The 142406-nt window shown below is 50.1% G+C and overlaps 3 protein-coding genes, 2 non-coding genes and 1 pseudogene across 9 annotated transcripts; 1 reads left to right on the top strand and 5 right to left on the bottom strand.

Moving 5' to 3' along the window:
- Window positions 1-32129: 32129 nt before the first annotated feature.
- On the bottom strand, window positions 32130-33097 carry LOC123367980 (annotated as a pseudogene).
- A 12236-nt stretch (window positions 33098-45333) lies between these two features.
- On the bottom strand, window positions 45334-46425 carry LOC123370500 (mas-related G-protein coupled receptor member H-like). The gene has a single exon (XM_045017121.1). The coding sequence runs from the start codon at window positions 46408-46410 to the stop codon at window positions 45445-45447; it is 966 nt and encodes a 321-aa protein (XP_044873056.1). The 5' UTR covers window positions 46411-46425; the 3' UTR covers window positions 45334-45444.
- A 17021-nt stretch (window positions 46426-63446) lies between these two features.
- TRNAL-UAA lies at window positions 63447-63529 on the top strand. Its single transcript has one exon. It is a non-coding gene; the product is annotated as a tRNA-Leu (tRNA).
- Window positions 63530-70901: 7372 nt separating this feature from the next.
- TRNAV-UAC lies at window positions 70902-70974 on the bottom strand. The gene has a single exon. It is a non-coding gene; the product is annotated as a tRNA-Val (tRNA).
- Window positions 70975-75093: 4119 nt separating this feature from the next.
- LOC123369306 (oxysterol binding protein) lies at window positions 75094-101207 on the bottom strand. Of its 2 annotated transcripts, none has more exons than XM_045014735.1 (14): window positions 100839-101207; window positions 88819-89027; window positions 85137-85387; window positions 84044-84242; window positions 83357-83459; window positions 82986-83040; window positions 82431-82562; window positions 81977-82222; window positions 81628-81748; window positions 79523-79623; window positions 79139-79234; window positions 77590-77762; window positions 77026-77246; window positions 75094-76925 (listed from the first exon to the last, which is right to left on the bottom strand). In XM_045014735.1, the coding sequence occupies exons 1-14, from the start codon at window positions 101156-101158 to the stop codon at window positions 76783-76785; spliced, it is 2370 nt and encodes a 789-aa protein (XP_044870670.1). In that variant the 5' UTR covers window positions 101159-101207; the 3' UTR covers window positions 75094-76782. The 2 variants fall into 2 exon arrangements, with proteins under 2 accessions (XP_044870670.1, XP_044870671.1); XM_045014736.1 differs by lacking the exon at window positions 100839-101207 and adding an exon at window positions 99545-99584.
- An 11781-nt stretch (window positions 101208-112988) lies between these two features.
- On the bottom strand, window positions 112989-135444 carry PATL1 (PAT1 homolog 1, processing body mRNA decay factor). 4 transcript variants are annotated; one of them, XM_045015265.1, is made up of 19 exons: window positions 135296-135444; window positions 132630-132741; window positions 132124-132338; window positions 131943-132020; window positions 130553-130747; window positions 129792-129893; window positions 129160-129249; window positions 128684-128901; window positions 128482-128571; window positions 128054-128237; window positions 127530-127653; window positions 127033-127130; window positions 126809-126868; window positions 126118-126266; window positions 124496-124655; window positions 119798-119953; window positions 118053-118144; window positions 114853-115002; window positions 112989-114341 (listed from the first exon to the last, which is right to left on the bottom strand). In XM_045015265.1, the coding sequence occupies exons 1-19, from the start codon at window positions 135419-135421 to the stop codon at window positions 114320-114322; spliced, it is 2421 nt and encodes an 806-aa protein (XP_044871200.1). In that variant the 5' UTR covers window positions 135422-135444; the 3' UTR covers window positions 112989-114319. The 4 variants fall into 4 exon arrangements, with proteins under 4 accessions (XP_044871200.1, XP_044871201.1, XP_044871202.1 ...); XM_045015266.1 differs by having other exon boundaries at window positions 131943-132017; XM_045015267.1 differs by lacking the exon at window positions 135296-135444 and adding an exon at window positions 134306-134629.
- Between the last annotated feature and the right edge of the window lie 6962 nt (window positions 135445-142406).

Below are 142406 nucleotides of genomic sequence, written 5' to 3'. Positions count from 1 at the left end.
ATGGAGGACGGAATAAGGCTGCCCTCCCCAGAAACCTTTTGCAAAGGCTTTGAGAGTACATCCAGGAGAGCATTATGGAGATGTCCCTGGAGGATTTCTGCTCCATCCCCAGACATGTTAACAGACTTTTCCAGTAGCTGTACTGGCCACGAATGCCAGGACAAATTAATCATTAAACACGCTTGCTTTTAAACCATGTCTAATATTTACAAAGGTACACTCACCTGGTGGGTCCGGGAGGCAGCCTTGGGTGAGTTTGGGGGGTACTGACTCCAGGTCCAGGGTGAGAAACAGTTCCTGGCTGTCAGGGAAAACAGTTTCTCTGCTTGTGTAACCCTTCTGCCCCTCTGAGTTGGCAGCAACAAGGGCCGGGTTCAGTATCCAGGGGTTCCGTTTCAATAACGCAATGCAAAACCCGCTCGAGCCCCCACCCAGTGACCTGGGACAATTACCTACCACCCCCCCGGGCGCCTCCAGGAGGCAATACTTCCCCACTCGCAAGCACGAAGTCTGAGTGTAGCAAAATCCTTTTAATAAAGGAGGAACAAACCAGAAGCAAAACCCCCCTCCAAGTACATTTGGCACTGTCCTTAGGGTCTTAAGTCCAATCACCCCAAAGTCCAACAACCCAAAAGTCTCAGTCTCTGGTCAGTGCCACCCCAGAGTTCAAAAGTTTATCTGCAGAGTTCCCCCCCCCCGGTGGAAATGGGGGGGGGTCGCACACACAGGGTGCTAAGGGACACCTTACGTGGGCCAGGGCCGACTGCCCCGCTTCTCCGTGGAGTTCTGCTGCAGCCTTCACCACGACTGACTCCACACCACCAGCTGTGCTGCTCCTCCAGCAGACCCGTGAACCACGTCAGCCGTCCCCCACAAACCGCTCCACACTGCTCACTGTTCCATGGGCTGCTCCAACGTGCTGCAGACTGCTCCACTCTGCCAGCTGCTTGGTGATAGATCTTCAGGCTCTCCCACTACTTAACACAGCACTCAGTGATTTCCGCTCAGTAAGCTTAGTTCTTTTAGTGACTTCAGCTCTTAGTGATTTCAACTTGTAGTAGGAGAGCCCCAGTGCCACATGGCCCAATGTGAATTCAGGTCAGCAACCTCTAGATAGACTCCTAAAGGATTCAAAATTAGCTCTGCTCTTTAACAGTGGAGAGAGGAGGAAGTGCAATTGGTGTTCCAGGCCCTCAAAAGGGGCCCATACCATCAGGTACACACACCAGTCCCCACCCTCTCTCCCTCTTCACTGGGTTTTGGAACCCATGTCCCTTGGCTAGCAAGTACTATTTAATGTAGGTTGAGTCATTTCTGTCATAAAGCAGTCTCATAGTTCCTCATTCACATAATTAAGGTAACAGCCCCTTTTTTTCCTTCCTGCCCCAATAACAAAGAAATTGGGGATTCCACAGTGTGAAAATAACCATCCCATGCTGCTGTGTGTTATGCTAAGTGGAGTGGGTTTTCCAATGCAAATGCACATTCCTAAAATTCCTTTGCCCACTCCTCATAATGTACCACCAGATGTCAGGGTAGATCTCATCCTGACTCTGCTTACATCCTCCCCCCAGCCGAGAATTTGTCGTCCCGACAAATCACATTCCCTACTATACCAACTTACTGGTCCCCTCCAAAGGGCCTCAGATAGCCCACTTTAGCTTTCACAAACCTGTGTGCTAAATGTATTGGCTCCTCACTAATCACCCCAGGTGCATCGTAAGTTAGCCGTTTCACTGGTCTTATTACTCTGTCTCGCCTATGGAGAGTCTCTGTTGCTGTGGTAGGGGGGACATCCTCTTGAGTGACGGATGGGGAGGTTTCCTGTGAGTTCCCCTCGGATACTGGCATAGGCCCCTGCATTTCTAGTTCTAACCGTGGAGGATCGAAGGTGCTTGGGACATCTTCCATCTGTATGTCGCCACTGTCCAATAATCTGTGTAAGTCATTAAACGGGGGTTCCACCAGTGACTCAGGAGTGTCAGGAATGGGCCTAAATACTTCTGCCATGGGGTTTAGGGCGGAAGAGGAGGTAGTCTCTTTTGATTCAGCTGATCGAGACTGCAATCTTGTCTTCATCCTAGGATACACCATGGTTGTGTCTTCCTCCTCAGACTCACTCTCAGATGTGCTGAGTAGGGGTAGGTTAGCTGCAGGAGGCCGGCTGTCCACGTTGGGAGGTGGCTTTGGTACAGCACCTTCGTTCTGCCCAATTGCCCTGTTGTGGTCCATCTCATAAGGGCTGCCTACCAATTCCCCCACCGGGAGCAAAAGGTTTCTATGCACGGTCTTTGTCTGCCCTGGACCCTCTTCAGGTTTGATCTTGTAGACCGGCAGGTCTCCTAGCTTTTCCATCACCAAGTAAGGTATTGCTTTCCATCTGTCAGCTATCTTGTGTTTGCCAGCAATACCCAAATTTCGCAGCAGGACTCTGTCCCCTGGCTGGAGCTCTTGCAGACGTACTCTAGAATCATATCGATGTTTGTTGCGGTCTGCATTCTTCCGAGCTGCAGATGTAGCTAAGTGGTAAGCATCCCGCAGCTTTTCTCGTAGTCGGGATACATATTGCTGATGGGTTTCATAGCTATCGCCATCCTCTGATACACCAAAGCACAGGTCTATGGGTAATCTTGGTTCTCGCCCAAACATCAAGAGATATGGGGTGACTCCCGTAGCATCGTTCTTGGTGGCGTTGTAGGCGTGCACCAGAAATGCAACATGTTGGCTCCAGGTTGCCTTCTGCTCTGGCCGCAAAGTCCCTAACATATCTAACAGGGTTCGGTTGAACCTCTCTGGCTGAGGGTCACCCTGCGGGTGATAAGGCGTTGTCCTCGACTTTTTAATTCCTGCTATCCTCAGCACCTCCTTCAGAAGGTGACTCTCAAAGTCTCGTCCCTGATCCGAGTGTATCCGGGCTGGGAATCCATAAACTGAGAAATATTTTTCCCATAGTACTCGAGCGACAGTGGTGGCCTTCTGATCACGTGTGGGATATGCCTGCGCATATCGCGTGTAATGGTCGGTCACTACTAGAATGTTCCCAATATTCCTCTTGTCCACTTCTAAAGACAAGAAATCAATGCATACCAGCTCCAGAGGTTTATTGCTGGTGATGTTCTTCAGATATGCAGCCCTCGTGGGCAGAGTTTTCCTTTGAACACATCGAGCGCAGGTCTCACATTTTCTGCGAACATCTTCAGCCATCCGGGGCCAATAGAACCTACTGCGGGTAAGTTCCAGGGTCCTCTCCATCCCTAAATGTCCAAAGTCATCATGCAGGGCCCTCATGGCCAGGCCTCTGTACTCTTTTGGCAGCACTAGTTGGTTCCGTTGCCTTTGTAGAGGATCTGTGATCACGCGGTGTAGCACTCCCTGAATCAGTTTTAGCTTGGTCCATTCTCTCAATAGTAGTTTGCCCTCTGGGGTAGGTGGGACAACCGCAGCTGGGCCTCGCCCCTCCCTTTTGGCAAGTAGTGTATCACGAATGTCAATATCTTGCAGCTGGGCTTCCTGCCAGTCAGCCGCATTGAGCACGGGCAAGGGAGATTGGTCCAAAGCAATATAGTTCACCGAAGCAGAAGGCACGCATTCAGGGGGCAGGCCCAGAGCTTCAGCAACGCATCCATGAAGGCTCTCATGGGCCTCCGGCTCTCTGCGACTCACGCTGCAAATAGCTCTCACTCCATCCGTGGGTATCACAGCAACTCCTGGTGCTTGTGGACGCCTGGACAATGCATCTGCATCTACATTGCTTCTCCCTGATCGGTATTGAATGCTGAAGTCATAGCTAGCCAAAGCGGCCACCCATCTTTGCCCTGTAGCATCCAGTTTAGCACTTGTTAATACATAAGTCAGTGGGTTGTTGTCTGTCCACACCTGGAACTGAGCACCATACAAGTAGTCTCGAAATTTCTCAGTGATGGCCCATTTCAAGGCCAAGAACTCCAGCTTGTGAGTGGGATAGCGTGTTTCACTATCAGACAGTCCTCGGCTGGCAAAGGCTACAGGTTTACGCGTGCCTTCCACCTCCTGGTACAGTACTGCTCCCAGACCCTCCAAACTGGCATCAGTATGCAGGATGAATGGCTTGCTTGGGTCAGCAAAGACTAGGACAGGGGCATGAGTTAGGCAAGTAATGATTTCTCGAAAAGCCCTTTCACATCTCTCATTCCACCGTGGCCCAAAGGGTTCGAAGGGGCCATAGCGTCTGTGCACAGAAGGCCCTTTATTCTTGGTCTTAGATTTGTTCTTGCTGGACTGATATCCCCTGGTAAGATCATTGAGGGGTTTTACAATTGTAGCATAGTTTTTCACAAATCTACGGTAGTAGCCACTAAACCCAAGGAAAGTCTTGAGTTCTCTGTAGTTGCTTGGACGTGGCCATGTAGTGAGTGCTTCTATTTTATCAGGATCAGTACTCACACCCTCTTGGGACACGATGTGGCCCACATACTTCACCGAGGTCCTGCAGAACTGGCATTTGTCAATTGAAAGCTTCAAACCATAATCCTCCAACCTATCAAGCACTTTAAGAAGTCTTTCTTCATGCTCTTCCAAAGTTCTTCCAAACACAATCAAGTCATCCAAATAAACTAACACTTGCAGTAAATTCATGTCTCCCACAACTTTCTCCATAAGACGCTGAAATGTGGCAGGTGCTCCAGAAATCCCCTGGGGCATGCGTTCGAACTGATAAAACCCTAATGGGCAGATGAAGGCTGTCTTTTCCTTATCTTCTTCACCCAGAGGGATCTGGTAGTATCCACTCCGAAGATCCAACACAGAGAACCACTGGCTTCCCAGCAAACAGTCTAAAGCATCTTGGACTCGAGGCATTGTATACTGGTCAACCACAGTACGGCGGTTTAGGGTGCGGTAGTCAATACACATCCGGATTTTCCCATTCTTTTTACGGACCACCACAATGGGTGAGGCGTATGAGCTGCGGGACTCTGTAATGATGCCATTTGCAGCCAGCTCTTGAAGATGTTGTCGCACATCTTCCATCTCGGAGAGAGCAAGCCTCCTAGATCTCTCTCTGAAAGGTCGGGAGTCATGTAGTCTGATGTTGTGCTCTACTCCTTTTGCACATCCCACATCCCACTCATGCAGTGAGAACACCTCGGGCCTTTCACAAAGTTTCCTCCTCAGGCGATCTTTCCACTCCTCCGACAATGGTGAATCTCCAAAGTCAAACTTTGCTGGGTCTATTGTTGGAACTTGAGTCTCGCACTGGGGTTTCACAATTGATTCAGGCTCGAAGAGGTCTGCTATCTTTTGTCCTTGCTTCACAACAACATCTCGACTTGTTTCATTAGCAATCAGTATAGTCACCTTTTCCTGGGCTTCAGCAGGTAGGGTTATGACTCCACTGGGGACCAGCACTCCTTCCGGGAGCTCTCCTTCAACTGGCTGCTCTATCATTGCTAATGCCCCTTTACTGCCTTTCAGCCTGGTACTCATGACAAGCACCTCTTGCTCTGTCCTTGCAGGTACTACTAAGGGGGTTGTGCCCATGTACTTCAGTGCCCCAATTGGTAGCTCAGATGTCTCCTTTTTAGCACTCTCAATCTTCCTATAGGCTTCAGCACAAAGCGTATGGATCATCAGGGTACTCAAGTACTGGTCCCCAGCCCGTCGTCTGCAGTAATCCGCAAGCACCTTGAAGAGACTGGAGTTGGTCCCTATCAGCACAGACACATCAGAGGTCCCTTTAGGGTCAGGGCATATTAAGGCAGCTGTGTCTACCTCTTCCCTTACCCCAGCAACCTCCTCTGGGAATTCAAGGTGCACTATGACATACCCTTGATAGGGGTATTCATCCATGCTGAGGCCACACAGACCAATGCCAGTCAGTGGCTGTATAGGCAGGTGCCTAAGCATCTGTTGGTAGAATGACTGAAATATAATAGTCACTTGAGATCCAGTGTCAAGCACGGCTTTACACTCCGCCCCTTCAATCCTCACCATGACCTCTGCTCGAGGCCCTATCAGTCCTGCAGGGATCCCAGCTGGACGGTCTCTTCTGGGGGAATCTTCAAATCCTGTAGGCCTAGGTGGTCTCCGTTCCCAGACCTTCTGACAGCTACTGGGTCTCTCCCAACTGATCCTCAGCTTTTCATATACTAAGGAGGGGTTCTCTTCCTTATGGCAGTTAGCAGCACTGTGCCCATCCTGACCACACCGGTAGCAAAAGAATTGTCCTTTCCCCCTTCGCCAGGGTGCGATAGTGGCTCTAGATATTGACTTCTCCATTGTCACAGTCTGAGGCTCCTTATTCCTGGAAATCTTAGCTCGGTCAATGGTGCTTTGCAGCTCAGCTATCCGTTCCGTCAGGACCTGCATTTGTTGGGCAAGTTCCTCTGTGGTGCTCACCATCAGTACACTGGCCATTTGCAGTGGCGTTGTGCTGGCTGGTTCCAATGTTTGGGCTTCCCAACACTCGCTAGCAGCCTGCCTTTCTTCCTCTTCCCTGACCTCCTTTATCAGCTGGGAGTAACTTGGGGGATGATCCTGCCGTTCTCTTAGTCGGAGATGAAGTAGAATCGGGTTCTGATACTGAGTCCCTCTTACAACTTGAGCCAGTCTGGTCTGATCCATCTGCTCAGCAGTCACTGCTCCCCTCATAACAGCTCTCTGAAGTAGTCTCTCCAGCCTCTGTATATAGGCTGAAATTTTCTCACCCCTTTCCTGTCGGGAATCAAGGAATTTACAGTAACTGTCTTCAGGGCTCTCTACGCTCCCAAAGGTATGATCAAGGGCCTCTAGGCAGTCCTTCACACTGACCTCAGGGTCAATGAGCTTCAGGGTACGAAGTACATCTAATGCTGGGCCACTAAGGCTCTCTATTAGACACCTTCGCTTTTCTACATCAGGTACGGCCCACTCCCGCAGCATTTCAGTGGTATGCTCCAACCAGGGTTCAAACTCCTCTTCCCCAGCAAATAACCTTAACTTACGACAAGAGTTTGACGCAGCATAGGCCAACACAATCTTTTCCAATATATGCCCCAGTGCTTGTGCCCAATCATTGGCTGAAGCTGCCGTCCCTGAGCTAGAAGCTGCAGGACTGGGGCCCAACAAACCCGACATATTAGCCATTATACAAACAGTAATTCCCTCAAAATATAAAGACAATTGTTTCCCAATACAGTGGAACACTCAACAGGTGCTTGCGAGGGGTACTGACCCAGGGATCCCGGACGAGCCCCCAAAAATGTAACCCTTCTGCCCCTCTGAGTTGGCAGCAACAAGGGCCGGGTTCAGTATCCAGGGGTTCCGTTTCAATAACGCAATGCAAAACCCGCTCGAGCCCCCACCCAGTGACCTGGGACAATTACCTACCACCCCCCCGGGCGCCTCCAGGAGGCAATACTTCCCCACTCGCAAGCACGAAGTCTGAGTGTAGCAAAATCCTTTTAATAAAGGAGGAACAAACCAGAAGCAAAACCCCCCTCCAAGTACATTTGGCACTGTCCTTAGGGTCTTAAGTCCAATCACCCCAAAGTCCAACAACCCAAAAGTCTCAGTCTCTGGTCAGTGCCACCCCAGAGTTCAAAAGTTTATCTGCAGAGTTCCCCCCCCCCGGTGGAAATGGGGGGAGGGGTCGCACACACAGGGTGCTAAGGGACACCTTACGTGGGCCAGGGCCGACTGCCCCGCTTCTCCGTGGAGTTCTGCTGCAGCCTTCACCACGACTGACTCCACACCACCAGCTGTGCTGCTCCTCCAGCAGACCCGTGAACCACGTCAGCCGTCCCCCACAAACCGCTCCACACTGCTCACTGTTCCATGGGCTGCTCCAACGTGCTGCAGACTGCTCCACTCTGCCAGCTGCTTGGTGATAGATCTTCAGGCTCTCCCACTACTTAACACAGCACTCAGTGATTTCCGCTCAGTAAGCTTAGTTCTTTTAGTGACTTCAGCTCTTAGTGATTTCAACTTGTAGTAGGAGAGCCCCAGTGCCACATGGCCCAATGTGAATTCAGGTCAGCAACCTCTAGATAGACTCCTAAAGGATTCAAAATTAGCTCTGCTCTTTAACAGTGGAGAGAGGAGGAAGTGCAATTGGTGTTCCAGGCCCTCAAAAGGGGCCCATACCATCAGGTACACACACCAGTCCCCACCCTCTCTCCCTCTTCACTGGGTTTTGGAACCCATGTCCCTTGGCTAGCAAGTACTATTTAATGTAGGTTGAGTCATTTCTGTCATAAAGCAGTCTCATAGTTCCTCATTCACATAATTAAGGTAACAGCCCCTTTTTTTCCTTCCTGCCCCAATAACAAAGAAATTGGGGATTCCACAGTGTGAAAATAACCATCCCATGCTGCTGTGTGTTATGCTAAGTGGAGTGGGTTTTCCAATGCAAATGCACATTCCTAAAATTCCTTTGCCCACTCCTCATAATGTACCACCAGATGTCAGGGTAGATCTCATCCTGACTCTGCTTACACTTGCTTGCTGTGAGCTATCTTCAACCTCCTCCTCCTCATCTTCCTTGTCCCCAAAACCCATTTCCCTGTTGCTTGCTACTCCATTGACAGAGTCAAAGCACAGAGTTGTGGTAGTGGTTGCTGTGCCTCCTACAATGGCATGCAGCTCATCATACAAGTGGCATGTCTGGGGCTCTGACCCGGAGCGGCCGTTTGCCTCTCTGGTTTTTTTGGTAGGCTTGCCTCGGCTCATTAAGTTTCACGCGGCAGGCACTGCTGTGGGTCCCTGTTATAGCCTCTGTCCTTCATGCCCTTGGAGATTTTTTCAAATGTTTGGGCATTTCGTCTTTTGGAACGGAGTTCTGATAGCACGGATTCATCTCCCCATACAGCGATCAGATCCCATACCTCCTGTTCGGTCCATACTGGAGCTCTTTTGCGATTCTGGGACTCCATTATGGTCACCTTTTCTGATGATATCTGCACTCACATGTAGATCGCCATGCTGGGCAAACAGGAAATGAGATTCAAAAGTTCGTGGGCCTTTTCCTGTCTACTTGGCCAGTGCATCTGAGTTGAGAGCGCTGTCCAGAGCGCTCACAATGGAACACTCTGGGATAGCACCCGGAGGCCAATGCCATCAAATTGCGACCACACTACCCCAAATTCGACCCGGCAAGGTCAATTTCAGCTCTAATCTGCTCGTTGGGGGAGGAGTACAGAAATCGATTTTAAGAGCCCTTTAAGTAAAAAAAACAGCTTCATCATGTGGATGGGTGCAGGGTTAAATCGATACAAAGCTTCTAAATTCGACCTAAACTCGTAGTGTAGACCAGGGCTAACTTACCTATTTCAATCAACTGAAAAAAAGCTTCAGAGGTACATCTGACTGCAACCTTTATATTTCTCCTTGATCACTGTCACACCATACTCATCAGCTGCAGATGCTGCCTCAGCAACCCAGCAAGACCAAGACCATAGCTACACAATGGGCGTTACAGCAGTAGCTCTGCCAATGTAGTATAGACACTTCCTACATCAACAGAAGGGACTTTTCCACTGATGTAGGTAACCCACCTCCCTGAGCAGTGGTAGCTAGGTTGCTGGAATAATTCTTCCATCAACGTGGCTGCATCTACACTAGGGGTTAGTTCGGCTTAACTGTGGCACACAGGAGTGTGAATTTTTCACACCTCTGAACAACATAGTTAGATTGATCTAAATTTTAAATGTAGACCAGGGCAAAGAAGAAATAAACAGCACAAAACAATCAGAGTGAGATCCATGATTTTTTCATTTATATCTCTTTGGAATTAAGAGAATTTCAGTCACTCATGTTCCAAGAACTGGGGAATAGGAAAATGGTTCCAATCAATCGTTCCAAAGATCTGCCCAGATGGTTATTAGGTAGAGAAAGTCCTGAGAAATGACCTGCCCTCTCTGAAACCTGCATCCTTGTTGTTAAATAGAGAAGACCCTGCTTTTGAGAGGGATAAAAGAACAGCTGTACTAACAGTGGGACTCAAACCCACATGGGGCACACATCCACAGGAGTTTAAGGCCCACACCTTAATGACTCAGCCATTCTAGGTGGTGCAGAAATGCTCCTTGCTAGTACACATACACCTAACAGAGGCTGACTCCACACCACCAGCATCCCCAGGAATTAACTGCATAATTACCGGGCTTTTGAAGTTTGAGGGACTCAAGCCCCAGCTTGTCTATCAACACAAACAAAGCATGGAAGGAGTGATGGGTTGCACATCACAGAGTGTGGAGGCAAAAAGAACATAAGAATGGCCAATCTGGGTCAGACCAATGGTCCAGTCAGCCCAGTAGCCTGTGTGCTGACAGTGGCCAATGCCAGGTGCTTCAGAGGGAATGAACAGAACAGGTAATCATCAAGTGATCCATCCCCTGTTGCCCTTTCCCAGCTTCCGGCAAACAGAGGATTAAGTTACACAGAACAAAGGCTACTTTACTCCAGAACATGCTATAACCTATGTGCACTGACATCATACCTTTAGTTGGCTCTCCTTAACTTCCCTACCTGTTCTGGCTAGACATGGCATCAGACAGAAGATTTGAAGATCCCTGAGTCATCATGACAAAACGGAGGGCGGAGAAAGCAGGGAAAATAATCAGAGAATGATCCAGGATTTTGAAATTAAGACTGGAGCTGGGTGGTTTTTTTCACAAAAAATTGGTTAAGAGTAAATTCACCAAAATACATTGTACGGGTCACTGAAACTACTTGTAAATTTGGGTTGAATTCAGTGAATAGTTTTGGCCAAAAACAAGGGGGGGGGATTTTTTAAAGTTAAATGGTTCATTTTGATCATCTCAAAATAAAACCTTACAACTTTTCATTTCAGAAGGGTAGTTTGTTTAGCAATTTAGCTAATTAAAATACCTCAAAAAGGCATGGAAAAACACCCCAAACCATCCAAAACGAGATGAAAAAAAATCAGTTTCAGTTCAAATCAAACCACATATTTGCTCTTGATTTTTTGGTTTGGGCCCTGAACCAAAACATCAATCATTTGCTTGGCTCTAATTAAGACCACTGATGAAATGAGGGATTATTGAGTGCCTCTAGCTCTAGTTACCTAGTTACCTCCCTGGGCTGCTGGGAAATGTTGGTCTTCCTAGAGGAAGGTTGGAGTCTGTAGACATGGCTCTGTCAATTTTAATGTGGAGGGTTTTTGCTAGATTTTTTGGGAGACCATTTCTCATGTGACACTTCTCCTAGTGACTATGGGGGGAGAGGAACTCCTCTCTTCTTTACCATCGAGCCAGATGCTCGGGGTCTTCTTGTGAGATGCCACAATGTAACGCAGGGGTCAGCAACCTTTCAGAAGTGGTGTGCCGAGTCTTCATTATTTACTCTAATTTAAGGTTTCGCATGCTAGTAATACATGTTAATGTTTCTAGAAGGTCTCTTTCTATAAGTCTATAATATATAACTAAACTATTGTTGTATGTAAAGTAAATAAGGTTTTAAAAATGTTTAAGAAGCTTCATTTAAAATTAAATTAAAATGCAGAGCCCCCTGGACCGTGTTGAGAATATTTTGCTAGCTTGGCAGTTGGTAGTGTGGGAAGCTAAGATGTTTAGGTTTTTAGGATGGGTTAATTAGGCTTTGAGCTTTGTTTTGAGAAGTTGGCCTTGGCTAGTTCTATGAAGTTACAGCTGCGGGTGTGTTAAATTTGTTAACCAATTAGCAACTGCTTGCTTGCCTGCTTTAAGAGTATAAAGAGCATGCTGGAAATGAATAAAGTACCCTCTGCTTATGATCACATGGGTTGTCAGACTCTGTCCCTGCTCCTCTGCGATGCAACAAATGGTGACCCCGACGTGATTGAATGAGGACAGTGTTGGTGGCCTGAACTGAAAGGAGGAAAAGGAGGCGCACCTGAGTCTCAGTGTCGAGCGGCTAGGAGCCGCAGGGCGTCCGAAAAGAGGGGCGCACCTGAGCTCAGTGTCGAGCGGCGGCCGCAGGGCGTCCGAAGAGAAGGGCGCACCTGAGTTCAGTGTCGAGCGGCTAGGAGCCGCAGGGCGTCCGAAAAGAGGGGCGCACCTGAGCTCAGTGTCGAGCGGCAAGCCGCAGGGCGTCTGAAAAGGGAGGCACACCCCAGCCCAGAGGTGAGCAGCTAACATGGGAACCGCTGCATCAGCGGAAGAAAGGACGGTGCATGAATATTTGATGCGCATCGCGGAGCGGCAGGGAGAGAAGCTCCCCTCTGATAAGTTATCCCGTCTGCTGCGGTGGGGACGGAGAAGGGGACTTTCTGTTCAACCAAGTACAATTTTTGATAAAACTGGGAGCGGCTAGGCTCCGAGCTTTGGAAGTCGGTGGCTCGGGGCGATAAGGAGGCCTTCTCCCTGAGTCCAGTATGGAATAAGGCGAAGGAGATAGTAGAAACTCTCGCGGCCGAGGCAGGAGTGCAGGCGGCCCTTTCTGAGCTTTGCCGCCCAACGCCCGGAATGCCTTCTGTGTTGCCGGTTGGAGCCAGAGAGTTTTTCGGTGGTGAGGACACGGTGATACCTTTGGCTTCCAACCCCTACCCTATGGATGATGTTGCCCCTGCTACGGCCCCACTACCCTCCAATGTGGCTATCGGCCCCGACATGATTGATCCTGCTACGGTCCCGTTACCCCCCGATACGCCCGAGCCTATGGAGACAGCCTTGCCGTATGCACCCCCTCCAAAGCCATGCCGTGTCCACGGGGCCTGGGGGTGCCACGATTGCGGGGGGACAGAAGAGGCTCGGGTGGAACATGTGCCATCGAACCCATATCCCGATTTGACTACGTTTCCTCAGTTTACTCAGTCTGATGCCTTCTATAAGGAGATGGAGCGCCAGGGTCGACAGCTGCAGCATATATGTGACAAGTTGGACCAATTGGAAGGTCTTCCACCTGGATCATCGCGATCGCATCTTCACAAGTGCTTTCATTCGACTCGCCCCCCCGCCCCGCCTGGCCCCGGGGACCCTCCAACTGGAGACCCTCCGGATCCGGTACAGCGCTGGCATGGGGTTTTAAGAGAAGCCATCCTTGAAGGTCTAACACCCGAGGCCTTTCCGGTGATTACGCCAGACCCTCAACACCCTAATCATAGACGGTGGGCCCCTTTGGACTGGAAGTTGATCCGTGAGGCACAGAAATCGATCATGGCTTATGGACTAGATAATCCGTATGTACAGTCTATCATTGAACAGGTATTTGCTGGCCAAGCAATGTGTCCGTACGATGCGATTAAGCTAGCTGACATGCTTCTTACACCTACACAGAAATTGTTGTGGAAAGATGATTGGGCTAAGAGAGTTGACTTGGCTCTTGTCCGCAATTTGGATTTACCGGATGATGATCCTCGGCGCCTGGCCACTGCTGATATGTTTTTGGGAGCCGGTCGCTTTGTTGACCCGCACTTGCAAGCTCGCCTTGAGCCCCGGATCCTGCAGCAATCACAGGAACTAGCTTTGGCTGCCTTTAAAGCGGTGCCCCAGATGGGAAAGCCGGTCCCTCCCTATGCTAAAATTACACAAGGGCCATCGGAACCGTATTCCACCTTTTTGGATCGCCTTCGAGAGGCTATTGATAGATCTCCCAATCTGACGCCAGAAGCCAGAACTGCAGTTGGACTTGATCTTGCCACCCAGAATGCAAATCCCACTTGCCGCCGTATATTAGCCACCTTGCCCAAGACTGCGACCCTGATGGAAATGATTGAGGCATGTGGTAGGGCCGCTATGCTTGAGGAGACGGATAAGGCGGCAATTCATGCTAAGGCACAGGCCTCTGCACTGGCCGTGGCGTTACAACCCCTGCTCGGGGGACAGCGGGGGGCTAGAAGACCGACCCGGCCAGCCGGCCCCTGTTTTGGTTGTGGAAAACCCGGGCATTTCCGGCGGGACTGCCCTATGCAAAATGGGCAGCAGGCCTCTGATGTGTCACCTGAAGCTGCAACTGGCGCTTGCACACGATGTGATAAGTTTGGACATCGCGCCGCCGACTGTTGGGCGCGTTACACGAAGGATGGAACACCGCTGCCGGGAAACGGATCACGGAGCGCCCCTTGGAGGAGCGCGACGACACAAGTGCCTCCACCCGCCAACCCGGCTGCCTGGAACACCTCACCGGAGCAACCCGTGGCAGTGCCGGAGTGGACTTGGCCACAGCGACAGATGTAGTTTTAGAGACTGACGAGGTTCAAGTTCTTCCTTCCAACACCGATGGTCCATTAGGATTTGGCCTGAGTGCCCTTTTGATTGGCCGTTCGTCAACATCGAAACAAGGTATTTTTGTTTTGCCTGGCCTTATTGATGCCGACCATACGGGGAATATTGGGATAATGGTACGCGCCCTTTGTCCCCCTGTGACTATAACTGCTGGTACACGTCTTGCTCAGTTAATACCTTTCAAGGGATGTGTGCCCCGACCGACCCCGATTGACCGCGGGTCTCGAGGGTTTGGATCCACTGGCCCTCCCCAAACTGCCTTTGCTATGGACATTACTTTGTGCAAGCCCAGCCGAACTGCTCGGCTTCAGGGATCCGATGGACGGCAGATCACTCAGGAAGCCTTTATTGGGGATGCAATGCAGAGTGGGGTAACTGAGGCACCTGGGACGACAGAGGTAGAAGATACTGTGTTTACCTTGGAATTAGAGCACACTGAAGCGGTTGCAGCTGAGGCCCCTATGCAGAATGATGTAGGAGATGCGCCATCTAACCTAGTATCAGAATGCCCAGGGGCAGTTGTAAATGGGGCCCCTCTACAGAGCGACATGTGTCCTCAAGAACTGCCTGTGTGTGGAAAGGGAGACGAAGAGGAGCAAGGGAATTTAGCTGTGCAGCTGGCAGATACTGGCTCACCCATTTTTAGTATTGGAAGCTCTGGGGCTCAAAAAACATTTGTGCCTGTTACAGCTGCAGCAATTGAAGAACAAATCATTGCAGAAACTGTAACATCTATGGAAACCTCAGCTGAAACTTTAAAGCCTTTAGAAGCAGTGCCTGGAAAACTATTTCCTGAACTAGTCCAAGATATTACCACTGCTCATTCGGGATTTGAGGCTGCAAACAGTAGGACTGAAGAAATTGCAACTGTGTTAGTATCAGAGATGTCTGCTGCAGTGGTGGATGGAATGTCTGAAAGAGCCACACGATGTACACAACCTGGGCCCCTGGAGGAAAGTTGCTTGTTTGCTATGCCAGGATTCTTTTTGTTTGATCCTCCCTGAATGATTTAATTGATTGAGATAATTTTTGCTTTGCCTGAATGTATAGGATGATGTCCTGATAATTTCCCCCGTAGAACTTGAACCACGATGGTGGTGGAACAGGAGAAAAAACACTTACATTATTGATATTGCCAATGTCTAGAAATTCCTGACTAAAAAGACATTGAGAACTGACCCTGGTAAAGAAGCAAAGAATTGCACACTGGCAGGAAAAAATTTGGGACTCCTGCTAAAAACTGTGGTATTGATTGGATTTTGGGGTTTATTTTGCAGGCTGCGCCCTGTGTTGTGGAATTTTTTTTTAGCATGTATTGCCCTCCCTAATTGGATTGTAAATGATATTACCCCTCCCCAAAACCCTGTTTTTTAGAGCCTATTTGTTTTTTGTTTTTGAAGTTTGAGAAAATTCGGCCTAAAGGTTTGTTGAGTATTCTTAAAGCGGGGAGTTGTAGGCATAAATCTAGGAAATTTGGGAGAATGGCTTTGAATTTATGTGACCCAAAATACCTTTATGTAAAGTGCTTTGGATCGGGCCCAGGCAGGCACGCAATAGATAGAGAACTTGAGGAGGAAAAAAGGATCGGGCCCAGGCGGCGGGCAACAGACAACAAGCTTGGAATACTGGTTGATAACCTTGAGGGTGTAGTTGATAGAAAAGGTAATTTATTACTAGCGAGTAATGTTAGGCAGAGTACAAAGTTAACTCTGTGGTTGCTGGAGGGAATAGCAGTTGAATTTAGAAGTAAGTTAGGATGCAATTGTATTACTGTAAATGATTTAATTGATGATGTAATTTTCCTTTTTTGCCTGATGGTACTAAGGGTATTTGTATATTGTATGTAATGATTGATTGCCCAGTAGGGGTAGTTTTGTTTTGTTTTTTAGATATTAAGAAAATTGGTGTTAGCTGCATAGCATTTTATGTACCATGCATTTATTTACAGAGTTAAATTTATGTTATGTGTTTTTTGTTTTGTTTTGTGGTGTTTGTTTGTTTGTTTTTTTCTGGCCAGGATTGTTTTTTGTGTTTTATGTGGTTTATGTTGTGTTTTTTCTAGGACCCCCCCTCCCTCAGTGTCAGTTTGATCGCCTGACATCTGAGGGATAATTTGGTAATAGAAGTTTGCCACAAGTTGGTGTGCTATTGAGTAGGGGGGAATCCTGTAGAATTTACACCATTTATTTGTTGTGCTTTGTTTTTGTTTGGTGTTGTTGGGGTTATGTTAAGAATTGCATGGTTATATAGGTTGGCTTTATAAAGTTTTAATTTTGGTTTGTGATAGATTGTGGTGTTATGTTGTTATAAGTTGGAAATGTTTTGCTAATGTTTTTATCCCTTTTTTTTTCCCCTCCTTTTTGATTTTGGGTGGAGGGGGGAGGTGTTGAGAATATTTTGCTAGCTTGGCAGTTGGTAGTGTGGGAAGCTAAGATGTTTAGGTTTTTAGGATGGGTTAATTAGGCTTTGAGCTTTGTTTTGAGAAGTTGGCCTTGGCTAGTTCTATGAAGTTACAGCTGCGGGTGTGTTAAATTTGTTAACCAATTAGCAACTGCTTGCTTGCCTGCTTTAAGAGTATAAAGAGCATGCTGGAAATGAATAAAGTACCCTCTGCTTATGATCACATGGGTTGTCAGACTCTGTCCCTGCTCCTCTGCGATGCAACAGGACCGGTGGCCAGGACCCAGGCAGTGTGAGTGCCACTGAAAATCAGCTAGCATGCCGCCTTCGGCACACATGCCATAGGTTTCCTGTCCCTGATGTAATGTTTATCACAGCTGCTTTACCTGCAGAAGGCCCCGGGTTTGTGCTCCAGTGGAACCACCAGACCTTTCTGGCTACATCAACTCTTAAACACTGCTGCGCTCCAATGCAGATGCTTACTATGGCCACAGGAGGGGTTCTCCTATCTCTGTAGTAAATCCACCTCTCTGAGAGGCAGTAGCCAGGTCAGGATCAGTCTTATGGCAAACAGTGCCCTGTGTGAACTTGTATTTTGGCATCCCTGGCTCCACTGCCTCCCTGGGCTCCTCACACACACCCTCATTGCCCCAGGCCCCCACTGCCTTCCCTGTTCCTCACTCATTCCTCTGACCCCTGCTGCTTCCCCATCCCCCTTGGCCCCCACTGCCTCTCCAGGCTTCTCCCCACCTCTTCATCACCGCTGGCCCTTGCTGCCTCCCCCAGCCCCCACACCCAGCCCCCCTGACTGCCGCTGCTTCTCCATCCATCCCCCCATGCCCCTTGGCCCCCATTGCCTCTCCAGGCTCCCCCCACCTCTGCATCATCTCTGGCCCCCTCTTCCTCCCAGGACCCCCCACCCATTTCCCATCACCCCTTGTCCCCTTTGACTCCCGTAGCCACAGACATATACAGATTAGATGATGGTGATGGAATTGCAAAGAGTTTAAACAAGAACAATGGATGTTGGCACAAGCCCTGCTACATCAAGTTTAACAGCACCACATATAAAAGGGCTGAGAAACAAACAAAATAACTGAGAAAGCTGTGGGTCACCCTGAAGAACTACAGAGAAAATACACTTGCTGTGGAGCAGCCCCTTTTCACTATTAACCAAACAGATACAGTGGTCCTGGCCTGCTGGGGATGGAGAGGACAAACTTGTCATTAAGCTGGAACTGGAAATGACAAGTCTAAAGCTCATTGGAGACTGGCAATTGGCTAGAAGATAGTTGAGAGATGGAAGCCAAAGTGGTCTCCCCAGGAATAGCTGACTTCTTGAAAGTATCTCATGTGACACATACTAGGCATGCCCTTGAAGCAACTGCCAGCGGCCTGTACATCTTGCTGAAGAATGCACACATGCAGTCTACCCAACGTCTCAAGGAAGATGAGGCCACCATGGGGTAGGATAAATGAAGCAAAAACTAGAAAACCCAACGTTCCACTTCTGGCATGCCAGACTTCATCGGGAGTGTCTTGTATTGACCTATGTGCTGTCAATCCACCAGGCAAACTTTGGGCCATACATTGAACATCTTGGAAAGCTACCACCCTGGTTCTTTGCACTAGATCACAGTAATTATACTCATTGGGTGCCTGTTCACCTCTGGGATATGGTTACCCTTCATACAGTGCACCCAGACACAGCTAGAGCATTCCTAAAGGTGATCTTCACAATTCGCAAGCCACAACATGTTTGCTCTGCAATAGCACTCGGCCAAGCTCATGAGCAAAATAATGCCATAATCAAAGGGGATGGTGGAGCTCTTGGTCAACACAAAGAGGCCCTTTTGCCTCAATGACAGTGGGCCAAGAGGTGGCCAGGCTGATAGGAGAATTTGAAGCCTCACTAGAGAGATGAACCAACCAAAAAGGGTCTAACACAAAGCATTGTGAGCAGGTGAAACGTGTTCAGGCTTCTTTGGCATGACATGTCAAAGCACTTGTTGACATCATAGAAGACAGGGTCATAACTAGAAATGGAAGGGTAACAATCCTCCTGTTTACAATACTATAAAATCCCTCCTGGCCAGAGGCACCAAAATCCTTTTACCTATAAAGGGTTAAGAAGCTCAGGTAACCTGGCTAACACCTGACCCAAAGGACCAATAAGGGGACAAGATACTTTCAAATCTTGGGCGGGGGGAAAAGCTTTTGTTTGTGTGATCTTTGTTTTGGGGGGTGTTCACTCTTAGGATTATGAGGGACCGGACATCAATCCATGTTCTCCAAATCTTTCTGCACAAGTCTGTCATATTTCAAACTTGTAAGTAACAGTCAGGAAAGGCATATTAGTTTTATCTTTGTTTTCTCAACTTGTAAATGTTCCTTTTGCTAGAGGGTTTACCTCTGTTTGCTGTAACTTTGAACCTAAGGCTAGAGGGGTTTCCTCTGGGCTCTTTGAATCTGATTACCCTCTAAAGTTATTTTCCATCCTGATTTTACAGAGATAATTTTTACCTTTTCTTTTAAGAACCTAATTGATTTTTCATTATTTTAAGATCCAAGGGTTTGGATCTGTGTTCACCAGGACTAATTGGTGAGGGGATATTCTCAAGCCTACCCAGGAAAAGGGGTATAGGGGCTTGGGGGAAATTATTCTCAAGCCTACCCAGGAAAGGGGGGTTAGGGACTTGGGAGATATTTGGGGAAAGGCAGAGTTCCAAGTGGTTCTCCATAAATATTTGGTTAAAATGCTTGGTAGTGGCAGCGTATTTTTAACCTAAGCTGCTAAAAATAAGCTTAGGGGGTCTTTCATGCAGGTCCCCACATCTGTACCCTAAAGTTCAGAGTGGGGAGGGAACCTTGACACAGGGGCAACCCCTTCTCAGGAGACAGGGGCGGCTCTATGTTTTTTGCCACCCCAAACATGGCAGGCAGGAGGCTTTCGGCGGTGTGCCTGCGGGAGGTCCACCAGTGCCATGCCATTTGACGTCTCCACCGCCAAATTGCCGCTGAAGCTGCAGGACCGGCGGACCTCCCACAGGCATGCCTCCGAAAGCTGCCTGCCTGCTGCCCTCGCAGCGACCAGCAGGCCGCCCCCCGCGGCTTGCTGCCCCTGTCAGAAGAGAGTGTAGACTTAGCTAAACTGGACACCAAAAACATTGCCAATCCTTGCCTGTCTCTGTTAGGGAAGCTGAGAAGATTGGGCAGCAGCAGCACACCACGTTTGTAACAGACAAACCAAGACAAAACCAAGCCATTAATGGAGCCCACCAAGCAAAACAACCTCCTTGTTCCACAGACCTCCAGCAAGGGAGATCTCCAAGACCCAGTTACAGCTCTCCTCCTGGAAAAATGGCAGGGAATGCGATGTTTCAATACACCGAGGCCTCTGAACAACTTTCTTGTTTTCTATTTCAATCTTTTTGACACTCAGCTACATCTTTTATGTCTAGATCAATCTGAAATATCATTCTTAGCAAAGAGAAATGTAACTTTCTGGTCATGAACATAAACTTTTCAACTGATTGTGTTATTTTTCTACAGCATTAACTTTTTAGTGAATACTCCCTAGTGGCATGCTACCGAGCATGTTAATTCTTAATATATTTGTATGATATCAAACCAGGGGTAGTCAATTACTTTTTGTCAAGGTCCAAATTTCTTGTTCGATGTATAGTCAAGGTCCAGACTCCAGACAAAATAATAACAATAATGATAATAATAATAATAATAATAATAATAATAATTAAATAAAAAGATTTGGGATCTGTTTAAAAGCATCTGGAGGTCTAGATTTGGCCTGTGGTCCGCTTATTGACTCCCCCATCTCAATCCATAATAACTCGTTGCTTTAGTTTTTAGGACACCTAAGACAATAGGAATATAAATGTACAAAAATGAAAACCCACTGGGTGGTTTAATACCATAAACAATCAGTATCAGAAAAAACATCAGTAGAAAAAATGCATCTTAGAATTTCATATGGCTGTCAGAGCCAACCTGGCATGAGCTGGTGATGCCCCCATATCTGAGAATCCTCATTAGGCCAAAGCCCCAAGACTCTGGCAAGTTTCATGCTTTTATCATAAAACCCAAAATTCTTTCACAAATCTCATCAGCTCCCAGTAGCACCACGGGAAACACTGACCTGCCAGAAATGTCGGATTCCTCCATCTCTGGACAACAAACTGCGACAGAGAGAGCTGGGGAGGGAAGCCACTGACATCTGCCAGAGGAGGACTGAGATGTGGACGAGTAAGACACCAAAGGGGTGGGGTGGAAGCCTTATCTAATAGGTTTTGGTAATTAATTGCTTTTTCCCAAGTTTATTCTAGTTTCTCTGCCTCTCCTCTGCCAACCCCCAATAAAGTTCTCTTTTAATCCCCTGGACTGAGTGCTTGTGAGCCGGGATCTGGGAGGGCTGCCCCTCTGAGGGTGTCTCTGCCTTCTCTCCCGCTCTGCCCCCCATGTGGAGCCAAGATCTTGGGGCACCTATTACTCCGAAGGGGTCTGAGCCCCTTCTCCCTAGCCCCCCATGCAAGCCCGCAGCTGAGGAAGCCCTCCCCTCTTGCGGGGAGAGCTGAGTACAGGCATGCTAGGAGCGTGCACCAAGTGCACAGTGCTGAGACTGGGGCGAGGAGCTGAGAATGGGCAGGCTTGGTGCCTAGCACAGGCTCCCAACCACTGACCGGGGGGAGCACGGGGGGGCTGAGAACACCCACTGAGATGACTGGAGCTATTGTCTCAGGGTGTATCATCTCCATAGGCTCTGTCCTTCACACTGAGATCAATGGGCTCCCTCACATCTTTTGGAGCTGTCTATACTGCAGATGGATGTGCAGGGACCCTTTCCTCTCTCCTTCCTAAAACTCTTCCTTTCAGCATTTCCCTCTGCTGCGGATTTGGGGACAGCAAAGCAACTGATGATGATTTATTTCATGCAATATTACAGTGGAGCGCCAGTCTGCTATGGTTAAGATTGGGAAGTTTTTCCTGTTTAACGGATGATTCTCCTAAGTGTTCGAAAATCCCCGTACTTACATGGGTTGTCTTGAAATTTGCTGTGCCTCATAGCGGTGTGGAGTAGTTTCAGTGATCCAAATTTGGGGTAATTTGAGTAAGGGGTTCCTGAAATACAACTCCCTACCCCCCCTGAAAAACATAAAAATAGCAATTCTTAAAGTTCACAGATTCTAGCAACTTTGGCATTTGAAACCCACCCAGGGCAGGAATCTGAGAATGGACTGTAAACATTTAGCTAAAATCTGTCTCTTTCAAGGTTTTTTTTTATTATTATTTTGGAGAAATGTAATCTGAGGAAAGGAAATGATTCAGAAGGCACTCAAGCGGTTTTTGAAAAGAAAATAAATTACACATGTGAATGCTTGCTGGGAAGGGAGGGGTGATTAGGAGTGGCAGAGGAGGCTGGAATAGGGGTGAGGGGTTTGGGTCTGGAGTGAGAGATGAGGGATTATGGGGAGATAAATGGGAATGGGTGGTAGGGGAGGGAAGAGGAGTTGGGGGGCTCAGGTACAGGGGAAAAGTGAGGACTGGGGGGAGTGAGTGAGTAGAAGACAGGAGTGGTTGGACAATATGAGGGATGACATGGGGTGGGGGTAGAGGAAGGGGGGGGCTATCAGCCCTGTATTTCTTCCCTCTATGTATGTGCTAGGTTCTGGGCAGCAGATTAAATTTATTACTTCTTGTTCTACCTTCAGTGAACATGGAGAACAATTGACACCATCCTCTTCAGAACAGCCCTCAATGTATTTGAAGATTTATCAGTATCCCCTTCAGTCTTCTTTTCTTATAACTAAACATGCCCATTTTTGTATCCTTTCCTCTAGGTCAGGTTTTCTACTCCTTTTATCATTTTTGTTGCTCTCCTCTGGGTTCTCTTCAATTTGTCCATATCCTTCCTAAAGTCTGGTCCCAAAACTGGACACAATACTCCAGCTGAGATCTCAACAGTACCAAGTGGGACAATTACCTCCCATTCCTTATGTACAACACTTCTGTTAATACACCCCAGAATATTAGCCCTTTTTGCAACTGCATCACATTGTTAGCTCACTTTCAATCCACTGTAACCCCCAGGTCCTTTTCAGCAGTCCTTTTCCTAGTCAGTTACTCCTCATTTTGTAGTAGTGCATTTGATTTTTCCTTCTAAGTGCAGTACTTTACACCTGGGCCAGATTAAGGCCGGGGCTTAGGAGACTGCAGCCTAGGTCCCCAGCTCAAGGGGGGCACCGCAAAAATAAATCACAGGCAGTGATCTCCAGTTCCAGGCTGCTCAGGCAGGCTCCCTTCATGCTGTGGCCCCACGCTGCTCCCCGAAGCGGCCGGCTGCTAGCACGTCTCTGCAGCTTCTGTCGGAGGTGGGGAGAGGCAGCTTCGTGCACTGCCTCCACCCCCAGCACTGTCCCTGCAGCTTCCATTTGCCAGGAACCAATGGGAGCCTTCTCCTGCATCAAACTCCCTCCCAGGAAAAAGGCTTGTATACAGGGGCCCCACAAAATCTAATGGTCTATGGCCCACAGGAGAGTTAACCCGGCCCTGCTTTACACTTGTCTTTACTGAATTTCATCTTGCTAATTTGAGACCAATTCTCCAATTTGTCAAGGTCATTTTGAATTCTAAACCTGTTCTCCAACGTGCTTCTAACCCTGCCCACCTTGGTATCCTTTGCAAATATTACAAGCATACCCTCCACTCAGTTACCCCAGTCATTAATGAAAATATTGAATAGTATTGGACCCAGGACACTAGATATGGGACCCCCACTATGTCTTCCCAATCTGACAGCGAACCATCGATAACTAGTCTTTGAGTATCATCTTTCAACCAGTTGTGCACCCACTTTTTAGCAATTTTGTCTAGACCACATTTCCCTAGTTTGCTTATGAGAATATTGTGCAGGACTGTTGAAAACCTTACTAAAAACAAGATCTATCACATCTATAGCTCACCCCTATCCACTAGGCCAGTAATCCCAACAAAGAAGGAAATTAGGTTGGTTTGGCATGATTTCTTCTTGACAAATCCATGCTGCCTATTCCTTATGACCCTACTGTCCTCCAAGTGCTGAAAATTGATTGTTCCAGTATCTTTCCAGGCATTGAAGTTAGGCTGACTGGTCTGTAATTCCCTGGGTCCTTTTTATCCCTTTTCTAAAAGATAGGTTCTGTGTTTGCCCTTTTCCAGCCCTCTGGGACCTCCCCCATGCTCCATGAGTTCTTGAAGATAATTGCTAGCAGTTGCTTCAGCTAGTTCCTTAAGTACCCTAGGATGAATTTAATTAGCTCCTTCTGTCTGAATAAATCTAACTAATCTAAATATCCTTTAACCTGTTCTTTCCCTATACTGGCTTGTGTTCCTTCTCCCTTGTCATTAATGTTAACTATGTTAAGTATCTGGTCACCATTAACCATTTTAGTGAAGACCAAAGCAAAATACCTCAGCCTTCCTGTGTTTTTAGCTCTCCTTTATCTTTCTCTTGCTCCTAATATATTTATAAAAACTCACCCTATTGTCTTTTATGTCCCTTGCTAGGGATAACTCATTTTGTGCTTTAACCTTTCTGATTTTGTCCCTAAGTGCTTGCGCTATTCTTTTGTACTCTGACCCCCTTCTTCTCCTGCCCCCCCCATGTAAGCCAGGATTGGAGGGGGCGGGATGAAGGTAATACACATTTAAACACCTGAAAACCAGGAAATGATTAGTTAAAGTGCCCCTCACCTCTCTGTGGGGATTGGCTGGTTTGAAGTGCGGGTAGACTGGGAAGGCCTGGAGCATGGCAAGAAAACCCCTGTGTCCCACAACCTACACAACTCAGCACTGAAGTGACACATGTTGGATCCCGAAAGGTGCCCATGCGTCTCTTAGCTTTGGTCACACACTTGGGGTAGGTGTGGCTCAGATACAGATAACTTCATACCACAATCATACCTCCGGGCCCTTTCTAATCAGCATGCAGTGCAGAGTCTGGGGCAGCTGTTGTTGTCTCTGAATCAGTCAATGAGTTCCTTTTAGGTGAGGGGCTTACTTGACGCCCGGTGAGTTAGCTGTGCCCTGACTTGACTGGAGCCCAGCTGGACTGACTATATGGGCAGGGGTGCTGTGCAGGTATTTGAAAATCCCAGCTGGTAACCAGAACCTTAGCCGCCATCCCTCACCCCCTGCCATTCTGCCCCTTTCTGTGGACACCCCCAGCACTCAGATTCCATTGGCCAGATGAGAAAAACCTTTCTGAAAATGTTGCAAGCCCTCAAAAGAATGACAAACCCATTTGGTCTGATCCTTCTGGAACTTGTGTGTGGCTCCCATTCGGGGCAAGAGACCAGGAGCAGCCACAGGTGTAGGAGAGGGACTGTGACATGGTGTTTATTCATGTTGTCCCACCCAGCCCTGGAAAAGCTCCCCCAGCTGAACACTCACCAGGCTGCTGGATTTGGGTCCCACCCCACTGGACTGTTGAAATCTCAAGTATCCCTTGGTCTGAATAGGCTGCAACACTTGTCCCGCCCCTTGGTCTTTCTGACACATTCCTGGGCCCAGCCTGTCTGTCTGTTACCCCTTCACAGAAATGAGACCCCACAGGACAGCTGCCCCAGGACCAGGATGACCCCCAGCCTGCCTAGTAGATTAGACAGTACAGTATATGGGTTTGTTTTGATTGATTGATCGATGAGACATCAACTAGGCAAGCTCAACTGGTTTACTCAAAGATTAGACATCTAGAAATAATCGGCACAAACAGAAAGGCAATCACTTACCAATCAGGCGCCCACCAGCTCACCCTGGCTTGAGTTGGTTTGCAATCTCTAGGTCTTTATAGACCCCTTGTTTAGCTCATTCAACACTTTGTGCTTAGCTGTATACCATCCAATCATTATCAAATATCGTGTTCCATCGGGCCTATACTTCCATCATAACAACTTTAACTTGCTTAACAATAAACAAATCTGTAACCCATCATTTCATTTTGTCCTTTGTGGTTTGGAACATTTAATACATTGTCCAATCTTATGTTAACATCATACTGCAGTCATGCACCTGCAAGGTGAATAGTGTTCCGCTTAACCATTTACATCCGATATGCCCTGGCTTGCGGTTTCGATTAGAACTTCATAACTTGTTATTCACATAACATAGCCAATCATAAAGCACAGAAACAACCTTAAGCAGCTGTAAATATAGGTTATGCATGCTTTTAAACATATTTCTACTCTACAAGAAGTTTAACTTCTGTCCACTAGTAAGTGTAAATTCTCTTTCATAGCATTACTTTTTGCAAAGCTTCATGGGACTCCAGCCAATATACTAACAGTCCCTTAGCATAACTGGGAAGAATGCTTAGAGCTTTTAGGCCTAGGTGCTAACATCATCCTTTCTCAGACCTCCAACCTTATGAGCACTCTGGAGTTACAGTTCACCTCTTCAGGGACAAGTGATAGTGGAAGAAGAAATCAGACACATGAGTTTTGCAAAGGATTCCCAAAACCAATCACTCCTTACTTTAACTAGCACAAGAAATATACAGATTTAGACAAAACAACAACACACTTATGCACATTTCCTTGTGTGACATTCCCCTTTGGTATTATCCAGACCGGTGATCTGCTAGGCATCTCCAATTCTTTGATTCTGGGAGCCAGCCTTACCCTGCTCTGCTGTGAGAACCCCCACTCCTGGGCTGTTCACACACAGCCTCCAGCATGTAAGCTGCTCCTTGGATTGTGCAAGCGAATGACACTAGCCAATATCTCCAGTCCCAGACACAACCCTAGGAACCTCCGACTTGCAGTATCCAATTATGCCCACCGGATGTTGCAAGCTTATATGAGTTTGTCAATTTAACAAAGAAATCTCTGTGTCCAAGGATTCTGTGTTTGAACGGACAATCATCAAAATTAAACAACCTTCCATTGGTAGCCCTGGGCCACCAGCCCTTGGAATTTTAGTCCAAGATGGAGAAGACAACAGGGAAGCAAAGACCAGCCTTACAGTCAAAATGGAGTTCATAGCTTGATAAACAGACGTACAGAAATTTCATCACCACACACAGAATTCATAAGCTGTAAACTGATCCCTAAATAGTCACACAGAGTAACAACAGCATGAACAGAGATGAAAAAGGATTAAAGACAGACTCACACCAGGCACTTACCACAGTGATTTGGGGACACAGGTGCCAGGCATTATTAGTAGATGAATTTTAACTTACTAATTACTTTCTAGCAATTTTGGATTGTTTCAATCAGCGTGCAGGTGAAAAGTTCAAATATCAGCTGGGATTAGTGAGCGTCCAGAGCTGCATGGAATGATCAACAGCATTCCATGGGAGTGTCTCTGCACAGGGGAGCTGACTGGGGAATGAGTTACAGAGGGATAGTCCTGTATCACTGTTGTTTTGTTATTTCCACCACCACCATTTCTCCTGACCAATGCATTTTACTCAGCATATTTAAAGGGGCTGCAACCCCTTTAAAGCTGCTAGGAGTCCCTGACAATAGTTCTTTGCAGAAGAGACAACATCCACCAGGTGACACCAGGAGAAACTTGCCATCAAAACTGAAATTGCTTGTCAGGGACATTTCTATGTAAGCAGAGTCAGAATGAGCTCTACCCTGACATCTGGTGGTGAGCTGTAGAAAAAGACTTCAGGGGCTGATCTTGTTTCATGGGCACACCCACCTTGCCTAGCATGATGGGACTGCTTGCCCAAATGGTCACTTTGGCTGCTGTGGGATCTCCAGTCTCTTTGTTATTGGGGCAGACGTAATGAAGTGTTGTTTTCCTGGTTATGTGAATCAAGGACAGTAGAACTGTACTTGGCATTTTATGACTGAGGGACTCGCCCTCAAGTAAGTAGCACTCACTAGGCAAGGGACATGGGTTCCAATGCCCAGTAAACTGACAGAGATGGAACTGACAAGTGTGAGTGCTGCCACTGGATAATGGAGCAAGTTTTGATTCTATTAGAAGTCTTGTTGTATAATACAGAGCTAAAATCACTAATATCTAGATCTAAGTGTTAGACCTACTTTGGACTAGTGGTTCTGAGTACATCTGCATTGAGGATCTCTTACTAAGAACTGAAATTGTGGCGAACAAGAGAGGGAGCAATCATGTCTGGTAAAGAGGGGCAAAGAGCATAGAATCTGTCCAGCAGTCCCTTACTGTCCTTCTTTGAACACCCTGGGGCCTTATCCAAGTGTTTATGGGAGCTGGACTGGAATGGATCTGCTTCAGAATCTCAGTGTTACACTGTCACTAACTGAGATTCTCCCCATACAATCACATGGGAAAGTTTTCCAAGTTATGATCTGTTATCCAGATGTGGAAAATTCCCCTGCCAGTCCCTGTGCAACGTATGACACCTAGTACCTGCCAGAGAAATGTCTTCCCCATGCTGGGCAAGGCAGGACAAAGCTATTGCAGTATCAGGAGGTCTCATGAGCACTGGACGGTTTGATAATATCAAGCTACAACAGGGCTCTGCTAAGTGCTTCTGATCTCCTAAACATAAAGGAGATGGCTTCCAGAGATTAAGTCTCATGGGACAGAAATGATAGAAAGCCACACTTGTTGTTTAAAGGGCCATGGACAGTGTACGTAGGCTGTAATCTGACTGTTAATTAGTATGGAACTAAGATCCTTCTTAATGTTTTAATTTTTCCAATTAACTCATTTCTGTGACAATTCCTTCATGTGGCACCATATTGATTTTCACATGGGTCATCAGCAGGGCTGGACCCTTTAGACCCACCATACCGTCCTCTGCCACTGCAGTTAATGGAGTAACTGCTAGCAGTAGTAGGCTATCATCGTCTCTGTGGCCCAGTGTGTTTCAGTGCTATTGGCCAGCAGAGAGGAATGGGGAGACTCAGGAATGGTGGAATTCCATTCCAGGCTCGGGAGGAAGTGTGCTCTAGTGGGCACAGACTCTACTGTCTCTGTCCTCTCTGCCTTGCTCATGTCCTAGTCTCCTCACCAGCTTCTCACTCTCCCAGGCTCTTTGTACCATTGTCCTTTTCCCACCAATCCCAGTCTCCCCCAACATGAGCGCCTCATCTAGTCTTATTCTTCTGCCCCATCTGCCTCCTAGTCCTTGTTATTTCCCCCCAGCATCCTGTCTTGTTCTCTTTGCCCACTCAGTCCCAGTCTCCCTGCCTCCAGGTTCTGAATGTACTCCTCTCCCCTACGTCACCTAGGTCTAGCTCCTGTTTCCCCAATGTTTGAGTTTGGCTCCTTCACCCTCCTCCATGCTGCCTACTGCTGGCGGGAGCACTGAGAATGCATGTGAGACAGTCTCCCTGCTCTCAGTTCTGGTGCCCAGCAATATAGCAGCTGGGAACAACTGCAGAGAAAGTCCTGCTTGGTTCCTGCCACTGCTGAATTGGAGCATGCTCAGTCACTTTGTAGGGTGAGTGCACGTGCTGTCTGGTCACATGTAGGTGCTGGGAGGTGATGGAGCATTTGCAAATTGAGATTTTTAAAATGTTCATAGCCTGGCTAAATGTGGGTGATGTTTCATGGAAACACTAAAAGGCACATCCCTGACACCAGCTCAATCCCTCTCCTATCCTCCAGCAAAATTTCAAGTCTCTGCTCCAAAGCATGAGGGCGCTAGAGGCTTGTGGCAAAATGGGGTTAGGAATCTTTTTAACATGAGCAAATGAGTGTATTTCCCCTGATCTCGTGCTCAGAAATGGCTAACCCATTTTTGCTGAAATGAATATGCAATGCAGTGGTTATCGCATCTGCTTTACAGAGGGACAGTCCTGGGTTTGAGCCCCATTAGCACCAGGAGCTCCTTGTGTGAGTAACAATGTTTATAAAATCCGGCAAACCTTGTACTGCAGTTTTCAGGGGCTGATTTTGTTTTGCAGCAGGAGACAGTATTAGTGTGAGGCCGTCACTCTCTGTGTCGAACTGGCTCCAGATGTGTCCCATAGCAGCTGAATGTCACCCAGTCCCCAGAGAGTTTGCATTATGACCCAGCCTGTAATAGCAGCAGTGCCTGCTGTTCCTCAGACAGTATGGTTGAACCTCATACAATTTCTCTACATTCTTAGGCCATGTCTAGAGTGGAGAGCTTACAGCGGCACAGCTGTGCCGATGCAGCTGCGCTGCTGTAAGAGCATCCATGCAGCCGCTCTATGTGGTCAAACCGAGAAATCAGGGAAAAGAAAATTGGTTTGTTTCTAACCAAAACAGAAGATTTTTTTGTATTTCTTGCTGAAACGATGCATCAAAAAGACAATTCAGTCAGATCAAAGGCAACTTTTCGCATGTCTTTTTGAAATGGCCTTTCGATTCCAGTCGATGTTTTGCTTAGGAAATGGTGCATCAAAATGAAATGTCAAAACTCTTTCATTGGAAAATATCCAAATGTTCTGACGTTGCTGAAATTTTGGTTTTCAGTTCTTTTGGGAAGAAGAGAAGAACCTTTCTGGAAATGCCATGAGCACCCCCAGGAATAAAAACCTGTTTGGTCTGGTCCTTCTGGACATTGGGGCGTTTGCAAAAGGCTCCCATTCAGGCAAGAGACAAGAAGCACGGTGTTTATTCATGTTGTCCCACCCAGCCCTGGCAAAGCTCCCCCAGCTGGACACTCACCAGGTGGCTGGGTTTGGGTCCCACCCCACTGGCCCCTTGTGCTCTCAAGCGTCCCTTAGTCTGAGTAGGCTGCAGCATTTTCCTCCCCTTGGCCTGTCTGGCACATTTCCTGGGCCCAGGCTATCTTTCTGTTAGCCCTTCACAGAAATGGGACCAGAGAGCCCAGCAGACCTCGCCCCCAGGAACAGTGCTGACCCCACAAGACTGCCAAATGTGTGAGCACTCTGGGTTTACAGTTCACCTCTTCAGGGGGGTCGTGATAGTGAAACAAACATATACACGGGCTTTGCAAAAGGGTTTCAAACCAATCACTCTTTACAGTAGCTATTGCAAGAAATATACATATCTAGACAAAGCAATAAGAAATCTGCCTCACTTTCCTCACCATACTGATGTATGCTTTGGGTGAAGGTCAGAGTCCCTCAGGGGTCCTAGGTTCCCAATCCTGCACATGGCTCCTCTTCTGAACCAGGCAATCTATCTCCCTTTCTCTCTTCTGCAGTCAGTGTCCTCGTCTCTCTGTCTCTAAAATGGCCACCGACAAACCCTCTCTTTTACAACCTCCCATCCCCTTTGCCAGGTGAAACCCTGGCAGCCTCATCAGATGCTCAGAGTCCCTCACCAGGTGATCTATTGCTTAGTGACGTCCCCACAGAAGTCACACTTGAAACATGGGTATGCCCTGGGCAGCAGGCATCTCCATGACCAGGGCAATTCCATTTGAATGGTATCAGAGGGATAGCCGTGTTAGTCTGGATCTGTAAAAGAAGCAAAGAGTCCTGTGACACCTTATAGACTAACAGACGTATTGGAGCATGAGCTTTCATGGGTGAATACCCACTTCGTCGGATACATCCGTATTCACCCACGAAAGCTCATGCTCCAATCCGTCTGTTAGTCTATAAGGTGCCACAGGACTCTTTACTGCTATTTGAATGGACGACCATCAAAGTTAGACAACCTCAGGTAGTATCCCTGGGCCACCAACCCTTGGACTTTAGTCCAAGTTGGAGGTACAGAGGCAGCAGGAAGGCAGTAAAGCAGCTGTAGAATCAAAATGATGTTTGCAGCCGGATACCGATACATGCAGAGAGTTCATCTCACAACAAATTCATAACCTGGAAATTGATTCCCCAGATTGTCACACATTCCCCAAATCGTCAAGGCCGGGGTGAATACCGAGGAAGAGGAGTTAGAGAGCAAAACCCGGCAGTTAGCCTGGTCATTTTGGAGCACAGGTGCCTGGCAATATTAATGGAGGAGTTTGAATTTGATTAATTGATAGTTAATTTGTCTTATTTCCATTTCCAGAGCTGCGTGGAACAATCCCCTGCCTTCCATGGGAGTGTCTCTGCACAGGGAACTGGCTGGGGAATGAGTTAGACAGGGATAGTCCTATATTCGTGCTACTATTATTTCTCCAGGCCATTGAATTTTTACTCAGCATATTTACAGGGAAAGTGGGGAGGCCACGAGGCATAACCAACACTAATTCTTTACAGAAGAGAAAATAACACTCACAGGTAACACTGCAGGAAACTTGCCACCAAAACTGAAATTACGTGTCAGAGGCAAATTTAGAACAAAGCAAATCAGACCATAATGGACCTGTCCCTGATCCCATTTAAGTAACCAGGACTTTCCAAAGTGATTCTACTGGGAGCAGGTTGGGCCCCATGCGACCCATTGTTGTTCTTTACAACTGCACATAACCCTGGGGATCCACTCTAGGGAAGGACTCTGCTCTGGGTGGGGGTGGGGAAGAATTAGCAAGTGACCTACCAGGTCCTTTCCCATTCTAAGTTCTTTGATTCTGGGATCTAGGTAAATCTCCATCCTAAGAACAGGGTCTCCCAGGCTGGATGCTGTAGGGATTTAAGTGACCATCTCCATTGGCTCTGCACTGGCGGTCTCTCCATCTTATCTGGAATCTGTCTTCTCTTCAAAAACCCTCTGGAGTGCGACCTTGATGGAGCCACGGAATTGCCACTTCCTATAGCCCCAACTAGAAAGTAAATAAATGGGTTGATGCCACTGCTTGCAGAGGCCAGCATGTGAAATATCTCACTGGAATCGAATATGTTATGATAAAGGAGGAAGATCTGGACACTATGAGGGACAGTGAAGAGGAGGAAGAAGAGGACAGTGAGCAGGATAACAGCATAGAGCTTTCCTGGCTGATGTTGCTGTGAGCTACATTGGACCTTGATGAACAGGGTCAGACTGGACAGAACCATGATGGGAGCGAATATCAGGACATTCAGAAAACAGGTGGGTAGGAAGGATATGATACAGTGTTCACCTGGAAGAACAAGACAAAAAACACCCACTGGACAGGAGAGTAGCATGGAGAGAGCCCAGAGCAGGGCACAGACAATGGCAGACAAGTGTTCTGGCCGGTGGCATTGGTACCAGAAGGGGTAGAGGACGGAGAGACACCTCTCAGTGCTGATGGCCGTCAGAAGGTACAGGCTGGTGCTGTACGTCAACAGACACAGCACGTTAAATACCAAGAATATGTAAATAAAAACATTATTCACACAAACTGCATTTTCCACCACACAAACTATGAGATAAGCAGTCGAGCAGAGGAGGAAGAAAGTGTCGGAGATGGCCAGATTGAGAATGTAGACAGGGAAGGGGTTCCTCTTAATGTGGAAGCTGAGGAACCAGAGCACGATCCCATTCCCCACCAGCCCGAACAGACAGATGAGCCAAGTGATGCCGTAGATGGTCCCTGGTGGTTCATCACACAGTACGCATTCAGTCATGTTTTCTGCTCCAAGATCTAGGCCAAATGATGCTGGGGGAAGAGACACTGTGCTCAGCTCGGCCATCATGAAACCTCTGCTGTAGGATGCCGGTCTCTCCCTCTCCCCCTCTCTCACACACACCTGTAAGCAGAGAGCAGATAGAGGGGAATCAGTGACTCGGACATCCCCAGCACACAAGTCAAAGGATGGATGCCTCTTGCCAATGGTAAACCAGCACACTCCCGGTTTACACTTTTTAAATAAAAATGATTAGGAGTTGGGAGAACATGATTTATGAGGAGAGGCTGAGGGAACTGGGATTGTTTAATCTGCAGAAGAAAAGAATGAGGGGGGGATTTCATAGCTGCTTTCAACTACCTGAAAGGGGGTTCCAAAGAGGATGGATCTAGACTGTTCTCAGTGATACCTAATGACAGAACAAGGAGTAATGGTCTCAGGTTGCAGTGGGGGAGGTTTAGGTTTGATATTAGGAAAACCTTTTTCACTAGGAGGGTGGTGAAGCACTGGAATGGGTTACCTAGGGAGGTGGTGGAATCTCCTTCTTTTGAGTTTTTTAAGGTCAGACTTGACAAAGCCCTGGCTGGGATGATTTAGTTGGGAATTTGTCCTGCTTTGAGCAGGGGGTTGGACTAGATGACCTCCTGAGGTCCCTTCCAATTCGGATATTCTATGATCTATGATTCTCAATACATTAGGAACCTTTAAATGATAAGTGTAGCTTTCTATGATATCTGTCCCAGGAGGCCTAATCTTGGGCAAGCCATTTCCTTTACATTTAGAATCTCAGAAGCCATGTGCAGAGCCCTGTTACTGCCTGATGTTATCAACCACCCAGTGATCACGAGACCTCCTAATACTGTGAACTGTGTGTCCCGCTCTCCCCAGCAGGGGGAAGACATTTCTCTGCAAGACCTGGCAGGGACTGAGTGTTGGTTGCTGCACAGGAACTGGCAGGGAAATGGTCAGAAAACTTTCCCAGAAAGATCCCACAGGAGTTAGTGATCAAGAGACACTAAAGATTCTAAAGAGGATCTAAAGATTCTAAAGACCACTTTCTGTCTACCAATATCTCCTAATCCCAAGGCCCTTGGACTTATCACACCTCTCATAGAAACACAGGGCTGGAAGAGACCTTGAGAAATCATCAAGTCCAGCCTCCTGTACTGAGGCAGGACCAAGTAAATCTAGACCGTCCCTGACAGATGTTTGCAGCCCATGAGAAAGGAGTGGCTGCACCACTGCCCTTAAGGGTACATTCCCCAGCAACCTTAATTCATGAGTCTACATAGAATTAGGCCTGGTCTACACTAGGACTTTAAATCAAATTTAGCAGCATTAATTCGAATTAACCGCTCAACCGTCCACACTAGGAAGCCGTTTAATTTGACCTAGAGGGCTCTTTAGTTCAAATTCAGTACTCCACCCCGACGAGGGGAGTAGCACTAAATTCGACATGGGTATCTCGAATTAGGCTAGGTGTGGATGCAAATCGAACTTACTAGCTCCGGGAGCTATCCCACACTGCACCACTCTGTTGACGCTCTGGACAGCAGTCCGAGCTTGGATGCTCTGACCAGCCACACAGGAAAAGTCCCGGGAAAATTTGAATTCCTTTTCCTGTCTGGACAGTTAGAATCTCATTTCGTGGCTGGACATCGGGGCGAGCTCAGCAGCATCGGCAGCGATGCAGAGCTCTCCAGCAGAGGAGTTCATGTAATCTCTGAATAGAAAGAGGGACCCAGCATAGACTGACCGGGAACTCTTGGATCTGATCGGTGTGTGGGGCGAGGAGTCTGTGCTTTCGGAGCTGCGCTCCAAAAAACGGAATGGAAAGACCTATGAGAAGGTCTCCAAAGCCATGAGAGACAGAGGATACAGCCGGGATGCCACGCAGCGCCGCGTGAAAATCAAGGACCCCAGACAAGGCTACCAAAAAATCAAAGCGGCAAACGGACGCTACGGAGCCTGCCACCACTGCCCCACCAGCGACCATGGACTCTGACGATGGGATAGTGTCAACGGCCAGTTCCTCGGCGATGTTTGCGGACGGGGAAGATGAGGAAGGGTTTGTGGAGGACGAGGCAGGCAACAGCGCTTACAACGCTGGTTTCCCCGACAGCCAGGATCTCTTCATCACCGTCACGGAGATCCCCTACCAACCCTCCCCGGCCATTAACCCGGATCCTGATTCAGGGGAAGGATCACTCAGTAAGTGCTTTAACCATGTAAACTTTTATTCTTAATATAACAGGAATCTGAAGTATGTGAAAAGGAGGTCTCTCTATATATGGGGATAGAACAGAAATCCTCCTGGGAGATCTCCACGAAGCTCTCCTGGAGGTAATCGAAAAGCCTCCGCAGGAGGTTCCTGGGGAGAGCTGCCTTATTGGGTGCTCCGTGGCAGCACACTTTTCCGCGCGAGGCTTTCATGAGGTACTCAGGGAGCATTGCCTCCCCGAGCACGGCTGCATAGGGCCCTGGTTTGTGCTGGCTTTCACGCAGCATGCGCTCTCTATCTCCTTCAGTGACCGTCCTCAGGGTGATCTCGCTCGGAGAGTCCTGCATCTAATTAGGGGAATTACTGTAATGTTACGCCTGGTCCAGAGTATTTTTCAAAAAACTCCGGACAGACGGCATAGCACAGACTCAGCACACTGCTGCGTGACGAGCGTAACGGAAAGCCAAAGAATCAAATGGACGCTCATGGAGGGAGGGGGGACTGAGGACGCAAGGTATCCCACAGTTCCTGCTGTCTCCGAAAAGCATTTGCATTCTTGGCTGAGCTCCAAATGCTTCTAGGGTCAAACACAGTGTCCGCGGTGGGTCAGGGCATAGCTCGGCAATTTACGCACCCCCCCACACCCCCAGAAGTGAAAGGGAAAACAATCCTCTGTTGACTCTTTTACATGTCACCGTATCTTTACTGAATGCTGAAGATAGATGTGATGGTGCAGCACTGAACACCGACATCCTCACTCCCCCCGTGCTATGGATGGCTGATGGTACAATAAGACTGATATCCATTGTCATCATCAGCCTATTGGCACATGGGGCAGTGCAAAAGGACTGGTAACCATGCGTACTAGCATCAGTGAGGTCGATCAAGGGCGCCTGGCCCTAATTTTTCCTGGTAGATGGTGCAGTATGGCTGGTAACCGTCCTCATCATAGCAACAGGGGGCTGAGCTTCATCAGCCCCCACCCTTCATGTGTAAAGAAAAGATTCAATTGCCCCTGGACTAGCAGCAGGATGCTGGGCTCCTCTCCTCCACACTCCTTAATGTCCTATCTGGACTATCATAGCAACTGGAGGCTGCCTTCCACTCATTTCTCACTAACAAGGCACTGTGTCTTATTCCTGCATTCTTTATTACTTCATCATACAAGTGGGGGGACAATGCTATGGTAGCCCAGGAAGGCTGGGGAAGAATGGAATGAACAGGTGGGGTTGTTGCAGGAGCACCCCCTGTGAATAGCATTCAGCTCATAATCTATGCAGGATCTGACACAGAGCAGCTGTGCTCTCTGGTTCTCTGATACAGTGGTTCTCTAGTACACTTGCCCATATTCTAGGCAGGACTGATTCTATTTTTACATACCAAAAAGGAGGAATTGACTCAGGGAGTCATTCCCAATTTTGGCTTTTGCGCCCCTGGCTAAGACCAGCCAGGGGCACTTATGACAGCAGCAAATGTTGCAGTGCAAAAGGACTGGTAACCATGCCCATCTTATTACCAATTTATGGTATGGTAGATGGTATAGTATGGCTGGTAACCATCTCTGCTATCATGCAAAAGCATGCTGCTGTGTAGCGCTGCTGGACCGCCTCTGTCAGCGGCATCTAGTACACATACGGTGACAGGCACAAAAGGCAAAATAGGCTCCATGGTTTCCACGCTGTGGCGTCTGCCAGGGCAATCCAGGGAAAACAGGCTTGAAATGATTGTCTGCTGTAGCTTTCCCAGAGGAAGGGATGACTGACGACATTTACCCAGAACCACCCGCGAAAATGGTGTTTGCCCCATCAGGCACTGGGATCTCAACCCAGAATTCACAGAGACAGACTACACTGTGTTCATTGTTCGCCAAAATTTATCTTTGCAAGGAATTCACTCCCTTTTTCCCATCACACAGCTTCGACTGTCTCCAGACCTGCCACAGCATCCCCCTCACAGAGGCTGGCAAAGATTAGGCGGCGAAAGAAAAAGACAGGGGACGAGATGTTCGCTGAAGTTATGGGGTGCTCCTGAGACGAGGCGGACCAGCAGAGCCAGTGGAGGGAGACCGTCTCTCTGTACCAGCGCTCACACAGCGAACGGGAGGAGAGGTGGCGTGAGGAAGACAAGCAGTCGACTCAAACGCTGCTTGGACTAATGAGGGAGCAAACGGACATGCTCCTGCGCCTTGTGCATGTTCTGCAGGACCTCAGGCAGGAGGACAGAGCCCCCCTGCAGTGTATCTGCAACCGCCCTCCCCCGCCACAAAGTCCCATACCCCCCTCACCCAAAATAACCAGAAGGAGAGGCGCCAGAGGCCGTGTAAACTGTCACTGCACCCCAGCAGAGTGCTCAAGTACCGAAAAGCTCTCATAGCCTAATTTTTGAGAAGTCCTTTCCTTCCCGCCTCACCCAAGCCCCCATCCCAGTTTCATCCCCTAACTGTCTAGTTGATAATAAAAAATACTTTTCTGTTAATTACTTTTTCTGTCATGTTCTTTTAGAGGAGACTGTGTTTGAAGGGGGGAAGGGGGTTGGTAATTTGACAGGACAATCACTTTTACCAGGGTACAGACATGGGGGCAGGATCAGCAGCAGGTCACACACACACTGCAGTCAGTACGCACCCTGGTCAGTATGGGAGGTGGTTTGCAGGTTCTGTGTGGGTGGGGGGGTACGTGACTTTGTAGCGGGGGAGGGGGGTTACAGATCTCATGCAACGGTCCCTGTCCTGGACCACAGAGCCACGCAGCAGAGGAATCTGTATCCGTCCTCCCCCGCCAAAAGGCCACATAGCCCACGCACACAGAGTCCCAAAAAGGAGGGATGGCAGGCTCCGTTGAAACATCCAGTCCGGCACTGCAGACCGCTCTGGGAGCAGGAGCCTGTCATTCCTCGAGTTTACAGGCGGTCTTTACATCACCGCACACCCTACCCAGCACAGTCCGTGTCCCAATTTCAACCCTGTAACGCAAAGTCATCAATAAAGAAACCTTTGTAAAGTTACAGTGGAACATGTATTTTATTTTTATACGTGTGTTGGAAGTTGGGGAAGCGGGGTGGGCGGGGTATGTAACTGCAGATGCTAGTCAACAGTAACTTGGTAAAGAAACAGGGGCAGGTTCAGCTTCTCTGTAAAGAAACTGAACAGTCACAGGTCACGCTGCTCACTGCTCGCTGGTACTTGAAGAGTTCCTTGTCGCTGTGCAAGGCGCCTGCACAGAGCTTCACGAGCCAGGGCATTAGCGGGTAGGCTGGGTCCCCGACGATCACTATAGGCATCTGCACATCCCCAAGACTTATTTTGTGGTCTGGGAAGAAACTACCTTCCTGCAGGCGTCTAAACAGACCAGAGTTCCTGAAAACAAGCACGTCATGAACTTTGCCTGGCCACCTGACGTTGATGTTGGTAAAACGTCCCCCATGGTCCACCAGTGCTCGCAGCACCATTGAAAAGTAGCTCTATTTCTCAGCAGCTGACTGTGGAAGAGGTGGACGATAAGGTGCGAGGAGTTGACAACGGCCATAACTGCAGCGGGATCCGTGCTCAAAGTGCTGTGGCGCCCGCGCTGTCACTGAGCAGAAAAGTGCACGAACAGATTGCCCGCAGGCGCTTTCAGGGAGGGAGGGAGGGAGGGCGTGATTGACGGTTCAATGATTACAGTTACCCAAAACCACCCTCGACACATTTTTTCCCCCAGCAGGCATTGGGGGCTCTACCCAGCATTCCACTGGGCAGCGGGGAGTGCGGGAACTGTGGGATAGCTTCCCACAGTGCACCGCTTCCAAAGTCGACGCTGGCCCCGTTACTGTGGACTCAGACAGTCGAATTAGTGTATTTAGTGTGGATACACAAATTTGACTTCATAAGGTCGATTCCACAAATTCGAATTAAGTAGATTTGAAATAGTCTTGTAGTGTAGACGTACCCTTAGATAGACAGGTGCTGATCCTTGTAAATTCCACTTCCAGTTCATTCTCTCCTTGTTTCTTGGTTGTACCAAGCAGCAGCCCAGAAAGCAGCTATTTTGGGTGTGGTCATGATCCAAATGGGAGCGCATGATCCAAATGATAAATGAGGCTGTTTGTCAAAAGCTTTTAAGGAATGTCCTTGTGTTTTATGCTGGCAGGCCCAGTGGTCTGAAGTCAACAAGCAGAAGGTGGTGACAGAGGAGCTGTTTGCTGGTCTCTGCTGACAGTGAAGGGAGCTGACTGAGTGATCCAGCACCTCATTTGCATGTCAGTTGTGGATAGTTTGGGGACATTGGGGTGTAATCTGGCTCTGTTTTGTATTGGGGGCCAATACTTTAGAGACTACCTTACCAGGAACCACCTAGGCATGACCTGAACAGTGACTAGGTTCAGGGTGACCCTAATGGAGACTCAAGTTTGTTGAGGTTGGGTAAGAGACCTAGGAAAAACACAAACCCAGTGATGAGAGCGATTGTGTGTGCTTGGTTAGCTGTTGTGAAAATCTGCCTGTGGAGTAGGGAGTGTGGTGGGTTCTTTAGGCCACTGATTCTCTTGTATCTAAAAGGGTAGCGGTGACAATAGGGGCCTTTGGTGGGCAGTGTGGGGGGGCAAGGGGCAGACAGAGTCCAGCAGCAGTTCTGGTTACCTGGTCAGCAGTGGCCAGAGAAAAGAAATAGTTGACCCTCGTGCAGGACAGCAGCAGACCAAGAGCAGTTGTATGGACTATGGTAGGGCAGAGGAGTTTATGGCAGCTGTCTGTGCCAGCCTGAAGACTCTAGCAAGGCCTTCCTGCCTAGTTGTTGCAATCATTATGGAAGGACAGGTGGGAGTGCCCTAGAGCTGCCTAAGGAATGGGAACTGTGATTTTTCCTGGCACTCCTGGAGCCGCAGACTGTAAGTGGGGAATTTGGGGACCCATGAACTGGAGTGGGGGCACGAAGCTGAAAAAACTGCATCAGCCATTCGGAGACTGTGATTCATGCTCCCCGAGGTAGCAGGTGGTAGAAAGTGTTAAATTGCAAAGTTTGTACAAATTCACCCTGTCCTGTCCTTTTCCTTCCTCCAGTAAAGTTCTTCTGTTTAAACCTCTGTTGTACGTGCTTGCAAGCGGGCACAGATTTGCCTATCAAAGGTGTCCAGAGTGGATCTGGGTTCCTAGATTACTGAGTGGAGGCTAGAACCAAAATTAAGCAAGTGGTAGAGAATCCCCTAGATAGAAGGACCCGGCCCCTATTGCCAATGCTGTTGGCTGCAGGTTACATGCTTATGTCACTGCAGCTGCTAATGAACCAATTTCTGCCCACATTGAGGCAATCACAATTCTGGGACACCTGTGAAAAATGATTCTTCTGTGACATCACCAGGCATTAACATGGCCACAAATAAACCCAGCAAATGAAGACCAGAACTTGAACCCCCGGTTGTGCAATGAGTCAGGATCAGAGCCCTGTGCATGGCATGAGGAGCTCCTGGGGGAATGTGAGGCTGTCACGGTGCACAGGCTCTACTCTGGAACGGCTCGGAAAGGAGTAGAGACAGGCCTCTCTTGTAGTGTGGCACCCCTGAGGGCACAGCTCTCACCAGGGCAAGTCTCCTCAGCTTCAGCACCTCCTGGGTCTGACCTTGGAGCATTCAGCTCCCCTGCTCCATGTCATAAGCTCCCTGCAGTGAGTCCACCTGGATGGGACACCTGGGGAAGCCTTACATGCCCGCAAAGGGACTGTGCACTCCGACTCCGCAGTCAGCAGTGACCCCCAGCCAGCGTGGAAAACAGAAGGTTTATTAGATCTCAGGAACACAGCGTAGAACAGGGCTTCTTAGCACAGAAGGGTAGAAAGATTCAGCCAAGTCCATCTTGGGGAGGCCCTGAGCCCTGGGCTGTCCCCGAGTCCCACACCAGGAGACTGACTTGCTTCCGGCGGCCGACCCTCAGTCATGCCCAGTTGCCCCTCCTCCATCCTTTGTCTCTTTCCAGGCAAACCGGTCACCTAGCTGCCACCCCTGGCTTTGTTCTCCAACTCCTCCGGCTAGCTCTTGCATACGATGGGCCCTAGTCATCAGTTGCCAGGATACAGAGTGTCTGGCTGTTGTCTGGGCCCAGCAGCTAGACTGAAGCCACACCTGCCCGCTAGGGGTCTCTGCAAAGATCACACACCCTTATCCCACCACCTAGATACTTGTTCAATACAAAGGGGAAACAGACACCCACAGTGTTCATACAAAACATTAAGAAAATTCCCACTTTGTCATGGAGGTCTATTGTGTTTTCTGTCTGAGGATTGATGCTGGGTCTGCCCCATCTACACTAGAAGCTAAACATTTCTGACCCCAGATGAGGGGAGACTGGCAACCGTTATGAGCAGTGAGTCATTTCCCTAACGTGCACAGGAGGCAGATAGGCACCTGCATCTTGAACCGTGCCCTTATAGCCCCTCAGGAGTCAGCGAGATGTTCTGGTTTGGCAGATGCCCCTTGTCCAGGAACTCCCAGATTGCAGAGCATCCCATATTCATTAACACACATCCCTCAGTGCCATGGGAATCTGCATGGTGGTGGGCAGAACCTCAGGGAATGCAAAGGTTAAAGCCGGACTCTCATCCTTAAGTCAGTGTCCGACTGCCCCCACCCACACTGGGTTATCTGCCATGCCGAAGGCTGCTCCAGAGGCAGTGCAGTGTAGGAGCTGACACCCCCCCCCGCCCCCGCCCCAGGATATGCTCCTCTAGTGCATCCCAAGGCATTTTCGGTGCCTACCATGATGAAGGCCTGGGGCCTTCTCCCATCTCTTCTGGCAGCTCATATATTTCCAGCACCCCGTTCAGAGGGAGCTGGGTCAGCAAAGGCACAGAGAGGGGCCCCCTTATTCTGTCCATCCTCCTCATCCTATAGCACAAGGGTTGGTGGACGTTTGCCCTCAGACTCCGCTCTGGCAGAGATCCTGTGTTCCGATTCGCCTCGTGGGCTGAACCTCTTCCATATGCCACAGAGTCCCACGTACAGGCAATGGGGCATCCGCAGAGGAGGCACCTGCACATCAGGGGATGCAGAAGTTGAGCTGAATGTTCAACCTCCCCTCAGCCCTGAGACAATCCTACGGGGGGAGGGGCCCTGTCCAACCATCCCGACGGCGTGGGCTGGCAGCCCAGGGTCACTCCTCAGGGGGATGGGTAAATGAAGGGTTCGTTAACTCTTCTCACTGTCTGCCCTGCCAAACAAATACCCCTAGCGGGCGTGGCGCTTCTCGGTGTGTAAAGAACTGGCTTGTCTGCTGATGCCCAACGAACAAAGCAGAGTCCCTGGCCACAGAACACTGATCCCAGCAGTGTTAACATCCTGGCATTCGATAAAGTAGCAGGTTAAACACTCCCATCCTACCCACCTGTGCAGTCCCCTCGGCACTTCCTCTCCCCTGTTGGCTACTGCAGAACAGGGTCCCATAGCTGGGGTGCTGCTGCTGCCAGACTCATCCTTGCCCCTTGTCTAAGGGCCTGATCCAAATCTAGTGATGCTCAGTGGAAAGGCTCTTATTGACTTAAATGGGCTTTGGATCAGGTCCTCAGTGAGCATGTCCGTCCCTTCATCACTCTCTCTCTCTGAGCCTGGGATGGATCCCCGTGTGAGCCTGGGGCCTTTCTAATCAGTGTGCGGAGCCACGCCTGGGGCAGCCGTTGCTGTGTTTGGATCAGCCAATGAGTTCCTGGTGGGCAAGGGACTTAGCTTGCACCTGCTGAGTTAGCTGCGCCTTGAACCTATAGAGAAGCAGAACCTGGCTGGACACCTGGGAGAGGGGCTGGACACCCAGCCTCTCAGCCATGCTCAGTCTATCCCTTTATCCTGTCCACCCCCCCAGCAATCAGGATCCATTGGCCCCACCAGAAGAACCTCTCTGGAAATGCCATGAGCGCCCAAAGGAATGAAACACCCTTTGGGCTGATCCTTCTGGAGCTCGGGACCTTCATGAGCAGCTCCCATTCAGGGCAAGAGACAAGGAGCAATCACAGGCAGAGCAAAGTGACCGTGACACGGTGTTTATTCATATTGTTCCACCCAGCCCTGGCAAAGCTCCCCCGGCTAGACACTCATCAGGCTGTTGGATTCGGTTCCCACCCCAATGGCCCCTTGTGCTCTCAAGCGTCCCTCGGTCTGAGTAGGCTGCAGCATTTCCGTCCCCTGGGCCCAGGCTCTTTTTCTGTTAGCCCTTCACAGAAATGGGACCAGACGGCCCAGCACCCCTCACCCCCAGGACCAGTGCTGACCCCCCTCCCTGACTCCTAAGTAGCTTAGACACACCCTTTCCCAGACTGCCAAACTTGTGAGCACTCTGGTTTACAGTTCACCTCTTCAGGGGGTCGTGATAGTGAAGCAAACAGACACACGGGCTTTTCAAAAGCGTTTAAAACCAATCAGTCTTTACTGTAGCTAGTGCAAGAAATACACATATCTAGACAAAGCAATAAGAAATCTAGGCACATTTCCCTCCCTCACTTTCCTCACCATACTGATGTATGCTTTGGGTGAAGGTCAGAGTCCCTCAGCGGGTCCCTCAGGGGGTCCCCAATCCCCAATCCTGCACATGGCTTCTCTTCTGAACCAGGCAATCTCTCTCTCTCTCTTCTGCAGTCAGTGTCCTCATCTCTCTATCTCTAAAATGGCCACTGACAAACCCTCCCTTTTTCAACCTCCCATCCCCTTTGCCAGGTGAAACCCTGGCAGCCTCATCAGGTGCTCAGAGTCCCTCACCAGGTGATCTATTGCTTAGTGACGTCCCCACAGAAGTCACACTTGAAACATGGGTGTGCCCTGGGCAGCAGCCATCTCCGTGTTCAGGGGGATTCCATTTGAATGGACGCCCATCAAAGTTAGACAACCTCAGGTAGTATCCCTGAGCCACCAACCCTTGGACTTTAGTCCAAGATGGTGGTACAGAGGCAGCAGGAAGGCAATAAAACAGCTGTAGAATCAAAATGATGTTTTCAGCCAGATACCGATACATGCAGAGAGTTCATCTCACAACAAATTCATAACCTGGAAATCGATTCCCCAGATTGTCACACATTCCCCAAATTGTCGAGGTCAGGGTGCATACCGAGGAAGAGGAGTTAGTGAGCAAAACCCGGCAGTTAGCCAGGTCATTTTGGAGCACAGGTGCCTGGCAATATTAATGGAGGAGTTTGAATTTGATTAATTGATAGTTAATTTGTCTTATTTCCATTGGAATAAAGGTGAACGATTCAAATATCAGCAGGGATCAGCGAGAGTCCAGAGCTGCATGGAACAATCCCCTGCCTTCCATGGGAGTATCTCTGCACAGGGAACTGGCTGGGGAATGAGTTAGACAGGGATAGTCCTACATTCGTGCTACTATTATTTCTCCAGGCCATTGAATTTTTACTCAGCATATTTACAGGGAAAGTGGGGAGGCCGAAAGGCATCCCCAACACTAATTCTTTACAGAAGAGAAAATAACACTCACAGGTAACACTGCAGGAAACTTGCCACCAAAACTGAAATTACATGTCAGAGGCAAATTTAGAACAAAGCAAATCAGATCATAATGAATCTGTTCCTGATCCCATTTAAGTCAACAAGATTTTCCAAGGCGATTCTACTGGGAGCAGGTTGGGCCCCATGTGACCAGGGGCGGCTCTACCTTTTTGGCCGCCCCAAGCAATCATGCGCGGGAGGCGCCCCGGAGCCGCGGGAGCAGCGGACCTCCCGCGGGCATGACTGCGGAGGGTCCGCTGGTCGCGCGGCTCGGCTGGACCTCCCGCAGCTGCGGACGGTTCCCAGGTCCGGCGGCTCTGCTTGAGCTGCCGCAGGCATGCCTGCGGGAGGTCCAGCCGAGCCGCGGGACCAGCGAACCGTCCGCAGCCATGCCTGCGGGAGGTCCACTGGAGCCGCGGGACGAGCGCCCCCTCCGCAGTCATGCCTGCGGCAGGTCCGGTCATCCCGGGGCTCCGGTGGACCTCCCGCAGGCATGACTGCGGCAGGTCCGCCGGCCCAGCCTGCCGCCCCCCCGGGAAAGGGCCGCCCCACGCGCGTGCTTGCCGCGCTGGGGTCTGAAGCCGGCCCTGCATGTGACTCATTGTTGCTCTTTACAACTGCACATAACCCTGGGGATCCACTCTAGGGAAGGACTCTGCTCTGGGTGGGGGTGGGGAAGAATTAGCAAGGGACCTACCAGGTCCTTTCCCATTCTAAGTTCTTTGATTCTGGGATCTAGGTAAATCTCCATCCTAAGAACAGGGTCTCCAGGACTGGGTGATGTAGGGAATTAAGTGACAGTGTTCATTGGCTCTGCACTGGTTGTCTCTCCATCTTCTCTGGAATCTGTCTTCTCTTCAAAAACCCTCTGGAGTGCGACCTTGATGGAGCCACGGAATTGCCGCTTCCCATAGCTCCCAACTAGAAAGTAAATAAATGGGTTGATGCCACTGCTTGCAGAGGCCAGCATGTGAAATATCTCACTGGAATCGAATATGTTATGATAAAGGAGGAAGATCTGGACACTATGAGGGACAGTGAAGAGGAGGAAGAAGAGGACAGTGAGCAGGATAACAGCATAGAGCTTTCCTGGCTGATGTTGCTGTGAGCTATGTCGGACCTTGATGAACAGGGTCAGACTGGACAGAGCCATGATGGGAGCGAATATCAGGACATTCAGAAAACAGGTGGGTAGCAAGGATATGATACAGTGTTCACCTGGAAGAACAAGACAAAAAACACCCACTGGACAGGAGAGTAGCATGGAGAGAGCCCAGAGCAGGGCACAGACAATGGCAGACATGTGTTCTGGCCGGTGGCATTGGTACCAGAAGGGATAGAGGACGGAGAGACACCTCTCAGTACTGATGGCCGTCAGGAGGTACAGGCTGGTGCTGTACGTCAACAGACACAGCAAGTTAAATAACAGGAATATGTAAATAAAAACATTATTCACACAAAATGGATATTCCATCACACAAGCTATGAGATAAGCAGTCGAGCAGAGGAGGAAGAAAGTGTCAGAGACGGCCAGGTTGAGAATGTAGACAGTGAAGGGGTTCCTCTTAATGTGGAAGCTGAGGAACCAGAGCACGATCCCGTTCCCCACCAGCCCGAACAGACAGATGAGCCAAGTGATGCCGTAGATGGTCCCTGGTGGTGCATCACACAGTACGCATTCAGTCATGTTTTCTGCTCCAGGATCTAGGCCAAATGATGCTGGGGGAAGAGACACTGTGCTCAGGTCAGCCATCATGAAACCTCTGCTGTAGGATGCCGGTCTCTCCCTCTCCCCCTCTCTCACACACACCTGTAAGCAGAGAGCAGATAGAGGGGAATCAGTGACTCGGACATCCCCAGCACTGGGTTTCACCGATTGTTCCAGTTCCTCCTCAGCCCCCTGGCCAGGTAGAGCCAGATCCCAATGAGTGGAAGTGAGAAATATCCAGAGAGATAATGGCCATGGGGGATGCTAGGGACAGGGAGAGACCTGGAAAGAGACTGATGAGTGGGGAGCATCCTGGTCTGACAGCAAGTGACAGGGACTGAATTAAACATAGGGGCTGAGCTGGGCAGACAGACAAGGACAGAGAAACAGAAATTGGACAGGATGTTGCCCATGTAGGGACAAGGAACAGCACTGGGGATGGGGTGGGGATGGGGGAAATGGATAGTGTGAGAGAGAGAGAACAACCATTTCTAATTAATGGTGGCAAAGAGCTTTGAATCCATCCAGCAGTTCCCTACCTTCTTTCCTCCCTGGGGCCTGAACCGACTATTTACAGGAGCCGGGCTGGGCTGAATCCACTTCAGAATCTCGGTTTCTCGCGGTCACTAACTGCAATTTCCCAGATTGGATCTCTTGGGAAACTTTTCCAAGTAATAATCTGTTATCGAGACATGGAGAATGTCCCTGCCAGTCCCTGTGGAGTATCTGACACCCAGCACCTCCCAAGTGTAGGCAGAGAAATATCTTGCCCACCCTGCATGGTGGGACACAGAGATCACAGCGTCTGGAGGTCTCGTGAGCACTGGGTGGTTTGATAACATCAGGTAGTGACAGGGCTCTGCACAGTGCTCCTGCTTTCCTAAATGTAAAGGAAATGACGTGCCTAAGATTAAATTGCATGAGTTAGATGTGGTAGAAAGATGCGTTTATGGTGAAGAGAAATATGGGATGGGGGGGAGGATCAAAAATTTCCAATCTATATTCTTTGTTCTTGAGAAATTAGGTTTTTGTATCAATCAATATTTTTGCAAAAAAATGTCCAATTTCCTTGCATTTTTTATTGTTTGTTAGATAACTAAACACCACAGATGGAAATATTTTAAACATAAACAACAATATTTTTATCCTCTGTGGTGCCTCATGGGAGTTATAGTTTGAGTTACCTCATGGTCCCATTCTCTATGGGCCAGGCTATCCTGCTGAACAAAATCTCCCACTATGCACTGCGTCCATGTGACTACCGTAATGAACTGCCTCCTCTCACCAAGAGGGAAGATTGTGGTGCATCATGGGAGATGTAGTCCAATCTGGGAGCCCAGTCTATAGAGGAAAATTGGAATTAGTTGCACTTGAACTATATCTCCCATGAGCAACAATGGTGACATTTCAGAATTGAAATATTTTGGTTTTTAATTTTTCACTCAAAACTTGAATCTTTCAATGGAAAAATGTATTCAGAAACAATTTTTTATTTGTCTAATCATCCAGGGAAAAAAATCTTTCTTCTTTAACAGCTCTACTGTGGGATTCTATTGTATCTCAAAATTGATTCCGATGAGAGACCCAGTAACAACAAATTACCTTTTCAGCAACTTGTTGGAAGTCTGAACAAACTGCATGAGGACTGGACAAGAGCTGTGAGTCCAGATACAGACAGAGCACCCTCAGTGGTGGACAGGAAAGCTGGAGTTGTGAGAAAATTGAAGGCTAAATTGCAAATCAACCATAACCAACAGTTTTTCACTGCATTTCACATCAAGAAGCTCTCTGTAGTAAAATGCTGAAATTGAATCATGTGATGGATGTGATTGTTAGAACTGAACATTTATTCGAGCTTCAGGTCTCAGCCACCAGCTTTTGGAAGAATGGGACATTCATCATGGACTCCTGTATCACACTGAAGTCATTGGCTAAGCCAGTACGCTGGGTTGAAGTAATTTTTTGAATTGCATGGTGAGATCCAATTTTTCATGGATCAGGAAGTGAAAGGTGTCACTAAATTAGAGGACAACAACAGCTTCAAGACATTGTTTTCATGTCAGATATTACACAGCACCTGAACTCACTCAACACAAAAATGCAGGGGCGCAACCAAGTAAGGACAGAATTCTACACTATCATTCACGCCTTTGAAATTAAGCTTCAGCAGCATAATGTGGAACATTTATTCCTGCCTTGAAATCGCTACTTGACACTGTTGGGACTCAATGTGGTGAGGCCAAAGAAAGGTACATGGGCAAAATTGCTGAATGATTCTCTGATTCAGGAACCATGACTTATTACATTTTTCCACCAGGGTTTGCTTCACAGAGTCTTTGAATGTGATATTCTTTTAGCACAGCTACATGTTGCTGACAAATCAAGCATGTGGGCTTTCACAGAATCAGGGTTGGAAGGGACCTCAGGAGGTCATCTAGTCCAACCCCCTGCTCAAAGCAGGACCAGTTCCCAACTAAATCATCCCAGCCAGAGCTTTGTCAAGCCTGACCTTAAAAACCTCTAAGAAAGGAGATTCCACCACCTCCCTAGGGAACCCATTCCAGTGCTTCACCACCCCATTTCCCTTAGCCCACATTTCCATTCATGTCCACAAAGAAATACAATTTCTCTTGAAATGCACAACACACTTGATCTACCTTTCTCTTTTTGGCTAAAATAAAGAAATAAGGACGGGTAAAGGTAGATCTTTTCTTTTTATTTAAAAAGTGTAAACCGGGAGTGTGCCAGTTTACCATCGGCAAGAGGCATCCACCCTTTGACTTGTCTGAAGCTTTTCTTTTCTTTGATTTGGCACTGGGGTATCTACTCTCCAGCCAGCAGGTAACACTTTTCAGTGCCATTTCTGGACATGTACTAGCTTCCACTAGACTTATGACTCTTCAACCTTCTATGAGGAGAGAACTGGCTCTGTGGATGAGGGGAAAGCAGTGGACGTGTTATTCCTTGATTTCAGCAAAGCTTTTGATACAGTCTCCCACAGTATTCTTGCCATCGAGTTAAATAAGTATGGGCTGGATGAGTGGACTCTACGGTGGATAGAAAGCTGCCTAGACAGTCGGGTTCAATGGGCAGTGATCAATACCTCCATATCTAGTTGGCAGCCGGTATCAAGCGAATTGCCCCAAGGGTCGGTCCTGGGGCTGGTTTTGTTCAATATTTTCATTAATGATCTGGAGGATGGCATGGACTGCACTCTCAGCAAGTTTGCAGATGACACTAAACTGGGAGGAGTGGTTGATACGCTGGAGGGTAGGGATAGGATACAGAGGGACCTAGACAAATTAGAGGATTGGGCCAAAAGAAATCTGATGAGATTCAACAAGGACAAGTGCAAAGTCTTGCACTTAGGATGGAAGAATCCCATGCACTGCTACAGACTAGGGACCGAATGGCTGGGCAGCAGTTCTGCAGAAAAGGACCTAGGGGTACAGTGGACGAGAAGCTAAATATGTGTCGACAGTGTGCCCTTGTTGCCAAGAAGGCTAACGGCATTTTGGGCTGTATAAGTAGGGGCATTGCCAGCAGATTGAGGGACGTAATCATTCCCCTCTATTCAACATTGGTGAGGCCTCATCTGGAGTACTGTGTCCAGTTTTGGGCCCCACACTACAAGAAGGATTTGGACAAATTGGAAAAAGTCCAGCGGAGGGCAACAAAAATGATTAGGGAGCTGGAGCACATGACTTATGAGAAGAGGATGAGGAAACTAGGATTGTTTAGTCTGCAGAAGAGAAGAATGATGGGGGATTTGATAGCTGCTTTCAACTACCTGAAAGGGGGCTCCATCTAGACTGTTCTCAGTGGTAGCAGTTGACAGAACAAGGAGTAATGGTCTCAAGTTGCAGAGGGGGAAGTTTAGGTTGGACATTAGGAAAACCTTTTTCACTAGGAGGGTGGTGAAGCACTGGAATGGGTTACCTAGGGAGGTGGTGGAATCTCCTTCCTTAGAGGTTTTTACGGTCAGGCTTGACAAAGCCCTGGCCGGGATGATTTAGTTGGGGTTGGTCCTGCTTTGAGCAGGGGGTGGGACTATATGACCTCCTGAAGTTCCTTCCAATCCTGCTATTCTTTGATTCTATGTGGTTCTATACCCGTTTGTGAGGTTTTGCTGGATTGTTGCGCAGCAGTCCTGGTTGATCTTAAAGTACAAACTAATGCTACTCCCCAGGATTTGAACCCACCCTCAGGTAGACATGAGAGTCCAACAATAAGTTGACCACCATTATACCAATAAAGAAATGAATGGCGTGTGTACCTGGCCCTGGAGTTTGGACTACAGCAGTGTTTTGTATTGCACCCTAACTCCCCCAGGGGGACCCTGCTCAGATGTATTAAATGTTTATTAGTTTGCATTTGAAATAGGGCTACATCAATGCACACTAGCAGGACACAGACAGGGGTGTTAGAGTTCAACCCACTGGTGCACTCTACAAATAACACCCCCATAGCATGGAGTGTGGGGTCTTGTAGACAAGCCTGACAATTTACAGGAGTCTGTAAGCTGGATGAAACTATTCCATGGTGGGGGGAAGGGGTGGTTCAGGCCTGTGGGCCGTATGTTTGGCACCCCGATCTAGAGGCTGAACAGTAAGACACCTGCAAACCTCAGTTCACTAGAAGAAGGACGTTTGTATGGGATCGAAGTGTGAATTTAGGAAAAAGCCCTGAGTCTGGAATCTCCTTCTCTTCCTTGATGTGTAACTGTTTTCCAGGCCAGCATTCACTGTCCTACACAGTGAAATCTGAATTAGAAGACATCGACTTTTTGGGCGGGGAAGCCATTAATTTCCTAGAAACACAGCAGTTTCAGCCTCACATTTCATTTTGGAGGGAAATATCCTGCTTTTTCCTATTTTTAATCCCTCCCCCACCCCCAAAAAAATTGGGTAGGGGAGAACAGCCTGTCTTACACACACTTTTCCCACTATTTAACTTCTTTCCACTGTGGAGGAGCTGGGGGAGAAGCTGTTTGGCAGGGTCAGCTGAACAGTTGATCGGCGGGTGGCTGGTGGGTGCTGAGCACCCACTATTTTTTCTTTTGGGGGTGCTCTAGCTCCAGAGCACCCACAGAGTTGGTGCCTATGGAGCCTGGGATTGGCTGAGCAAGGAGGATGGGACAAGGAGCTTGGGACAACTTGCTGAGGGAAGAGACAGAGGCAGGAGAGTCTGTGCCCACTATAGCACACTGCCCTGCAGAGCCTGGAATGGAACCCACCATTCCAGAGTCTTGCTATTCTTCTGCTGTCATCAAACAGCTGTGAAGCTCCCTGGCAAAGTGCATGTCTTGTCCCCTTCTACTACTGGTCCACATAAAGTATAACAACCTACTACTGCTATCAGTTATTGCATTAACTCAAGGGGCAGATGTCAGTGTGATGGAACTAAAGGTTCCAGCTGTGCTGATGACCAGTCTAGGAGTCACATGATTGAAACATCATAAAATATATTAATTGGAAAATGAGAAGAAAATGGAGTTATTATGAAGGTGCTAAGTTCCAGGCTAGTTAACATAGCTGCGTTACAGCCTAAATACATTAGGAACCTTTAAATGATAAGTGTAGCTTTCTATGATATCTGTCCCAGGAGGCCTAATCTTGGGCAAGCCATTTCCTTTACGTTTAGAATCTCAGAAGCCATGTGCAGAGCCCTGTTACTGCCTGATGTTATCAACCACCCAGTGATCACAAGACCTCCTGATGCTGTGAACTGTGTGTCCCGCTCTCCCCAGCGGGGTGGGGGGATGGGGGGAAACAGACATTTCTCTGCAAGGCCTGGTGAGAACTGAGTGTTGGCTGCTGCTCCGGGACTAGCAGGGAAATGGTCTGAAACTTTCCCAGAAAGATCCCGCTAAAGTTAGTGATAGAGAGGCACTGAGATTCTAAAGAGGATCTGTTCCAGTCCTGCTCCCACAAACACGTGGTTCAGTCCCTGGGGGCTAGAGGAAGGATAGTGAGGGACTGCTGGATCGATTCTGTGCTGTTTGCCATCATTAATCAAACAGAACTATTCTCACTCTCCACTTCCCTTGCCACATCTATCCCAGACATGGCCAACAGCCCCTCCCATTTCTGTTTCTTCCTTCTCTGTCTATGCATCTTTCCCTCTGTGTTTAATTCTCTCTTTCTCTGTCCAAGCTGATCCATACCCATCAGCCTTTCTCTGTGTCTCTCTCTGTCTCTAGCAATGCTCATGTGCACTATGTCTGGATATTTTTCACTCCTACTTATTGGGATCTGTTTGTTCCAGGCCAAATTCCTTGGCAGGGGGTTAGTCTAGATGACCCTCTATGGGTATGTCTACACTATGGGATGACTCCGATTTTACAGAATTGAATTTTTGGCAACAGATTGTCTAAAGTCGACTGCATGCGGCCACACTAAGCACATTAATTTGGCAGTGTGCGTCCATAGTACTGAGGCTAGCATTGACTTCCGGAGTGTTGAATTGTGGGTAGCTATCCCATAGTTCCCGCAGTATCCCCCACCCATTGGAATTCTGGGTTGAGATCCCAATGCTTGATGGGGCAAAAAATATTGTCGCGGGTGGTTCTGGGTACATGTCGTCAGGCCTCCCTCTCTCTCCCTCCCTCCCTCCATGAAAGCAATGGCAAACAACAGTTTAGCACCTTTTTTCCTGGGTTACCTGTGCAGACACCATACCACGGCAAGCATGGAGCCTGCACAGCTGACCGTCACCGTATGTCTCCTGGGTGCTGGCAGATGTGGGACTGCATTGCTACACAGCAGTAGCTCATTGCCTTTTGGCAGCAGATGGTGCATTAGGACTGAAAGCCATTGTCATCATACAGAGATGGGAGTGACTCAGCCAGGCCATTTCCCATTTTTTGCCGAGTGCCCAGGAGATGATGATGGCTTGCAATCTTAATGCAGCATCTTCTGCTAAGCCTCCAGGAGATGACAATGGCTTGCAGCCATACTGCACCATCTGCTGCTAGCCTAAGATGTAAAAGATAGATAGAGTGGATCAAAATAAGAAATAGACCAGATTTGTTTTGTATTCATTTGCTTCCCTGCTCCCTCTGTGAAATCAACGGCCTGCTATACCCAGGCTTTTGAGTTCAATCCTTGAGGGGGCTATTCTGTGTGACACTTGTTTGTGTTTCTCCTTGATGCAAAGCCTTCGCCTTTGTGGATTTTAATTCCCTGTAAGCCATGTCATCAGTCGCCCCTTCCTCCGTCAGAGCAACGGCAGACAATCGTTTTGTGTCTTTTTTTAGTGCAGACACCATACCATGGCAAGCATGGAGCCCGCTCAGCTCAACGCAGCAGTCAAGAACATTATAAACACCTCATGCATTATCATGCAGTTTACGCTGAACCAGAACCTGGAAAATCAGGCAAGGAGGAGGCGACGGCAGCGCGGTGACAAGAGTGATGAGGACATGGACACAGAATTCTCTCAAAGCGCGGGCCCCAGTGCTTTGGAGATCATGGTGTTAATGGGGAAGGTTGGTACCGTGTAACGCCGATTCTGGGCCCGGGAAACAGGCACAGACTAGTGGGACCGCATAGTGTTGCAGATATGGGATGATTCCCAGTGGCTGCGAAACTTTCGCATGCGTAAGGGCACTTTCATGGAACTTTGTGACTTGCTTTCCCGTGCCCTGAAGCACCAGAATACCAAGATGAGAGCAGCCCTCACAGTTGAGAAGCAAGTGGCGATAGCCCTGTGGAAGCTTGCAATGCCAGACAGCTACCGGTCAATCGGGCACCAATTTGGAGTGGGCAAATCTACTGTGGGGGCTGCTGTGATCCAAGTAGCCAGGGCAATCACTGAGCTGCTGCTACGAAAGGTAGTGACTCTGGGACATGTGCAGGTCATAGTGGATGGCTTTGCTGCAATGGGATTCCCTGTGGTGGGGTGATAGGTTGAACCCTTATCCCTATCTTGGCACCGGAGCACCAGGGCACCCACTACATAAACCGCAAGGGGTACTTTTCCATGGTGCTGCAAGCACTGGTGGATCACAAGGGGTGTTTCACCATCAACGTGGGATGACCAGGAAGGGTTCATGATGCTCGCGTCTTCAGGAACACTAGCTTGTTTTTAAATGGCTGCAGCAAGGGAATTACTTCCCAGGCCAGAAAATAACTTTTGGGGATGTTGACATACCTATAGTTATCCTTGGGGACTAGGGTGACCAGATGTCCCGATTTTATAGGGGCAGTCCCGATATTTGGGGCTTTTTCTTATATTACCTCCTGTGTACAATACAATAAAATCCCTCCTGGCCAGAGACACCAAAATCCTTTTACCTGTAATGGGTTAAGAAGCTTAGGTAACCTGGCTGACACCTGACCCAAAGGACCAATAAGGAAACAAGATACTTTCAAATCTTGGGGAAGGGGAAGGTTTTTGTTTGTGTGCTCTTTGTTGTGGGGGTTGTTCGCTTTTGGTACCAAGAGGGACCGTACATCAATCCATGCTCTCCAAATCTTTCTGAACAAGTCTCTCATATTTCAAACTTGTAAATAACAGCCAGGCAAGGCATGTTAGTTTTATCTTTGTTTTCTCAACTTGTAAATATTCCTTTTGCTAGAGGGTTTACCGCTGTTTGCTGTAACTTTGAACCTAAGGCTAGAGGGGGTTCCTCAGGGCTCTTTGAATCTGATTACCTGTAAAGTTATTTTCCATCCTGATTTTACAGAAATGATTTTTACCTTTTTCTTTAATTAAAATTATTCTTTTAATAACCTGATTGATTTTTCATTGTTTTAAGATCCAAGAGTTTTGGATCTGTGTTCACCAGGACTAACTGGGAAATCTTTGGGGGAAGGTAGAGTTCCAAGTGGCTCTCCACTAAGATTTGGAATACGCTTGGTGGTGACAGCTTACTGTTAACCTAAGCTGGTAAATAAGCTTAGGGGGCTTTCAAGCAGGTCCCCATATCTGTACCCTACAGTTCAGATTGGGGAAGGAACCTTGACACCCCCCACCCCCTGTCCTGAATTTTCACACTTGCTGTCTGGTCACCCTATTGGGGACCCAGACAGGGCCGGCTTTAGTTTCGAGGGGCCCTGGCAGGGATGACTATAAAAAAAAATGTAAAAAACCACATGGGGCTTGTACTCTCCGGGCGGCGCTCCGGGTCTTCGGTGGCGGGTGCTTCACTCGCTCCAGGTCTTCGGCGGCACTGAAGGACCTGCCACCGAAGTACTGCCGAAGACCCAGAGCAAGCAAAGGACCCGGAGTGCTGCCAGGTGAGTAAAATTAAATAGGCGCCTCTAGTCAGGGAAGAGATTCTCACTGGGTGGGGGGCCCTCTTAGGCGCGGGGCCCGATTTGGGGGAATTTGGAATTGGCCTAAATCCGGCCCTGGACCCAGACTACCCCTTAATGCCATGGCTCATGAAGCCATACACAGGCAGCCTGGACAGTAGTCAGGAGCTGTTCAACTACAGGCTGAGCAAGTGCAGAATGGTGGTAGAATGTGCATTTGGACATTGAAAGGGTTGCCGGCACACTTTACTGACTCGCTCAGACCTCAGTCAAACCAATGTCCCCATTGTTATTGCTGCTTGCTGTGTGCTCCACAATCTTTGTGAGAGTAAGGGGGAGATGTGTATGGAAGGGTGGGAGGCTGAGGCAAATCACCTGGCCACTGATTACGCACAGCCAGACACCAGGGCGATTAGAAGAGCACACCAGGAAGCGCTGCGCACCAGAGAAGCTTTGAAAACCAGTTTCATGACTGGCCAGGTTAAGGTGTGACAGTTCTGTTTGTTTCTCCTTCATGAAACCCTGCCCCTTGATTGACTCATTCCCTGTAAGCCACCCACCCTCCCCTCTTTGATCATAGCTTGCTTACAAAGGAAATAAAGTCACTATTGTTTAAAAACCATGTATTCTTTTTTAATTGATTATAAAAATGGGGAGATAACTGACAAGGTAGCCCAGGTGGGGTGGGGGAGGAGGGAAAGAAAAGGCCACTTCAAAACTTGTTGAATGACAGCCTTCTGTTGCTTGGGCTGTCCACTGGGGTGGAGTGGCAGGGTGCATGGAACCTCCCCCTCCCACATTCTTGGGCGTCTGGGTGAGGAGGCTATGGAACGTGGGGAGGGGGGTTAAACAGGGGCTGCAGTGGCACTGCTGCCGTTCCTGAAGCTCCACCAGACACCTGAGCATGTCCATTTGATCCTGCAGTAGCCCCAGCATTACATCCTGCCTCCTCTGATCTTCCTGCTGCCACCTCTCATCTTGAGCATCCCTCCTGTCCTCAAGTTCATCCCTCCTGTCCTCACATTCATCCCTGCTGTCCTCACGTTCACTGGCCACTTTCCTGTACTGTGATACTGTGTCCTTCCACTCATTCAGATGAGCTCTTTCATTGAGGGTCAACTGCATGATCTCAGTGAACATTTCATCTCACATGCGTTTTTTTGTTTGCTGCCTTATCTGAGATAGCCTTTGGTACGGAGGAGGGAGGCTTGAAAAATTTGAAGCTGTGGGAGGGAAAAAAGGGAGAGAAGTATTTAAAAAGATACATTTTACAGAACAATGGGTATACTTTTTTACAGTGAACAACACTATTCACATTACATAGCACATGTGATTTCGGTACAAGGTCGCATTTTGCATCTTAATATTGAGTGCCTGCGGCTTTGGTGTTAGAGATCACAGAAGCAGGACTGGGCAACAGAAATCAATGTTAAGAGCCCTTGATATCGAAGTAAATGGCTTAGTTGTGCGGACAGGTGCAGGGTTACTTCAATTTAACGCTGCTAAATTTGACATAAACTTGTAGTGTAAACCAGGCCTATGAACAGGATGAGGTAATGCCAGCTCCAAACAGTCATCAGTTGTGAATAGGGGTCCAAGAACTCCTGGGATTGTTTTCAATCAAGAGTAAAATCAACCAAACTTATATTAGGTTCTTTTATGTATATCCTGGGTTTGGAGCCTTTGGGTTTCACATTTTCCAGCTTTTTTCTACCACCACAAAGGCTGACAATGCACTTTTTTTTCCTTAAATTAAAGCTATGGGTGTTTAAGAAGAACATCAAATATCACGAGCCTTGTTGGAAAATCACCAGAGCTGGTCACACCAAGGATGTGAATTCAGCCAGAAAACATTTTACAGAAAACTTATCTTAGATTGTTTGCTGTATTTTTCAATAGTTACCCCTTTCAACCTGGGTGGCTAGCCAAAACTTTGAGATCTGGTGGATTGTTATAATTAGGAGGAGAAATTGATGATGGAGTTAAGCATTTCTTTAATGCAGTCTTGTTTGTTTATTATCACAGGGTGGATGGGGTCCCTTTAAGAGGGAGCAGATCCAGCACATCTGTGCCTCATTAGCAGCCTTGCCATGGGGCCTGAGAGAGGGCAGCTGTGGCAGAGGGAGCTGCAGAAAATTAGACTCCAGCAGGTTGCAAAGAGTAGTTGGCTACAGAAGAGCTTGAGACACCAGGACAAGAAGACTCCAGCCAAGTAAGGCTGGGAGTGGCCAGCGAAAAGCAGGGAACTGAGGTGGATGGTGTGAACTTTATTTTGAGACTTTGAGTTTTGTTTGTAACTGAACTATTAATAAACCCAGACCCTAAGGAGGGATGTTTGCACAGAAAGAAGCCAGTGTGTGAAGTCTGAGGAGCCCAGGAACAAGAGAAACTGAGGCTACCTCTGGCCGTGAGGGGGTGTGTAGGAGGCAGCCACAAAGAATGTACAAAGTCCTGTTCCCCTGAACACAGTAGGAATCAAACAATGAGAGACAATGTCATTGCTTATGGTTCCAAGCACCATTCCAGGCAGCACTTAGCTCCAAAGCTCTCTCCTAGCTTTGCTCAGGGCCATGTCCCAGTGCTTGTCTTGGCTGTGTGCTTGGCTTTTCTGCTCCTTCTCTGTGTCTGTTTCTGTGGTTTCTTGCTACTTCTGTCACTCGTACACACACTTCTTCTTTCCATTACTCCATCATCTGTGGTCGGGTTGTAACACCATCATCTACCATCTTTTATCCTAGGTCAGGGATGGGCAAAATTTTTGGCCCAAGGGCCACATCGAGGTTGCAAAACTGCCCCCCTAAACAGCCTGGCCCCTGCCCCCATCCGCCACCTCCCACTTCCTGCCCCCCTCAGAACCTTTGACTCATCCAACCCCCCTGTTCCTTGTTCCCTGACAGCCTCTCCTGTGACACCCTGCCCCAAACAGCCACCCCGGGACCCAACCCCCTGTCCAACCCCGCTGCTCCCTGTCCCCTGACTGCCCCGATTCCTATCCACACTCCCACCCCCTAGCTGTCCCACAAGGACTCCCACGTGTATCCAACCTCATAGACTCATAGACTTTAAGGTCAGAAGGGACCATTATGATCATCTAGTCTGACCTCCTGCACAATGCAGGCCACAGAATCTCATCCATCCACTTCTATAACAAACCCCTAACCTATGTCTGAGTTATTGAAGTCCTCAAATTGTGGTTTGAAGACCTCAAGCTCCAGAGAATCCTCCAGCAAGTGACCCGTGCCCCATGCTGCAGAGGAAGGTGAAAAACCTCCAGGGCCTCTGCCAATCTGCCCTGGAGGAAAATTCCTACCCAACCCCGAATATGGCGATCAGTTAAACCCTGAGCATGTGGGCAAGACTCACCAGCCAGCACCCAGGAAAGAATTCTCTGTAGTAACTCAGATCCCACCCCATCTAATATCCCATCACAGACCACTGGGCATACTTACCTGCTGATAATCAAAGATCAATTGCTAAATTAATTGCCAAAATTAGGCTATCCCATCATACCATCCCCTCCATAAACTTATCAAGCTTAGTCTTAAAGCCAGATATGTCTTTTGCCCCCACTACTCCCCTTAGAAGGCTGTTCCAGAACTTCACTCCTTAATGAAGGAACAAACCTTCATCTAATTTCAAGTCTAAACTTCCTAGTGTCCAGTTTATATCCATTTGTTCTTGTGTCCACATTGGTACTAAGCTTAAATAATTCCTCTCCCTCCCTGATTTTAATCCCTCTGATATATTTATAAAGAACAATCATATCCCCCCTCAGCCTTCTTTTGGTTAGGCTAAACAAGCCAAGCTCTTTGAGTCTCCTTTCATAAGACAGGTTTTCCATTCCTCGGATCATCCTAGTAGCCCGTCTCTGAACCTGTTCCAGCTTGAATTCATCCTTCTTAAACATGGGAGACCAGAACTGCACACAGTATTCCAGGTGAGGTCTCACCAGTGCCTTATATAGCAGTACTAACACCTCCTTATCTTTGCTGGAAATACCTCGCCTGATGCATCCTAAAACTGCATTAGCTTTTTTAACGGCCATATCACATTGATGGCTCATAGTCATCCTGTGATCAACCAATACTCCGAGATCCTTCTCCTCCTCTGTTACTTCCAACTGATGTGTCCCCAATTTATAACTAAAATTCTTGTTATTAATCCTTAAATGAATGACCTTGCACTTTTCACTATTAAATTTCATCCTGTTACTATTACTCCAGTTTACGAGGTCATCCAGATCTTCCTGTATGATATCCCGGTCCTTCTCTGTGTTAGCAATACCGCCCAGCTTTGTGTCATCCGCAAACTTTATTAGCACATTCCCACTTTTTGTGCCAAGATCAGTAATAAAAAGGTTAAATAAGATTGGTCCCAAAACCTCCCCCTGTTCCCTGTCCCTTGACCATCCCTGTCCCCCCACAGAACCTCCACCCCATCCAATCACCCTCTGCTCCCTGTCCGCTGACTGCCCCAACCCCTATCCACACCCCCAGCCCCTGACAGGCACCCTGGGACTTCCATAACTATCCAACTGCCCCTATTCTCTGTCCCCTGACAGCCCCTCCGTGAACCTCTGCCCCATCCAACTGCCCCCTGTTCCCTGACCGCCCCCCTAAAACCTCCACCCCATCCAACTCCCCTGTTCCCCATCCCCTGACTGCTCCCCCATCCCCCCAGAACCTCCACCCTATCCAACCGCTCCCTGTCTCCTGACTGCCTCCTGGGACACCCTGCTCCTTATCCAACACCCCCACTCCCTGCCTCCTTACCATGCCACTCAGAGCGGCTGGACTGGCAGCCATGCCACCTAGCCAGAGCCGGCCACGCTGCCTGTGTGGCTGTGGAGGAGGCGGGACAGCAGAGGAAGGACCAGGGTCTAGCATCCCCAGTCAGGAGCTCAAGGGCTGGGCAGGACGGTCCCGCGGGCTGGATGCGGCCTGCGGGGCTGTAGTTTGCCCACCTTGTCCTAGATGGCACTAAGGTCCACCTGCTTCCCATCTTCTTTGATGCTTCCTCAACTTTCCTTGGTGTCTCTTTCCTGCTACTTTCTCCTTCCATGCTCTCTTCACCAGGTCTCCTTCATTCATCCTCTGTATAGGTTGCTACCAGCAAAATTGCACTTTCTGGATTTTGTTAGCCACATCATGAACTTTGACTTCCCCCGCAGTGCTTTCATTGTGTTTGTGAACTCCTCTTCTGGTGTGAAGGCATCTAATCTCAAACAAGTGTAGGTTTTGAACCTGCCGTCTCTTTGCCACTCAAGCTTCTGCACCAGACAGCATTGGAGGATGCATCATTGTTCTGTACAGTTGTACTTTCAGTCTTGGTGGCATACTCTTCTCATAGACATCACCTAAAATGTTATTCCACACTCTTCCAGCACTCCCTAGTCTAGACTGGGTCTCCCATTCAAACTTGCCAACTTCTGTAACCCTGCTGCCAAGGTACTTGAACTGCTCAGTCTGCTTTAAAAGCACGCCATTAATCTCTGTTACACCTCTACTGACCTACTTGACCTCAGTTTTAGTCATGCTCATTTTCATCCCACTCCTGCTTACTCGTCATATCACTGGTTTACCATTTCTTCTACCATCCTTCCTTTGAGGATGCCTTTATTGCTATATTGTCTGCATAGAACAGCTTCTCGCCTTTTCCTATTGCAGTGGTTCTCAAATGTTTGTACTGGTGACCCCTTTCACATACCGAGCCTCTGAGTGCAACCCCCCCACCCTTATACATTAAACCACTTTTTTATATATTTAACACCATTATAAATGCTAGATGCAAAGCAGAGTTTGAGGTGGAGGCTGACAGCTCGCAACCCCCCCATGTAATAACCTCGTAACCCCCCTGAGGGGTCCCGACCCCCAGTTTGAGAACCCCTGTCCTATTGGGATCGTCCCGCTGACATAGTCCACAAATCTGATAAACAGCAGTGGTCGGTGGGCTGATGCTTGGCGTAGTTGGCCTTTCATTTCAAAAGGACTCATCATTCAAGAACATGCTCAGATCTGCTTTTTATGTGATCTGTGTAGGGCATTCACCATAGTTGGTCAGTCCTCAGACACTCCATCTTTCCTTCGCACTGCCCACTTTACTGGATGCCTTTTCTATAAAAGCTACTCTGCTGGCATTCTAGCTGCTTCTCTATCTCTTACTGTATTACAAGCATGGCATCTGTGGACTTCCTTATCCTTTCCTACAGCCGAACAGAACAAGAACATACACACACCCTCTACTAAAACAATATCCAGCTAAGCCTCTCTGCCCATGCACTCCAAATTCCTGAGCAGCCTCCCACGGGCCTCTGTGATGGGTGGTGAAATGTGCCTGTCTTTGCTGGGAGCCCCATATGGTTCCACCTTCTGCAGAACTTACCCGTGTAAATTCCCTGTCCCCGTCGCCTATACACTTGTAATGTGCAGCCTCCCATTTCCTGGGTGCGTGCACACACACCACTGCAGCACCCATGTCTTTAACAGATGTCCCTGGCTGATTTAGGGGCTCCTCACCTCCTGCAGCCTCTCCTCCAGCTCTCGCTTTAAACATTCCTCCGGTATCTTATTTATTCATTTGGCAGCCATCTGGTTCCATTTTGACTCAGGTGAAGCCGGCAGCAAAAATGTTCCCCAGTGTCTAATCAATTGAAACTTTCCTTCTTGGCACCATCTTTTCAACCACACATGGAGACCCTGGCATTCCCCATGCCTAGCTGGACTTGCCCAGGAAGCAAAGCATTTCACAGAGTGCTACCGCTGAGGCCCTGTCCCTGAGCCTTTGACCTAGCAGTCTACATTTAGTAGGGTGACCATATTTTCCGAAAGGGAAAATGGGACACACCATGAGGGGTCCAAGGCCCCACTCCATGTGGGGCTGGCCTGAGCCCTCCCTGCCTCCTGCCTGCACAGGGCCAGCCTGAGGGCCCCGTGGAATGGCCCGAGACCCTCTGCCTCCCTCCCACGCAGGGCTGGCCTGGCCCAAGCTGCTCTCCTGAGCACTTCCTCCTGTGCGAGGCTGGTGTTGTCAATCCCTGCCCCCTGCACACGTTCCTCCACTCCCTGCTAGGGGTCGCATCCCACTTTTATGGCAAAACTGTGCATCTGTCCCATTTGCTCTTGCCAACAAGGCTTAAAAAAGGGACTGTCCCAGCCAAACCAGAACATATGGTCACCCTAACATTTAGCTTTCAGGATCTCTCTCCAGATCACTGGTATCAAAATGGACCACAACTGCAAGCTCCTCCTCACTGCTCATCAGAGGTCTGTCTAGGTGTCCCCCACAATGACACCTGGCAGGCAACCTACCAAGCAGTTTACACTGTCACCACACACCCTACTTCTCCTTGCCTGATGATCAAATCTCATTTCCACAACTGCCTTCACCTCCCTGCTGTAATCCACAGGAGACTGGGGAGAAGGAGGGAAAGATAAGGAAATGTAGAGCAAAAGGGTACTATTTAAACACTGCTGCTTCAAAGAGGAGCTGCTGGTTTTACTGGAGTGGGCCTTAAACTCAGTTCTGTCTGAAAAGAGCCGAGCACACCACTACACTATGCTACTTGCTCAGGGAGCCCTCAGGGCTCTGTTTAACTGTGATCCTGGCAGCTGTGGTAGGCAGAATCTCTGTAAATTACAGTCAGGAAGAAAGAGTTGGAGCTCATAGAGGTATGGACTGAGCTGAAAGTGCAGGAGGGGGAGAACAGGAAATACCTGTCCTCACAACTTTCCCCTGACTTGCTAAAGAGTCAGGGAACCTCACAGTGAATGAGTCATTGATCCAGGGAGCAAAATTCACTATGGCAAAAGCACCAAACTATCAATCACCAGAATGGCCGAGTGGTTAAGGCGTTGGACTTAAGATCCAATGGACGTATGTCCACGTGGGTTCGAACCCCACTTCTGGTAGAAGTGTTTTTTCCCCACCCAACATCTCCATTTAACAATAAATAAAACCATTTTCTTTCCACAGTTCTTGACTCCACTTGACATTCAATCGTCACACTGAATAATGCTAAAGTAAATGATTAACTTAGGCCCTCCGTAGCTCTGGTTTAGCTTTTTCTATAGACCTTGTCATAATATTTTATGATTTCCCTTGAATTCCTTGATCTGGATTGGATGGGACTTGAGGAGGGGAGAATATTTGTAGCACTGCTGAAGGAGCTACTTTGTATCACCACACCCCTGAATTCTTCTCTAGGCCTGAGGCTGGCATGCTACCCCATCACACCACAAAGTTGCTCACATGGCGAGAACCCAAAGTCACGCATCACAAAATGCCGAGGAGCTGGTGTCTGGATGAAGTCTGTATCACAGAAAAAAGAGAGAGCTGATCCCATTTGTCCTGAGGGATCAGATGGTTCCTCTTGATGTGGAGCAGGGCTAATTTTTTAATCAGAATGCTGTGTGGTGCTAAGTCTCCAAACGTCCAAATATATGACATGTACGCAGTTACCTTTATCAACCAAGCTTTGTCATCTCATCCAAAAATATCGAGTTGATTTGCTAAGGCTGACTTTCCATAAAACCGGGTTGATTGGCATTAATTATATTCCCAGTCTCTACTGATTTAATCCTGTATCAGCTTTTCCAGTATTTTGCAGTGGTACGAAAGAAGCCACTCCATGTTCCTGGAATACTGGACATTCTGGGAACAAGGCGTGGCCCAGCCCTTGCCAAGCCTTACCCTGCCCCCACCGACGTGACAATGCAGTTGCGGTCACAGCATAGGAGAGGTGTCATTTGTAAGAGCCAGAGAGGGCGGAGTGGCATTTCCCCATCCAATACCCCACAAAACCACATCCGGTTTTGTCCCAGTACCGGATGTGGGAAAAAAACTCTCAAAAACAGGACTGGCCAGTTTAATACTATACAATTGACCTCCCTACTGGAACTAATCTTGGGCTAAGTGCTTTATAATTACCTGGATCATTCCGTCAGCCTTTTTTGTATATTGACACAACATCAGCACTCTTCCAGTCTTCTGGAACTTCCTCAGTATTCTAAAACTTATTAAAAATGAACCAGAGAATTCCTCAGCCAACTCTTTTAGGACTTGAATGCAAACTGTTTGGGCCTACTGACTTCAAAATGTTTACTCCTAGCAGATGCTATTTAATATCCGTCTTAATTATGAAAGGATTAGTAGCTCAGCATTCTCATGTGCTATGAATACATCATCCTCTTCCTTTCCAAATAAAAATATGAACATTTCTACATCACTAATAACTTTACCATGTAGCTAATCTCCTGATTTTTGGGGTCTGACCTACGATTAAGACAGCAGAGAAATTGTGTAAGTGTCTGTTGTATTGTCTGGGGACTAGTGGGTCTTTAAGACTCAGCCTATCCAGCACAGCAATTTTCAGGCGCTGATTTTCGTTTTGCTGGGGCAGACGGTGTTTGTGACACTGTCGCCTCGCCACCATTGAGCTGACTCCAAATGTAGCCCTTTGCAGCTGAATATCACCCCATCAGATCGTCCCTAGGGTGTCTGCATTATGACAGGGACAAGGAGGGCGTGACAATACCTTTTACTGAATTGACTTCTGTTGGCAAGAGACAAGCTTTTTCTGCTTATACAGTGCTCTGCTTCAGGTACCTTCTCTCCGGGGCTTCAGGTCACAGGGTTTACAAGTATTTGACCTCTTGGGGTCGGCTATACTGAACATGAGAAGAAGTGTGTCTAAAGATGCAAAGAAATTGCATGAAATTCTATTGCCTGAGGAGTAGTGAACACTTGGCTATTACAGATTGAGCCAGCTTGGTGGTGTCACACAAACACCATCTGACCCAGTGAAACAAAACTAGCCCCTGAAAACTGCAATGTTGGATTTTTTTAAACACTGTTACTAGAACCCAGGACTTGCTATATGTAAAGCACTATAGAACCTCCCTGGGGGAGCATTTTCCCTTTCCTGCCTTCCTACCCACCCTGGGCTCTCACCTGAGTGTTGGGGTCTACAGCAGAGTGGAGAGAAGTGAGTTCTTCTCGGGGAGATGCCCTGAAAGGGAGCATGCAGCATTTTCTTACACTCTACTGTTCTTGGAAGGTGAGTCTAGAGGAGTGCAAATTCCATGTGTCTGTAAACTTAATTTCACTTGAGGAAAGATGTTTAGGTGGGATTGAAATGTGTATTCTGCAAAAAGTCCTATGTCTGGGCACCTCCTTCTCTTCTATGAGGTCTGTTTTCTAAACTGGAGTTCAGTGACCTATGTTCTATAATATGCAGGGTGAAGCTGGGAAGAAAGGACAAAAGAACCGATAAAAGAATTCATTTAGCTTCTCAGCAATGTCCTTTAATTGCTCCCACTAGCCCCTAGTGACCCCATAGATCCACCAATTTCTTTCACAGGCTTCTTGTTCTATTTCAAGAATCTCTTGTTTGATTTTTACATCTTTAGCTATTTCCTCTTCTAACTCCATTTTGGCCCTTCTTATTTCCCTCTTAATGCCTGCTGTCTTTTATGCTCCTGTATTAATGGCTTCACTAGGGTCCGATTGTGATGTTCCCCTGGTGTTATCTGGACCGGTGATCTGCTAGGTCACTCTAAGCCTTGACTCTGGGAGCCAGCCTTACCCTACTCTGCTGTAAGAACCCCACTCCTGGGCTGTTCACACACAGCCTCTGGCACGCACAGCCACTGCTCCTTGGATTGTGAAACCGAATGACACTAGCCAATATCTCTGATCCCAGACACAATCCTAGGAACCTGCATCTTGCAGTGTCCAGTTATGCCTGCCGGACGCTGCAAGCTTATATGACTTTGTCAATTTAACAAAGAATTGATATGCCCTTACAAACTTAGATGCTTCTCACCACAGGCTGGCTGGCTGCCCTTCAGCCAGGCTCTCCCCTTTGATCAGCGCTTCAGCCACTTGGTGGTGGTGGTGGTGTATGTAGATGTAGGTGGAAGCGAGAGGAAGAGCATGGCAAACGTCTCTCTCTTTTATCAAGCCTCTTGGCTTTGCCCACCTCCACCCCTCTTCAGGGTCAGGTGAGCATTACCTCATCACAGTCCCAAACTGACCAAAGGAAGGGGGGTGACTCACTTGAGAGTCCAACAGATCCTTTTGTTTCTGCCTAGGCCAGCATCCTTTGTTCCTGAGAGGCTGGGCTGGGTTTGTCCCATACATGCCCTGATGAGGTGTGAACTGCCTTTCTGTTCTTGGAGAGTTTTTGCCTGGGCTTGCTTTAAGCCATGCGGATACATTTTCAGCCTCATAACTATATACATGAAATTATAACCTATAAGCTTACTATAACATTACTATAACATCACTATACCAACCATGCTCAGATCTGTTGGTTACAGTTTTTTATTTGAGGTTGTCACTGAAAAATGACTTTTATTTGGATGATGAAAACCCTCAGAATGTTGCTAAACGTGGTAATTTTCTTCCCAACATTTCTTTTCCATCCAAAAACAACTGATGTGATTCACACCAAATTTCCTTGAAACATCCATGAAAAATAATGGCTCTTTCTGCTTTAATTACCTACTGATTTTTATTTTTGCCTTCCTGTTTCCCATTTTGACTAAAAGGTGTAGCCAGTTGTCCAACTACATTCGTGGTTTGCTCTTAAAATGTTCAAGAGACCAAATAATTGAACTTAGCCAAATGTATTGTCTAAAGACAAATCAGTACAATATGTAAAGGAGACATACATAGCTACTTCTCAGAAGCAAATTCTCGCTGCATATTCACCTTACACAGAACATGTCCTTCAAAGAAACACATTCCAGATAGCAGTATTTATCAGATGATTTTACAAGTTACAAAGCTTTCTAAAGTCACTAAAATCCAATCCATCAGTTTGTCCTAGTTCCTTAACTTGTTGTTCTATACTTTCCTTATCTTTGTTCTGGATATTAGCATTCCAGGTACTGGTCCACGAAGGTATCAGCTTGTACCCTGGCAACACATTAAAGTACTTTGCCTTTGATAAATTTCCTATTGTCTAATAAAAGCAGCAAAGAATCCTGTGACACCTTATAGACTAACAGACGTTTTGCAACATGAGCTTTCATGGGTGAATACCCACTTCGTCGGATGCAAGTCTTGCATCCGACGAAGTGGGTATTCACCCACGAAAGCTCATGCTGCAAAATGTTTGTTAGTCTATAAGGTGCCACAGGATTCTTTGCTGCTTTTACAGAACCAGACTAACATGGCTACCCCTCTGACTATTGTCTAATGTCAAAGCTGAATTCAGCTTTGCAAAGTGTTGTGGAATACTTGACATGGGTGCCAGAATTGTGGGGAAAGCATAATACAGTTGGTTAACAACACTTCCCAACAGTCGTGTGTGTGTGTGTGTGTGTGTGTGTGTGTGTGTAAAATGCATATTTTAATAATTCCATCGACATAATACTTATTAATGTGGTGTATACTACACTTAACAGAGATGATTGGCTAATACCATCCTTGACTTTGTGGGTTTCTGAGCCACATGCCATGAGCACATGAAAGAACATTTTCCTTTTCTTCCTTGATCTCACAGTGACACCTGCTGGCTGCTTCTCTATTGTAGCACAGTGCAAAGGAACCAACTCCCCAACCGTAGGGGAAATGATGCTTGATGCAGGTCCGGGGCAGGTGGGGTGTGATGTTTGCTGAAGGAGAGGGAGGCTGGGGTGATGGGTTGGTCACAACATTAACTCCCCAGAGAATGGGGGTGATGGTTAGACTGGGGGTGGAGAGTCAGTGAGGGGGAGGGGATGAATGTTACCCACCATAGTGGGTTGGGGAGTGGTGGATTATAGTGAATAGGACTAGGGTAGTATGTCTTTAAATAGTTTGTTAGCCCTCTAGCGGAGCTCACTGTGTCCTGTGTCTTTGAAGTGACCAGATCCCAGCCAGAGAACAGGAGCAGCTAACAGAGTTTTGCAAGGGAGTTCTCCAGCTGAAGGAGGAGTGACTGTGTGAATCTTGGGGTGAGTTTGTTGTCAGTTTGTTGTGTGCTTGCAGCTTGACTGAAGTATACAGCGTGCTGTTTGTTCGGGGGGCCATGTGCTGAGCCTACCAGCCTGCTAAGCAAGACTGAGAGCTTCTTAAGGAGGCTTTGATCCCTAAACCGTTTAGCACCCATCAACCCGTAACCAGGGGTGGGGCTACTCAGGGAGAACAGATCTTTAAAAAGCCCCCTCTTAAGTGACCAGAGGAGTTAGTGAACATGGGAATTTTGCAAGGGAGTGGGAAAGCCAGATACACCAGATGAACATTCTCTAGACTTAGGCCAATAAAGACCCTCCCACAAAACAAAAACAAAACCCAACAAAAATGGCTGCAGGAGTGAAAAAGAGAATGCAAGTAGAAGTCCAGTGGCAGAGTTTATTGCACTGAATGCAGAATGTCTGATTGCCAGCCTTGGGGGCAGGTGGTGTACGTGTGCATTCGGTGCAAGGAGCTCCTGGCCCTCAGAAACCAAGTACAGGCTCTGGAGATCAGAGAGGCTGAACTGGAGGAGCTAAGGGAGACAGAGGTACACAGATGAGACTTTCCAGGACACGGTAGAGTGGTCCTACCCGCAGTCTGACAGCCTCTGTGTTGTTGAGGAGGATGAATGTCTCGGAGAAGGAGAACATCAAAGTGGAGTGGAGGGAAATGATCCCATATTTAGGAACCTCCTTCCAGATGATGTCATGGTATCCTCTTGCACTGAGGATACCTCTTTGCGGGAGGGAATCCCATTTATTACGTGTCTCTTCCTAATAGTAATGGGGGATTTGATCATTAGAAATATAGATAGCTGGGTTTGTGATGACTGGGAGAAGCACATGGGGAATTGCCTGCAGGGTGCGAAAGTTGCCAATGTCTCGAGACATCTAGCCAGGCTATGTGCGGTGCTAGGGAGGAGCCAGTGGCCGTGGTACACATGGGTACCAGTGACATGGGGAAAGGTAGGATAGAGGTCCTGGAGGCCAAATTTAGGCTGCTAGGTAAGTGATTAAAATCCAGGTCCTCCATGGTAGCAGTCTCTGAAATGCTTACAGTGCCATGTGCAGGGCCAGTTAGATAGACAGAACTACAGGGTCTCAAGGAATGGCTGAGAGGATGGTGTAGGAAGGAGGGGTTTGGTTTGTTAGGAAGTGGGGAACCTTTTGGGAAAGAAGGAGCCTATACAGGGAGGATGGGTAGCCAGGTTCAAGCTCCTGCTTCTGTTAAACTAAATTATATCTAAGAGCTGCTACTTTTTTTTTTTTTTTTTTTTGGTCTCTTGTATGTTTTCTCACCAGGTTTTAGGCATCTGGTGCTGTTTAAATGAACATGTAGATATAGCTACAAAAGTATTGAAACTACAGCCAGTACAATTGCTTGGATTAGTGATTTGCTGCTGTAGGAAAAAATTTAGATTGAATAACTCAGTTGGTAGCACATAAGATTTTTTTTTAATCTGAGGGTCCAGGGTTCAAGTCCCTGTTCAGGTGATGCCAATGACTTTTTCCCCCCAATACCCAACATGTATTAATGCCCCTTTCCTTACCATGCCCTGTGCCCGCCCTATCATCACCAGTGGCTCTTAGTTTATCAGCAGAGCGCCTGCCATTGGGAAACTGCCAGTGAGAAGTTTGGGAAATAGCTGAGCTGAGCGCCCTGGCAGTACAGCTCCTCCCTTCCTAGGGTTCTGTACCCCATGAACATGGCCCAGCTGAGCCCTGCAGCATTACCAGGCGGATGGACGGGCTGGATCCTTCTCCCTGGGTGTACAGAGGCTGCAGACCATTGTTGGCTCTGGGAAAAGGCCAGGGCCAAATGACCCCTTGACCACTACCCCAGTCACCCTCTGGCCCTCACCCACATACCCCAGTCCTCTGGCACTGCTGGAAAACCCTTCTCTCTCTCCCCTCCTCATGGGCAGTTACATTCATCCCCCAGGAGGGATTGTCTCCAGCAGGGGCAGGGCGCAGGGGCAGACACCTGTGAGGGAGCAAGAGGCTCAACCCTCTGATCACCCCCTGGGAGTGGTGGGGGGATTCTACTGACCACTTTTGCCTTGCTTGGAGGTGGGAGGGGTCTGGTGCTGGTACCTCTGCCAGTTCCTAGTGAAGAGACAGGGCCCTGAACCCCCAGGTTGTATCAGAGAAATGGAGGCTGGATGTAGTACTTGCAATGGTCACATGGGGGCAGCACAGAATGCTGCAAGCTGGGGCAAGTGGCAGAAGCAGTAGCTGGCAGCGCCTCTCCCCTGCTGGGGGATAAAATCAACCTCTGATGAGAGGTACATCAGGCACCCTGGCATTATTCATAGCTGCCCATAAAATCTCCCATCATTGGTTCTACTGGGGCTTGAACCCAGGACTTTCTGGGTGTAAAGCAGATGTGATAACCACTACACTATAGAACCATCTAACAGAAAAAGAGCTCCACCTCCCCCTTTTGTCAGTCCAGGGGTCATACAGCTGCTGTGGGCAGGTCCAGGAAATGCTGGGAGTTCACTTTGCCCAGTGCTCAGAGCACTTTCCTGCCTGTGGGAAGCTACACAGCTAGGGTCAGCATGGTGGTTACTTGCAGATTGCTTTCTGTGACTGGGTGCTTCCTCAAGGAAGGTGCAAAGTCTGCGTGCATGGGGCCGGGGAAGTGGGGCTGGGAAGGACCCCAGAGCAATGGTGTATGGCCAGTCAGCTGAGTGCACCAACCCTGGAAAAAACAGTCATGCCCAGAAAGGCTCCCCCTCTGTCGCTGCTCCAATTTGCACCAGTTATAGAGTGACCTAAAATAACTGGCATATAATAATGCCCCACTTTTAGCTAGCACTCTTTAATCAGTAGCTCTCACATAGCGTTGCAGAGGATGGCAAGCTCACTGCTTCCATTTCACAGACGGGGAAACTGAGGTGCCGGGAGACGAGGGTACTCATTCACAGTCACCCAGCCAGGCTGAGACTGGTAGGCAGGGCTGAATCCCAGCCCAGTGCTCCACCCACTAGGCCAACACCTCCAGCACCCTGCCTGTGTGAACAATGCTCCCTGCTCCCAGGCAGCACCAGGGCTAGGAGACAGTGCTGCACAGAACTTGGGGAGTGCTGGTGGGGGGGTCTTGGGGAGGGCTGGATAAAGGATGGGGATCAGTGGTAGGTGGGTGAAGGCTTCAGGTATTGGAGGGGAGGCTGGCTCAAAGGGTAGTGGATGGTTGTCTGGGATGTTAGGTGGGGGCTGAGTAATGGGGTGTTGGGGGCAGGGCCGGCTCCAGGCACCAGCAAAACAAGCAGGTGCTTGGAGTGGCACATTTCTAGGGGCGGTATTCTGGCGCCGGCCATCATAGGTGCCAACTCTGGGGCATGGGGAAAAAGTGCCCCCGCCGCCCCCACTTGCCGCCCCAGCTCCCTTGAGCGCCCAGCCGCCACTTCTCTTCTCCCTCCTCCCTCCCAGACTTGCTGTCCGGGAAACAGCTGTTTTGCGCAGCAAGTCTGGGAGGAAGGAGAAGCCGAGTGGTGGGCGCTCGAGGAGGCGGTGGAGTGGAGGTGAGCTGGAGTGGGGAACGGTTCCTCTACCCCTCCTTACTTCCTGCACCCCACCACCCTAGCTCACCTCTGCTTCACCTGCGCCCCTGAACGTGCTGCTGCACCGCTTCTCCCCCCTCCCAGGCTTGCTGTGCGGTAGTGGTGGAGTGGAAGTGAGCTGGAGCGGGGAGCGGTTCCTCTACCCCCGTTACTTCCTGCGCCCCCCCCCACCCTAGCTCACCTCCACTCTGCCTGCTCCCCTGAATGTGCCGCTGCTCTGCCCTCCCTCGCCTGAGAGGGAGGGGGGAGAAGCGGAGCGGCGGCACACTGGGGGGAGCAGGCACAGCAGAGGTGAGCTAGGGTGGGAGGTCGTGGGGCCCCCCAGGAAGCAATGGGGAGGGAAATGCTGCACACCTGGGGGAGGAGGCGGGGCTGGGGATTTGGGGAAGGGGTTCAGAAGGGGTGGAGTTGGTGAGGGGCCGGGGGGCATGAAAAAAAAGGGGGGCACCAAACATTTTTTTGCTTGGGGCGGCAAAAATCCTAGAGCCAGCCCTGGTTGGGAGGGCGCAAAGAGGGGCTGTCTCCGGAGAGCGGGTGGGGCCATATGCGGGGGGTCAGGAGGGGCTTTCAGGGGAGAGGTGGGAGGCAGGATGGGCGCTGGGGGGAGCCGCTGGCTGCTGCAGGGAGGGGGGCTGGCGGCTCTGTACTGCATGTGGTCTGGGGGAGCAGGGGGGCCTGCAGCTCCACGGCTCTGGCCATCCCCTGCCCCTCGCTCGCTGTCTGGCTCTCCCTCCATGTCATCCTCAACCAGCTGAGGGGGGGGGGCGGGGGGGGGGAAGACCTTGCCTAGTCAACTTTGGGAAGACAGCGGCATGTGTCTTCCCCCCCACACACACACACTTTGCTCTGGCTAAACCCTGTTGCAAACATTTGAGTTTTTCCTTTCCAAGCCGGAGGAGGAACATCTCCCACTGTTCCTGCCCCCTTTGATGTGTGCAGGGCTTAATTTGTGCCGGAGGAGCTTTTTCATTACAAATTAAGCACTGACCCCACTCCCCTCCCTCTGAAATGGGTTGGGTGTGCTTGGAAAGGCTGGGTTTTTTCCCCTTGAGCAACACTACAATCGGACTAGGCTGGAGAGGAGTGTCCCGCTGTGAGTTCCCTGTTTGTGCAGTAGCACCATTTGCATTCACACCGGGCTGCATGTGTTTAATTAATTACTTGGTGGACAGGCACTCACGGTAGGTGGGTTCTAGTCCCAGGTCACCCTGCAGGCCAGTGGTTAATTCCTACCATCCTTTGTGCCTCAGTTTTCCCCTCTCTAGAATGGGGATAACAACCCTGCTCTGCTACTGATCTAGCACTAGGTGTCATTATTTCTGAAGGCAGCTTTGCCCCTAACCTTTCAGCTTGCAGGAGTAGGTTGAGGAGTTGAGTAGCAGGATGAATCTCACTCTTTCCTTGCACTATAAGTTGGTGCAAAGGGAGGGCTAAGCCAGGAAGGATAGCCCCCTCGGGTGCTGCAAATCCTCCCCCTAATGCATTATATGAGTCAGTTTATTTTGGTGATTATCCTGGCAGCTCCCTGCCCTGCACCTCCCCCTCCCAGCCCTCCAGCCAGGGGAGGCATGTAGTAGTATGATCTGAAACTGACTCTAGGGGGCACCCATGGGTGCAGCATGGAGTAAAATAGGTTAGTGGCAGGAGGGGAAGCAGCAAATAATAGTTTGTAAACGCTAGGGCTAGCTCAGCTTGGTAAGCAGTGCACGCTTCCGAGAGCCGCCCCCCCCCCCCGTTATCATTCTGCTGGGCCCCTAGGGGACCTAATGCTGCCTTCCACCAGTGGAAGAGGATTTGGGGACTTAGGGTGCTGCAGGCCCCTCTGCACCAGCACCTGTCCAGCTGCAGAGCAGAAGAGCTGAAACCAAGAGGAGCTTGGAGCCATGCCCCACCCACCCAGGGAGCTGTATTCCTCTCCTGTGTTGGTGGGGATATGGCGGGGGGGAGGGGGGGAAGAGAAGAGAGGAATTTCCCTGCTGATTCCCCACCTAACATCCCAGCCCAGAGAGGGTCCATAACCCCCACAACTGATGGCCACAGGCCCACCTGCCCATCCCCACCAGTGCTTCAAGGAACAGCTTCCAACCATGGCTGTGTGCATGATGCTAACATGAGCAGGGCCAGAGTGTAGCAAGGGGGGATGTGTGGGAGAGGGGACAACAGGGCATTCTATGGGCAGAGGGACAGGGAATGATTCCCCCCCCCTCCCCCAGTGGAGTAGTCCATGTGCCAGTAGCAGAACATTTTTTGAAAGGAGGCCCTTGTTAAAACATTGCCAGCCCAGCAGTTAGTGTCCCTCTCACCCCAACACTGTGTGGCCCTGTTTGAACAAGGGGACAGCTGTCCACCGCTGTGGAGAGTACAGGGAGACAAGGGGATGGACTAGGCCTAGCCCGCTGGGCCTACCACCAACCAGCAGAGGAAGAATTGGCAGAAGCCAGGAAGTGGGGTCCTAGGGAAGCCAAGTGATGATGGAGATAGGAATCGGGCGGGCGGGCGTTCTTTGCCCTCTGCCTGTGACATCCCCTTGCAAAATCATACCCCCACCCTCAATTTTTCCATAGAGCTTAAGCCCACTCTACTGGGCAGTGGAATGAAGGGAGCATGTCCTAGCCTTGCAGGCTTCTGTCACCATAAACAGCCCCCCTGAAGGCCTGTATGCTGAAGAGGAGGAGAGAGACACCTACACACGTTGAGAAGGAAAAGCAGGGGGCTGGATGTCTTCACTCATTCTATGACCTCTCGCTCCAGGTACACAGATGAACCTACCATAACCACAGGGGAAGAGGTCTTTAGGACCAACATCCAGATTTTGGCTGGCTGCTCCTGCAGAGGGCTGGCAGAGACAGTCCCAAGCCGGGGACCAGGACCAGTTCAGCCCCAGCAGGGCAGGTCCACATACCAACCCAGCGAGGAGCTGGTCTCCAAAGTAAATCAGCTGGGAGTGACACGCACACACCGCTGGGGCTTTCAGGTTTTTTTAATTTAGTTGTTTTCTTGGAAAAAAAAAGAAAAGAAAAAACAGTAAGGCAAAAAACCCAAAACTAGAAGTGGAGGGATTTTTAATTTAAATCTACTAGTGTCCCTCCCATGGAAATAGAGGGCCCATGCCCCCTCTGTGCCTTCTCCTGTCCCAACGAGCAGGGATCGGCTAGCACCGGGCTTGGCCTCATCTCACCGAGCTGGCGAGAGGGGACCCGCCCCGTCCAGCCAGCAGTCTAGGCACAGGCAGCACAAGCACTGCCCCCTCACCCTGTTGGCAGAGGCAGTGGAGTCGGAGGGGGGGGGGAGAAGAACCCAGAATGAAAGATACAAGGAAGGCACCTCAGCATGTGATTCTCAGCCAGGGCTGCAGAGAGACATCCCTCTGATTTTGGGGCTGGCCTGATTCCTGGCCCTGCCTGATCCTCTCCCACTATGGCAGCACCTCTGAACCTCAGGATCCAGCTCTGGCCGCTGTCAGTGCCTCTGTCCTCCCTGCTGGAAGGGGCAGGTGACTTTAAGGAGGAAGGGAGTGGCCAAGTGGAGCAGGAGGGATGCTAGCTCAAGTGGGCAGGGGCCTAGCTCAAAGCCAAGTATGGCTCTGGGCCCAAGCACCCCCTCCCCCTCTCCCCCAGGTCAGTGCTGTGCCTGAACGGCTGGGCGGGACCTCTGCGGAGCTTGGGTACTCACTGTGCAGGAGACATGAGATGGGGGTGTTACAAAAATGGGACCCACTTGTGAGGGAGGGGAAGAAGGGGGCAGAAATCAAACAAAATATTAGCTCTCTCTACATATATATAATATACAGATATATAACAGGCGCTCGCTTGGCCAGAGGGATGCTCCACCCCCACAGCAGCTCCCCGCCTTCCAGAGTGCACATGGGGAGGGGGAAGACGGTGGGGTGCGTTCCTCTTGGCGGGAGAGGAGTGGAGAGCAGAGGGGGTGGGGGTCTCATTGCCCATGGCCCTCTCTGAAATCAGAAGCAAAGTTCAGCAGACTGCCCCAAAGAAGGGTTCTCAGAGATCAAGGCCAGTCACAGCCTCCGCCCCCGCTCCGGGATGTGGAAGGGGAGCTGCGCCTCTGCATTGCTTCCCGCAACATTCCTCTGTCTCCATGGGCACTCACCAGGCTCCCCCAGCCACTTGGGTGCCCCTAGCTCCCACCTAAGGGAGGGGAGACTGACCCCTCCCCACCAAGATACGAGATACAGGATATCCCCAGCTCCCCCAAACAGCCCCCCCCCCCATGGGAAGTACATTGGGGGGCTTCTGTTCTGACCCACATCCCCTTGTCTAAGGGTGTTAGAAAAGGACTGGCCCCTGTTAACAGCTCCCGAGCTCTTCCCCCCACAGCTCCCGGAGGGGTTGGGCCGAGCTGGACAGACAGATGGCCATGTAAGGGAGCTGGGGGACACAGCCATTGGGGCTCAGAGCGCCAGCCCTGGGGATCTAGACATCATCAACATCAGTGTCAATCAGCTAAGGCAACCCAGCCAATCACCGCCACTGGCTTTTGCTTGGGGTGATTGATTCGGAACGAGCGATTGGTTAAGACAGACAGACACTCGAGGAAAGCGCTAGGCAAGGAAGTCACATGATCGGCTGCTTCCCTTCAACCTCCATCCTCTTTCCTTCTCTTCCTCCTGCTGCTGATCCTGCCACTTCCAGCTCAGAAAATGTCCGGACACGAGCTCCAGTCCTGCTTCTCTTTGCTCTCCCAGTAGCCTCCTCGGTACACGTGTGCCAACTCCTTTGTGACAGGGTCCTTCTTCCGCTCGAACCACAGAGCCTTGTAGGGGTCATAGGGAGTGCCTGGAGGTGGAAGGAAGATTTGCGAGAGGGGTCTCAGACACACCAGCACTGCCTGTGGGGGAGGAGAGGGGCAGGGGCCGGGAGCCAACAGTCTCCTTACCGTCCTCTGTGGCCTTCATGGCCTCGGCCTCGCGCTTCTTGCGGGAGATGCGCTGCTTCTCCTCCAGCCGCTGCTTCTCGGCGTTGGCCTCATCCCAGCGCCCGTTCTCCATCAGCCTCTGGTCGGGCCGCAGCCGGCTATCGGTGGGGGCGGTGCCGCTCTCGGGGGCGTTGAGCGTCAGCGCCAGCTCGGAGAAGTAGTACATGTTCTCAGCGTTCTTCCTGTGCCGAGGGTGAGACATGGCAGTGGGACGGGATCCATGGAGATCCTGCCACCATGGCATCCTCCCTCCAGCCCTGCTGCCTGCTCCGCCAGTGGGGAAGGGTTTCCCCATCCCATGGGAATCCCCAATCTCTGCATTGGTTGCCAGTCCTCCCAGCAAAGGAGAAGTGGCTGCAAGTGAGGGGAGCTCCGTAGCCCCTATGGAGGGCAGAGATGGCAAGGCGTGAGCCGGCACCTGTGTGTCAGACAGCCCAGAAGGAAGCTGGGGCTATGCTGGACCATCTAGCGCCCCCGCCCCGCCCGTGTCTCAGCCACGCCCCCAGCCCAGCAGCTCTCACTCACGGGAGGGGGTTCCTTTTCCACAGCAGGACCTGACTCTCCTCGGCTCTCTGCCGCCCCTCAGCACCGTTCTCCCCGCTGCCTGGCAGCACCTTGAAGCAGTCCATCTTCTCATCCCAGGTGCCCAGCAAGATAAAGTGCACTTTCCCCGAGGGGTCTGTCACCTCCCCCGTCACCTGCCAGGATGGAGAGTACAAAATGGGGCACTGGGTGCAGCGGTCTCCCCAGCCACCCAGCACAGCAGCAGAGATGAGGGAGCTCCCATGTGAGCCTCTAGTGCAGAGGTGGGCAAACTACAGCCCACGGGCCACATCCATCCCACGGGACCCTTCTGCCCGACCCCTGAGCTCCTGCTCCGGGAGGCTAGCCCCCAGCCCCTCCCCCACTGTTCCCCTTCCCCACAGCATCAACGTGCCACGCCACCGCTGCAATGCTCTGGTCAGCGCAGCTGCAGAGCCGTGGCCTGAGCCGGTTCTCTGTGCTGCATGGTGGCATGGCTGGCTCCAGCCACAGCCGCCAGCCACCGATGCACCAGGCAGCACAGTAAGGCGGTGGGGGTGCTGGATAGAAGGCAGGGGAGTTTGAGGTGGTGGTCAGGGGGCAGGGGTGTGGATAGGGGTTGGGGCGGTCAGACGGCAGGGAACGGGGGGGGGTTGAATGGGTGCAGGGGTCCCAGGGGGCAGTCAGGAAGGAGGAGGGGTTTGTTTGGGGCAGCGGGGGGCAATCAGGGGCAAAGGGTTTCAGGGGCAGTCAGGGAGAGGAGGTGGTTGGATGGGGGCAGGGGACCCATGGGGAGCATTCGGGAATGAGAGGAAGAGTTGGATGGGGCGTCAGGGGGCAGTCAGGGGTGGGGGTTCCAGGGGCGGGCAGGGGACAGGAGCGGGGAGTCCTGGGGGCCAGGAGTCCTGGGGGCAAGAAGCAGGGGCAGGGGCCAGGCCACGCCTTGCTGTTTGGGGTGGCACAGCCTCCCCTAACTGGCCCTCCATACAATTTCTGAAACCCGATGAGACCCTCAGGCCAAAAAGTTTGCCTGCCCCTGCTCTAGTGCCACTCCCAGGAGCCAAAGGAAGCAGCCAGCTGCAGGAGCCAGAATTCACCATATTCCACCTCCCTCCTCCTCATTAAGCCATCATTCCACTCAGGAGTTGACCAGATTCCTCACCCCAGACCCACTGCTCCCTCCACAAATTCCCCAGAGCCCAACCACCCCCGGCCCTGTTATCTCAGCACTCCCGTGATCCCAGAGCAACAGCAAGTTGGGATCGGAGCTGAGCCCCAACACCAGGGCTGGCCGGGCAGGTCACTCCCCAGAGGTGGCTGCCATGTCATACACCATGTGCTGTCTTCTCTCTCAGCTGCCATGGGGCAGCAGCTTACACAGATCCTTTCCCATCCTGTCTCCCCCTCTGCCCCACAGCACCTGGCCCTTTTATTCTCTCCCCTCCTCTATCCCCCAAGCCCCTGTACTGCACTGCCCTGGTGAGCACGGCACCCTGCTCAGGGGTGGGGAAGGAGACTCGGGATGAGGATGAGCCATGAGTCCCCCTCTTACCTTTCTGGCCACGTCCCGGGAGAAGTAGCTGTAAGGAACAAACTTGAGATTGCATTTGTCGCCCGTCTTGTGATTGATGATTTCGATCTCGCCGGACTGTGGGGGAGAAAGGTTTGGGTTAGCTAAGCTCAGCGGCACTCACAATGCACTTTCAAAGCCCCCACCCCCATGGTAGTGATGAGGAAACTGAGCCACGGCTGTTAGGTGCCTAGCCCTAGTCATATGGCTGGGAATAGAACCCAGGGGTCCTGGCTCCCACTGCTGCTGTATGACCCATTCCTGTTCTTGCTTGCCCCTGGGGCCACTGCAGGGCTGGGAACAGAACCCAGGAGTCCTGCCTCCTACTGCTGCCACGTGAACACATTCCCAAACCCGCCTGCTCACCTGGTCTATCCACAGTTTTCCCACTATGATGTTGTGTACCGTGGTGGTCACCTTCTTCCATGTGTAGTGATTGCCGGAGTGGAAGATGCAGTGGATGGTACCTAGAGACGGGGAGGTGGAGGTTGGAACAGCCATTAGCAGACTTCCCCTCCATGCTGGGACAGGACAAACTCCACCCGCCCACGCCACAGAAGCATTAAAAAATGGGGGAAGGGAATGGCCAGTCTAACCCAATGGCTGCCTTACAACACTGCAGACAGCACACACCTGCGCCCATCCAGGCTTCCCGCCCATCTCCAGGAGAGCCTCAACGCAACATGAACCCAACTTCACCCAGCCCAAACACTTAACAGCAACCCAACCTGCTTTTATCTGACAGTCACACACGCCAAGCAATTAGGAAGCAATGAGCTGGCTGTATGGGGAGCTCCTGGCTACTCCAGCCCCAACCTCTCCCAGCAGGGCTCCCAGCAGGGGGCGCTGTAGGGACCGAGGCGGGGGTGGGGGGCACACTGGATTTGAGGATGTCCCTGCAGGAGCCAGAACACTGCTGGGTTCATTCGTTTTCCAATCTCTTCGGAGGTGACCGACTGCATTCACGCAGCGGCACGTCTTTATTTTGGTGGTTTCAGCCAGATGTGTGTATTTGCCATTATGGCGAACATGGTTTCTGGACAGACGCTTGTGCCATGGACCAATTCCAGGAAGCAGCACACAAGGAGCAGCCAGAGGGCTGAAGGACAGGTCCCAGAGCGTGTCCGATTTCTTGCACAAGGGGTACAAAAGAGCAAGACGCTCTCCAGCAAACACTGCAGATGCCTATTTCTCAACAGCTAATAAGCTTTCCAGACTTCCAATTGTACAACCAATCCCCCACCACTCTGGAGTTACCGTCCAATTGACTAGAACTCCCTCAGACCTAGGATATTCACTGTTCCTTTCACCAGCAAAGAAACTCAGACAATGTGGCCTAGTGGATATGGCTGAGAGTCAGGGGACCTGGATTCTACTCTCAGCTAATGTTCCCTCTAATTTTTTACATCCATGTGCAGAATGAAGTTTGTTGTGTTCACCAATATGGAGGTGATATGTGGCAGGGGTGGGGCCGAGGGGTTTGGAGCATGGGAGGGGGCTCAGGGCTGGGGCAGAGGGTTGGGGAGCGGGGAAGTGAGGGCTTTGGCTGGGGCTGCAGGCTCCGGCCAGGGATGAGGGGTTTGGGGTGGGGCCAGGGATGAGGGGTTCAGGGTGCAGGCTCAGGGCTGGGGCAGAGGGTTGAGGTGTGTGTGGGTTGGGGTGCAGGCTCAGGGCTGGGGCAGAGGGTTGAGGTGTGTGTGGGGGGGTGAGGGCTCTGGCTGGTGGTGAGGCCAGGGATGAGGGGTTTGGGGTGCAGGCTGCCTTGGGGCTGCGGCAGGGAGAGAGAGGACTCCCCCCAGCCTTTCGCTGCAGCAGCTTGGGGCTGGGGAAGGGGCGCTTCTCCCTGGCCCAGCAGCTGCAGCAGGGCTGGGCTGGGGGAGGGGTGCCTCTCCCCGTCTGCACGGCCCTTTTATAGCCTGCTGCGTGGCTGCACAGCTTAGAGGGAACTTAGCACCCAGCTGTGCCCCAGCCGGCTGGGTGACCCTGGACAAGTTACGTTCCCTCTCTGTACCTCAGTTTCCACTCTGTAAAATAGGGGTCATGACCCTGATCTCTATGGCTGAAAAGCTCTAGGTAGACTAGGGTTATAAACGTCACCTTAGCTGTGGGGCTGGGGTTGGCCTGCTGCAGTAGCACTTGCTTCGCACTTTCCAAGCTCCCCACCAGCTCAGGCCATTTCCACTATAGAAACTGAGGCACCGCAGCTGGGTGGCTCACCCAAGATCACTCTGCAAAGCAGTGGCGGAGTGGGAATGGATCCCAGGAATCTCTCTCTTCAATGCATGTTCCTGTGATGGGCTGGGGCAGCATCTTCACCGCACTCTACCATCCTCCTTCCTGGGCAGCTGACAACACTACAGGAGGGGCTGGAGGCCCTAGCTGGCATACAGGGTACAGCAAGGGGAGCAGAGATGGGAACCCTCACCCCTCCCTACTGCCTAGCAGGGGGGGTGCTGGTGGCCAGGACTCACCGAGGGGCATGATGGAGATGTATTTGCCACGGAACTTGCTGGTGATTTTGATCTCCTGGCGAAGCGTCCAGCCGTGCTTGGAGTGAGCATGGTGGGCGGCAGCGGGAGGGTGGTGGCTTACCTGGGAGAGATAAGGGAGAGGATGAGACAGTCACCAAGGGACCTGTGCCATCGTTTGTCACTCCCAAGCCCAGCCCCTCGCTTTCCCTAAGAGAGGGGTGTGGGGATCTGGAGTGGGGTAGGCAGGGATGGCAGCGCTAGGAGCTTCAGCTGGAGGAGATCTCTAAGGAGCCCCCTCACAGACGGCAGGGCAGCCTGGTTTGCTCTCTAGGGCAGAGGCAGTTCACACCTGCTCGCAGAGGGAGCGGTAGCCGTTCTCCTCCAGCCGGTCCAGCTCGAAGGTCTCCCCCAGGAGAGGGTTGAATGGCTTGCTGGTGCGGAAGACGGTGGTGGAATAAGAGGAGACGGTGAAGGCGGCCACGTAGCAGAGCTGCTCCAGGGAGCTCTCGCACTTGGCTGCTCGGTCCAGAAGCTCATGGTACTCCAGGTCCTCGGTGAGGCGCTGCAGCATGGACAGAGGCTCGTTGAAGTTCACCTGGGAGCAGGAGAGAGGAGTCAGAGACAGGGGATGAGCCCAGGACCATGGCTGCTCAGGGAGCCCTGGCACTGGGAACCCAACAATCTTAGATCAATGGGGCTCATCAATGTGCAGCCCCATTCCCAGCTGTTCCACAGAAATCTGGAGGTCACCCTCTTTCAAAGAGCTAGCCCCCGAGCGGCCCCCCGCAGGCTGGGGGACTCACCGGCATGGGGATCTTGGAGAGCTCCTTCCCAATGCAGTTCTTCATGATGCTCCACAGGTTGAGGCTGTAGTTCGGCTTGTTGGGAATCCGAGTTCTCTTCTCCTTTTTGGTGTCCTCCAGCTGATGTTTGTACTGAGGGCAAGACATGGGCAAGACCATGCTGGGATGACCAAGGGAAGCCAGTCTGCAGACCTCTCAATCTCGACTTCCTCCCTCCCTTCATGTCCTTCTCTATTCCCCAGCCTCCTTCCATGCAGCTTCCTATGCCTGGAACACCCTCCTTGACCCAGCCCACCAGATCTCCTCCCACTCCACTCCCAGAAGGCCTAGTTCTTCCCCACTTAGCTTTCATGCACTCCCATACACACGGGCCTGCCTGTTTAGGCTAAGCTTGTCAGGCCCTTGGCTTCATGCCTGCTTAAAGCACCCAGCAAGCTCAAGTCACCAGTGCCAGGAACATTCCTTGGGATAGCTGCCCATGCCCCCAGACAGCCTCTCTCTCTCCGGGGGCTTCCATCAGCAAAAAGACTGTGCCTGCCCCGGGCACAGAACTACCTGCTCATCAAGGCTGATGTCACTGCTGGCGCCGCTGATGTTGCTGCCGGTGCGTCTGCAGGAAGTAGAGAAAACAAGTCAGCACATTGCACCCCTCAATGCCCTCCCTCCCCCAAGCCATCAGAGGCTTTTCTCAATCTGAGGCGCATTGGAGAGCAGAGGAATGGTACAGGACATGGCAGGGAGGTGGAGAGGCCCATGCCATGCCGATAGCTACCCCTCTTCATCACAGGAACCTAGAGTATGGTGCTTACCAGCAGAAGCAGATCTACATGATCATCCACAGGCGTACGCGTAGGGAAGGGGCATCCCCCCTGCTAGGCAGAGGAACAAGGAGAACGATGCCCGAGACTCAGCCCGAGATCACTCACTTGTGGCCCATGCTCTCCGGCATGGTGATGATCTCCGGTGCATCGAAGAACTCATTATCGTCATCTTCATCACTCAGGTCTCCTTTCCCTGGGCAGCATTCATCTGGAAGAGGGAATGGTGGCAAGCTATACATAAGAGTCCTCAGTCTCCATCTGCCTGGAGCCCAGCAGGAGGCATCATGGGAAGCAGGGCAGCAGTGCTGGCTGTGTGGGGTGGCTCCTGGCTATTCCAGTCGTAGCACCCTCTGCTTGGAGAAGCTAGAAGGAGCAGGGCACGAGTGCTGGCTATAGGAGAGCTCCTGGCTATTTGAGTCCAGACCCTTCCCAGCAAGGGGAGCTGTATGGAGCAAGGAAGGAGTGTTGGCTGTCACAGAAGCTCCCAGCTATTCCAGCTGCAGCCTCTCCCACCAGACCAGAGGGTACTGTTGGGAGCAGGGAAGCAGTGCTGCCCTGGGGTGAGCTCCCAGCTACTTCAGTCCTGATCTCTTCCAGCAGGAGCAGGGCAGGAGCGCTTGCTGTAGCAGAAGCTCCTGGCTACTCCAGTCCCAGCCTCTCTCAGTAGGGGGAGCTCTAGAAGGGAATAGTGCATAACAATGGAGAGTGGAGGGAGAGCTCCTTGCATCACCCAGCAAGAGCAATAGCAGACTGCTGCAATGCAGCCTTGGGGAAGGAGCTTTGTCCTCTGACCTTTAGCAGAGCCCCCGCCTCGGGAGGCGCTGGCTGGCAGCACAGTGGCCCCTCGGAAGGCTCTCTCTAGATGATTGTGCTGTTTGGCCAGCTGCTCCAGGGTCTCCTCCAGTCTGATGCGCTGGTCTCGCTCGTACTGAAGGGACTTCTGCCACTTCTTGCTGTGCGTCTGTGCCAGCATCAGGAAGTCTCGGCAGGCCTGCAAGGAAGAGCACAGGTCACGGCCACAGCTCTGCACTCCACCCTGCCCCAGGAGCGCTGTGTTAGGCTTAGCGGGGTCTGTTCAGCATGCGTACGTAGTCTCCAGATGCCTCTTATTCCCACTAGGGGCAATGCTGCCCTCTTGTGGTCAAACAAGAGCTGCAGGGGAATTTTCAAGCCACTGGCAGTGTCCCAGCCATCACCCCAGCTCAAGCGTCCAGCAGCCACCCAGACAATAAGTCTTTTGGCCTGTCAAGACATCATCTTCCTTGTGAGCCCCTCTGTGCTGAGGTTCTGAGGACTAGAGGCAGCTCTGAGGCCAGTGACTCCCTGGCAAGTGCACGGCAGTTTACAAAGCTGAGACAACAGGCAGAGAAGTGGAGGGGGCTCCCAGCTGAAGGCTCTGTTGTCCCAGTCATTTGAGTGAGCATAGATCCCCATTTCCCTCACAGCTGCAGCTCCCTTTTGGGGACCAGCGCACACTGGGAACCTCCCCCACCCCCAGCGATACATCCTGTAATCAGGTTCCCCATCTCCCTCTGGCACTCAGGGAGCGACACCTCAACCCTCAATGGCCAGATGAGCGATCGCTGAACAACGCCCGCACAGGCCTCTCAGAAAAATCACTGTGTGAGCTGGAACCTGTAGGTTGCCTGTACTGACTTACATAGGACAATACATCTGCCCTCTGCTCCAGAGATCGCCTTCATTGCAATAGTGATCAGGGCCTTATTGCGTCACACAGACACAGGCCACGGCTGCTTGCCCCACACAGCATATGATCTAGCATGCAAAGTTCCGCACTGATCCGAGAGGCCTCTCTGATCTGGAGCAGCGCATGCCGGGGCGTGTAATCCCTGCAGCTCCACCCCCCGCCGCTGGCCACACTCACATTGATCATGGCGTTGGAGGTGATGCGGAAGAGCGTGGCTCGCTCGTTGACCTGCTTGATCTTCTCGTTGCTCTCGGCGGGCAGCTTGAGGGTCTCCAGCTCGCTGAGGGAGCGCTGCAGTGCCGTGCCATGCTTGGCAATCAGGTCGTTGCATGTGCTCAGGTCCTCCACTTTGCTGGACAGGGTGCGCAGTGTGTTCTGCAGCTCCGTCTTGTCCGTCTGTGACACAGACTCTTCATTATCCGACTCATCTGGGGGGTGGGAGGGGTATCAAGGACAAGCTACGTCACATCCAGCCAGGAAGGGATGCTCAGCGCCAACTGGCCACGTGTGTTACCAAACCCTCCCCTGAGACCTAGGGGCAGCTCTAGGTATTTTGCCGCCCCAAGCACGGCAGGCAGACTGCCTTCGACGGTTTGCCTGTGGGAGGTCCCCGGTCCCGCAGATTCAGCGGCACGCCTGTGGGAGGTCCACCAAAGCCACGGGACCAGCGGACCCTCCGCAGGCGTGCCACTGAAGGCAGCCTGCCTGCCGCCCTCGCGGCGACCGGCAGAGCGCCCCCCCGTGGCTTGCCGCCCCAGGCACCCGCTTGGCGTGCTGGTGCCTGGAGCCGCCCCTGCTGAGACCAAACCCTCCCTTGCTCCTCAGACACTGTCAGCACTTCCTACATTCTGTCTCCACAAAGTGATGGTAGTGGATTGGACAGCTCAGGGGAAATGGTGCCTCATCCTATCCAATCCAGCTGGAGGTCAGTAATGATTGACAGCAGCTATCATCCAATGGCTGCTCAGGTTGGAATTGTACCACCCAACCCCTGGCTGGGGTCAGCAGTGGGACTGACCCTAGGACCTCTGGTTCTCAAAACATAAGCCGCTCCTGCCTGGACTAAAAGAGACAGCTCTGTTAGCCACGGCTCCATCTGTGACCCGGCCAGCGCTGGTGGGCACAGAGTGGCTGTGGGTTACACCACCACTGCTAGTGACCCATGCTGGCAGCTGGGCTCCCGCACTGCAATCTACATAAGCCACATCACAAAACTCCAGCTAGTGCTCAAGGGAGCAGCCCAATCGCTTGGCAAGAATTATTACACCTATGCTCCGTGCCAGCTACCAATGTGTCTCAGTTCCTGGTTCTACCCTTGGAGCGGATTGGGCGCTGCCTTTTCCACTCAGGTGACATCCCAGCAGCTGAAGTGCTCAGCTGGTTGAACTGTTAGGGCAGAGCTTTAGCAGACAGGGGCTTTTGAGCTTTCTTCCTTGGCCGAACAGCATATGTCTGCTGACCCCAGGCAGCTGAGAAGGAGCATGGATTGGAATTAAAGAGGGAGGGCATTTTTACTCCAGAGAGGCTATTTATTGCGCCCCCCGCCTCTTTCAAAACAGAATCTGAAATGATTATTCTAAAGCCGGGATAAAATTAATGGGCAGGGCTGTTCACTGCATAAGTGGCTCCAAGAAGTCTATGTGAAGACACTATCAGAACAGATCAAGCCAGGAAATCTTAAGGGAAAGCTCTGATCTGACCATGTGGCTGGGAGTCCTGGCATACGAGGTGTGTGTTCAACAGCAAGAGAGCCAACACTATGGTATATATTAGAACTCAGGAATACCAGAGCCCCAAATCCTAGAATTCACGGATAGAGAAGGCAGAGATAATGCTAAGTCTTGATTACTGTCAGAGTCAATAAAGACATGACAGCTGATCTTTTAGTGGTCTACATTGTCCTGAAAACCCCCCCCAAAAAACCCGAGGTCCAGAAATCCCAAGCAGGCCAACGCAGAGCTACATTAAATAATTTTATTAGGGTCGCTCCCAAAGGCACCACTCAGGAGTGACACCTCATTGTGCTGGCAGCTGTACATACTGTCCCAACCAGATATAGCTAATCACTTGCTATGTCCATACAGGCTAATCTGGAAAAGGTCTAGAGCAGGGGTGGCCAACCTGAGCCTGAGAAGGAGCCAGAGTTTAGTAACATACATTGCCAAAGAGCCCCAGTAATATGTCAGCAGCCCCACAGCAGCTCCCCTGCGCCCCCCTCCCCCCGGCTCTCAGCGCCTCCCGCCCACTGGCAGCTCCACTGATCAGCACCTTCCCCTCCCTCCCCATCAGCTGTTGCGTGAAGTGGTATGCAGGAGACTGGGGGGGAGGAGCAAGGGCAAGGCAGGCTAAGGGGAGGGGGCAGGAAGGGGTGGAGTGGGGGCAGGGCCTGTGGCAGAGCCAGGGGTTGAGCAGTGAGCACCTCCCAGGCACATTGGAAAGTTGGTGCCTGTAGCTCCAACCCTGGAGTTGGTGCCTATACAAGGAGCCGCATATTAACTTCTGAAGAGCCACATGTGGCACCGGAACCACACATTGGCCACACCAGGTCTAGAAAAATTGGGATATTCTCCCCCCCATCTCAAAACTGCAAGTAACCTTTCATTTTCCAGACCTGTTCCATCATTTGTTCTATATTACATGGTGCAAAAGTGACAGCTGCTGTTCAAGCAGCGGTCAGAGGAGACCTGGCATTTTTGTATTAAAGGAAATAACAGCTGACACTATTAGAGAGGTTCAGAGACCATCAGGGAATTCTCACATTGGACCTGAAGTACTGCTTACTGAAAAATGCAGATCTCACTCCCAACAGTAAAGCTAGAAAACCAATCCGCTTGGTGCTAATGTCTATTTCTAAGCAGAAAGGCGAAGAACTCAGATTGTCAAACACACAATTCAGTCCCTGGGGATGGCCGGACACCTTCCAATGGCGCTGATTTCACTTTCCTGAACATTCCAACTGCTGCTGCCTGAGTGTGGAGAGATCTTTATGCGCATTCATGCCACAACCTCAGACAGCACGAGGCGGTAGCTGAGCCACAGTCAGACCCCCGTGTTCCCATGAGAAATAAAATTCAGTGGAGCTAAACATATCAGTCCAGGGGGAAGAACGGCCTCAAAAGCCTCTTGCTGCAGAACACAGCAGCTTAGACGTGGGATTGGGAGCCAGGCAGATTTGTGACACAGACAAACAGGGTGTAGTTTTGGAGCTACAGATCTACAGAGATTGAACAGCCTACTGAGTAAAGCAGAGTCCATCTGCCCTTTATACTAAAGCAAGCTGGAAGGCAACAAGCCCCCAGGCCGTGTGTTGCCATGGGACATTGGGTACGCAGTTCAGCGGGCCCTGAGCAGTGACTGGAGAATCATAGGCTTGGTGCCGGGCAAGGCTGGAGACGCGTGGTCCTTGTCCCGAGGAGCCGAGACTCTAAATAGGATGGAACGAAACATGCCAGGAATCCCAACTGGGCGACGAGTAAAACTCTATTGATCGCCAGGCTACACGTCACATCTCTAAAATGGAAAGGTGATTGGTATCTCGGGGTGAAGTATGTGGCGCTGCTTTCAGATGCAATGTTCTAATCACCTGCAGCTCTCAAGAGAGCTCTGAGCTGGAAGCCACAGGAGTGGGGAGATACAATTACTTAAGGGGCTCAGATCCCCCCTCTTGACACACAGCACTCCACCCTGAGACCCCAAGCCCCATCTAGGAGAGCACTCCCGGCCCTGAGAGGAAGGGAATTCAGTCTTTGTGTTCACTCATTCCTAGTTTCCCCTGTGTCCTCTGTACTGCACCACCACTGGGTCCCTCCCTCCTCTTCCATGGAGCTCCCTCGGAGAAGCCGCGCATGACACCCCTTACCCGATTCAGCGAGCATCTTGACAGCCCTGGCCTTGGCCAGCTCCAGGGCTGTGACCCAGCGCTGCCGCTCCACCTCCGAGCTGGCCTTCAAGTGGTAGGTCTGTGCCCCACCGTTGGAGATGATGAAGTTGCAGGAGTCCTCCACAGTGATGTTGGCTGTGGCTAGGTTAATGGTCCCACGACAGGTGTGACGCATCTCCGCTTTTGATCTGTGATTATGGTGGAGAAGGGTGGGGAACAAAGGAAAACAATGGGTAACCCAAGTCAACACTGAGAGGGTCATCACAGAACCAGATTGCTGGCATGTAAAATTAAGACGGTCATAGAGGAGTTTTTAAACTAAGGGCTCAGGGAAAGCCGACAGGTGTGCTGGTGGGGGTGTGGTTCTATATGTGAAAGAAAGCATAGACTGAAATATAGTAAAAATCCTAAATGAATCAAACTGTACTACAGAATCTCTATGGATAGAAATTCCATGTTGGACTAATCAGAGTATAACAGTAGGAATAAACTACTGACCATGTGACCAGGATGGTGACAGTGCTTGTGAAATGCTCAGGGAAATTAGAGAGGCTGCAAAAAAACAGAAAACCCAATAATAATGGGGGATTTCAACTATCCCTGTATTGACTGGGAACATGTCACCCCAGGATGGGATGCAGAGATAAAATTTCTAAACACTATAAATGACTGCTTCTTGGAGCAGCTAGCCCTGGAACCCACAGGGGGCGAGGTGGTGGGGGGGCGGGAGGGGAAGGCAATTCTTGATTTAGTCCTAAATGGAGCACAGGATCTGGTTCAAGAGGTGAACATAGCTGAACCACTAGGTAATAGCAACATGGTGCAATTAAATTTAACTTCCTTGTAGGGGGAAAAATACCAAAAAAGACAAACCACAGTAACATTTCACTTCAAAAAGAGAACTACACAAAAATAAGGAAGATAGTTAAATGGGTATTAAAAGGAACAGTCACAAGAGTGAAATGCCTGCACGCTGCATGAAAACTTCTTAAAAACACCATAATAGAGGCTCAAACTATATGTATACCCCAAACAATAGAAACAGTGAGAGGACCAAACAAAAAAATGCCACCTTGGCTAAACAACAGTAAAAAAGTCAGTTAGAGACAAAAAGACACCTTTTAAAAATTGGAAGTCAAATCCTTCTGAGGAAAAACAGGAAGGAACAATCTCTGGCAATTCAAGTGTAAAAGTATAATTAGACAGGCTAAACAAAGAATTTGAAGAACAATTTGCAGAAGATTAAAAAACTAACAGCAACTTTTTTTTTTTTTAAAGTACATCAGAAGCAGGAATCCTGTCAGTCTCTCGGGCCACTGGATGATCGAGGTGCTAAAGAACCATTCAAAGAAGACAAGGCTGTTGCAGAGAAGCTAAATGAATTATTTGCATCAGTCTTCCCTGGAGAGTATGTGAAGGAGATTCCCACACCTAAGCCATAACTGTGGTATGCAACTTAAATCACTTCTATCAGCCTCTGTTCCAGATGACTGAAAGATAGCTAATATAATACTGATTTTTAAAAAGCTTCAGAAGCAGTCCTGGCAATTATAGGCCACCAAGCCTAAACTTCAGTACCAGGCAAATTTGCTGAAACTATAGTAAAGAACAAAATTATTAGACACAGACGAACACAATATGTTGGGGAAGAATCAACATGGCTTCTGTAAAGGAAATCATGCCTCACCAATCTATTAAACTTCTTTGATGGGGGTCAAACATGAGAACAAGGATGATCTGGTGGATACAGTGTATTTGGATGTTCACCAAGTCATTGACAAGGTCCCTCTCCAAAGACTCCTAAGCAAACCAAGCAGTCATGAGATAAGAGGGAAGGTCCTCTCATGGATCAGTAACTGGTTAAAAGATAGGAAACAAAGGGTAGGAATAAATTATCAGTTTTCACACTGGAGAGAGGGAAACAGTGGGTTCTCCCAGGGATTTGTACTGAGACCAGAGCTGTTCAACATATTCATAAATGATCTGGGGGGAAAAGGGTAAAACAGTGAGGTGGCAAAGTTTGCAGACAATAACAAATTATTCAAGCTGGTTAAGTACAAAGCTGACTGTGAAGAGTTACAAAGGGATCTCACAAAACTGGGCGGGTGGGTAACAAAATGGCAAATGAATTTCAATGTAGGTAAATCAAACTAATGCACACTGGAAAATATAATCCCAACTATACATACAAAACAATGGGGTCTAGATTAGCTGTTCCCACTTAAAAAAAAAAAAAAAAAGATCTTGGAGTTATTGTGGGTAGTTTTCTGAAACCATCTACTCAATGTGCACCAGCAGTCAAAAAAAGCTAACAATTTTAGGAACCATTAGGAAAGGGCTGGATAGCAAGACAGAAAATACCATGGATTTATATAGTGACATTATATGTCCACGCCTTGAATAAAGCGTGCAGGTCTGGTCACCTCTTCTCAAAAAAGATAGATTAGAATTGGAAAAAGTACAGAGAAGGGCAACAAAAATGACTAAGGGTCTGGAGGAACAACTTCCATATGAGGAGAGATTAAAAAGACACGGGCTGTTCAGCTTGGGAAAGAGAGGACTAAGAGGAGAGATGATAGAGGTCTATAAAATCATGAATGGTGTGGAGAAAGCGAATAAGGAAGTATTATTTATTCCTTCACATAACTCAACAACCGGGGTCACCCAATGAAATAAATAGGCAGCAGATTTAAAACAAACAAAAGAAAGTATTTCTTCACACAATGCACAGTCAACCTGTGGAACTTTTTGCCAAGGGACATTGTGATGGCCAAAAGTATAACTCGGTTCAAGAAGAATTAGATAAGTTCCTGGAGGATAGGTCCACCAATGGCTACTAGCTGAGATAGTAAAGGACACAACCCCATGGTGTGGGTGTCTCAAGCCTCTGACTGCCAGCAGCTGGGACTGTATGGTTCACTTGTTAATTGCACTGTTCTGTTCATCCCATCTGAAGCATCTGGTGCCAGCCACTAGTGGCAGACAGGATAGTGGTCTAGCTGGATCATTGGTCTAACCCAATATAGCTGTTCTTATGGCATGGCATGGCATCATCTCAGCATCTCCCTGTTCCCCCAGCATCCCATCCTCTTTCCTAGACAGAACTCTGGAATCAGCCAGAGGGGTGGTTGTGGAGTGCCGGGCACCCCATATGCTGCCTGTTTATTCTGATTTGAGCTGCTTGCTATGTGGACATTTAGCCAGATCTCTTCCCTGCCAGCTTTCACTAGCATATGGCAAGCTGCAGAGGCATTTCTCTCCGCCTCTCATGCCACCCCCCACATTGGCAGTGGCTCCCAGTTTGTTCTATTAATGGGTCAGGCCAATCCCCTTTTAAGGGTCTGGGTGGGGAGGCTTTTCTATGCTCATGTGTTCTCCAGACTGGCAGGCATTTCTATTAATAGGGCAAGATCTTGAACTTCATAGAACTGCCTGGTAATTTAGCCTAGCCAGCCGCACACTAGGCAGGCCAGATGGCTGGGGATTTTATGTTCGCTGCTGGGACTCGGCCAGACTGGCTAGCTTTTGGGGGTGTTAACCCCCAGGTGGATGTGGCTTCACAGAGTTCACACCGACAGCCTTTGCTCCCAAAGTAAATATTAACCAAGCGGACTAGTGAATTTCCTGGCTAGCCACGTCACACTCTGCTGTCAACATGCCCAGTAATGCACGGAGCGGAGCACGCACAGAACACCCACCACTCAGCAGGAAATTCCAGAGCTGGCCAGGGGAGATGTCCCTGCTAGATCCTGTCCTTTGATCTCACTTATTGGGCAATAGTGATGGGAAGAGAAAGGCCCCCAAATAGCCATGGTAGAATTAGCATGGCTGGAAGGGTGGGTCCTCTCTTGCTGCCCCTTAAGGCCAAGGGGTCTCCTCCCCCCACAACAAACACACAGATAAGTTGAGCCAGCAGGGGACATCACTTTTGGCAAGTACACACAGCCTCCCTGCCCTGACAGTCAGGTGAGCTCTTCACCAGCCAATCTAATTATTCAGGCTGCAACCTTTCCCTCCCCCACCCCAGCTGAGGATGAGTTCGAAGTTCCCACTGTATCGCTGTGGTACAATGCAGGGCCATCTCCCTGTCTGCATAACCAAGCAACACCTAGGCAGCCAAGGGCTGGTGCACACCCACACCTTCCCCCTGGCTTTGGCAGCTTGGGGCTGGCACACCAACGAAGCTGCTGTAGGTCACCCTCTTGGAGAGGCGGGAGAAGGCAACATGGGGGTGAGCTGCTTTATCTCAGGGGCTGCCACTTTTCCTAAACCCTGGAAGTCTTTGCTGGAGAGTATCAGACAAGGAGGCTGGGGGAGGGGAACTATGCATTCTCCCCTCCCACACTCCCAGCAGTGTAACATGAGCTTGTGTTGCCAGCTATTCTTACCCTCCAGGCTCTAGTTACTCCATGAATAATACAGGGCTAGCTAGAGGAGAACAGCTAACAAGCAGCCACCCCACCACGGGTTCAGCCAGGCTGGGCGTGTCACTTTAAACAGTTTATGATCAAGATGCCTGCCTGACAACTCCTGAACCATTTGTCTGGGACTTTTCTGAGATGCCACAGGCCTGGCATCAAGGGTGGGGAGGAAAGTCACCACCTTCTGCAGATTTAAGCTTTCATTTATTTATGAAATGAAGTTTCTAGCCCTTAAGGTTGGGAAGAAAATCCTCCCAACATGACCAAAAGCAGGGCTGCCTTCCTGAGGCTACAGCTTCTCTGCTTATGGCTTTCCTGAGCATCAGCAGAGTGACATTAACAAGACGCTGGTCAGTTTAATAGCTGCCATTCCGAGCCCTCTGGAACACAGTGAGGGTCTCAAGAATCTCGCTCAGCTACTTGCACTTACATCACCATCTGAGCACCTCACAATCTAACATCCCTACTACACCCTGGAGAAGTTGGGCAGTGCCACTGTGACATCTGTAAAATAGGGACACACACAGACTAGTGACTTGCTCCAGGTCACATAGGGAGCCTGTGGTAGACCCAGGATTTGAACCTACATCTCTCAAGTGTCTGGCTAGTACTGTGACCACTGAACTATCCTTCTCCCTTATGCTGCTGCTGGGGAAAGATATGAGCAGAAGCCAGGCCCTGTGGCAGGCACTCAGGAGGATCCAATGCAGTAAAGAAGCAGACTGGTCCACACCTAAATATTACATCGATCTAGCTAGGTCACTCAAGGCTGTGACGTTTCATGCTGAGTGCTGTAGTAAGGTCGCCCTAACCTTCTGGGGTAGATGCAGCTAGGCGAATAGAAGAATTCTTCCATGGACCTAGTTGCCACCTCTAGGGGATGTGAATTACCTACCTCAAAGGAAACCCTCCCTCTAGAGTCCAGTGCTACAGTGGTAGGGTGGCCATATTTCTTAAAGTAAAAACACGACAGCCAGGGCTCGCCAGAACTTCCCCCGCCCTTCTCCCATGCACAGGGCTCGCCCGAGCGGTCCCCAGTCCCCCTCCCCAGAGCTGCCCTCCCCACGCCACCAGGGGCTGACCTGCCAAGCCCTGTGCCACCAGCTGCCGGGCTGAGCTCAGTGCCGCCTGCAGCTGGGGCTGACCTGCTGAGCTCTGCGCACCCTGGGAGGTCAGCTCTGAAGGCAGCGCTGCCCACCAGTAGCAAATTTCTCCACTGCTGCTGGCGGGTTACACTGCCTTCAGCTGACCCCCGGGCAGCAGCTGCCACTCTCCGCTCTGCCTTGCAGCTGGAACAAATGCCCAGTGTTGGTGAAAAAGGGGACTGCCCCGGCCAAAATGGGACATATGGTCACCCTATACAGTGGGGTAGCTACAGCTGCAAAGCCCCCTCTACAGTACAGTGCTACAGTGCGGTAGCCACAGCTGGAGCATGTGTAGTGTACCCATAGCCCCATACACCCACACTCACAGCAGCTAGGAGGCTGGGGTAGGGGCAGTTTTACATTCGCTGAGAGCCCAACAGTCAGGAGATGGCAGAAAAAAACCCCTTCTCCCTCCCAGTAGCCAAAGGGGCAGGGGTGGGGCTTCAAGCTTGTCAGATATCTACTTGCCAGGGACAGATATGAAGGAGCCCTCATCAAGCATGGGGTGGGGCTGGGTTTGGCAGGAGGAACCATCCCCTCCCTCTCTCTCCAATCTTCTATGCCTCTGGTAAAGCTTTTAACCTTTGTGCAGGCTCTGGGGCTCAGATGTCAGCTACAGACAGGGTGTGCAAAATAGTTTTGCTCTACCTGCAGATATTTACCATGCAGGTGGGAATGAAATTACTTCCTGGCTGCCCAATGCTAAACACGCAAAGCCAGGTCAAATGGGAGATGCCCAGCAAACCCTGAGGCGCTACAAGCAGTAATGCGAACAATTCAGGAAGGAATGCCCTCGGGGGCGGTAGTGACTCAAGGCCCCAGTGGGGTGGTGGATACCAGGCTACACAAGGTGCTGAAGTAAGCAGCCCTGGTGATTAAAATCTTATCACACTCCCCACCCCAACCTGGGCATGTTGGCCAATTCCAATTCACAGGACTGGGTAAAGTGATGCCTGAATCCAGTCTAAACACCACTTTGAGATCCTTCAGGGCAGATGAGACTGGAGAAAGATTTCAGTGGATTTTTATAGAAGGCTCTAACGTGCTCACCCTGGTAGAGGAGAGCAGTCCTTATTCCCACCCCAGCACCTCGGAGGGCCCAGGGCACAGAATCCCTCCATCACACACAGTGGCACTTTGGTACCCACAATCAGTCAGACTGAGCAGCACTGTTACACAAGGAGCAGGCTGGAGCTGCCTCAAAGCTCCAACACTCCTGCACTGTCCAAAAGTCAGACGGGGCAGGAGGTGCACATGGCCCCTCTGGCTGTGTGGGCAATGCCCTTGATGCCCCACTCACCCAAACTAGGGAGGACAGAGAGGTTGCCTTCCACTTCCCTCCTGGCACAAGTCACTGCAGGGCTGTACTGACCACACATCCCCTGAGCTTACACCTCACTGATCCATGCACTTGGAACAATACATATTTTGTTAAAAGCTCAGATTAGTCCCTGAAGGGGGAAGGAACCCAGGAGACATGTTATGGACCAACCGCTATTCAGGGGGCTGCTGCATATAGCCTGTGATTCTGGGTAGAGTGTTAACCAAGGGCATGCAAGGCAATGTACAATGGGCTGCAAGGGGCTTAGGGTTAGCAGCTGCCAGTGCTACTTATAGGTCACTAGCTCAGTGTGTGTGTAACCCAGTTTAGGTAAGGAAACACGGTGCCATCTCCCAGTTTGGGGAAGGGGAATTAGGGGCTGGCAGCAGGAGGGTTTGCCAGCAGCTCCGGATGCCCCAAAACTGAGCCGAACAAGGGAATGTGAATGATGTCTGCTCAATGCTCTACCTGCCAAACAGCGGAGCGGTGCTGAGCAAGCGCCGAGACTCAGAGTTGGCCTCCTGCCCCTGCAGTTTCCTGACGGGCACCAGCCACCAACCAAAGGAACAAAGGAGTCCCCCATCCGCTACTTCACCAAATTTTTGGGGCTCTGCTCAGCCAGCTGGGCCTCAGAGGGAATATCAGGAAGAGATGGCCTCAGTACATAGGGGTTATTACTGAGTGAGAGAGGAAGAGAGTGCAGATGGGGCATCTGTAGCAGCATTGTTCCAAAGAAGGGATAACATGGGGGAATCTCTCTGCTAAGTGAGGAGAAATTCTGGCCCTGCCAGTAGCTCAGTGAGGAGGAGGGGGGTGACTCCAAGCAAGAGGGAACCCCAGTCTCTGAAATAACTAAGGAACCTTTTGTTCAGCAAGCCCAGTTAGGGTGAGCGAGTAGGGCAGCCCTGTACTCAGTGGCCTTGGCTGGGGGTGGGGGAGGACGGGGGGGATGGGAGATCTTTATCCAGCAAGAGTTTGGGCAGGGGTCTCTCTACCTAAGAATCCCAGCACTCTGCATGCTCATTGCTTTTCATGGAAAAGAACGTCCCCAGGACAAGAGACATCTCTTTTGCTGGGGGTATCTTTAGCAGCTGAGGAGCCCAGAGGGGTCTCTCCCTGGGACAGAGCTGAGCCAGTTATCTAGCAATTTCATCAGTAGATCTCAAAGTGCTTTACAAAGGTGGTCAGTATCATTACCTACATTTTACTGATGGGGGAAACAGATGGGAAGTGATTTGCCCAAGGTGGCCCAGCAGAGTTGGGTATAGAACCTAGGTCTCCTGAGTCCCAGTCCAGTGCGTTATCCACTAAGCAACACTGCTCTGCTTGTAGCTGGAATAGCTCAGCAACCTGTCACTCTGGGTTTGGATGGGGGAGGGTGGCGGTCCCAGGGAATTATTGGAGTGACCGGCCCTGGTCGCACCCATATCTATAACAGACCAGCAGCCCATTGTGCTGGGTGGGGATATGGAAGGGTTTGCCTCTCCCTTGCGGGGGAGGAGGAGGGCAGGGGAGGGACTTTCCATGTCCAAATACCTATAGTAGATGAGGAGTCTGCTGCTCTGCTTGCTCCTGTGTTTGTAGTAGCTAAGGAACCAACTGGTCTGGATGGGTGTCTCCTTCCACAGATGCTCAGGAGGTAGGGTCATGGTATTTCTATTAGCTAGAAGCTATTTGCCTAGAAGATGGGATGGGAGTAGATCTCCCCCACAGGAGCCTCAGTGAGGTTTTCCAGTGCCAGTGTTAACTGAAAAGCCTGTAGCTACCAAGGGATGGGGATGGGATGGAATCTCCTGGAAGAGGATCTATTTGCTGGAATTTGTAACAAGGATAGAGGGGGTTTCAGGTTAGGTATCCCAGTAAATGATGAACCCACTGCTTTGGTGGGTAAGGATAGGAACTGCCAAACTGGATCAGGTCCAAGGTCCATCTAGTCCCATACTCTGTCTCAGCCAGTAGCCAGCACACAGTAAGATGTAAGAACGCTGCCATGGCAGGAGAGGGATAATCTGTCTCTTACTTTAGGCCTCCTTTCGTCCTAATAAATTTCAGGCTTAAGCCAATCTTTAATATCCCTTCCAAAAATCTTTAATTAATCTGGATGTTCTTAACCTCCATATAGCTGTCCAATCCCTTTTTGAATTTTGCTAAAGTCTGAACCTCGATGACTTCATGTGGCAGTGAGTTCCACAGGCTAATACCACACTGGTGCAAAAAAAGTATTGCCTTTGAATGTCCCTTGGTCTAGGGTTAGGAGACAGGGAGAGCAGAAGCTCCCGATCTCCCTTTCTCAAAACCAGTCATCATTTTATAGACTTTTACCATGACCCTTCTCATTCATCTTCTTTCTAAAGTAGCAATCCCAGTCTTTTTAATCTCTCTGCCTGAAAAAGTTATCCAGGCCTTTGATCATTTTCATCACCTTTCTCTGAACTCCCTCTAGTTCTGCTATTCTCTCTCTCTCTCTCTCTACAGGGGTCTTGCTGTACAGGAAGATCCCTGATATTTACAACAACCATGGCACCTGTTGCTCTTGGGAAACGCTCTCTGAAGGGGTGGCCACCAGCGACTGTAACTGAGGAGCTCATTGCAAATGGGGCGGGGAAGGTACCTGTAGCAGCTGAGAAGCCCACTGTTCAGGGCATAAGCAAGGAGGTTCTCTCTCTTTCCCTAGGGGTTTTGAACCTTCATCACATGTGGGGGCAGGGACCCTGATACCTGTTGGTCTACATACTTATCTGGCCCATCTTCACCACACCCTTGCAAGGCAGGGTAATATTATTTGTAGTTTACAGATGAGGCACAGAACATTTGGCTTCCCCAAGGTCACACATGGAGTCTGTAGCACAGCAGGGAATTGAATGACCCAATCCAGTCCTTTAACTACAAGAACATCCTTCCTTGTGAGAGGCAGAAGGAGAGTAATCACTATCCGAGTTAATGTATAAACCTTTTGATGCGAGGACAGGAGCTGAGCCCTCCAATGCTCCTTTGGGAGAATGTGAAATGGGCTCTTCCCAGCAGGCTCTAAACAGGAAGGGGGTTACAGAGCAAGAGTTACAGTACTCAAGGAATCCATTGCTCTGGGTGGGAAAAGGAGCCTCTTTGTTGGGACATCCCAGGCCCGGAGATGTGTCAGTGTGAGGGAAAGGATGGGATCTATAATAGCTGCAGGGCTAAATCACTCTCCCTAGGGTGGGGTCCCAATCGGAGGCAGTCCCCAGCACAGTGGGTGCCGTGACCTATAGTAGCTTGGCGGGGGGAGGGGGCTGACACAGTGGGGAGGAGGCTGTCTTGCTCAGAAGGGGAAAGAGGGACTTTCTTGAAGCAGTTTAGGACCTCACTACTCTAGGGGAAAGGATCTCACCCATAGCTCAGGGGTTGGGATCTACCACTGGGGGTGGGGCAGGGACACAATAGGCACCTATCTCCAGGGGGGTGTAGAAGGTCAGCACCCACTGCTCTGGGGAAAGTCAGCTCACAAAGCATGAATGATCTCAGGTTCAGGGGGCAGGGTCTCACCTGTAGTAGCGCCACAGCCCATTGCTATGGGGCAGGAGGGGGAGCCAATCCCAGGGGCAGGCCTCACCTGTAGTAGCGCCACAGCCCATTGCTATGGGGCAGGAGGGCTGGGGGGAGGGGCTCAGGCCGGGGGCGGGGCTCACCTGTAGTAGCGCCGCAGCCCATTGCTCTGGGGCAGGAGGGCTGGGGGGAGGGGCTCAGGCCGGGGGCGGGGCTCACCAGTAGTAGCTCCGCAGCCCGTTGCTATGGGGCAGGAGGGCTGGGGGGGAGGGGCTCTGGCCGGGGGCGGGGCTCACCTGTAGTAGCTCAGCAGCCCGTTGCTATGGGGCAGGAGGGCTCAGGGGAGGGGCTCAGGCCGGGGGCGGGGCTCACCTGTAGTAGCGCCGCAGCCCGTTGCTATGGGGCAGGAGGGCTGGGGGGAGGGGCTCAGGCCGGGGGCGGGGCTCACCTGTAGTAGCGCCGCAGCCCGTTGCTATGGGGCAGGAGGGCTGGGGGGAGGGGCTCTGGCCGGGGGCGGGGCTCACCTGTAGTAGCTCAGCAGCCCGTTGCTATGGGGCAGGAGGGCTCAGGGGAGGGGCTCAGGCCGGGGGCGGGGCTCACCTGTAGTAGCTCAGCAGCCCATTGCTCTGGGGCAGGAGGGCTGGGGGGAGGGGCTCAGGCCGGGGGCGGGGCTCACCAGTCGTAGCGCCGCAGCCCATTGCTCTGGGGCAGGAGGGCTGGGGGGGAGGGGCTCAGGCCGGGGCTCACCTGTAGTAGCTCAGCAGCCCGTTGCGAGGGGGCAGGAGCGGGGGAGGGGCTCAGGCCGGGGGCGGGGCTCACCTGTAGTAGCGCCGCAGCCCGTTGCTATGGGGCAGGAGGGCTCAGGGAAGGGGCTCAGGCCGGGGGAGGGGCTCACCTGTAGTAGCTCAGCAGCCCGTTGCTATGGGGCAGGAGAGCTGGGGGGAGGGGCTCAGGCCGGGGGCGGGGCTCACCTGTAGTAGCGCCGCAGCCCGTTGCTATGGGGCAGGAGGGCTCGGGGAGGGGCTCAGGCCGGGGCTCACCTGTAGTAGCGCCGCAGCCCGTTGCTATGGGGCAGGAGGGCTCAGGGAAGGGGCTCAGGCCGGGGGAGGGGCTCACCTGTAGTAGCTCAGCAGCCCGTTGCTATGGGGCAGGAGGGCTGGGGGGAGGGGCTCAGGCCGGGGGCGGGGCTCACCTGTAGTAGCTCAGCAGCCCGTTGCTATGGGGCAGGAGGGCTGGGGGGAGGGGCTCAGGCCGGGGGCGGGGCTCACCTGTAGTAGCACCGCAGCCCGTTGCTATGGGGCAGGAGGGCTCAGGGGAGGGGCTCAGGCCGGGGGCGGGGCTCAGGCCGGGGGCGGGGCTCACCTGTAGTAGCTCAGCAGCCCGTTGCTATGGGGCAGGAGGGCTGGGGGGAGGGGCTCAGGCCGGGGGCGGGGCTCACCTGTAGTAGCGCCGCAGCCCGTTGCTATGGGGCAGGAGGGCTCAGGGGAGGAGCTCAGGCCGGGGGCGGGGCTCACCTGTAGTAGCGCCGCAGCCCGTTGCTATGGGGCAGGAGGGCTGGGGGGAGGGGCTCAGGCCGGGGGCGGGGCTCACCTGTAGTAGCTCAGCAGCCCGTTGCTCAGCACGAACCAGCGCCGCTGATACCCTTTGATGTAATTGGTCCATTTGAAGAGCCAACCCTCGCGGGCCGACCCGGAAGCGGAGCTGCCCGACCCGGAAGTGGCTGTCACCCCGCCCGGGCCCGCTCCAACGGGGCATCCGGGCCCGCCGCCGCCGCCCGGGCCCGGCGAGGGGAGCGGGGTGCTCGGTCCGGGCCCGGAGCCTCCGCTGCCTCCTGCGGCCGGTGCCGAGGGTCCGGGCGCCGCCGCTGGGCCTGGCCCGGGCCCCGGCCCCGCCGCCCGTAGCTCCGACATCTCGCGCCGCGCCCGAGAGCTCGTCGCGCCGCCGCCGCCCGGAGCCCAAGTGCCCTGCCCCCTCCTCCCTCCGTGCGCTGCGCCGTCACCCGCCCCGCGCGCTGTCCATTGGCGGCGCCACCCCTCTCCGGGGGCAGGAGTCCCGCCCACCATTGCCGCGGCCCCGCCCGTGCGCTCCCATTGGCCTAGCGGCCTCTGCTGGGCGGGTCCTGGCATCCTATTGGCTGGTGTTAGCCGTCACTGCCATCCCATTGGCCTCGTCGTTCCCTCTTCTCATTGTCTGTTTTGCCTGTTTGTCGCTATCTGCATCCAATGGGGAGATAGGGCGGGGATAAGCTAACGTCACCGTAGAACCGAGAAGTTATTGGTTGCGGGCGGTGCTGATGAGGCAACGCCACACGCTGAGAGGTGATTCATTCTGCGTCTGATTGGCTGGGTAGGCTCCAGTGGGCGGGGTCTCCATCCGCTTAATGTCAGGATTGGCTGACTACAAAGGAAGCAGCAGGACTCATGGACGTGTCCAAGCCAGGGTATCGGTAACCTCTGACCTGTGACCCCCTGACCCTGAGTCATTCTCACCCTGGGATGCCAATCTCTGATCCTTGACCTGTCCCCAGGGCCAGGGCCCCAGCATGCCCCACCGGTGTCCCCATCCGCTAGGACTGGACCCTTTGATGCCCCAAGTCACAGCGGGGCAAATGGGCCCAGGATGGCAACAGACTCGGCCAATGTCACATGGCTGCCTGTGGCAGAGCCAGGAACGGATCCCCACTCTCCCAATCAAATCCCCACAGACACCAAGGGTCCTAAACCACCATCTGAAAAGGATGGCATAGGAGTAGATTGAAGCTAGGCTGCTCCCCCACCCCTGCATGGATTTGTCCCACCAAGCTGTTCCACATCAGGGGAAATCCACACAGACCTTGGCCAAATGGTTGACCATAAATTAGAGGCGGAAAGTAGAAGACATGCAGGGCCAGGAAAAGAGAGCATGACAGGAGGGTATATTCTGCTTGTCACGACCAAAATACAAGGAAGTTCAAGATAAGGATTTCCCTATCAGCACTGAGAAAAGACTGTCCCCTGAAGAGCAATGAAGGGGGAAAAAAGCATAATTGTGTGGAAAAGATGGCAAATGCACCACTGTCATGTAACGCTTCACCTTACCACCCAGTCAGGATTGGACAATGACTAATGGATGCAGAAAATAATAATATAGGGCTTTTCATCAATAGATGTCAAAGCACCTCAAAATCTTTAATGTATTTCTCCTGCAAACAGCCCTGAGAGGCAGGACAGTGCTATTATCTCAGGGTTTTTTTGCATATTGGGAACTGAGGCACAGAGACTTCCCCAAGATCACAGAGGAAGTCAGCATCACGTCAACATATACAAAGTAAATATCCTTAAATCACACTTTAAGAAGTTCTCAAGCAGCATTTTGCTTACTTTGCCCATCTGCACATTTTGATTATTATTGATGGTAATATGTTTCATCAGTTTGTCTGTGTAACAGTGAAATCAATGTTTACTGACATTTCCTGATAAAAATCTTATCCTTCCAAGCCTCCTTTAAGATCAAACCCCAAATACACCATGAAGCCCCCTTCCAGTCAGATGCCATGCAGGGAGTGTGCCATCACACACTCTCAACTGAGAAGATGGGATTAGAAACAGCAGAAGAGAATTGTGTCTGGTTAGATGATGCTGATACCAGATCACAGCATTCTTAACACAAATAATGAAGGATTTGGTATATTGTACATATTGGCATTGCATCTTTAAGGTGCACCTTAATTTCTTCAGACAATCACCACTTGATCTGCAGCAACTGTGAGGAGTTGTTACTAAGTAAGAGAGGCCCAGATCCTGACAAGTATTTAGGCACCTCACACCCACTGAAATCAGTGGGAGTTAGGAACCTCAGTACCTTTGATGATCTTAGCCCAAGCCAGTAACTAGGTGGTTGCCTAATTAATTACATACACTGGATACTCTCACTACCTTGCTAACTTTTAGAATTGTGTTTTTCTTTGTGAGCCGCTGGGGTAGCAGCAGATACTCTCAAAGGCTGCATTGCCTCATTTTAATTAGGTGTATAGCATATGTATTTATTTAAAGCATCTTCCCATCTGTGCACATTTGATATTATGCTTTACTCCAGGTATTATTTGTTCATGTAGCATTTATTCAGGTGTACCCTGCCTCACTGGAGTGGAGATGGAAATTGTTGCTGCTAGGGCAAGCTCCCTGGTTGATAGGCTGGGCCCAGATGAGGCTAGACATCCCACCACCACCTCCAGTTGGCTCCATCTTGAGGTTGCATTGGGTTCTCAGCCAGACTAGGCCCATTGTCAAGGCTTGACCAGCCTTAATGTGAATTGGGGTAAGGTCTAGAGGAGGAACGATCCTTCTTTGGTGGCACTGTCTGAAGCCTGGATCCTCCTTTCCAAGGCTGCAGTAACACCACTGCCACTGCAACAAAGAATCCTGTGGCACCTTATAGACTAACAGACGTTTTGCAGCATGAGCTTTCGTGGGTGAATACCCACTTCTTCAGATGTCACCCACGAAAGCTCATGCTGCAAAACGTCTGTTAGTCTATAAGGTGCCACAGGATTCTTTGTTGCTTTTACAGATCCAGACTAACACGGCTACCCCTCTGATACTTGACACCACTGCCACTGATACCATTTTTGATTGAAAGCCATCCCATCTGGGTTCAAATAACTGGTTCTCATCTTCTCTAGAAACAAATAGCCACCCTTCTTTCTGGTTCCTTTTGCTAGTGACAGCGCTTGGACATTTCCTAGCCTCCCTTCTCAATGTTGCTATTCCTTCTCTTTGTCTCTTTCCAGGGGACACAGCAGCAGCCAGACACTCATGAGAAACCCCTCCCAAAAAACCCTTCACTCTCCCTCCATCTCCCATAGGCTAGGATTGGTGTCTATCTCCTTTTGCCAACCAATCTGCCTCGAGGGGCTTTTTCCAAGGCCCAACCATCACTTCTTAGAGCAGTGGTTCCCATACTGATCCTTGCTGCCTTTTTTCAAACCAAGCACTCCCAGCCCTCCAACCCCACTCCGTATTGTTAACAGTCTGCCTGTATTTTAATTAAAGGGAATTAAATTGTTTTAAAACATGCCTTTACATGTTGATGTTCAAGAATGGTGGATATTCAATACGGGACATTACAAAATGTTTGAATACAAGTTATTGCATCATTTGAAACTGCAATACATCATCACCTATCCAGCCTATACTAGAATTCCTTTGCAACAACTATTACAAATAACACACATGTTACAACATTAATATTTTCCTCTAACAAAACATCTTGCATCCATGGATCCTTGGACCTGGCGTCCTCTGAGTGGGAGTCAGAGGCCTTGCTATGCCCCCTGGACTTCACTTATTTTTGATTGTAGGAAGGAGTGGTGGTATCTCCTGAGGTTACCCATTTCTAGCACCAACATAAGCAGACATCTAAATATAATGTGGATTTTCTTAACTTGGGGTATGTCTACACAAGAAACGCTAAGCTACACAGCTGCAGCTGCACCACTCTTATCACCTGATGCTGTCAAACCCAGTTTAAAGCCCTCCTCACTAGGTTAGCCAGTCTGGATCCAAATATGTTCTTCCCCTGCCTTGATCGGTAGAACTTCTCCAGTGGAGGGCAACAAAAATGATTAGGGGGCTGGAGCACATGACTTATGAGAAGAGGCTGAGGAAGCTAAGATTGTTTAGTCTGCAGAAGAGAAGAATGAGCAGGGATTTGATAGCTGCTTTCAACTACCTGAAAGGGAGTTCCAAAGAGGATGGATCTAGACTGTTCTCAGTGGTACCAGATGACAGAACAAGGAGTAATGGTCTCAAGTTGCAGTGGGGGAGGTTTAGGTTGGATATTAGGAAAAACTTTTTCACTAGGAGGGTGGTGAAGCAGTGGAATGGGTTACCTAGGGAGGTGGTGGAATCTCCTTCCTTAGAGGTTTTTAAGGTCAGGCTTGACGAAGCCCTGGCTGGGATAATTTAGTTGGGGATTGGTCCTGCTTTGAGCAGGGGGTTGGACTAGATGACCTCCTGAGGTCCCTTTCAACCCTGATATTCTATGACTCTATGACACTACAGTGATGGAGGGGTTTTTTCCATAGTTGTAGTAAATCCACTTCTCTGAGAGGCAGTAACTAGGTTGACAAAAGAATTCTTCCATTGACCTCGCAGTGTCTACACCAGGGTTTTGGTCATCTTCACTACATCATACAGGGAGTGACATTTTTCACATTGCTCAGGGCTGTGAAAATTTTCACTAACTTTGTAGTGTAGACCTGCCCTTATATTCTCTTCTTTCTTACCTACTGTAACAAGCAGTGCAATAGTTAATAATGGTAACTTTGAAGTAGTATGATCTTTGAAGTAGTATCCTCTGAGTGAGCACTCACTGAAATGAATGGAGCACTTCAGAGCTATTGTTTCAGACATTTTGCAAGTTCAGGCAAACAGCATTGCATCAGTTACAGTTGGTGCCACATTTAGGAAAGGTGTAGACAAATTGGAGAGAGTCCAGAGAACAAAAATGATAAAAAGTTTAGAAAATCTGACCTACAAAGAAAGGCTAAAAATACTGGGCACGTGTACTCTTGAGAAAAGAAGACTGAGGGTGGACCAGATAAGAGTCTTCAAATACATTAAGGGCTGCTAGAAAGAGGACAGCGATCAATTGTTCTCCATGTCCACTGAAGGTAGGACAAGACATAATGGGCTTAAACTGCAGCAAGGGAAATTTAGGTAAGATATTAGGAAAAACTATCCAACTATAGAAGTAGTTCAGCTTTGGAATAAGGCTTCCAGGGGAGGTTGTGGAATCCCCATCATGGAGATTTTTAAGAACAGGTGGGATAAACACCTGTCAGGGATGGCCTAGGTTTACTTGGTCCTGCCTCAGCTCAGGGTGCTGGACTTGATGACTTCTCCAGGTCCCTTCCAGCCCTCTCCCCTAGATCAGAGAGGGCCTGTGAATAGAAGACCCCATCTACCCTAGTCTCCTCTGTCAGGCTTCAGGGCCTGGTCATAGAATCATAGAACTGTAGGACTAGAAGGGACCTCGAGAGGTCATCTAATCCAGTCCCCTGCACTCAAGGCAGGACTAAGAATTATTTAGCGCATCCCTAACAGGTGTTTCTCTAAACTGCTCTTAAAAATCTCCAGTGATGGAAATTGCACAACCTCCCTGGACAATTTATTTCAGTGCTTAACCACCCTTACAGGAAGTTTTTCCTAATGATCACCTAAACCACTCTTGCTGCAATTTAAATCCATTGTTTATTTTCCTATCCTTACAGGTTAAGGAGAACAATTTTTCTCCCTCCTCCTTGTAACAACCTTTTATGTACTTGAAAACTGTTATGTCCCACCTCAGTCTTCTGCAAACTAAACAAACCCATTTTTTTCAGTCTTCTCTTATAAGTCATGTTTTCTAGACCTTTAATCATTTCTGTTGCTCCACATCTTTCCTGAAATGTGGCACCCAGAACTGGACACAATACTCCAGTTGAGTCCTAATTAGCATGGAGTAGACCTGAAGAATTACTTCTGGTGTCTTGCTTACAACACTCCTGCTAATACATCCCAGAATGTTTGCTTTTTGTGCAAGTGTTACACTGTTCACTCATATTTAGCTTGTGATCCACTATGACCCCCAGATACCTTTTTGAAGTACTCCTTCCTAGGCATTCATTTTGTATGTGTGCAACTGATTTGTTCCTTCCTAAGTGGACTACTTTGCATTTGTCATTGACTTTCATCCTGTTTACTTCACACCATTTCTCCAATTTGTCCAGATCATTTTGAATTTTAATCCTACCCTCCAAAGCAGCAGTTCTCAACCAGAGGTCCGAGGGCCCCTGGGGGGGCTGCGAGCAGGTTTCAGGGGGTCCGCCAAACAGGGCTGGCATTAGACTCATTGGGGCCCAGAGCAGAAAGCCCACAGTGCCCTGAGCTTCACCACCTGGGGCTGAAGCGAAAGCCTGAGCAGTTTAGCTTCATGGGGTACCCTGTGGTGTAGTGCCTCATGCAATTGCCCTGTTTGCTTCCCCCTAATGCCAGTCCTGGCTTTTAGAATCATAGAATCTCAGGGTTGGAAGGGACCTCAGGAGGTCATCTAGTCCAACCCCCTGCTCAAAGTGGGATCAACCCCAACTAAATCATCTCAGCCAGGGCTTTGTCAAGCCTGACCTTAAAAACCTCTAAGGATGGAGATTCCACCACCTCCCTAGGTAACTCATTCCAGTGCTTCACCACCCTCCTAGTGAAATAATTTTCCCTAATATCTGACCTTTTATATGCAGTAAAACAGTTGTGCTGGTACAGGTGGGCTGTGGAGTTTTTATAGCATGTTGTGTGGGGAGGGGGGCGGGGGGGATCTCGAAGGAAAAGGTTGAGAACCCTGCTCCAAAGCACTTGCAATCCCTCCCAGTTTGATATAATCTGAAAACTTTATAAGTGTAGTCTCTGTGCCATTATCTAAATCATTGATGAAGATATTGAATAGAACCAGATCCAGAACTAATCCCTGCAAGACCGCCCTCAATATGCCCTTCCAGGTTGACTGCGAGCCACTGATAACTAATCTCTGGGAATGGTTTTCTTAGCAGTTATGCACACACCTTATAGTAGCTCCATCTAGGTTGCATTTCCCTAGTTTACGAGAAAGTCATGTGAGACAGTATCAAAAGCATTACTAAAGTCAAGATATACCACATCTACCACTTTTCCCCTATCCACAAGGCTTGTTACCCTGTCAAGGAAAGATATTAGGTTAGTTTGACATGATGTTACTTATCACCTTGTTATCTTTTAGATGTTTGCAAAATAATGATTTGCTCCATTATCTTTCCAGGTTAAGATGACCGGTCTGTAATTCCCCAGGTTGTTCTTATTTCCCTTTTTATACATGGGCACTATATTTGTGCTTTTACAGTCCTCTGGAATCTTTTCTGTCTTCCATGACTTTTTGAAGATAATTGCTAATGGCTCAGATCCCTCCTCAGTCAGCTCCTTGGAGAATTCTAGGCTGTATTTCATCAAGCACTTGTGACTTGAAGACATCTAATTTTTTAGTAATTTTTAACTTTTTTCCCTATTTGAGCTTCCGATCCTACCTTATTTTCATTGGCATTCACTGTATTAGATGTCCAGTCACCACCAACCTTCTTGGTGAAAACCGAAACAAAGAAGTTATTTAACACTTCTGCCATTTCCACATTTTCTGTTATTGTTCCCCGCCTCAATCAAGTAATGGGTCTACCTGGTCCTTAGTCTTCCTTGTATTTCTAATGTATGTGTAGAATGTTTTCTTATTACCCTTTATGTCTCTAGTTAGTTTAATCTTGTTTTGTGCCTTGGCCTTTCAAATTTTGTCCCTACATACTCGTGTTATTCTTTCTTTGTAATTTGACCTAGCTTCCACTCTTTGTAGAACACTTTTTGAGTTTCGGATCTTAAGCTAAGGTGGTCTCTTGTCATACTTCCTCTGTTTTCTACGCAGGGAGATAGTTTGCTCTTCTGCCTGTAATAATGTCTCTCTGAAAAACTGACAACTCTCTTGAATGGTTTTTCCCCTTAGACTTGCTTCCCATGGGATCCTACCAACTCCCTCACTTTGCTAAAGTCTACCTTCTTAAAATCCATTCTCTTTATTGTGCTGTTTTCCCTCCTACCATTCCTTAGAATCACAAAGTCTACCATTTCATGATCACTTTCACCTAAGCTGCCTTCTACTTTCAAATTCTCAACCAGTTCCTCCTTATTTGTCAAAATCAAGTCTCCCCTAGTGGCTTACTCCACCTTCTGAAATAAACTGTCTCCAATACATTCCAAGAACCTGTTTGATAATCTGTGCCTTGCCGTGTTATTTTTCCCAAAGTATGTCTGGGTAGTTGAAGTCCCCCATCACCACCAAGTGCTTTGGATGATTTTGTTAGCTGTTTAAAAAATAGCCTCATCCACCTCTTCTAGGTGGTCTGTAGTAGACCCCACCATGACATCACCCTTATTTTTTACCCTTTAATGTTACCTAGAGATTTTCAACAAGTCTGCTTCCTATTTCCATCTTAACTTAGGCCCAAGTGTATACATTTTTAATAGATAAGGCAACACCTCCTCCCTTTTTTCTCTGCTTGTCCTTCCTGAGGAAGCTGTATCCTTCTATACCAATATTACGTGTATTATCCCACGTCTCTGTGATGCCAAGTGTAATAGTTGTGTTTATTAACTAACATTAGTTCTTCCTGCTTATTAGCCATACTTCTTGCATTAGTATACAGACATCTAGGATACTGATTTGATTTTCCCCCCTGTTCTCTCTTACCCCTACTATAACGGCCCATGCTTCCCCCCCTCCGATTCCAACCCTCCTCCCAGGTCTTCATGTTTTGGAATTACCAGTGGGCTTTTGTCACCTGCTGCTGTCGAACCCAGTTTAAAGCCCTCCTCAGAAGGTTAGCCAGTCTGTATCCAAATATGTTCTTCCCCTGCCTTGATCGGTAGATTCCATCTCTGCTTAGCAATCCTTCTTCCCTGGCGACACCATCCTCACAGCCAGGCATTCATTTCCAGGATGCATCTGTCTCTGTCTGGGCCCCTACCCTTGATGGGAAGGATCAAAGAGAACACCACCTGCGCCCCCAGCTCCTTCACCCTTACTCCCAGAGCCCTGTTGTCACTTCTGATCTGCTTAGGGTCATACTTTGCAGTATCATTAGTGCACGTATGAATGACTAGCATAGGGTAGGAGTCAGAGGGCTGGATGAGCCTCAACAATCCCTCCGTAATGTCTTGGATACGGGCCCCTGGCAGGCAGCATACCTCCTGGGTGCCTCCACCCCCCTCAAAGAGTCACCAACCACCACTACCCAATCCTATCTGTCATGGAACAGATAGTGCTGGTGGTATTGACAGATGATCCAGATGTAAGAGATGGTCAGGAATTTTTTAAAAAACTGTTTTTAAATTTAAAAAATGCCCATTCATCATTCCCCAAACTGTTTCCAAGTAGGGTCAATTTTGACAAATCTGACTCAAAAAATTTGGTAAAAAAGTTTCAAAATCCCATTTCAATATTTTCAAATGAAAAAGTTTTGTGTTTTCCAAGTCAAACATGACTGTTCATTTTGCAATCTTAGGAAATTTAGACAAAAAAAAAAAGTTAACAAAACCAAAACTTTTTTGCTTAACTCAAACTGACTTTTCTGTTTGTCAGTTCACATACATTTTAGAAATCATACTGATTTGGGAGGGGAAAATTCTTTGAAACCTCAAATTCTCACAGGACAGGAAATCCTTTTCCTACCCACTCCTACTAGCTACACATTCTTCCATTGCTGGACCTCTTTACAGTAACGATGAAATCCTGCTGTTGTGCCTCAGAAGCAGCAAAGGCCAGTGGGACTGCACTTAGAAGGCTTCAGTTGTGTCACTAAGACTACTTGATCCTCCCCCTCCAGAGTTCCTGAGGGACCCAGCCTCTCTCTGATCCTATTAAAGAGCTAGGTGAAAGAACATGGACTAAAATGCCAGCACTACGGACACACCAACCAGCTTTACATCATCTTTGCACCCCCCACGATGCTGGCTGAGATGAGCCCCCCTAACTGAAGAGCAGCTGCTGAGGCCAAATCGAGTTCTGACTGAGGAGATGGTGGTTGGCAATGGAAGCACACTGAAGAACTCTCTATTTCCATAGCATCACTCTCCATTGAAAGCAGCTTGCTGCTGGATTGCTAAAATGATCCATTGCCTCCTTATTCACCTGGAGTCCTTGCGGCTAACCCTGGCCTTGAGAAAAGGCTGCTTCCATCTACAGCTGCCCAGGAGACTGCACACCCCTGGAACGAAACCACTCCAATTGGTTCAGAACACAGCGGCTGACATACTCAACAATGCAGGGTGGCAGGGCCACCTGTCCCCAGTGATGTGATCTTTTCAGCTCTTGCTATGCCAGTATGTACCCGTATCATGCACAAATGGCAGCTTAGCTGAGATTGATCTGATTTTACATGTAGCTCTGGGTGCTGAACATATCATTCCTGGCACTTTCTCAGGCTGCTCCTTTGGTAGGTAATTGATGCTTGTGCTGAGATTCCATTAGGAACAACTTCATCATCCAGACCTTCCACTTCAGCTACAGGGAGAGGGGAAAGTGCCTAACTGCACCTGCTAAGCAGGATTGTCAGCACACAGATGGGAGACCTCAAAGGTTAAGCTGGCTGCTATTAAGGGTAGCAGCGTTGATGATTCAGGATATGTTCTTCCCTCTGAATCAGTAACAAGAGCCCACACATCCCCTTTTTCAAATGAGACATGAAACAGAAGTGCAGAGTTCTTGGTTGTCAAAACCTCCCTGGCACTTTTCACAAAAGTTGGCAAGTTCACAAGATGGTAACAGTGGGGTCCTGGTCAGGTTCTGCCTGATTCACACTGATTTCACAAGTCCTGCAATTTCCAGTGCAGATGTTCTTAACATCCTGCTGTAACTTTCAGTAGTGGTGCTATACCCTGTTAAACAGCTCCCCCACTACGCTCCTGAGACTATGCTTAAGACAGAGCAAAACAAAGGACCATTATTGTCATAAACAGTTAGTTAAGGGTTAAGGTTTTTGTCTACCTGTAAAGGGTTAACAAGCAGTACCTGTGGACACCTGACCAGAGGACCAATGAGGGACAAGATTATTTTCAAATCCGTGTGGAGGGAAGTTTTTTTTTTCCCTGTTCTTTGTTTTCTTAGAGAGTCTCTCTTGGGTATTAAGAGAGTCCAGACATCTTAATCAAGTCCTCCCAGGTTTCTGCAACAAATTCTTCTATTCAAGCTAGTATTAGCAAGGAACTAGTATTCTTATACTTTTATTTCTGTATTTGCAATTCGTTTTGCTATAGACTTTCTTTAAGTCTGTACTGATATTGCTTTTACTGAGAAAGGGGGAATTCTCCCCAGAGATTGATAAGTTTAGACCCTGTATTGTTCTATCTTGGTTACAGAGACAGTGACTTTTCTTTTTTTATTCTTTAATAAATTCTTTTCTATTAAGGACTTGGTTGGTCTTTCCTTGGGTGGATTCTCAGGAAAAGAGAAGGGGGAGTTAGATCCCGGTATCTCTCCTAGGAAAAGGGAGGGGGGAGGAAGCAGGGGGAATGGTTTATTTCTCCTGGGTGTAAGAACTCCATGGATTTGGGGCTCCTGGAATCTCCTAGGATTTTGGGGAAGGACTGTGTCTCAATCCACATATCTGATTGAGTGGTGGCAGCTTACTAGATCTAAACTAGGATTTTAGTTTAGAGGGAAACCAGTGCAGGTCCCCACATTGGAACCCAACAGCTCCAAGTGGGGGTGAGACCTATGACAATTATGATCATCTAGTCTGCCCTCCTGAATAGTTTGGCCAGAGAATAGCACCTGGCAATTCCTGCACTGAGCCAATGTTTGGTTGAACTACAGCATATTGTTTTAGGAAAATGTCCAATTCTGATTCAACAAAGAGATGGAGAATTCCCCCACAGCCCTTGGCTAGTGATTCCAATGGCTGATTACCCTCATTTTTGAGGCACAAGTTTTTATTTCCAGTCAGAAAATATCTAGCTTCAAGTGCCAGATCTTGGCTACTGCTATACTTTTGATCACTAAATTAAAGAACCCTCTATCAAAATCTTTTCTGCACCTCAGGCTTTAGAGGTAAGATATTTGCTGATAGCCTGTCTGGAAGGCACTTTGGGATGATGGAGAGAGCTCGAAGAGGCACAAGACCACCAAGTGGAAGGAAGCACTCTACTCTCCCCCAAGTATACAATTCATTTTTATTTACAATACCCTATAAAAATGTAAATTTAGAAACTTTTATTTTCATCAGAACCAAAAACGGGGAGGGAGAGAGGGGGAAGCACAAAAAAGGAATAATATAATAAAGGAACAGTCCACTTGATCGGTTGTGAGGGAAATGGAGAGTGCGGGGGGGGGGGGGAGAGGAGTTATGGGGAAGTGGTTTTGGTTGGAGGGGAGAATACTTTGAGGAGAGGGGGATTAGGAGAAAGAAGCTGATTTAGGAGGAGGGGCAGCTGGTTAATAATAGGGAGGAGTTTACTGGTTGTAGAATACCTACATGTGCAAATATTTTTTTTCGTTAAAAGCAAAGAAAGATTAAAAACCCCACCACATTCCAAAAGGAGCAAAATAGCAGGATCTAGCAGTGGTTGGGTATGGAAAATTCATTCAGTTTAGCAGCTCTATCCACTAGGGATCAAAGCCAGGCCCATTGGTTATTGTCTTGGAGGGCTCTTGACAGCATGGGCCTGAACCAAGGGGCAGGTGTGAGACAGAGGGGTGCAAAATGATTCTCAGGAAGACAAGGCAAGTGTGCAAAGATGTGTGTTCACTGTGTCATGGAACTAGGACGGGTGACAGAGGGGAGCCCAGCTTGTGCAACTTCAGAAAGAACGAGAAGCCCATGCCGAGCTGGAACAGGAAAGCCCACCCTGTGCAGTATGAGGGGTGGGACCAAAACTCAGTGCTTGGATATGAGAGGGGGGAGCCAACTTTAGCCAATGAGCAAAGATTGAAGAAAGAAACAGGGTCAGAGGGCCAATCATCTAAAAGTCACACCCTCCTAAACATGTAGGAGACATTGGGCAACAGATGTCTCTCTAGGCCCCCAACTCCACCTTCCAGAGTGCATGGGGATTCTCCCCACAACTAGTTGTCTCCCTGGCTATATGGATTCTGCACTGAAAGGGGACAGGAAGGAGAAGAGGGTGGATTCCTCACCAGTCCCTCAGTAGCCTGAATGTGGTGGTGGTGGTGGAGGCGGGGGGAGGGGTTGTGTCAGGAGAAAGCAGCAGCTGTTGTGAGGATGCAGAGGGAAATGGGAACGCAGCAAGGACATGCTGAATTGCAACCTAGCAGCGAAGGGTGGCAGGAGAAACCAAACACACACCCAACCAAGTTCACAGAGCAAAAGAGAGGTCTCCCGTGCCAGATATCCAAGAGAAAAATCCCACAAGGCTTTGCTTCAGGGGAGCAACTGCCTCCCCTCCTCCACTGCAATCCTCTGGTGGTGGTGGTGGTGGTGGTAGCGGCAAGGATGGCAGCCGGCATTAAGGACCCATCAAGACCTCCTACCGTATCCCCTGCACTAACCTGGCAGGGCAGAAGAAACGAGAACAAGAGAGTTAAATAGCTGCAGTACTAGGGTGTAATGGAGATCAGTGTCCCCTCCTTGGCTGGAGCACATGCAGACATTCAAGCCTCATCTAATACCACTGAGATCCCCGCCACTTTCACCTGTCTTCATCACTGCCTGTTCAGCGTTGGCAATTCCCGCTTTTCTGTTCTTCTAAAAACCCTGATGGTTTAACTGTGGAGAGCGGGGCTGAACACCTGAATCTCCCCCTCCACACCCTTTTAACTCTACGTATCTCCTGGCCACCTCTTCCCCAGCCATACTTCTTCCCCCTCTTCCCCCACCCCCAAGCATCTCTGACCTCCACCCAGCTCCTGACAACAGACCCTGACTCCCTGTTCCTCACTTGCTGAGCATCACTCAAATCCTTACTACCACGGCACAACTCCCTGCCACCCTCCCTGTTATTACACATGGGAAGCAGGACAGCAAACATAGCACTAAACCAGATGAGAAATACGGACTTACTGCAACTTTGTCTCCAGTACGTTCAGCTTCTGCTGATCAACATAGCGAGAAAAAAGGGACAGCAGGTTAGAGGGGGTGGATACTGGCTTTGCCAGCGCTGCTTCAGGGATCCGCAGAAGCTCTCGGGTTGCCATGGACATCAGCTCCGTCCTGCCAAGGAGAAGGACACAGATGAAGGTGTGAGCTGGTGAGATGACAGAACTTCCCTGCATCAGCCCCAAGCAGGATTTAGTGGTCAAGGTGGATGACAAGAGGCACAGGAATGGGAGTTCTACTGATAGCCTAATTGGGTTCTCCTAAACCCAGCTAGATTCTGTGAGATGACCTCCTATCAGCAGATGGAGACAGGCAGTTTCAACAAGGTTTTGAAGAATCTGGTTGTGACCAAATTGAAGATGCTCTGCAATAATTTATGAATTCTGTATGTTGACCTGGTTATTGGGTGTTTGCTATACGACTATATTGGTTTAGTTTAATAGAGAATAGAAGGCAAAACAAGCGGGAAAGAAACAGAATGGCTCCAGATAAGCCATTCCTCTGCAAACAATTGAGCGTCATTAAGAGACAATATCATGACCAGGAAGTGGCCCATGCACATGGGAGATCAAAAGGACTGGAGCTATTTAGAAAGGGATTCTCTCAAGAAGGATAAGAGGGAAGGAGGGAAAGTTGCTCAGGGGAACCAGACTAAGCCATGGTCTACACTACAGAGCGAGGTTGACACAAGGAAGCTTATGTTGACCTAACTCTAAGCGTCCACACTAAAATTTTGCTCCTGCCAACATAACTTGCCCGCTATAACAACTTAATAATTCCACCTCCATGAGCAGCATAGGGTCAGTATGAGTGTAGACACTGCCTTGCTTACATTGACTGTTGCTGGCTTTCAGGAGCCATCCCACAGTTCAATCGATGCAAGCACTCCTGGTGAGGACGTGCACCGCCGACACAAGTAGCAAAGTGTAGACGCACACAAGCGATGTAATTACTGCAAGCTTTGTTCCTCCTGTTAAAATTTCCTCCTGTTAACTTTGGCTTAAGAAGGCTCTATGGTCAGTTTATTCACCTCTGGTCAGATGCCCCCAAGACAAAAAACCGCAAGTGTTCAAATCAGCTGGACCTGCTGGGTAAGCACAGTGGATACACAGTGTGCTATAGTCCAGGGCCTGGTCTAAGCGTGGGAGAAGGGTGAAATTCCACCCCGAGACAGGTAAAGGCACGAGGCCTGACAGCTGAGGGGTGCACTCAGAGAGACCAGAAAGGGGCAGAGGTGCAGCCAGTCCTAGGAAACTTTTCCCCATGCAGTCACTAATGAAACCAAAGCCAAACAAAAAATGAAAAAGGGTAAGTGTCAAGAAGCACCATCATGTGCTAGTGAAACCCTAAGCAATAGTTCCTACTGGAAAAGGCTCAAAAAGCCTCCACCAGCTTGGCTGAAATGCCACTTTGAGAGGTAGGAATCACTCAGTCAGGCTCCTTGTGAGGATCCAATAGGGCAGGGGTGGCCAACCTGAGCCTGAGAAGGAGCCAGAATTTACCAATGTACATTGCCAAAGAGCCACTGTAATACGTCAAAAGCCCCCCATCAGCTCCACCCCAATACTCCCAGCGCCTCTCGATCGGCTGTTTTGTGGCGTGCAGGAGGCTTGGGGGTGGGGGGAGGAGCGAGGGCAAGGCAGGCTCAGGGAGGGGGCAGGAAGGGGTGGAGTGGGGGCAGGGCCTGTGGCAGAGCCAGGGGTTGAGCAGTGAGCACATCTGCCCCCCCCCCCGGTACATTGGAAAATTGGCGCCTATAGCTCCAGCCCCAGAGTCAGTGCCTATACAAGGAGCTGCATATTAACGTCTGAAGAGCCACATGTGGTTTCAGAGCCACAGGTTGGCCATCCCTGCAATAGGGTATGCAGGCCACGGTTCAGTTCCCAGAGACAGCTGGAATGGCCTATAAGAAGTCAACTAATTAATAATGGCTCAACAGTCAGACTCTGAAGAACTCTGGGAATCATCTGAGTCCAGATTCGTCACCACTTTGGCCACACCCAGTGCCTTAACAATTGACCAGCCAGAAGGGACCAGGAGATCATCTAGTCTGACCTCCCGCATAACAAAAACCAAAGAATGTCACCCAGTTACTCCTGTGCTGAGCTCAGTAACTTGTGTTTGACTAAAGCAATTTCCAGAAAGGCCTCCTGTCTTGATTTGAAGACAGACATCAAGTGATGGAGAATCTACCACTTCCCTGGATCGTCTGTTCCAATGGTTAATTACCTGCACTGTTAAAAATTGTGACTTAAGTTGAATTTTTCTGGCTTTAACTTCCAGCCACAGGTTCTTGTTCTGCCTTAGATGACAGACTCCTGTAGCACCCAGTATCTTCTCTCCACGAAGGTGCGGATATACTGTAATCAAGTCACCTCTTGAACTTTTTTGGATTGAAATAAGCAGATTGAACTCCTCAAGTGTCTTACTATCAGGCATTTTCTCCAGCCCTTTGTAGTTCTTCTCAGCACTCTCCAATTTTTCAACATCCTTTTTACAAACGTGGATATCAGTGGAACACTTTCTGCTCTTCTATCTGTCTCACCAATGCCATATACAGATGGAAAAAATCACCTCCCTGCTGTTTCTATATCCAAGAATCATATTAGCCCGTTTTGCTCCATCATACTACAGCTCATATTCAGTTGTTTTCCCTCTATGATCTTAAATCCTTTTCAGCCATTGGACTCCCATGATTCAGCCAGAGACTGCATTCAGCAAAACTATGCACCGTCACTGTGGTGCCTCTGTGGCTCTCTGGACTCCAATGTAGAATGTTCCCCTGGGAGCCAGGAAGTGTCCCCCTTCCTAGGAGGAAGTTAGACTCCTTCAGTGGGGTTCACCTCCTCCACAACTGTAACTCCAAAGCAGGTCCAGAGAGAATCACTGAATATCAGTTCCTGGATGCACAGAAGCTTTGAAAGTAACAGACCCCCCGTCAGCGAGACAACAATAAGAAGCCTGGAATCCTCTGGCTGGGGAGCTTTGGGTTCTGTTCCAAATCCTAATCCTATGCTCTGACTACTAGACTAAGCCCCATCTGCTGTCAGGAGGCCATATTACTCAGCGTCTACCCTGATCCAGGGTATGCTCTACTCACCACTGGTCAACATGCATTGTCCTCAAAGGGGGGGACACAGCTAAGGGATGCAGCTGGGACTCACCACTGGTTGTCCTGCATTAGCTCCGTAGCAGCACTGGAATTCTGCAATTCCTCCCCACGACTCAGGACCAAGTACAGCAGGGACAGGCCAAACTGCAGAGAGATAAGTAAGATAGCATGTGCGTGGAGGAGGGGACGACTCTGGGCCTGACCCACAGCAGGCAGGCTCTTCTCTCTTCCTGGTGCTGCTGTACCACCACATTTCCTGCTCCTGAGTTTGGAGCCTTCACTTCCCCTTTTCTGGCCTCTGCCTTTCCCCGTGCCCATTCTGACTGCAGCCAGTATCTGTGAGGCCTACTCCAGCACAGGCACTGTTTTCAGAGGCCAACAGTCTCATTTATTATTTGTATTACCACAGCACCTGGGAGCCCTAGTCATAGACCAGGACCCCTAGATACAAGATTTAGTAACAACAAAGAGGAAAAAAGTCAGATTAAGACACAAACCATCTACCTAACATGCTTAGCCTGAGACTGTGCAAGAGCGACACTGGGCAGGATTGGAAACGTGAGTGTTGCCTTGCTACAACTGTCTTCTCTTTCCCTTCAGCTTTCTGGATATGTGCTTCTTGGTTTCCTGTCTGTCTGTAATAGCCCCATTATACTTTTCTGGTTCCTCTGCTGTGCCGGGTTTAATCAAAGGAGACACTCCCCCTGCCCAGAAGCAGCCTATTCCCAGGTTCATCAAAGACTGTAATTCAATGCAGGGGCTGTACAGTTCCCATAGCTCTGTTCCACCTTTGCAGCGTACTGCCCAGAACAGCACGCTGCTCCCAAGCCAGTCAAAGCACAAAGGGTGCTGGGCAGGCTTGGGAGCAGCATGCTGTTCTGGGGCAATACACTGCAAAGGTGGAACAGCGCTATGGGAATTGTGCAGCCCCTGCACTGAATTACAGCCAGCACCATTGTGCTTTGGCACATTAATTGCCTTGGTTGGAGAGCCACTAGGATCTGTTCAGCAAGCTTTTGGAGATGGCGAGCTTATATAATTCTAGGATACATGCTTTACATTAATTCTCCTCTGGATCCAAATGAATCTTGGAGAAAGTAACTGATATGTCGCAGGCCCCAGGAGCGTTATACAGCTTTATCTACCATTAAAGCAAAAGCAGTGAAGACCAGGGAAACAGACCCTACAATGAGGAAGAGATGCACTAGGAGAAAGACTCCTATCATCTGCACATCCAACTGGTGGTACTTCTAAGGTGTCTTTCACTTTGATATGCATTTAAAGCTACCCATCCTGCAGCTGGCTGTGCAGTACAAGGAGAGGAGAGATAGTGGAAGTGCTCTGCAGGAAGATTTTACTCCCTTTCCCACTCCTTTAGCTCCTTGCTCATCCACCCCTGTTGCTGCAATTCAATGCAGGAGACTCCAGTGCCAGTTAGCTCGGCACTACCTCTCCTGCCAAGGAAACTGCTGGTCAGAAAGGGCAGCCTCTCAATGAGTTGTTGGCCTGTCTCTAGGTTCAAGAATCACATTTAGGGAGTTTCCACACCTCCTGGGTGGAGAAGGGGACCAGCTCTCTCACTCTCCTATTGGGTGGAAGGTGTCTGGACTAATGAGGGCACCCTCCAGTTAAAAATAGAAAGGAGAGAATCAAGGAAGGGGAAGTGTCTCTAGCATCTCCCACACTCTGAGGGTACCAGATGTGTCTATACCCAAATCAGTTCCCAGCAGTGAAGGGAATGGGCATGCAGATGCTGCAGCCTTTCACAGTGCTCAGCAATAGCTCAGGCGTAGGCACCTTGTTCTGGAGCACAGCTGCGAGGTGCAGGTTGGCAGGTGCTGGCGCCGTGGCGCTCTGAGGTAGGTTCGCTAGCTGCTGCAGAAGGCTGGTGACTGTCCCCGATGGAAGATGATAGAGAACGAGAGAGAAGGGCCTCAACAGGCACAGCAACACCTGAGGGAGAGAAGAACAACATCAGGTCATAGACAGCTGACTAGGCAGGGAGCTCCCTAGGCTCCAGGAGGGGCCACAGGACTGAATCCAGGTATCATTTCCTATTGGTGAGCAGGGCAAGGGCTCTCAAGGGCATTCCCTTTTTGAGTAAATCCAGTTCATAGAATATCAGGGTTGGAAGGTACCTCTGGAGGTCATCTAGTTATCCAGGTGACACAGAGTGGAGATGGTTAACAAAACAGGAGAGAGAAAAGACGGGCAGGAACTGAAGGGAAAGTAGTAATGGGATGTTTGCCTGCGTGGAATGAAGTGACAGCATCACCTCCAGGATGAGACAGGGGTGGCTACGCACTATTAAGTTCTCCCACACGATCTTGTCTATGTAGATTGTCACTATTTGAAGCCAGGGACTGTCTATGTGTTTGTGCAGCACCCAGAACAATAGGACCCCAATCACACCAAAGGCTTCTATGTGCTGCTGCAATACAAACGGAATCATGCTACTAATATTCCCTCATTCCACTTGTTGCTGACGTTTTGTTCTGAGGCAGCCTCAGAAAAAGGGTTGGTTCAGTATGGGTTTGGGTGAATGTCCAGGGAGGATTCTTATTTTATCTGAACCGGATTTATTTCCTGATCCCTATTCTTTGCACTGAAGACTGGCCTCTGAGGGCTTGGCTACACTTGAGAGTTGCAGCGCTGGGAGTTACAGCGCTGGTCGTACAGCTGTGTAGGGAAAGCGCTGGTGTGTGGCCACACTCACAGCTACCAGCACTGCAGTGTGGCCACATTTGCAGCGCTTTTGGGAGTGATGCATTATGGGCAGCTATCCCAGCGTTCAAGTGGCAGCAACGTGCTTTCCAAAAGAGGGGGGTGGGGTGTAGTGTGACAGGGAGCGGGGGAGAGAGAGAAAGAGTGGATTTTTGGAGCTGACACTGTGTATCAGCTCCCTGCCTTGCAAAATCAGAAAATTTTCCCGACCCCTTACTCTTAACTGCAAACAGCCTACAGACCAGATAAGCAGCTGTTTCTCTCATCAAACAAACACTCATCCCCCCTGCCTGCCTCATTCACAGGGGTTCTCTCATTTGATTGTTCACAGTCAGTTACAGATTGATCACAGCAAACAGGAGCTGTGTTTGTTTTTTAGATAAGTAGCTCCCGGAGCCCGAGTTCACAACAAAACAAAGAGAGGCTGCATAACAAAACAAAGAGAGTAATTTAGTTAAAAGCATTCTGGGATATCTCCTAATACCCTGGAGGCCAACAACAGCGCTGGTGTGTGGCCACACCTGACGAGCAGCGCTGCACTCGTTACACCCCAAGCAGATCAGGTGTACAGCCAGCGCTGCAGCCAGGGAGTTGCAGCGCTGGATGTGCCTTGCAGGTGTAGACAGTTACTAAGTTGCAGCGCTGGAAAGCCTCCACCAGCGCTGCAACTCTCAAGTGTAGCCAAGCCCAGAATCTTTCAGCGGGTTACAGCACAGCACGCACCCTCAAAAACTGATCCTGCTAGCATTCTGAAATGCACCTCATGTTCAGCGTGGCTAACATTACTCCAAGACCTGTTTTTTTTGACAGTTCCTGACGTTTGAGTACTTGTAAATACATCACTGAGATTAAAGTTTGAGGTCTTTGCATTTCATTTCCCTTTAAAAAAAAAAATCAGCAAAAAACCCCAAACAAATGGCCTCACTAGTGATTTCACTCTGGTCTCTATTACTTTATTAAAAGCCCTGTACTGTTATTAATTCCATAGGTTTTCGATCAAGTACCTGGAAATAGAGACCCCCTCTAGCCCCTCAGGAAGGGTATCAAGTGATATTATGTATTTACTCTCCTTCACAGCCACATAAACAACCACTCCAAGATCAAACTGAACTTTGCATAAGCAGAAGTGAATTTTCAATCTCTCAACTCCATCACTTTCCATGTGTCCAGTAAAACAGCTGACACTTCTTCAGAGGGTGGAAAAAGCTTTGACCTTTTAAGTTCAGCTGTTTTTGAGAATTTCTCCATTTTAAACTGTATTTTAAAAGAACAGGAAGATTGGAATAATGCCTTTTTTCACTTATTTTAAAAAAAGTCTGAAAAAGGTCTGAAAGACTTCTCGTTTTCTTTTAAATTTTTTCCAGCTCATCTTTTTACCTTAGAAATAAATACTGGTCTTTCCTGTTTCTGCTAGGTGTCTCCTTAGAGACAAAACTGAAAGTGGGAGCACTCTCATTCCTCAGTTGAAGGAACGCAAGTGTTGAGTCTTCCACAAACTTCTCTCTCTCAATTATTTGGCAAGTGTTTGTATTAATTAAAACAAAATGCTCAGTTTAACAAAAATTCTTTCCCTCTTCCTTGATACTGAGGATTATCATCTGTATCATGGTAGCACAGAGGTGGTCATTGTGCTAGGAGATACATAAATATAAAACAGGATGATCACTGCCCAAAAGACCTTCCAGTTATGTCATAACCCTACTAGTTCTCTAGTAGTCCATAGAGTTTTCCAGGAAGAGACAGGATAGACAAACCTAATATTGCTAGTGTAAAACAAGTAATAGTCTTTCAGGCTGCCTTTATACTTCACAAAGCAGCAACAAAGGAAATGAGTCCGCTTCTCCTCCCCCCACAATCTCCTCTAAAGCAATAACTATGTACCTCCTTAGGGTTGGTCTATACTTCAAAGTAAGATCAGTTTACCTACAGTAACTCCTCACTTAACGCTGTTGTTCTGTTCCTGAAAAATGCGACTTTATGCACAACGATGTTAAGCGAATCCAATTTCCCCATAAGAATTACTGTAAATGGGGGGGGATTAGGTTCCAGGGAAATTTTTTTTGCCAGACAAAAGACATTATATACATATACAGTCTAACTTTTAAACAATTTTAAACAGTTTAATATTGTACACAGCAATGAATGATTGTGAAGCTTGGTTGAGGTGGAGGAGTAAGAGGGTGGGATATTTCCCAGGGAATGCCTTGCTGCTAAATGATGAACCAGCACTCGGCTGAGCCCTCAAGGGTTAATACACTGTTGTTAATGTAGCCTCACTTTCTGTGAGGCAGTATATACTGAGGCAGGAGGGAGGAAACACAACTGATGCAGGGCAGTAGCTGCAAACACTTCCCTGCAAAAACTGAACATGATGATGAGCCCATGCTATCCAGCTGGAGCGCACCACTCCCTTCTCCTGACAGCACATGCATGGCTGCACAGGTGCTGACTTTCCAAAGTGCTGGAGGGGGGGAGTGCGTGCATGAGTGAGAGAGAGAGAGATGGACGTGCATTGCCCCTTTAAGTATGCTGATACCACTTCAAGTACGGTGCCCTTTTAAGCAGATCAGCCAGTTCAGACAGGAAGCAACAGCTTCCAGCCAGCTCCCTCCTTTCTGTCCCTCTACTCTGCTTTGTGGAGAGGGAGTACAGGGAGGGGGGGGCAGGAGAAGGGGGATATCCTGATATCAGCACCCCTCTCCTCCCCTCCCCCAGCAAGCAGAAAGCTCCCAGGAGGAGCTCCAAAGCAGAGGGCAAGTCAGGAGCAGTACGGCAGTGTGGGGCGTGGCAGCTGAACTGCTGCTGGGCAGCTGCCAAGCCACATACCTTACAGGGAATTTAGGGGAGCTGATGGGGGGCTGCTGCCCCCCCCCCAAGTTCCAATCCCCACAAGGAGGGGCTGCTCTTCCAGAGAATCTTGCAAGCAGTGGACAAAGCAGGCAGCTGCCAAACAATGTTATAAGGGAGCATTGCACAACTTTAAAGAGCTTGTTCCCTAATAGATCAGCAACGTAACAACGAAACAACGTTAACCGGGACAATGTTAAGTGAGCAGTTACTGTACATTGCTCAGGGCTGTGAAAAATTTCATGCCCTGTGTGACATTGATAAACCAACCTAAGCCCTGTCATAGGTGCTGCTAGGTCAATGGAAGAATTCTTCCATTAACCCAGTTCCCACTGCTCAGCTCTCGCTGATTAACTACAGCGACAGAAGAACCCCTTCTGTTGCCATAGTAAGCATCTACACTACAGTGACAACACTACAGCTATGTCGCTGTAATGTTTCTAGTATAGAGATAGCCTATTTCTTTCCCTACTTTCATAGGCTAACTGTCTGGGGACTTTCCTCAAGCTTTCACTTTCTACCTTTGGGCAATCATGGCCATTTTCAATCTAGAGGGAGAATTTCTGGGAGAGTTAAGTGTGTGATGAAAATGGGTGCGCAATGGACATCTGCATATCTAACTGGACCATCCTGTCCAACGATCATAAAACACTTTCCCAAACACTAAATATTGAATCCGCACAAGCCCATATGAAGCCAGGAATACTACGCAGAGACCAGTCAGTTATTACCCCCATTCATGGATTTGCAGATGTGCAAAGCAACTTCCCCATATTCACACAGTGAGCCAGACTGTGAAGACAGGAGTTCGGATTCTCAGTCCCCTGCTCTGATCGTTGGACAATGCTGCCACCAAGATGCAAACAGACAACTTGTACCAACAACCTGAATGGAAGTTCTTTTTGCCACAGCCTCCTTGGTTACCTCATCCTGAGCATCCTTCTTGATCAGGAAGGGCAGGTTTCTGGCTGTTGCCATGAGTATGTCAGCCGCTTGCTCCGTGGACAGAAAGGGCAGGATCCGGGCAACCATACGCTTCCCTTTCCGGATACACATGATTTGCACAAAGTGGTCATCACTTGGCCTGCCAAGAGGAGAACATTCGGACTGTCATTAGCCAGACATAGGAATGACCCCTCAGTTCACAGAAGGTGTATGCAAGGGACTCACAGGAGACCCCACGTCACTGTAACATGGGCCTGCATTTAATTGTGACCTCTCCCCAGCCTGAAAGAACACCTTCCCAAAAGCATCGCCAATCTGGCCTGAAGGGAAGCACATGGGGGAAAAAATAAATCACACAATGCCACTTCACGCCTTCAAGCTTCCTTTTAGTAGTTTATTGTAACAGGGGCAACAATGACAGCTCTAGCTAAAGTCACATAACAGTTTCCATGCTGAGCCCTCCCCACATGTGTTAGCGCCTCCTCATTTACAGGGTTGAAGTTTTCCAGGCTTGGGCAGAAGTCAACTTTTTGTTTTTTGGAAGGGAGGGGGAGGCATGAGAGGAGAATCACCCAGCCCAGGCCCGTGCAGCACTGCAACTGTCCCCACCCCCTTGCATTCCTGGCCCGCAGCACTACCTCAACCCCCTGCATCCAAGGCCCCTGCAGCACTTCCCCCACCCACCTTGCACCCAGGGCCTGTGCAGCACCACCACCTCCGCCCCGCATCTCTGGCCCATGCAGCACTGCCCCCACCCACCTTGCACCCAGGGCCTGTGCAGCACCACCACCTCCGCCCCGCATCTCTAGCCCATGCAGCACTGCCCCCACCCACCTTGCACCCAGGGCCTGTGCAGCACCGCCCTCCATGCTACCCCTTTGCACCCAGGGCCTGTGCAGCACTGCCCCCCACCCTACCTCCTTGCACCCAGGGCCCTGCAGCACTGCCCCCCACCCTTCCTCCTTGCACCCAAGGTCTATGCAGCACTGCCCCGCACCCCACCTCCTCGCACCCAGGGCCCGAGCAGCATTGCCCCACCATGCCCATGAAATACACGTCTACCTTCTCTGCACAACAAAAGCTTTGCTGACTATCCCCAAGGACTAAAGGTGCAGGCCCCACAGGGCCTGTGAATGTGAGGAATGAGGGTGGCAATAAAATCCTTCCCTGGAGGCTGCCCTGGTCACACTTTCCTCCTCAGCCCAGGCCCCCTCAGTTCCCTGCCTGGTTTCTCCCATGTTTCCTGGAAGAGACCTTGCCCTGCATATGAACTGGTGAAGAGGCCTCACTCCAGGCAGGACTGGGCACAAGCCCCCGCCAAGTGCCTTGGCCTCTTCCTACTCCACCTTTCCAACTGAAGGGGGGCAGCACCCAAAGGAGAGTTCCCTTGCTGTTTCAGTGAGCCTGTTACTAGAAAGGGGGTTGTCCCACACATGTGGGTATGGGGAATGGACTGTAGACATTCACCCCATCCTGAAGCAAAGGAAGGAAGAATTCCATAGTCTGCTCCCTTCTCTACACATGGGTGAGGAGACGAGGCTGGAGGTGGCACACACATCTTTGCAGCGCCAAGAGCGCTGTAGCAAACTCACGTTCCTCACCTCTCTTGGCCCGGTGCTTTCCCCCTCAGATTGTCATACATGTCACAGATCTTCTGCTTTCTCTCCTCCATCAGGGCCGGCCGCTCCCCCTCCAGGCTCAGGAGGTAGCGTCTCTCGTAGTCCTCCACATCCAGGAGGAGGCTGTACGTCTGCATGACATGCAGCCAGATCAGAGCCAGCCACAGGAACCCCTGCTATCCCCCATAGCTAGTCAGGACAGGAAGACTCTGGTTTCGAATCCGCTCGGAAGGCAGTAAGTGCTGCTGGATCAGCAAGCCCTGTAGAGAGAGTGCTGTCCATCCCCAGAGTGGGTACGGCATGGGCGGCAGCAAGCTGTCAGTGTGCCTCAGCCCCAGCCTAGAGAAGCCATCATTCTCTCCTTGGCCTGGCTGCTGAAGCAGACAACGAAGAGGGAAGGTGTTTCCATGGTTTATTATGAGCTTTGATTAGAGCAAGAAGTAAGGCAGTGCCTGGAGAGTGAGGAGAATGCCTGGCTAAGCACAGGGGTCTGGGAAGTGGGGTGTGGGGATCGCTTTTCCCATGGCTTACTGGGGACATGTCCCCATCCCCAAGGGGCAGCTGCTGCACATGGGTTTGGCAGCTCCCCTGGAGCACTGGCCTAGTTCACTCTTGCTGCGGAGCAAAGGGTACTGGTGGTGGTGGTGGTGGTGGTGTCTCATCTCACACTCACCTTCTCAATGGTGACGAGGGTCTGACGTCTCTTGTCTCGAACCTGCTTCTCCTTCGTCTCCTAGGGAAAGAGAGTGAGGCGGGCCCAGGTGGAGCACGGAACAAAAAGCAGTGTCAGAAAGGAGAGGATGGGGAGTGGAGTGAGCGAAGAGAGAGGAGGACCGAACCCTGGGTGGAAAGAAAGGGCCCAGGCTGTGCACGGCAGCCACGTCTGCTGTTACTTACATCATCCTCGCTGCGGGAGGTCACCACCGCATCAATCATTTTCCGGGGGTTATTTACACTGGAGACTGTGAGCTTCCCCAGCGAGCCCTCAAACTGCACTGCAAGGACAAAGGAATAGCAATGTGGATGGAGTCATCACCCCAAGCCTCTGCTCCTCTATACACCCCAGAGAAATCTTACATACAAACTCCTCCAGCTTCACCCTGCCTCCGCACCAATGCCCCAGAGAACCCTGATCTCTCCCTGCCCTCCCCAAGGAATCCCTGCAGCTGTCCCCAACACCAGCCCTCTCCAAAGCGAGTCTACAGCGGTTCTTCTGCCCCCACCCCCACAATGGGTAACTATCCTCCACCATTAAAAAGAAGAACAGTACAACTAGGGAATGAGATGCTATTTGACGACCAATACATCATCACAGGTCTGTCAATTCCCTGCTGGTCCATACACCCCCCACCTCTCCCCAGCCCAAGATGCTGTTTGAGGGAGGAGACATTTACCTGGCTTGTAGGCATGCTCTAACTTGGCCACTTGGGGTGTGATGAGTTTAGTACGTTCTTTCTTGGGGCCATCACCGTGCATCTCCTCTGCCGCTGACACTTTTTCCAGCTTCTGGAAGTAATTCTGAGACAAAAGGGAAGAGGTGGTGGTAGTGGTGGTGGTGGTGGTTAGGATCCCAGCACAGAGAAACCATGGGCAGCTTGGCCCCTAGAACCAATGGGCCATCACACACAGAGTCCCGCAGCTGCTGGGGCTGACAAGCCAGCCGGAGTGGATGTAGGCAGTGTAGTGGCACAGGTGTAAGGGGTGAAGGGTGAGTGTTGAAGCACAGTTACAGAGCCAGCTAACAGCATCATACTGGGAGCTCAGCTGCAGCCACCCTCCCAGCAGTCACTTATCTGGGGGTGCAGGTACTGCAGACAGGGGATTAGCACAGTAGGCCAGTAGCCATTGGGACAGCCAAGCTCATCCCTAGGTGGAAGCTAGGTCAGGATGGCTCTATTAGTGAGTGCAAAGCATTTACCTGATAGTAGAAGTCATCCAAGTAAGGGTCAGTGCTTTGCAACTGCATCATCTGGATCTTTGATACCCAGTCCTTTTCCCGCTGCAACATGAGATTGGCATAGGGGTCCTTCCGCAGTTGCTCCTGATGGCTGCTCCGGTGGCCAGCTCGGTCCCCTGCCGAGCCATTCAGACTCCGGTGCTGGCTGGTGGGAGGACCCAGAAAAATTCAGAAGATACAGAAAGGGTACAGTGGAGAAGAGACATGGATAACGGCCTGCACGCCCAACTGTGGGGAGCATGAACTCCTAGGAGATCCCCAAGGGGTGGGGTGTGTGTGTGTGTGAGATAGCCTCCTTCTCTGGCACTCGAACCCAGTTGAGTCTTCTCATCCCCCAGTGGAGTTCATTACCCCGCCCACCCCCGAACGCAGGTGATTCCAGAACTCACTTCCTGTTCTGCTGCTGTCTCTGATGTAAGAGCCGCCGATGCTGCGGGTGAAGGTGAGTTGTATCTGGTCTGAACATCTGCGGGTGAGGCCTAGAGAAGAGAGTTGTAACCTCAGGTCTGTCATCTCCAGAGAAAGTCAACAGAGACTCTCAGACTCGATGCAGTGAGCTCAATGACGGGAGACAGAGGATAAGTGTCGTACCTTAGGTTCTGCAAGTGGGACCCAGGACATGGGGGGTGCTGCTGCTGGGATGGGGGTGGCGCGGGAGGCGGTGGCGCCCCAAAAAAGGCACGGAACCCACTGGCTGGAGACATCATCTGCCCAACTCTGCCTTGAAGCAACTTGGGGTTCATGGAGGTGAGGGGGCTGCCAACGAGTCCAGAGACACGAGCAAACTGGCTGGGAGACATTCGTCCAGCCTGCAGAGATTGGGGGGGGAAGACCGCCACAAACGTTAGCACTATGACAGAGAGAGTGGGACAGACAAGACTGAGTGGCACAGCTCTAGTCATCTGGGGAAGCAGGCAATGGGAGCCACCAGCAACTGTATGAGAAGGAGCAGCACAGAGACAGCCATGCAAACACAACAGAGGACACAGACACCGGAGGACAACGCAGCGCACACAAGGTGCTGTTGAGGAAAGACGGAGAACAAGAGGGAATAGTCAGAGCTTTACCTGTGCTCCTCCTAGAAGCTGCGCTCTCTGAAGGTGGGTGAAAACAGGAGTGACGCTGGGAGGGAACGGGTGGCCCAGGAGGGAAGAATTCTGGGGAAAGAAAATGGAAGAGCAAAAAGGAAACACTAATTCTAAACAAAGAACCAATCAACCCAACATGGACATTCAGCAGGTGCATGCTCCAGATACACTCGGATCAGAGAGAAAACGAGAGACCACAGTTACACCCAGATAAGTAACAGAGAGGCCAAGAGATAGGCACATGAGCTTCCGGCACGTGGCATACACCTGGGCCTGAGGGGAACGGGGAAAGGGAAAGAGGTGCTGAGATCTCTAGCTGACACATGGAAGTCAGAACATTAAACACCAGATGATTCCCCTTTAAGAAAAAGTTAGTATAGACACAGAAACCTGGATCTGTGGAAGGGAATGGCATTACAGGAAGGATCAGTGGACAAGTGTGATGGTTATGGGAAAGGACTTCAGGATTACTGAGACAGAGTGAGAGGCCCAGGTGTGAAGTTGATGGAGAATGGACTTTAGGGATAATAGAAGGGACAGTTATTGGGGGCAGGGGATCTAGAGAGTGAGGGGTCAGGCTGGGAATACACAGAGCATGAGACACTCCATACCGGGACACTGCAGAGCTGGTTTGGGGACATCCTCTCGCCGTAGGGGGAAGGATAACGCTGTTGCATCGGGGCCCGGATGTGAACAGGCTTCGGACACAGGATCTATCAGGAGGGGGAAACCATAACAAGGGAACTGATCTTAGTCCTAGAAACTAGCTTCCCCTTTCCTTGCCAACATCTGCCAGGCGGTTCCTCCCCCACAGTTGTCACCCAGGGCTCACTCACAGAGCAGAATGCAGACCAGCCTGTAGTGTACCATATGTAGAGCCCTTCCACCTCCCCCAATTCCCCATCTTGTGGTAGAGGGGGAACCCCCAGTACACACAGCAGCATCAGCATCTTCAGACTGTTTCTTCCGTATAGCATCTGGTTTCGCGCAGCAATGCCATGTCCCTCCCCGTCTGCCAATTGCTGGCATGTGAAAGCAGCATATGAAGGAGGATCATGCAGGCTCCGGGCACAGTTGTGGCACCTAGAGGACAGAGCGGCTAAGAGGACAAGCCTACCCATCCTACCACTAATCTCTCTTAACTTATCAGCATCCAGGCACGCACTCAGCTGTGTTGCTGCTCTAAAGATTGTGTGGTGGCAAGAACTAGTGGCAGGCTCCCTTACGCTGTCCTAAAAATTTCAGGGTCGTCACCTTCTGGGGGCCCCCCTTTCTCATTTCTATCTTGCTCCTTCCTGGAAACACCACCCTTTCCTGAAACAATGGTGACCAGATCCACCTCCTGCCAGAGAAGTGTGAAGGGCAGAGGTACCTGCTGGTTGAAGTTAGGCACGGTGGCCTGCTTTGGTGGGGTGCCGATGGGGACAGCCCTGACAGGGGGGCTCCCAATGACGGGGGAGGACGAGCGCCTGGGCAGCGCCCGCTCCGAGAGGTCCCGCTCATCCTCCTGGCCCTGCGGGGGTCTCTGAGGCATAGCATATTCCAGCACAGACACTGACGGCATCTCCTGCACACGGGAGGAGGGGAAAACACAGCTAGTGGTTAGCTACTTTGAATGGTGTGTAGTTTACCAGCTTGCCAGTGGCACAGACCAGCATGCACTGGGGCTCGGTGAGAACAGAGGCACTCGTGGCACAGCTAGAGCAAGGAAATCTTCCTAATGAGAAACAGGGGGAGGATAGTCAGGAAAGCAAATGCTCTCTGGGGAGCTTTAATGTGTCACCTGCAGCTATGATCTAGTGGGCAGGTGTCCCGGCCTAGAGTATGAAACCCTAGGCTGGAAGTCAGGTGACTGAGTTCTATCTGGGATTCTGCCATGGATTCACTGCAAAGCAAAAAACAACCCACAACCTCTGTCACCACATCTGTCACTAGCAAGCTCTGCAAAGCGTTGAGAGACTCAGGGAGAGCAGAGCTGCATGCTACGTGTTATTGTTCCATCTGCTCCCTTTTATGGCAGTACACACATTTTTGCTACTTTGTAGTCCTACTAGCCCTGCAGAGCCAGCCCAGATGCAGAAGAATTAGTTGGACTCTATTCTGGTTCAAGGATCAGCATTCTTAGCTAAGTTGTGATGGCAGAATCTTTATCTTGAGGAGTCCACATCAACTTAACTACTCCTGTAACATCTATCAAACGGGGCAGAGTTATTAGGGATAGTACACAAGCAGGAAACAACCCAGCTTGGCTCACAGATCCAAGAGAAAATTGGCGGAGCTGGCAGCTAAAAGACTATTTCTCATGAATAGATCATGTTTGATCTAGAGTCAGCAAAAAGTAAGTGCTGGCCCACCCTCCACAATACTATCGTAGATTCACTTTACAGAGCAAAAAGGCTCTTCATACTTCAGGGGCTAAGCTGGCTTTCACAGAAGTCAAGTAGGAATCGCCCACCTGGTATGGGGTGCAATACAATAAGCTAAGGACATTATGGAAAACTGAAACTTTCACTGATGCATCTGCAACCAGCACCCCCTGGCAACAGCCTCATCCGAGCAACAGGAAGCAGGACACCAGACAAAAAGGGCTAGTGGCCTGATCCAGTGCAATAGGACACAGAACTGGCAAATCTTATGCTCCTGGAGATGGCAAAAGCTTCTGCTCTGCACAGGAAAGGGATTCCTGAAGTGAGAGGCAAATGTCTCCCCTGAAAGACTCTGAGCTCCCTTTGCAGGATTAATAACGAGACAGGACACAGCACCTGAGTGAGAAGTGGTCCTCGGATGCGCCTCAGAACTGCGGATCCATCCCAGATGCTGGAGTTGAGGCCTCCTGGCTGCTGTAAAAGAGAGTATGATGAGTTACCATGGAGAGGGCTCTGCTGTCTTTCCATCCATTCCATGCAGCCAGGCTCCTCCCCCACCCACAAATACTGCACTCACCTGCATTGGAGGCTGGGTTTGCACAGCCTGCATGATGGCTGGATCTTCCAACTCATTCTCGATGACCAGCTTGCTCAACCTTTCAGCCAGGTTCTCCTCATGGTGCCCCAGCAGCTCCATCTCATCACTGACTGCACCATCTTCCAGCTCTCTAGCTGTTGCAGGCTTGTCTTCCAGTTCTGCGAGCCGCTCATGTGCCTCCTGCCAGTCATCATCTGCAAAGGAAGCACAGAAAGGAAGCGGGGCTGGCACCTTAGTGCCACTCATTTATTCCACAGCCAATTACACCTCCCAGGCAACAATGAACTGGAACAGCAGAGAAAGCTGGGGCTCAGGACTGAGGGGCATCAGCAGAGCTATGGGTGGAGCAACCCAGAATTGGAGCTGCAGGGGTGGGGTGGCTAAGGACAGGACTGAGAGGATTTCCATCCAGATATGGCATTCCCTGAAGGAGAGCTGGGGGCAGAGACGAGGAAGGGGAAGTGAATGGGAGATGCAACTCTCACCAATAGCACCGGCTCCAAACGTGTCATCATTGAACTGGTCAATATCTTCATCCTCCTCGCCCAGGGTCTGAAAGGCATCTTCATCTTCATCCAGAGGACAGTCCTCCAGGGACTTGGAAAAGAGCAAAGAGAGAACAATGAGCAGGCCTCCAGATATGCCACAGTTTAATTTGCCCTACCAGCACCACCAAAGTGGGCTCCCCTCAGCCGCCTCATGCCCAAAGCTGGGGTACCGTGTCTGTCTGTCTGAATCCTTTCTTGGAGATTGTCTCATTTCCCTATACCAGCACATCACACATGTGGCCCTTCGGAGGAAAAAGAGAGACATCACCTCCAGCACACACAAAACGTAACTCCTGAGACAAGGCTCCCCATAGCAAGCGTAACCCAAGACACCCCCGCACATCCAAACTGCACCCATGACCATCAGACAAGGTACCTCTGCCCAAGCACGGACTAAGTGCATCCCCACGGGTAAGGCATCGCTCCCCTCCCACATAACCATTACACACACCCTCTTTAGTAAGCATGCCTCCTTTGATGAGGCAATACCACCCCAGAGATAAACATCCCATTTCAAGCACACCTCCTCTGACAGCACAAGGGGAAAGACAATAGTCCAGTGGTTAGGGGGGCAGTCTGGGATCAATTTCCCTGCTCTGCTACTGACACATCTTGGGCAAGTCACTTAGTCTCTCGGGGCCTGTTCACCATCTGTGTAAAGGGGATAATAGCACAGCCCTGCTTCACACAGGTGCTGCAAGGATAAATACACTAAAGATTGTGATAGTGATGAGAGCCACATAAATACAAGGAATAGAAGGAACCTTCATCCTCCACCCACGACAGACCAAGCACACCCCCATAGTCCTCCCATGCACCCCCCTCAAACATGGCACTCTACATACACCATGCAACAAATACACTCTACAACTATGACACACGTACCCATGCCTCCGGGCATGTCCACTCAAATGCCTTCCCCACCCAAGACAGCTGGGTAAGAAACAAGTGTGCCCCTAGCCCCAGTTCCCAAACACATAATGGCCAGCAGGAACTTACTACCCCATACCTTCCATTCAACCACATTCTCCCTCAAGCTGTTCCACTCTCAGGGCCCCACCAGCCAAGCACATAACTCTTCAGATAACATAGTATGTGACAGAATAGAATCAATCATCATCAAGCCCAATCTGATGGGCCAACATCCTGGGCATCCTCCCAAACCAACTTCTGATCCCAACCTGGTGCACTCATATCCAGAGTAGCCATCTGAATCTAGTTTTGGGGTGCATGTGGGGTATGTGTGCACTATACTCAGAAAGGCTGCTCCTGGGCCTGTATCCCACTAGTTCCTGCTCGGAGACACATGTCCCCTCCATATCCTATATCTACCTCCCTAAGAAAGGCACTACAGCCCAAATCCGCGATGTGCTCTGGCCCATACCCTACATGGTATCCCCAACCTATACCACAGACAGTCTCCAGTCCACACTGTGCAGCCCCATCTCATAGAGGCAGCCCCAACCTGTCCGACATGCTGCCCCCTTCTGAGAGATGCCCCAGCCCACACCCTACACATTTACCTTCAGAGCCCCCTACTCCAGCCCACAGTATCTGTACCCTGTGTGTGCCGCCCAGCCCGAGCCTGCAGAGCCCATATACCTAGCAATCACCTTAGCCAAGCATTCCAAGCACCAGCCTGCTAAGTGCATAGCTCTGCCCTTCTGAAACAGCCTCCATCGCCAAACAGTTCCCATACAGGGAGGCCTCCTGGGCACCCATTGAGTGTGACCTCCTCAGCCACTCACCCCCACTCCAAGGGGGGAGGGCCTCTCCCTTGGACAAGCATCCCACAGACCAACAGTCCCCAGCCCCAGAGAGAGAACTCCTTACTCCACATCTCTTTCTGACCCACGCCCTTGGCATCCCCTTATCCTCTCCACACACGCATGACCCACATGGTCACTTACTGGACCATGCACCCTGAAATAGAGACTCCTCTCTACCTGTAGCCCATTGCCCCCACAACTAAACCCCTCCCTAAGTCATACCTCCTGTACACCCCTCCCTACAGAGACCCTCCAGCCCATACTCCCCCAAAGATAACTCCCACCCCATGCCTCCCAGAGACCCCCCAGAACTCCATGACCCCAACACAAACACCCAGTTTATGCACCCCCCAGACACACACTCTGAATCCCTTCCCCCCGACACACAACTGCCAGCCTATACCTTCCCCAGCACATCCCCCCCCCAACACACACACACCCAGAACCCCATGTCCCCCCCACACTCCCCCTGCTCAAGCCCCCCAGAACCTTACACCCCCCGATACCCCCAGCCCATGCCCCCAAAACCCTGTGCCCCCGCGAGCCCCATGCCACCCGACACACACCCTGGCCCATATCCCCCCAGACTCCGTGTCCCCCAGCCCCATCTCCCCTAAAGACATACCCCACCCCATGCCTCCCACAAAGCCCTCCCCTCCGGCCCGTACCTCCCCAGATACCCGCCTACGGCCCGAGCCCCGCCAGAACCTCGTGCCCCCCCCAGCCACACCCCCGGCCCGTGACCGAGAAGGAAGTTGGGGCTCTGGGAGGGGGGAGAAGTAACCCAGGGACTTAGGTCAGAGGTCAAAGGGCGCAGCCCGGGCGGCCCCTCACCTGGTAGCGGAACATGGTGAGCGGCGCGGAGACTCCCACCGCCAGGGAGGCCCCGCGCGGACCCCACTCCGGCTCCGAGCCCCCGCCCCTCGATACGCACGCTTCGCCGTCACGGAACACGCACATGACGTCATCGCGCAAGCCCCCCCCATCCACGGGGCCAGAAAGACCCGATGCGCAGGCGCGATACGTCTAGCGGTCCAGCTCTTGCAGTTAAAGAAACAGCGCCAGGGGGTGTCTTAAAGGGGCAGTGTCTCATTTCCTGCTTGCGGGCTCTTAAAGGGGCAGTGTCTCTTTCCTCTCCCATTGACCAGAGCACTGAGGGCTGGGGGAGGCCTCCCGAGAGACAGGCGCAGCTTTACACCGCCACTGTTTTGCCCCAGCTCTGTGGGCAGCCTCACCAGCCTCCTCAAAACCGGAGCGGGCACCAAAGCCCCACTCCCCCGAAGGACAAAGCCGCCCGGCCAAGGGCCCCGGGTCCCATCGTCCACCCCTGGCCTGGGGTCTCGGCGGGGGCCGCTGGCCCTGTCAGGAGGCCTTGCACGTGGGGGCACCCAGCCCCACCTGTGTGCCATGCTCCTGTTGGTGCCATTAGGCATATCCCTAGATAACTCAGGAGGGTAGAAAACCACAGTATTAATGAAGCTTTTCTGTACCAGGCCTGAATGGACCAAAGTTATTTTATGCTTGTCCAAAGTGCTTCCATATTAAACTCTAATTGAACTCCCAGGCTAGTATTGAGAATGGAATGTGTAACAGCTTCTTATCAGTGTAAGACACCAGAAGATAGGGCCCCTTTTTACTATCTCCTGTTTAGTTTAGAAAGAGGGGAGGGGAGACAAGGTAATAAATTCAGAAGTAAACCAAGGTAACAGCCTTGAAAAGTTACGAGATGAATTGTCTGCTGTCAAGGATGATTTAATTGTTAACTATACACTGTATAGGAGTGGGGAGGAGACTAGTGGGGGGTAATGAGGATGCCTTGTTGAAATCATGTATAAGAAGACACACACAGCTTGTATCTGTGTGTGCAGGATTTGAGATGGTAAATATCTCCCTGGCACCTTACTTGAGCTCAAATAAACTTTTTCTGCATTCTCCACCCTGGTGTGATAATTAGTGCGACGCACACCGGGCAACGAACCACTGTTTGCTGCCTCAGGCCTTTTTGGGCCGGCAACACTCCCCTGCAGCTCTGCTGTGGCTTGGGCAGAGTTCACTGCCCCCGAACCCTTCGCTCGGTTACCCCACCCCAAGGTTACTTTGTCCTGCCCTTCTCCGGGCCCCCTGTCCTGAGGTGATCCCCCGCCTCCTGCAAATCTTCCTTCCAACACGGCTTCCAGGGGTCATCTTCCTGATCCTCCTCCATTCTCACCAGGCTCTTGCTGTGAAGAAGTGAATTAAGCAAATCTTGGGCTGCTCTCCCCCTAATCCTACTGTGTATCTATCTATAAAGGAGACTCAAAGAGCTTGCATTGTTTAGCCTAACCAAAAGAAGGCTAAGGGGAGATATGATTGCTCTCTATAAATAAGAACGTAAGAATGGCCATACCGGGTCAGACCAAAGGTCCATCTAGCCCAGTATCCTGTCTACCGACAGTGGCCAATGCCAGGTGCCCCAGAGGGAGTGAACCTAACAGGCGATGATCAAGTGATCTCTCTCCTGCCATCCATCTCCATCCTTTGACAAACAAAGGCTGGGGACACCATTCTTTACCCATCCTGGCTAATAGCCATTTATGGACTTAACCACCATGAATTTATTCAGTTCTCTTTTAAACGCTGTTATAGTCCTAGCCTTCACAACCTCCTCAGGTAAGGAGTTCCACAACTTGACTATGCGCTGCGTAAAGAAGAACTTCCTTTTACTTGTTTTAAACCTACTGCCCATTAATTTCATTTGGTGATCCCTAGTTCTTGTATTATGGGAATCCACTTTCTCCACATCACTCATGATTTTATATACCTCTATCATATCCCCCCTTAGGCCTTGTCTACACTACAAGACTATTTCGAATCAACTTAGTTCGAATTTGTGGATTCGACCTTATGAAGTCGAATTTGTGTATCCACAGTAAATACACTAATTCGAATTTCTGAGTCCACAGTAACGGGGCTGGTGTCGACTTTGGAAGCGGTGCACTGTGGGAAGCTATCCCACAGTTCCCGCACTCCCCGCTGCCCATTGGAATGCTGGGTAGAGCCCCCAATGCCTGCTGGGGGAAAAAATGTGTCGAGGGTGGTTTTGGGTAAGTGTCGTCATTGAACCGTCAATCACAACCTCCCTCCCTCCCTCCGGGAAAGCGCCTGCGGGCAATCTGTTCGTGCACTTTTCTGGTCAGTGACAGCACGGACGCCACAGCACTGCAAGCACGGAGCCCGCTGCGATCATCGCCGTTTTCTCCTCCTCGCACTTTATCGTCCACGTCTTCCACAGTCAGCTGCTGAGAAATTGGGCTACTTTTCAATGGTGCTGCAAGCACTGGGGGACCATAGGGGACGTTTTACAAACATCAACGTCGGATGGCCGGGCAAGGTTCATGATGCGTGTGTTTTCAGGAACTGTGGGCTGCTCAGATGCCTGCAGGAAGGTAGTTTCTTCCCGGACCACGAAATAACTGTTGTGGATGTGCAGATGCCTATAGTCATCCTCGGGGACCCAGCCTGCCCGCTAATGCACTTGCTCATGAAAGCCCTATACAGGCACCTGGGACAGCGACAAGGAACTCTTCAAATACCAGCGAGCAGCGAGCAGCGTGACCTGTGACTGTTCAGTTTCTTTACAGAGAAGCTGAACCTGCCCCTGTTTCTTTACCCAGTTACTGTTGACTCTCCTCTTCGGTTACATACCCCATTCACCCCGTTACCCCCACTTCCAGCACACGTGTAAAAATAAAATACATGTCCCATTATTACTTAACAAAGGTTTCTTTATTCATGACTGTTCGTGAAAGGGTTGAAACTGGGACGCAGGCTATGCTGGGTAGGGTGTGCGGTGATGTAAAGACCGCCTCTAAACTCAAGGAATGACAGGCTCCTGCTCCTAGAGCGGTCCGCAGTGCCGGAATGCTTCTTTCAACGGAGCCTGCCATCCCTCTTTATGGAATTCTGTGTGCGGGCGGATATGTGACCTTGTGGTGGAGGAGGACGGATACAGATTCCTCAGCTGCGTGACTCAGCGGCCCAGGACAAGGACCGCTGTATAAGATCTGTAACCGCCCTCCCCCGCTGCAAAGTCACATCTCCCCCGCCCACACAGATCCTGGAAACCACCTCCAAAAACCGACCAGGTTGCCTACTGACTGCACCGTGTGTGTGACCCGCTGCTGATCCTGCCCCCGTGTCTGTACCCTGGGAAAGGTGACTGTCCTATGCAATTAACCACCCCCTTCCCCACGCCCCCCATTCGAACACAGTCTTCTTTGAAAACACATAACGGAAACAGTAATTAACAGCAAAGCATTTTTATTAATTAAGTAGACAGTTAGGGGATGGGACTGGGATTGGGACTACTGTGAGTCTGGAAGTGAAGGACTTCGGCAAATATAGGGTATGAGAGCTTTTGGGTACTTGAGCACTGTGCTGTGGTGCAGTGACAGTATTCACGTCCCCGGCCGCCCCTCCTCCTGATTATTTTCGGTGAGGGGGGTATGGGACTTTGTGGCGGGGGAGGGCGGTTGCAGATACACTGCAGGGGGGCTCTGTCCTCCTGCGGTCCTGCAGAACATCCACAAGGCGCCTGAGCGTGTCCGTGTGCTCCCTCACTAGTCCAAGCATTGTTTCAGTCGCCTGCTTGTCTTCCTCACGCCACCTCTCCTCCCGTTCGCTGTGTGAGCGCTGGCACAGAGAGACGGTCTCCCTCCACTGGCTCTGCTGGTCCGCCTCTGCTAGGTAGCAGCCCATACGTTCCTCGAACATCTTGTCCCTTGTCTTTTTCTTTCGCCGCCTAATCTTCGCCAGCCTCTGCGAGGGGGATGCTGTGGCAGGTCTGGAGACAGTGGAAGCTGTGAGATGGGAAACAGGGAGTGAATTCCTTGCAAAGATACATTTTTGCGAACAATTAACTGAGTCTAGGCTGTCTCTGGGAATTCTGGGTTGAGACCCCTGTGCCTGCTGGGGCAGAAATCATTTTCGCGGTGGATTCTGGGTAAATGTCGCCAGTCATTCCTTCCTCCGGGAAAGCAACGGCAGACAATCATTTCAAGCCCGTTTTCCCAGAATTGCCCTGGCATACGCCATAGCGTGGCAACCATGGACACTGTTTTGCCTTTTGTGTATGTCACCGTATGTGTACTAGATGCCACTGACAGAGGCAGGCAAGCAGCGCTACACAGCAGCATGCTTTTGCTTTTGCATGACAGCAGAGATGGTTACCAGCCATATTGTACCATCAACCATACCATAAATTGGTAATAAGATGGTAATAAGATGGGCATGGTTACCTGTCCTTTTGCACTGCCCCATTTGGGGCTGTCATAAGTGCCCCTGGCCGAGCAGCCAGGGGCGCAAAAGCAAAAATTGGGAATGACTCCCTGAGTCAATCCCTCCTTTTTGGTACCTAAAAATAGAATCAGTCCTGCCTAGATTATGGGCAAGTGTACTAGAGAACCACTGTATCATAGAACCAGAGAGCACAGCTGCTCTGTGTCCGATCCTGCATAAATTATGAGCTGTATGCTATTCACAGGGGGTGCTCCTGCAACAACACCACCTGTTCATTCCGTTCTTACCCCAGCCTTCCTGGGCTACCATACCATTGTCCCCCCACTTGTGTGATGAAGTAATAAAGAATGCAGGAATAAGACACAGTGACTTGTTTGTGAGAAATGAGTGGAAGGAAGCCTCCAGCTGCAATGATAGTCCAGGCAGGACATTAAGGAGTGTGGATGAAGGAGCCCATCATCCCTCTGCTAGTCCAGGGGCAATTGAATCTTTTATTTACAATGAAGGGTGGGGGCTGATGGAGCTCAGCCCTCTGTTGCAATGATGAGGACGGTTACCAGCCATATTGTACCATCAGCCATCAAAAATTAGGGACAGGCGCCCTTGATCGACCTTACTGATACTAGTCGGCATGGTTACCAGCCCTTTTGCACTGCCCCATGTGCCAATAGGCTGATGATGAGGATGGATTTCCATCTTATTGTACCATCAGCCATCCATAGCGTGGGGGGAGCAAGGATGTTGGTGTTGAGTGCTGCACCATCGCGTCTATCTGCAGCATTCAGTAAAGATAGGGTGACATGTAAAAGAGTCAACAGAGGATTGTTTTCACTTCTGGTGGTGGGTGGGGTGTGTGCGCAAATTGCCGAACTATGCCCTGACCCACCGCAGACACTGTGTTTGATCCTAGAAGCATTTGGAGCTCATCCAAGAATGCAAATACTTTTCGGAGACAGCAGGAACTGTGGGATACCTTGCGTCCTCATTCCCCCCTCCCTCCATGAGCGTCCATTATATTCTTTGGCTTTCCGTTACGGTTGTCACGCAGCTGCGTGCTGAGTCTGTGCTATGCCGTCTGTCCTTAGATTTTTTAAAAATACTTTGGACCAGGCGTAAAATTACAGTAATTAACCTAATTAGATGCAGGAGTCTCCGAGCGAGATCACCCTGAGGAGGGTCACTGAAGGAGATAGAGAGCACATGCTGCGTGAAAGCTAGCACGAACCAGGGCCGATGCAGCCGTGCAATGGGAGGCAATGCTCCCTGAATACCGCATGAAAGCCTCGCGCGGAAAAGGGTGCTATCACGGAGCACCCAATAAGGCAGCTCTCCTCAGGAACCTCCTGCTGATGCTTATCGATTAACGGAAGGAGAGCTTCGTGAAGATCTCCCAGGAGGATTTCTGTTATATCACCATATATAGAGAGACCTCCTTCTCACACACTTCAGATTCCTGTTATATTAAGAATAAAAGTTAACATGGTTACAGCACTTACCGGCTGCTCCTTCCCCTGATTCAGGGTCCGGGTTAATGGCCGGGGAGGGTTGTTGGGGGATCTCCGTGACGGTGATGAATAGATCCTGGCTGTCGGGGAAACCATCGTTGTAAGTGCTCTCGCCTGCCTCGTCCTCCACAAACCCTTCCTCATCTTCCCCGTCCGCGAACATCACACTCTCAGCCAGCCAGTAAAACAGAAGGTTTATTGAACAACAGGAACACAGGATACAGCCCAGCTTGTGTTCAGAGCCAGGACCCCTCAATCTGGCCTTTCTGGGGGGTTCAGGGTGCTTGGATCCCAGCCTAGGATCCCCTGAAACCCACCACCCAGCTTCCAAAACGAACTGACTCCACTCCCTACTTCCCTTTGTCTAGCTACAGCCAGAGGTGAGACCTCCCCTCCCCCAGGCCAGGCTCATGTTACAGCTGCATACCTGGCTCTGCCTACTAAGCACACAGACAGTCCCTATTCCATCACAGGAGGGTTGTTGGGGGATCTCCGTGATGGTGATGAATAGATCCTGGCTGTCGGGGAAACCATCGTTGTAAGCGCTCTCGCCTGCCTCGTCCTCCACAAACCCTTCCTCATCTTCCCCGTCCGCAAACATCACCGAGGAACTGGCCGTCGACACTGTCCCATCGTCAGAGTCCACGGTCACTGGTGGGGCAGTGGTGGCAGGCTCTGTAGCGTCTGTTTGCCGCTTTGATTTTTTGGTAGCCTTGTCTGGGGTCCTTGATTTTCACGCGGCGCTGCGTTGCATCCCGCCTGTATCCTCTGTCTGGATCATGGCTTTGGAGACCTTCTTGTAGGTCTTTGCATTCCGTGTTTTGGAGCGCAGCTCCGAAAGCACAGACTCCTCGCCCCACACACCGATCAGATCGAAGAGTTCCCAGTCAGTCTATGCTGGGTCCCTCTTTCTATTCACAGATAACATGAACTCCTCTGCTGGAGAGCTCTGCATCGTTGCAGGTGCTGCGGAGCTCGCCCCGATGTCCAGCCAGGACGTCAGATTCAAAGTGCCCAGACAGGAAAATGAATTCAAATTTTCCCGGGTCATTTCCTGTGTGGCTGGTCAGAGAATCCAAGCTCGGACTGCTGTCCAGAGCGTCAACAGAGTGGTGCACTGTGGGATAGCTCCCGGAGCTACTAAGTTCGATTTGCATCCACAC

This window comes from Mauremys mutica, chromosome 4, assembly GCF_020497125.1.
Source record: "Mauremys mutica isolate MM-2020 ecotype Southern chromosome 4, ASM2049712v1, whole genome shotgun sequence".
Lineage (NCBI taxonomy): Eukaryota > Metazoa > Chordata > Testudines > Geoemydidae > Mauremys > Mauremys mutica.
This window is presented reverse-complemented; position numbering and strand designations above follow the sequence as displayed.

Coding starts and splice junctions, on each gene's coding strand:
- LOC123370500 (XM_045017121.1), bottom strand. CDS start 46,410: ATGATGGCTGACCTGAGCACAGTGTCTCTTCCCCCAGCATCATTTGGC.
- LOC123369306 (XM_045014735.1), bottom strand. CDS start 101,158: ATGTCGGAGCTACGGGCGGCGGGGCCGGGGCCCGGGCCAGGCCCAGCG. Junction 84,243..85,136: donor CCTCCAACGCCATGATCAAT/GTGAGTGTGGCC, acceptor TCTTCCTTGCAG/GCCTGCCGAGACTTCCTGAT. Junction 81,749..81,976: donor ACCGCTCCCTCTGCGAGCAG/GTGTGAACTGCC, acceptor TATCTCTCCCAG/GTAAGCCACCACCCTCCCGC.
- PATL1 (XM_045015265.1), bottom strand. CDS start 135,421: ATGTGCGTGTTCCGTGACGGCGAAGCGTGCGTATCGAGGGGCGGGGGC. Junction 129,250..129,791: donor ACCAGCTCTGCAGTGTCCCG/GTATGGAGTGTC, acceptor TTCTTTCCCCAG/AATTCTTCCCTCCTGGGCCA. Junction 128,902..129,159: donor AGCTTCTAGGAGGAGCACAG/GTAAAGCTCTGA, acceptor CAATCTCTGCAG/GCTGGACGAATGTCTCCCAG.